Source organism: Odocoileus virginianus, chromosome 9, assembly GCF_023699985.2.
Source record: "Odocoileus virginianus isolate 20LAN1187 ecotype Illinois chromosome 9, Ovbor_1.2, whole genome shotgun sequence".
Lineage (NCBI taxonomy): Eukaryota > Metazoa > Chordata > Mammalia > Artiodactyla > Cervidae > Odocoileus > Odocoileus virginianus.
The window spans coordinates 76,157,103-76,301,281 of NC_069682.1; the positions used below are offsets into that span (position 1 = coordinate 76,157,103).

Sequence of the window (144,179 nt, forward strand, 5' to 3'; positions counted from 1 at the left end):
CTTCATTAGTGATTTGAGGAGAGATTTATTGAGCCAGAGGGAAGAGGTCTGTGAATAGAGTGTGTCTACGTTGGTTAACTACCTAAGACAGTCATGGTGTTTGAGTGGTTTTTAGGTTCCGGTCTGAAACAATTTCTCTGTGAGTCAGAAGGAAAAAAAGAAGTTGAAGGGAGAGGCTGGGAATTGGGGCTAGGGGACGAGGGGCCACATGGGGCAGGGTCTGACGAGCATGTTAACAGGTTGAACTTCAGCCTGTGGCTCTGGGCTTAGAGACTCTTCAGGGCCAGGCAGGAACGTGGGGCCATGAGGCTGGTCAGGTCGGCAAAAGGGGGCAGAGGCGGAGCCCCCAACTCCCCATGGTGACAGTCACTGCTGGGCTCCAACCAGTTAGTTCCACGTGAAACTGCAGACCCAGTTCTGCCGGTGAGGCAGATGGTTCAGGAGAAGCCCAATACCTGAATGTTTATATGAAATCGGGTTTGGTTATGTGGAGTCAGACTTTATGAAGCTGGGCAAAGTGCTGATCAAATGTGGCTGCGGCTGGCGCCTTGGTGAGCAGCGTGGTGCTCGTGAGCCTCTGAGAAGGGTGCGGGGCACCGAGGGTGGTCTGAGATGGCAACGCGGGAGCACAAAGCGGGGCCAGCCAGGTCCTCGCCGACGCAGGAAGCCGCTGGGATGCCCTCGTCCAGCGCTGTTAACACAGTGCGGCCCCGCCTCACACTGGTCTGCAGGGCCAGCTTGGAAAGTCCGTGGATAATAGGTGCTGCACAGGTGTGAGAAAGGGGGCCTCAGCTTAGAAAGTCCGTGGATGATAAGCGCTGCACAGGTGTGAGAAAGGGGGCCTCAGCTTAGAAAGTCCGTGGATGATAAGTGCTGCACAGGTGTGAGAAAGGGGGCCTCAGCTTAGAAAGTCCGTGGATGATAAGCGCTGCACAGGTGTGAGAAAGGGGGCCTCAGCTTAGAAAGTCCGTGGATGATAAGTGCTGCACAGGTGTGAGAAAGGGGGCCTCAGCTTAGAAAGTCCGTGGATAATAAATGCTGCACAGGTGTGAGAAAGGGGGCCTCAGCTTAGAAAGTCCGTGGATAATAAATGCTGCACAGGTGTGAGAAAGGGGGCCTCAGCTTAGAAAGTCCGTGGATGATAAATGCTGCACAGGTGTGACAAAGGGGGCCTCAGCTTAGAAAGTCCGTGGATAATAAGCGCTGCACAGGTGTGAGAAAGGGGGCCTCAGCTTAGAAAGTCCGTGGATGATAAGCGCTGGACATGTGTGAGAAAGGGGGCCTCAGCTTAGAAAGTCCGTGGATGATAAGCGCTGCACAGGTGTGAGAAAGGGGGCCTCAGCTTAGAAAGTCCGTGGATGATAAGCGCTGGACATGTGTGAGAAAGGGGGCCTCAGCTTAGAAAGTCCGTGGATGATAAGCGCTGCACAGGTGTGAGAAAGGGGGCCTCAGCTTAGAAAGTCCGTGGATGATAAGCGCTGCACAGGTGTGAGAAAGGGGGCCTCAGCTTAGAAAGTCCGTGGATGATAAGCGCTGCACAGGTGTGAGAAAGGGGGCCTCAGCTTAGAAAGTCCGTGGATGATAAGCGCTGCACAGGTGTGAGAAAGGGGGCCTCCTCACTGTCGGTGGGAGTGCAAGCTGGTACAGCCACTGCGGAGAACAGTATGGACTTTCCTCAAAAAACTAAAAATAGAGCTACTCTCTGATCTAACGATCTCAGTCTTGGGCAAATATCCAGAAAAGATGGAAACTCTAATTCAAAAAGATACATGTACCCCAATGTTCATAGCAGCACTGTTTACAATAGCCAAAATATAGAAACTATCCAAGTGCCATATATATACATATATGTATGTATAGACACACACATACACACAGTGGAATATTACTCAACCATTAAAAAAATGGAAATATTGCCATTTGCAGCAACACTGGGTGGACTAAAGAGTGTCATGCTAAGTGAAGTAAGTCAGACAGAGAAAGGCACCATATGATATCACTTATATGTGGAATCTAAAACATAATACAAATGAATCTGCATTCAAAGCAGACTCACAGACATGGAAAATAACTTATGGTTACCAGAGGGGAAAGGCAGGGGTGGAGGGGTAAATTAGGAGTATGGGATTAACAGATAGAAAGTACTGTACGTAAAATAGATAAGTGACTATTTACTTAGCTAGTTATTTTTATTTAACTATTTAACTAAGGAAGTAAAAGTAGATAAGGGTTTACTGTATAGTTCAGGGAACAATATTTAGTATCTGGCAATAGAAAATCATCTGAAAAAACATATGACTGAATCACTTTGCCCTATACCTGAAACTAACACAACACTGTAAATCAAGTGTATTTCAGTTTTTGAAGCAGCAGTAGAAGGGGTGGTATTGCCCCACGACGTGGCCGGAGCTCAGCGCGGGACTGGGGTAGGCTGCTCCTGTCGGCTGCAGCTGCCGCCTCGGGACAGGCGCTAGTCGACGTGTGAGAGCTTAAGCGGGGAAAAGGACTCACCCGGTGGCCGTCCGAGAGGAAATTAACCCTGAGCATTCACTGGAAGGACTGATGCTGAAGCTCCAATACTCTGGCCACCTGATGCGCACAGCTGACTCATTGGAAAAGACCCTGACAGTAGGAAAGACTGAAGGAAAAAGGAGAAGGGGGCGACAGAGGATGAGATGGTTGGATGGCATCACCGACTCAATGGACATGAGTCCGAGCAAACTCCGGGCGTTAGTGGAGGACAGAGGAGCCTGGCGTGCTGCGTTCATGGGGTCGCAAAGGCTTGGGCGCCTCTTAGCAACTGAACCACCACCGCGGCAGAGTGGCCCGGAGAGCCAGTTCCCAGTACTTTCCCAAGAGGCATCAAGTCCCACTCAAGCGCCCAGACGGATAGAATCAAGGGTATCCTCTGTGGCCTCCTTGTTTGTGATAATAAGGAACCAGAAGCCAGCTAATAGTGTCCATCAGTGGAGTTACAGGTAAATAAACTCCGGCCCATGGTGTATCTGAGCTGTGCAGACACAGGAAGCACTCGGGAAGATAAGGCAGCAAAACACCCCCGCACAAAGCCGCACCCAGCTGCTTCGCTCTCCCCCGCTCACGCATTCTCAGTCTGCGGGCGCAGGTGCAGGACCCGAAGCTGTCCCAGTCCTTCCCTCAGCATTCGCAACACTGGACACCTGGGCTGAAGGAGAAAGTTGCCAAGATGAGGGATAAGCGGTCACCAGGGAATCTCTGTTTAAGTTGTTAATCATTGTAACTGGGAAAATACATTTCTAGATCTCTTGTGTAGTGAGAAATTAAATGAAAGTGGAGGATGATGCATCTGGCATTTTGTAAGGACCGTTGTGGCAGGGAGTGGCGAAGAGATGACAGTACCTTGAGGGGTAAATGGGAGTTTAAGAGGCAGAAATCCAAGCGAAGGGAAAGAGTCTTGTTAAGGCTGCCAAAAGGCCTGGCGGGGGCAGGGTGGGGGGAGACGAGAGAAAGTTCTTTGTTGGTTGGCTTTTAACGGGGGTGACTGAAAATCTCAATAAAATGGTATTTTGATTCCCTTTTACAGGGCATTGCTTCTACAATAGTAGATTCTACAAATCTCAATAAAATGGCATTTTGATTTCTCTTTCACGTGGGGTTTGCTTCAGATTCACGATCACTCCTATGACCTGCATCCCAACTCTTCTGATGCAGGAAAGTCTAGAAAGATTTTGATAGGAAATTAAAATTGATTGGTGGGATAGGACCAGGATATCTGTATAAAGGCAACACACTCCTGGGGAGAAAATGTTGCTTGAAATAGGATACAGAGGAAGGTCTGCCAACGGAGAGATGGTTAAGTATGTTAGTATAAAAATCAGTGGGGTAGGCTTTTATGTGGTTATTAAAAATCACATTTTCCAAGTTTTAAAATTGGAAAACATGCAGAAATGCTGATAATCCAATGTTTGATTTTAAAAATGCTTGCCACAAAACTTTATGTGCAGTTGAGTCCCTTTGCAGTTTACAAAAATAAGTATCTGCGTGAGGGGAAAAAAGAAGGAAGCATTCATTTGGTAACAGTGCTTTTCCCTGGGTGATGGGGAAATTGGTGATTTTATTTTTCGTGCATTTCTGTTGACACGACAATTTTCTATTGAAAACAGGATTGCTTTTTTTAATTCCCCAAAAGAACTGTTTTAAAAACCCTCATTGGAAAATCATCTCTGAGGACGACAGCCAAGGGAGGATTCCTGTTTGGCGAAGAAGCCAACAGGCGGGTCCCAAGCAGCCTTGGGGGACTTTCCCCCTTTTGACCAAATGTCAAGTGTTGGCATTCACATGGTTAAAAAGGGCCTGAACCGAGCAGCCTCCCCAGCGCTGGATGACGGGCATCATGCCCTCCACCCCTCCCATCCCAGGAGCTGTTGTGGGTGCTCATATTTATCAGAGAAGACACTGAACTTGAATGGGCTGGAGCGCAGTGGCTGGCAGCGGAGGTCTGGTCCCTGTCTGCTTGGACGGGCCCTGGGATCCGTCTGGGACACACAGGATGTGTATGAACACTACGGAGCAGAGCGCAGTTCTCTCCCTCCTGCAGAATCCCGCTTCTTCCCACCAAGCTGGCAGCAAGCAAAACGACCTCAAGATTAAGCCCGTAGACTTTGGAATCAAACAAACCCATGTGCAATCTTTGCTTTTTTTTTTTAACCTAACAGTTCTGTGGCTTCCAGCAGATTCTGTAACTTCTTTGTACTTTTGTTTACTCGTGTGCAAAATGGGGATAAAGATCACCACCATGTTGGGTTCCTATGAAGATTAAATAGGATAAAACACAGAGAGTGGACATGTGCAACCCTGTGGACTGTAGATTTTTGCTCTCGGATTACCTGTTTTCTTCTCACCCTACCTTAGGGCCGTCATTCATGGGATGAAATGAGAAAGGATGGTTTGGGGAGAAAGACACTCTTGGTAACCTGCAGATTTTCTTGTGAAAAGTGAAATCTCCCAGTTCCAGGCTGGCGTCTGTTGTTGGTAACTGGGTTGGCTCCAGCCATTGAACCAATTTACTGGGCACTATTCCTTGCTAGGATGGCTTCCCTGATGGCTCAGGCGGTAAAGAATCCTCCCGCAGTGTGGGAGGCCTGGGTTTGATCCCTGGTCTGGGAAGAACTCCTGGAGGAGGGAATGGCAACCCACTCCAGTATTCTTGTCTGGGAAATTCCATGGACAGAGTAGTCTGGAGGGCTACAGTCTATGGGGTCGCAAACAGTCAGACACGACTAAGTGACTGACACCCGCTAGGCAGTGTGTTTAAGCCCTCTTACAGGTACATGACCAGCGTCCACATAGATTGTATTATCCTGTTGTGTTTTATTCACGTAAGCCCTGAAAACAGCCACTTCTCACCACCTCTTCAGCAACGATGCTAGTCTCAGCTGCCCTCTTCTCCCAAGAAGTCACGGCAGTGGCCTTCTCCCTGGCCTCCTCTCTTGCCTTCTTTCCATTTCCAGTGAACTTTGGAGTCAACCAGAACAGAACAACCGATCTGGAGAGAGAGTAATGTTACGTAGGGAAGCCCAGGGGCTCTGGTTCAGGGACCGAATCCTGCCTTGCTCAGTTAGTTGCTAACATACCTTCAGTCCCAAGGAAGCGACTGGCAAAGGTGCTTTCCACGCCCCTGGTTGCCTAGCTCCGAGGACAACAGACTTGCCGTCACCCATCCCTGCTGAGACCGTCTCTGATCGCCAGGGAAGTGCCTCTCACTCAAGTACACTGCTGTCATCGCCCCTTCCTCTCTGCTCCACCAGCACAGTGAGAGAGAAATTTACCCACCCAACACACCCTAAGATTTGAGAAGGCTTCTGCTTCAGGAAACGTACTACATAGCTGAGAATCTTTGCAGCTTTTTAAAGCCAGCCTTTGGATTAACCAGACGTCTGATGAGCATTAAAAAAAAAAAAGTCTACTAAAAGTGAAAGTACTATTGTTTTTGTTTATAAATACATCAAAATATTCATATCTTTTATTGATCTGTGCTGAGGGAGTTGTGGGTTTTCATGCAACGTTTTTTGAAAGAGTGAAAAGCAAATACCTCAAAATGAAAATAGGATCACACATGGTTTTATCGTCTTGTGCAGTTCATTTTATTACAACCTGATCTTACTGAAGGGATCCCATTTTGGTTTAATCTTTTGGGGCTCCCTGCTCAGCTAACTTGAAACTTTAGCTTTGGATGTTTAATTCCATAGTCTATGATCATTTTAGGAAATTTACAAAGATGGCAAAACACAATATATAGAATGATTCATTGTGGTGGAGTTCAAAGCAGAGTGAGCTGTAGAAATTCTACACACGACAGTATAGCAAAGAAAAATAGCTTAGCCAAGCTTGCACGCTGATAGGAGAAATCCTAGAGCCATAGAGATTATAACCATGCATCTTATGAAAAAACATAAGCGGAATGTACATGCTATAATTATAACATCATATCATATAATATAACTTAAGTATAGAAAGCATGGGCTTCCCCGGTGGTGCTAGTGTTAAAGAAGCTGCCTGCCAATGCAGGAGATGTAAGAGAGGTGAGTTCAATCCCTGGGTTGGGAAGACCCTCTAGAGAAGGGAATGACAGCCCACTCCAGTATTCTTGCCTGGATAAATCCCATGGACAGAGGAGCCTCATGGGCTACAGTCCACAGGGTCACAAAGAGTTGGACACAACTGAAGTGACTTGGCCACATGAACAAAGCATAATACAAAATGGTTTGCATTGAACTGGGTAGTCAGGTAGTCACTAGGCATTTTATTAATCACCTGCTATTTGCAAGGTACTTTCATAACTATGAAATAATCTATATAAAAAAATCTGAAGGGAGGATGTAAAAATAAGGCTGAGTCAGGAAGATGGGATTATCATGGATTCTTTGTCTTTATTTTCCCTTAATATTGAAACATATATGATTTCAAATGGACCTTATTAAACTTAGAAGTTTTGCACAGCAAGGGAAACCATTAAGAAAACAAAAACAACCTACTGAATGGGAAAAAATATTTGCAAATGATATGATCGATAAGGGGTTAATATCCAAAATATATATAAATAGCTCATATGACTCAACATAAAAAAACAACCATATTAAAAATGGGCAGAAGGACTGAATAGACATTTTTCTAAAGAAGACATGCAGATGGCTAAGAGGCACATGAAAAGATGCTCCTAATCATCAGAGAAATGCAAATCAAACCCACAATGAAAGATCACCTCATACCCATCAGAATGGCTGTTATCAAAAAGAACAGAAATAACAAACGTTGGCAAGGATGTGGAGAAAAGGGAATCCTCATATACTGTTGGTGGGAATGTAAATGTAAATTGGTGTAGCCACTATGGAAAACAGCATGGAAGTTTCTTAAAAAATTAAAAATAGAGTTACCAGCAATCCCACTCCTGGGCATATATCTGAAAAATAACAAACACACTAGTTTGAAAAGATAGATGAACTCCAGTACAAGATTTATAATTACAAGCATTATTTACAAATGCCAAGATATGGAAGCAACCTAAGTGTCCAACAAAGATGGATAAAGAAGCTGCAGTGTATAAATATATATAGTGAAATACTACTCAGCCATAATAAAGGGTGAAAATTTGTCAATTGCAACAACATGGATGGGGTTAGAGAGTATTATGCTAAGTGAAATAACCCAGACAGAGAAGGACAAATATATACGGTATACATGGTATATTTGTATATATATACATATATGCACATCACCACCTATATATAGGGTCTAAAAATAAACTAGTGAATATAGCAAAGAAGAAACAGACTCAGAGAAATAGAGAAGAAAGTAGTGATTGCCAGTAGGGGGAGGCGAGAGGGACAGTCTGGGGTGGGGAGTAAGAGGCACAAGCCGCTATGTACAGAGCGACTATAAGGATATATTGCACAACACAGGGAAATCTTTAAGGAATATTTGATTTCAGTATTTTTTTTAAAAAAAGGATAAAAATATTTGAAGCAGCATAACGATAAGAGTTGCAAATGCTAATTTTGTGCTAACTTAATCTCAGGCACTGCTCTGAGCAGGCTGGGAATTTGATCAGGTTTACTTCTACAGTGATGCTATTATCAATAACATCATTGCCATTTTACAGTAATGTTTTATATAAGCCCAATGTCTTAGAGATGGTTCATAGGAGAACCGAGTCCCAGAGTGTTCTTGATTACTACTTCAAACCTATCACACAAGGGTATGGAACACAACTCTGCACGTGATATTTCTTGATATTTGGCCTCGCAAGTGGTTGCCTCCTCAGCCATCCTGGGGGGGTTCTCTGCTTTTCTTATCACTCTCCCAGACCCAGACCCACAATTTATACTCAATCGGTCAATGAATAAAGGAGGCCAGGAATTGGGTCATCCACTTCATTTTTTTTCAGAAGTGTTTGTCAACAACATGGAACTTTTAAAGAGTTATTTCTGTGTGTCCACCATTCCAGACTGAAACAGATAATGCGTACTCAGTTTACAAGACAAGCAAATACTTAAACTGAGAAGACAGTGATAAAACCAGGGGCTTGTTTCACTCTGGGAATATTCCAGAAACCAAGTTTGAACAATTGCTTCATGTTCAGTGGGACACAGGTTCATTCCCACCTTGATTCACACATAGAAATACGCCTATCTTACGACTGCTACACACATGGACACTCCTCTTTCCAAAATGCTGATTATGTGTGAGCCAGCCATCGTTGACTTCAGAGCACTGAGCCCTTCAGTGCTTCAGTCAGCCTTGACTCCAGCCTTTCTCTGATCTTCACACCCAATCCAACAGCACACCCTGCCCACCCCACCTGCTAAATCTGAGACCTACTCAATAGGCCAGCACATGTCAATTTTGGTAAATATTCCATGTGTACTTTAAAAAGAATATGTATTTTGCAGTTAATTTGTTGCCTTGTTCTATAAACACTGATTCAACCTTTTTAACTGTTACTTTGTTGGTTTGTTTTTTAGTTACTGATAGAGGAAAGGTGAAGCTTACAACTATGATTGTGAATTTATTTCTCCTTCTAGATCTGGGGGTTTCTGCTTTATATCCACCACAGCTATATTAGCAAGAGTTTGTAGATTTAAAATTGTTCTTCCTCCTCATATCTGTAAATGACAAGGATGGAATAGGCTCTCACGAAACGTTTGCTGCTTGCATCACATAAAGGGTCGTGCGTGTGTGCTCCGTCATGTCCTCCTCTTTGTGACCCTGTGGACTGTAGGCCACCAGGCTACTCTGTCCATAAGATTTCCCGGGCAAGAATACTGGAGTGGGTTGCCACTTCCTCCTCCAGGGGATCTTCCTGACCCAGAGATCGAACCCACATCTCTTGAGTCTCCTGCATAGGCAGGCAAATTCTTTACAATCAAGCCACCTGGGAAACCCCGAATAAAGGGTCAGATGGGGACAACCCAGAGTCTTCTTGGCTCTGATGATCTCTATTTATTCCCTGAATGAAGATGTCTGCATTTCCCTCTGAGTCAGAGTCAACAGCAAAAAAATAAAAATCTCCTATTCTGGTCATTTTTCCAGAGTTGCTCTCGGAGACTGCTGTGGCACTGAGGAATGAAAGAAACATCACCACCACCACCCCCATTCCAGAATTTCCTGTCCTGTCTTGTGGTTGACTTCAAACATTTCACCTCCCGCCTCCCTCTTTCTCACCATCTCATCTTCATGGCTAAAGAAGTTACACATTTGCAAAGGAAATGATTAAGCAAATCCAGAGATCTGGGCCAGTGGACCTGATTTTTTCAAGGCCCTGTTTCTGAGAGCTGAAGAAATCTGTGCAATGAGGGGTTTGCTCATGCGTTTTTAGCTTTAGTCAGGACTGGTGCACAATTTCCTGTTTTTGTATCCTCAAAACTGCTAAGCTACTTGTGAACAACTGGCCGAGAGAGGGAGGGGGCGGGGGCTGCGAGGGAGGATTGTGAGCCAAGAGGGGTTGGGAAGGGCTGCTCCTTCCTCGGTCCTGGCAGGACTTCTGTGAAAGTGGAAACGTTTTTCGGTGTTTTATTTTTGTCGTTTAATGGCGGCGCAGACGAGACTGGAGGCAGTCTCAGATTCTAGACTTGAAGTTGGGGGATGGAGTGGTAAAGAGAAGAAACAAGTTCCAGCAGGAATTTTAATGGGTGTCCAGATAGTCAAACGACGGTTGAAACTCACAGTGTCCTGATAAGTGTGAACCTTTATTAGGCCCTTACGAAGAGCCAGGCGCAGCGCCAAGGGCTCGGCAGGGAGGGTGTCTTCCTAAAGCCGGTGCAACCTGCAAGGGGGGCTTCCACCATCAGCTGCGCTTTACGCGTGGGGAAGCGAGGTGGGGAGGGAAGTGACTTGGAATTCCAACCCGTCCTTTGGACCCAGAGCCTGCATCCTTAACATCTACTCTGTCCTGAAGGTAACGAAGGGGACTGCAACATACATGTTCATGTATGTAGATCCAGGGAGAGGGAGGAGCCCTAACTAAAGCTGTGCCCTGGTTGGTCTTTTTTTTTTTTTCTCTCTCTCTCAAAGCAGGAGCTCAGGTTGTGCTGGGCATCTGCCTGTTCGCTCTGACTTCCTCTTTCCAGGCTTGCCTTCAAACTACCTTTCCCGAGATCCACAGGAGTCAAGTGGCTTCTCCTTCAGGTCAGCCGGGGGGAGGCACGTGCCCCAAAGTAGTTCTTCCTCCCGTCAGCACACAAGCAGCGCTTCTGGGGAGCAGCGGAGCCTCCCCGCTCCTGCACGCTCCCAGGCCTCACCCCCTCTCCCACCCCACCCCAGCCGCCCCCCACAGGGCACTCCGCTTCCCACAGGACCACAGGCTCCCTGGTCTGGTAAGCAGACCCCCACCTGCTGTCTGTCTGGCCCGAGCAGCGGTTGCGGCTTCCTTCTGTGTCTCGTCTCTGCAAGGTCTTGTCGCATGGCTGCCTTGCCAGCTCTTCCAGCACCCCTGAAGCCGGTGCCGTATCAACCCCCCTTCTGTTAAACCACCTTGCACAAGCTAGGCCCCCTGACGAGAGCCTAAGGGAGACACAGATGTTTGCGCTTTAGATACAGACCCTGAGACGAGAGGTTGCGTGCAGGTTGTTTATTTGGGAAGGGGTCCCAGGGAGCACGAACGAGGGAGGGTGAATTTGTGAGCATGTTACTACTGTGGGCTCTTGCTGGGGACGCCCGTGGAAATGTGTAGAAGATCCCCCAGATATGGAGAAGCTGAGCTATTTATCTGTCATCTTCCATCCCTGCTTGGTTGAGGGTGCTTCTGGAAACGTGAACTTTCAGGCACTTCCGGGAATCCTGCATGTGGACTGAACAAGTCCCCACAGTCCCTGGAGGAAGTCATCAAGAAGGAAAGCAAATAATGGAGGGACCATTGAAGTGGGACGTTATCACGGCTGTGGGTGAACTCGGAGTTGGACTGAGGACCAGTGAGCCGTCCACAGCATCTGCTACTATGGCAACATGGCTAATAAGCAGATACAACCAAGGAACATTAAAGGGAGACCTGAGTCCCCTCCCCTCAATTCTGCTTTACTTTCAAATGGGACGGACACCAGGGAAAATCAACATGTTTTCCCTCCTTTCTTTCTCTTTTCTCGGATGAGTCAGACAGTCAGGTTGCCAGGACACGGAGAGACAGGGATGCAGCTTAAGGGTGTCCCAAGGACTGAGTGGACTTTGAGCCCTTGAAAGAGAAGACATACAAATTCTACCTTGGGCAGATGTTCTGAGCATCCTCATCAGTATGCTTTCTGAGCACTTATTTGCCAGGCAGTCTACTAACAAGCTATAAATGCATTGTTTCATCCCCCCTGGTGGCTCAGATAGTAAAGAATCTGTCTGCGGTGCAGGAGATCTGGGCTCCATCCCTGGGTCAGGAAGATCCCCTGGAGAAGGAAATGGCAACCCACTCCAGTATTCTTGCCTGGATAATCCCAAGGACAAAGGAACTTGGTGAGCTACAGTCAATGGAGCCTCAAAGAGCTGGACAAAAATGAGCAACTAACACACTATACTAACAAGCTATAAATGCATTGTCTCATTACTCTTCTTATCAAGTCTAAGTTTTCCGATTATTTCCATTCTGCAGAGAAGCAAACTAAGGTAAAGTAACTAAAGATCTCACAGCCTTGGGCCATAGATGTGGGTAATCAGATGGATGATGGGGCTAAATTCCAAACTCACATTTATGACACTTGGACAATAAGCATTCAAGCATCCTTTCAAGGACCAAAGCCATTTAGAGGTTTTATCTGAGTATTTCTTATACTCTGTGAAGAGGCTTAAAAGTAAAATGATGACACTTTATGGTGTCTGGTAGTTCAGGTCACTCAAGGGATCCAGTGAATATTAGTTGAATTAAGTTTGCATTAGATTCACCTGCAACCAAAGTCCAAATCTGATTCTGTAACCGTTCAGCTCAGATCTCTTCCCTGGCTCCCTACTGCCCACAGGAGAAGGTTTAAGCTTCTCACTTCGGGCTCCTTACTGCGTGTCCCTGTTGACCTGGTCCTTCCTCCTCTCCAACCTTCACCATCTTATCTGTCTCCCCACAGCCTCACTCCAGCCATGCTGACCTACTTGCCATTCCCTCTGTAAACGCTGGCCTTTTGCACTTCCGTTCTGCTGGAAGCCCCTTTGGCCACTCTTTTATGAGTTAGTTCAACCGTCACCTCCCGAAATGGCCAAGCTCCATCCCCGTTAGTCTTGAGGCAGTGCCTCTCTCTACACGCCACCATGCCCTGCGTTTATTTATATTACAGTCGTCTTTGTGTCTGCGTACCTCTCACAGACACAGGAACATGCCTTCAAGAAGAACTTAGTTGGGTTACAACCTTGGCTCTGACCTGTGTGTCCGCAGGCTGAGTCGCTTCTCCTGTCTCCACCTTGGTTTCCTCACCTGTAAACTGGGTGCTAAACACGGGAATCCCTGTGAAGCACAAGACCTGACCTGGATAGTAAAGCCCAAGGTTAGCTGTGAGTATCTCTGCACATTCAGAACTGGTCTTTTCTTGGTTGACACTCAGTGAAGTCAGAGCTCCACCTTGACCGGTGGTTTTTAATTTTTCCTGCATTAGAACCACCTGGAGCGCTCGTGAAAACACACGTTGCTCGCTGCCCCTGGGTCTGGAGTGTGGCTTGACAATTTGCATTTCTGATTGGTTCTCAGGTGATGCTGTTGTTATGGAACCACACTTTGAGGACCACTCAGCTGGGCACCTGAGGAGGGAAGACTGATTAAAGTGATCAAACACTTGGAGTTAAATTCAAGCTAGAGCATAAGGCCACCCTCTTTCCAGTGGATATGGCCTTACAAACCTTATCTATCAACTTACCCATCAGATGCTATTTATTGAGTATCTACCATGCCCAGGCATTGTGCGTTGATGACAGAGCAGTGAGTGAGACCAGGTCCCTGATGCTGATGGGCTCACAGTCTAACAACCCTGATCTGCAGGGCAGGCGTCATAACTGCTCAAGTCCCATCAGGAACTTGAAGGAACCTGGCTGGCTTGGGGAATGGCAAACTTTAAAAATACTGATATGCACAGTTGCTTTATTGCTTACTGCATCATCATAATTACCTTCTCAACATCAGTTTCACGGAAATGATAAATCAAAACTGATGACAGTGACCCTGTAATTCCCTTGTCTGGCACTGATGAAGTCAACTCATTTGGGACATGGCAGAGCTGAGTCCCAGAGGATCAGAGCCAGGTTGTGACAAAACAGCTGTTGCATAAGATGATAAATATCCCCACTGTTGTTGTCATGATTAACTAGCCAACTTGAGCGGGAGTTTTCAGGTACTTGGTGCTAACATTCCCGGTGCTCTAACAGCCCTCCTGCACTGGTTTTTTTTTTTTTTTATGTACCAGCCATTGCATAAAGGGTTTACCCTGCTCCACCTCAATCCACGCTCACAGCAGCTCCGCGAATTGTGCATTATTATCACTCTCCTGTTTAGGGAGGAAACTGGCAGCGCAGGTCACTTGCCCTCTCCTCTCGTTGGGTGTGAGGGTGGCTTCCACGCTTGGCAGTGACACCAACTCAGCTGTTCACAATCACACTACGCTTCTCAAGCTGCTTCTCAGTCCGAGCTGATAAAGATGGAAAAACCAACCAATAACCAGCCTTTGTTCGGGGGACCGAGAATCACAGGGAGCAGTGGACTCCCCGGCTTGGCCCTCACACCCTGCTGCTGCTGCTAAGTCGCTTCAGTCGCGTCCGGCTCCGTGCAACCCCACAGACGGCAGCCCACCAGGCTCCCCCGTCCCTGGGATTCTCCAGGCAAGAACTCTGGAGTGGGTTGCCATTTCCTTCTCCATCTCGTACCCTCGTTCTCCTCATTAAACTGGACCACTTTCTAGGAGTTAACCAACAAGCGCACTCTGAAGAGCTGCTTTAGTGCAACCTCCTGGTCAGCGGTCAGAGAAAAGGGCCAGGCTAGAGGTCCGGGGCCCAGGTCTTGGAACTCCCTCCTGTGGCCAGATTTAAATAGAAAACCTTCAGGGAGAAGAAATCGCGTGAGCAGTGAGCCGTCCATGGCCAGCTCCGCCGGGGGCCGTTTTGTTAAGCGGTGCACCTTGGGGAGGGGGGGAAGCCGCAGCATCCCCTCTCATAGTGAAACCCAGCAGAGGCTGCAGGTCAGTTCAGTTAGAGCACGCAGCTTTCACTTAGATAACTTAGCCGAAAAGCAGCTATCAACTGTAAAGTCTGATAGTATAAGGATGTTGTCATCATTGCTGCTGCTGCTAAGTCGCTTCAGTCGTGTCCGACTCTGTGCGACCCCATAGACGGCAGCCCAGCAGGCTCCCCCGTCCGTGGGATCCTCTAGGCAAGAACACTGGAGTGGGCTGCCATTGCCTTCTCCAATGCATGAAAGTGGAAAGTGAAAGTGAAGTCGCTCAGTCATGTCCGACCCAGCGACCCCACGGACCGCAGCCCACCAGGCTCTTCCGTCCATGGGATTCTCCAGGCGAGAGTCCTGGAGGGGGGCGCCAGTGCCTTCTCTGGCTGTTATCACTCCCTTGATAAAAGTGAAAGTGTTAGCTGCTCAGTTGTGGCCCACCAGGCTCTTCTGTCCATGGACTTCTCCAGGCAAGAATGCTGGAGTGGGTTGCCGTTTCCCTTCTCCAGGGGACCTTCTCAACCCATGGATGGAGCTCAGGTCCCCTGCCTTGCAGGCGGACTCTTTGCCATCGGAGCCACCAGGGAAGCCCAACTGTCCGCCTAACTTGGATAAAGTTGCCCTGATTTGCTATCCAGGCAGGGCTGTGGCTCAGTAAAGCGCCAGCAGGCGAAGAGGCTCCAGTCAGTGGCTTCCCAAGAGAGGGAAATGAAAGAGTTAAGCTCCTCTGAAAACCAATTTATGCCAAGGACCGGATTCTGACTGGCATTCAGGCCAGTGCTAAAGATCTGAATTACAAATTTACAGAATTTGCTGCTCTGTAAGTAATTACTTTTCTTCCTAATGGAGCCCGTAATTTCCGGGGTTGGGGTGGGGTGGGTGGCTAGTGTCGCTTGATTTCTACTGATAGAATGAACAGGATCTAGACCAGAGAGGAGTTTAATTCTACTCACTGTGCGAACGGCCTTTTTATGAATAAAAGGCCGAGAAGGGGCTTGGGAGGGTAGCTAAAAGCTGATAAGAATATTTTAGATTTCTGCAAAGCGCATTCCCTGCATTTGCAACTTGGGTGAGTTAACCCTGGCAATCATCTTCCTTTCCTCCTCTTTCAGGTAGGGTGGTGAGCTGATTCTAGTTTGTAAAGCTTAAGATCATTTTGGGATTCTTTGACAAAAGAGATGCTGCTCGGCAGGCCTGCTCCCTTCCCGGCACTTCGGGAGGGAGGCAGCAAGGCGCAGATTCGAACCTCTTGGAGTCTCAGTAGAGGGGTCCCCAGTGCATGTTTGCACACAGACAGCAACAATGCAGCTAGAGTCTGTGTGTGTGCAAATCCCTGATACTTTGTTTAAAGGGCAGGGGGCACAACGAAACCACAAGGACTTCGCTCTCTTTCTCTTTTCCTTCCCTCTTTGGCATTTTCCTTGGGTGGCACGTGGCCCTCTCCCCAGGGTGAATTCATGAGAGACCTCAGGGGCTGCTGCGAACAACTGCAATTTGAATGAATTCTTTTACGGATATCAGTCCAGACGGTACCGTTGGCTAGAGCTGGCAAGCAGCGTTTTTCTGTTGTTGTTGTTTTTTGTTTTCCCTGATGGTGGCCAATTTAGCTCAACAGCCCAATTCTTGGAAAGGCCACGTCTTGACACAGGAGAAGACACTTCCATGTGCACCTAAAAATAAATAATAAGTTAATGAGTATGTCAGCTTCAAAAAGACACCTTTGCCCCTCACCCGGGTGTTAATTTCTCTTTCTGTTTTGGGGTGTTCTTAACATTTTACTGAGTGTGGTTTTGCTATCCAAAGGGCATTCCTGGGCCCTGTAGTTTAAAGAACTTTAGCCCCTCTGTGAATCTGTGTCCCCGGAGCGTTCCTGCCCTCCCTTGGGGAGTGGCTACTCTTTTCACCCCTAATCCAACAGGAAGCATGGAAATTAGTATTTATTGCAAATGCGTCAGGAATGGGCTCTCCAATAGAAACCAAACAAACCCCACCAAACTCAAAAAACAGAATTTTAACTTGCTTCGCAGGCTACAACTGGCTTTAGAATCTCCCCAATAATTTTTAGAGTCCTCTCTGGCTTAAGTTTTCCTAAAAACAGAACAAGCAATTTCATTCAAAGATGGCTCTCCTTTTTTGGCCAGGAGGATGGGAAACCAGTTATGGAAACCGTTGGCATGCTCCGCAGCAAGATTCTCAGCAGAGAACTCCTTTTTAAAAGTTTGAAAAATTTTTTCCAGGGTGGGGGGGGCTCCTTCGGCATTAGTGAGTCAGCCTCGCCCTGGAGACATTTCTCATCAGGGCGAAAAGCCCCTGTGTCCAGTGAGGTGAAACTTGTCACCTTTCTCAATAGACTGGCATGGCCGGAGCTCCAAGGTCACACCAGGCAACCCCCGCGGTGTTCAGAGACAAAGCCGTGACCGGCTGCCTGTTTGCCTTGAGTCATCCCGTGTGCTGGGATGGGGATGATGGAGGGAACGTCATCCCCCACGGAGGTCTTCCCCAGAGGGTTTTTCCCCTGATCTGGGCCAAGTTAAGCATAGAGACATGAAGCAGCATGAGGTCATTCTCAGCGGGGTGAGTCACAAACAGTGAGGAATCTCCAGGTTCGGGCAGGAGGGCTGAAGAAGCCAAACCCACCCCAAGGAAAAAGCCTCTGGTCTTTTTCGGAAGCTGAGCTCTCAGGTGCAGACGGTCCAAGCTGGGAGCCAGCGGGTCCTAGGAGCCAAGGGCCTCCCAAACATTTTTTTGGGGAAATATTTTTGTCCTGAACACATTTTCCAAAGGCCCTTTTGCCCAAGCCAAAGTTTTATTTGCCTAAGGTATTGCCTTCTCAGGAGCAGGTGTTCAGTGCTATTTCTAACCACGTGGTGGAGTGTACACGCAGTGGGTTTGGAGGAGCCGAGGGTGCCCGTGGTTCTGGGTCAGTTACACATGTCTGTTTGCCTGTGGAAGACTGTGAACGTGTGCATGCGTCTATCTACTCCTGTATGGAAACGCATGTTCCTGAGTATGAGTGTGTGCATCTGTGGGTATAAATACACACCTGGATGTATGTGTCACTTGAGGACACTTCGACTGACTCTTAACCTCCAGCCCAAGGGATCGCAGCTTCTCAGCTCAACTGTAGAAGTTTGCCTAGCCCAACAACTCCCACGGTGGTCCATGACTCACCAACAAGGGGACAAAGGCCAGCCTCCTTGCCTGTAGGTAGACCCAGCTTTGTGGTGCGAATCCTGCTCCAGGGCCCCCTGGGAGACAGAACGGAACTCCGTTCCAGCTGAGACCAGATCCTGCCTGGACCTCCTCTTCCCGCCTTCGGGCTCTGAATCTCTGTCAGTGTGGCCAGAGGCAGTGTGTGTATATCATACATATGTGTGTGCGCGTGCATATGTGCAAATATACACGTGCACACATTTGCACATGCACACGCCTGCGTATGAGGAAATCGAGGAAGATCTGGGAGAGGAAATAAGATGCATGGGCAGCATCGATTTTCTGACATGGAAGATAAAGGCAGCTCAGACACAGCACGAGACCGGCTTTAAAAGCTGAACATTAAAAGATCGTTTAGATGTCAATGTATTTTTTTTTTATTAAATCAGAAAAAGATACAGTATATATCAGTCGATCATATGGCTGGGTTTTGAGCTACATTTTAATACACCATGGTCCTATGTACTCCTCTGTACAAGTATTAAAAAAAAAAACTCAGGTGTTTGAATAATCTGTAAATTTTTATTATTAACTGGGGTTATGGGAGGGTTTTATCAGAGCACATCCTGAGAACATTAGGAAATTACAGACAGACTTGAGATAAGTGTCAGACAGAACAGATGAAGCAAGCCCCTCAGCCATCTGAGAAACATTAATAATGTAAGATTGCAGAGACCAAATCTTTGTTAGGGATACGGGATGCGGGACGAAAACGGAGAACTTGGCGCCCCCTAGTGTTTCAAAAATAAACTAGCAACGTCTTTTATTTGGTTTGGTTTGGGTTTTTTTTTGTTTTTAAGTTGTAATCCTCGCCCTTGTCACTGAGCCTCAAAAAGCAACTGTTTTCCCAAATCATGTCAAGGCCTCTCCAGTCAGTCTTTCCGCTCTCGTCAATAACGTTCAAGGGCCCTATTTGAAAAACTACTCTTATCCATTCCTTTGTCATTCCCCACACATTCCATTCCAGAAAATTGGCAACCTCCCAACAACCCACAGCCCACGTTCTCCCTCCTTGAAACGTGAACTTAAACAAATGGATTTTCGCCTCTCCTCTCCAAGCCGAGAGGATGAGCACGCCTAGACTGCAAAGCTTAATTCCTTCCAGCAGTCTTTTCCCTTCTGCAACTTACTTGCCCCTGGCCTTTTTTCTAACGTAGCCAGAATGCAGTCCTCTGCCCCTCCCCCGCCCGGCGAGGTGCGCCTCTTCGGACCTGGCGGTTAACCTGCTCAGCCATCGTTACAGTTGTTTACCGGGGAAGACTGGACCAGAGACGCAAATAATACACCTCAATATACAGCAGCTCAGGCTTAGCTCGGAGGCAGACTTTCATTGGATGGCCATCAGAAGAAAAAATACACACATGGAGAGGGTTTGGGGGGAGATGAGTCGGGAGGAGACATCTCGGTCGCGGAACCTGGCGGGAGCCGTGAAGATTTGTTTACTTGGATTTGCCCACTGGTCCGATGGACACGGGGTCTGTTTGCACCTGAGCGTCCAACATCCGCTTCGGTCCCTGGAGGAAATACAAAAGAAGGTGAAGATCTGTAGTATCAACAACGATCGCCAGTTATGTAGCACTTTATGCCAGGTGCCGTCCTCAATAAATGCGCCGGATTCGGGGGTGGCGGGTAAGAGAACAGTCTCCGGCCAGCGCCCGAGTTCCATGCGTGTGTATATTCCTCTCCAGCTTTGTGAAATCTTGGACAGATGACTGAACCCTCTGTGCTTCAGTTTCCTCATCTTTAGAATAAAGGTGATGACATTTATCTCAGAGGGTTGTTCCGAGACAAAGTGAGGCCTGCTTATGATGCACTAAGAACAGTACCGCGGGGGGGCGGGGCGCGGCGCGGAAAACCGTCCACAGTCAGAGCCAATTTCCATCAACCCTCTATCCACTTTCTAACCATACTGGCTGTTTGCCTTCCTTACAAAACGTATCTGCAGAGTTTTCATGTTAACACCAAGTGGGCTGCTTTCTATCTAAATCCAAGCAGCACATACAGAAGGAGGAGGAAGGGGCCAGAAGGAAGGAAGTCACCAGGGGGGCAAAGGTCACACGGGGAGTGGCTGGCGGCGCAGCTTCCGGGGAGGAGCCTGGGCTGGGCGGGGCTGAGGGCGGCCGGAAGCTCCTTTTCCGGAGGGGACGAGGCGGCAATGGTTCCCTGGCTGGTGACAAGCCCTACTAGCATTGCCCTCTCAGGAGAGGGGTCGGGCAGCCCCCGGGGAAATGTGCCTGGCCTGGAAGCCCCCGGGCCTTGACTGGATCCTTGCAAAGTGGCAGGAAAGCCCTCCCTTCTTCTCCACCACTGCTGGCCTTTCGGAACAACAGGAAGATGGAGGAACTGAGGAAGAAGCATTTCCACCCCAAATGGATGCTGCCATCATCACAGAGGTGATGAATGCAAGGAAGCCTGGCCTCAGAGAGCGCGCTCAGTGGCGTGAACTAGACTTGGTGCCCACCCGCCGCTCACCGTCTCTGCAGGCGTCACGGTGCCACAGCGCATCAGCTCTCCAGGGCCGTCCGAGCAGTGTGCTGCCTGACTTTCTGCCGTGGCCCCTCTCTGGCCACTTCTGCTCTTTAGCAGCAGAACAGCCCCTGAAGGCTGTAAGCAAGGGGCCAGCGTTTCCGCGCTGGGCAGTTTTAAGAGCTTCCTCTCCACGTGGGAGTGGGCCAGGACCCTGCACAGCCGGCCTGAGCTGCCCCCTGCGCGAAACGGAGCTCCTCCCATCTGCCCCGCGTCAGCATCCCACCCGCCTGCAGGCGCCGGGCTTTCTGCCCCTGGCACCCAGCAGGCGCTCAGGGCTTGTGTGGCACAGGTCCGGCCACCTGGTGGCCAGCCAGCCGGTTGCCTTTGGAGGCGGGACCCACAGCCGGGGCCCAAAAGCCCCGAGAGGGGAGGCGCCCCGTCTACGCACCAGGCCCTTGAAGAATCCCCCGAGGGACTGCCGCCGCTTCTCGGGTCTCTTCTGGGACTTGTCCCCGTTCGGCAGCGAGTTCGCCTCCACGGCAGCTGGCTCCACGCCCGGGGCCGGCTCTTTGGCTTCCTGCTTGATGCCCTTCTGCTTGTTGGTCTCCGCGGCTGCCTTCTTGTCCTTGGACGGGCCCTCTTTGCCCTTCTGGCCTGCAGCTGCCGCTTCTGGCTGTGGTGGAGCAACCACCTTCTCCGTGGGGTCCGAGGTCTAGAGCAAGTTCAAACAAAGTGCATTTTTAGTGGCGGCAAGACAACGCCCAGGAGCAGGTGAATGAATACGTTAAGACAGATATGTTCAAAGGCTGGATGGTGTCTATGTGCTTGTGAGTCCTGGGTGAGACGGAAGAAAATAAGAAAAGTTGTGTAATACTTTTCATGGTATGAAGTCAGAGCAGGGACATTTATTTACCAATCTGATCGTTCATTCATTGATGAATGCTTCCCCAGCAAGCGTTTTTTACTCCTTCTAGAACTAGAAGCTGTTCCTTGGAGAACCACCCTTCTCTCTGGTTTATTCCCTGTGGTTTTCACACACTAATTTCATCCTTGGACAAGGACACATGACCCAGACCTGGCCAACCAGAGCATTGTGTATGACTGGGCTGCTGGGATTGGTTCAGACTGGCCAAACACAGCTAAACCTGAGCTGATATCAAAGATATGCTAAAACAACCAAGAGAGAGGTCTGTTCCCTTTCCTTTGAGCTGGAAGCTATGAAGATAAAAGTCTGGAGTATCAAGAACCCTCACCATTTCTAGGAAAAAATCTGCTTGAAAGAGAAACCCGTGGACACAGAGGCAAAGCAGAGATGAGAGCTGAAAGAGAGAAAGGGAGAAAGACCCCATGTATCGCTGCCATCACACTGACCCTGGATCTAGTTGTTCCTGAAGCCCCTTTTCTCATGCAGCCAGCTGTGAGAGGGTTTCTCCCACGTGCACCACATGTGACTTTTCTTGGGTTCGCCTGCTCTTCTCTGCGTGACTGTCTCCCTTAATCTCTGGTGTGACACTGCCATTGCATAAAACAGCAGTAAAAGAAGGTAGTTGTTTTATTGGTAGTTTTGAATGGACATCTTTTCATGGTAAAGTGCCATGTTTGCAATCCTACTTAGTTCCTATGGTTTGAAGGAATGAGGCTGTAAAATCCAAAATTCTAGGTAAATTACAGATGACCAAAAATCTGTTAGCAAGTAAAAGCCTTTTCCCCATAGTTTACTTGAACTGAAATGACGCTGGGGGCCATACAGATAGAATAAAAACGTGAAAGAGGCTAAGGGTTAGGATAATTAAGTGGTGACCTTATTTCCCCACTTGTAAAAGGCTGACTTTATTTTTGGGGGGCTCCAAAATCACTGCAGATGGTGATTGCAGCCATGAAATGAAAAGATGCTTACTCCTTGGAAGGAAAGTTATGACCAACCTAGACAGCATATTAAAAAGTAGAGACATTACTTTGCCAACAAAGGTCCATCTAGTCAAGGCTATGGTTTTTCTAGTAGTCATGTATGGATGTGAGAGCTGGACTATAAAGAAAGCTGAGCGCGGAAGAATTGATGCTTTTCAACTGTGGTGTTAGAGAAGACTCTTGAGAGTCCCTTGGACTGCAAGGAGATCCAACCAGTCCATCCTAAAGGAGATCCATCCTGGGTGTTCATTGGAAGGACTGATGTTGAAGCTGAAACTCCAATACTTTGGCCACCTCTTGCGAAGAGCTGACTCATTGGAAAAGACCCTGGTGCTGGGAGGGATTGGGGGCAGGAGGAGAAGGGGATGACAGAGGATGAGATGGTTGGATGGCGTCACTGACTCGATAGGCATGAGTTTGAGTAAACTCCGGGAGTTGGTGATGGACAGGGAGGCCTGGCGTGCTGTGGTTCATGGGGTTGCAAAGAGCCGGACATGACTGAGGGACTGAACTGAACTGAAAAACAACCTAACGCCAAAGAATTATTTTTCTAGTGTAAGAAGAACAGTTCAAGCAATGCTGGCCTAAATGTTGGGGAGACAGATCGGAGTAGGGGGGACTATGGTGAGCTGAATGTCACATGCCTTGTTTAAAAGGGCAACAGCTGCTCAGATCCACCAAAGATATGATTAGGTTACAGCCTGGCACTGTCAGATCTATCGTTTTTCAGTGGAAACTTGACATCGAATTATGGTAAATGCAAAATATGTTCATTTAAAAACACTGACAGCAGAAGCTTTAAAGCCCTGTTGACAGCAAACAACCACAACGCAATTATTCCTGTGGCTTCATTTGGCCCACTGGATACACACGCACAGCTTATGATTCATAAAACTTACGTCACAGAGTTCTATGCAAAGTGGCAGTTTTGATTCAGAAGCCAGAAAGTAATCATTTCACATCAGTGGATCAAACACACCCCTTAGACATGAGCAAGAAGACAGAGAAAAACTGCCCGGTCCTGAGGCTCCCCCAGACTGCAGCAGCCTGGAGGAAGGGATTCCTCGGAGCAGAGCCGCGGGCATCCAGGGCTCCCCGAGAAGCTGCATACAAGCACACCTCCTGTCGGATCCCAGCTGCCTAAGTCGTGGCGGGTGCTAAGATGTCAAGTATAACAGGCACCCAGAGCAGACACTCGCCTCAGAAGGAGACAGACACCCCCAGCACGCTGCTCTGCCGAAGGGCAGAGACCAGCGGCCCTGCCACCCCTGTTCCCACACCCCTTTGCTGGCTTTGCCCCACAAAGGATTTCAAGACACGGCGTGTAGCTGAGCGCTCAGTGTCTGGGGCCAGGGGAACACAGCGTGGCTCTGGCTTCACCGCATCCTTGCTGTGTGACCGGGAATAAGCGGCGTGACGGCTCAGCTTCCTCTTCTGGATGGGGTAACAGTAACGACAACACAGTCGTACCTCCCGGCACTGCCAGGACCACAGCAGCTGGTGACGGGAAGTCCCCGGAGGACAGGCCGTCTGGGTGCCGGACATAAAGGGAGCCACTGCCCTGGTCTGTCTGGGAGTGCAGTCGTCCCAGGACGTGGGCCTTAACAGCTTTAAAGCCAGGTCGTGTCTGGCTCTCTGCGACCCCACGGACTGCAGCCCGCCAGGCTCCTCCCTCCGTGGGATTCTCCAGGCAAGACTACTGGAGTGGGTTGTCATTTCCTCCTCCAGGGGATCTTCTCGGCCCAGGGATCGAACCCACGTCTCTAGCGTCTCTTGCATTGCAGGTGGATTCTTTACCGCTAGCGCCACGTGGGAAGCCCCCAAATCAGGAAAGTCCTGCAAACTGGGATGAACTGGTCCTCCTGGCTTAACACTCAGCGGTGACTTTGAGGGACGGTGGGTCCGAGTGCCAGGTACAGAGGAGGTGCTCAGGAAGTGTTTGCTGGGTCAGGTGCCCCTGTGTCTCACCGGCCTCGTCCCAGCCCTGTTCATCCTGCTGCAGCCACCGGGGGCTTTTCTCCCTTGCACAAGCCGACTCTGAAAGCAGAGCCTGCTCCTGGCTGCGCTGCTGCTCGGGCTGTCTCAGGGCTTCAGGGGCCGCATCTTTCCCGTCAGGTCTCAGCCCAGCTGTGCTCCTTGGAGACGCAGTCCCAGCAGAGTTTGAGGAAGCCTGACCACTTCTTGGGGAACACTGCTGAGTTTTCTTTATATGTGGGGGTTCTTTGCTCATGTGGAAGTGTTCTGACTCCCTCTGATGGAAGGGAAGCTCTAGAAGGATAAGACCCCTCTGTGTTCCTTCCATCACTTTATCTCCAGCACCTCACCTGACACATGGTAAGTCTGGAATGAATGGCCAGCAACCGGCCTTCCCAGTGTTCCCAAAATATTTCCCTTAGCACGTCACTCAGGTGTGAAGTGGGGAGTCCCCACAAACAGCTCTCCTTTGACACTGATTTTTTTTCAAGAAGGGAGCTTTCAGTGGGCCCTATTTACCACATGGTTATGCCATCCCTATTAGCTTAATTAAAAAAAAATAGAAGCTAAATTCTGGAAGCAATACATGGCTGAGTCCTTTCTTTCAAGATGAGCTAAGAACAGTGTATGATTGCTTTGTCATGAAATGCAGAAGATTTAGAACCTTTGCTTGGTGTTTGACCCTATACATTCTGAAAATTTATAACAAAAATTGTTCACATCTGAATCATTTGAGTGTGCCCCCTCCTAGAACCCAGGGACGCTGGCAGGAAGCTGGAGGACAAGATCATCGGAAGGTCCCATTTGATTCAGACACTGGAAGCCACCCAGGCTGGGAATTCCTTGTGCTTTCTGTTTGTGGAAGCATCAGTTAAGGCTTTTCTAACACAGAGAGGGAAAATCTAAAAGGAGCAGAGAATGTCTACCCCTCCTTCTAAAATTAAACTAAGCATTTGTCATCTCCCAATACTACACACAAATCTTCTCATGTCTGTATCCAAGACCCTGGAAAACAGAATTCTCAAAACATTCCTAGATGAGTGTAAATAGAAAGACATTTCCAGCTCATTCAGATTTCCAATGACTACAGTCAGATTTTAGAATCAAAATGATGGGCCTAACTGTTTCACTGTCAGATTCCAGACAAAATGTACAAACATATTTAAATATTCCATAGTGAATAACAGACGTTTATCATGTTTCCAAGACAGTAACCTTTGGGATTTTTAGTTCCAAAGGGGTCTATAATATAGGTTTGGAGGAGGGGTGGGCATAGTAGTCAGTTTAAAGAAAAAAGATGAAAATAATCTGAGTGCTGTAAAAGGCAATATATTCCATGTCGAAATGTGTAAGAGAAACCAACTATTATAGAAAGAAATAATAAATTATTTAGTAATTTCTTGAATGTGTGTGTATGATATGAACAACATTACAGGGCAGTAAATTATCGTCAGAGGCCATAATACTAATGAAACAGCAGCAAAAGCTGTTATATGGCTTTATATGTTGAAGTCCTAATCCCCAGTGTGAAAGTGTGTGGAGTAAGGAAGAATCAGGTTGGCCAAACATTCATTTGAATGTTTGTCTGAATGAACTTTTTGGCCAGCCCAATAATTAAGGCTAATTGAGGTAATAAGAATGGGGCCCTGATTCAACAGGGTCAGTGTCTTTGTGAGAAGAGACACCAAGACGCTCGTTCTCTCTCCTCTCCGTGGTGTTCTGTTACGGCAGCTCATGCTGTTAGACAGCAACTAAAATTCACTGAATCCTCTCTACCAGGAATGTTCTAAGCGCTTCACACGTACACTGTGAAGTCGTGGCTGACTCTGTGCGACCCCGTCCCTGGGATTCTCCAGGCAAGAACACTGGAGTGGGTTGCCATTTCCTTCTCCAATGCATGAAAGTGAAAAGTGAAAGTGAAGTCGCTCAGTCATGTCTGACTCTTCGCGACCCCATGGACTGCAGCCCACCAGGCTCCTCTGTCCATGGGATTTTCCAGGCAAGAGTCCTGGAGTGGGGTGCCACTGCCTTCTCCGTTCACATGTATAGATTCATCTAAATATGACAGTCCTATAAAGCAGTACATTTCTTAGCCCCATTATAGAGACGAGGAAACTGAGGCCTGGAGGGATTGTTAATTTGCCTTTAGTCACACAATCAAAAAACAGCTGAGCCAGGATTCACACCCAGACAGTTTGAAGCCTGCAGCCCGTACTCCTAACCATGTCTCCGTATTGCCAAAATTAGAAGAATATTTGATGATATTTTTTTGGAGGTATATTTCTAAGTTAAGAAAGAGTGCAGATTATAAAATAGGATGTTGAGCATGAAATGATTCCCACTGGGGGAACAAAAAGGATGTATATAGTTATACAAACAGAGCTATTTCCTTAGGATAGAGAAAATGACAGACACCACCCCCTGACCCCATGTCTTTCACTGGCCTGCTCCAGAAACAGCTGCTACTATGTACCAGGCACCATGCCGTGTGAAAAAAACAGGACAGGTCCCTGGTCCCTGCCTTGCTCCCCAAGCGCTCCAGACAGCGGTGGGAGGGGGAAGGGGAGACAGATGATTAACGGACAAATGACTGACTGCAATGTGTGGTAAGTGCCATGAAGTAAAGGCGCGAGGTGCAGTGATGATGGGTGGAAAGGGAACAGTTTTTGAGGAGGTGACGTTTAAGCCCAGATGTGAAGAACAAGGAGGAATTCTCCACATGTAGAGAGAAGAGCCTGTGTGAGGCTTCACAGTAAGAAGCAGCTGAGGAACGCCAGCTTGTCCGTCAAAGTATTTGGAGTAAAGAATTAAGGCTAATTAATGTCATAAAGATGGGGTCCTCAACTAACAGAATTAGTGTCTTTGTAAGAAGAGAAATCAACACACTCACTTTCTCTCCTCTCTCTGGTACCGTATGGTAGCTCATGCTGATAAACACAGTAATGAACATTTATTATGTCTTCAAAGTCTAAGATGGTGCCTGGTATATAGTAGGTGTCCGACCTGGAGATGTCAGACGTGTTGGCTGTGGTTGAGAACTCATTGGATATGAGGCTCGAAAGAACCAAGAACATAGCAGCTAAACCCACCACCGAACCGAGCTTACAGATCACTTACTTGGTAGCCGGAGTCTTTCCCATTTATTTCTTCAGAGTGGGTGATCCCTCCATCCCCTTTCACTGACTAAAATAACAAACAGACAATGGCCTTTCAGCGACCACAAGCACAGCAACAGGGAAAATGCAAGGGAGGTTCTGAAACGGATGACCTTAGTCTTTCATCGCTGAGATGCAAGGTCAAGATAAATGGAAGACCAATGAGAAACGCATTACTCACGAGACGTACATTTTCCATGGAGTCGGTAACCAGAGTCTGATTAAATTCAAGTGTTGGTCTCCAAAAACAACAATAAAAATCTTAAATCCTGAGATTATGTTATTCTGGGATAAATAAGTGATGATGAAAATCCTGATGCTGGAAGCAGAACATGGGACATACGGAATATATGAAAAAATACATGAAGTGCTAAACCGTTGGCAGCTATCCGTTGGTGACACTTAGGTGCTGGGTGTTTTGGCGGTTACTTTCTGCCCCTTGGAGAGAGATGGGTTATGTTGCACATTCTCTTTTCCAAACGTTTAGCACCCCCGCCGTGGCCAGTGGCATCAGGGACGTGCTGAATGGGGTTGAAGTCACAGCTTTGGCTCCTTAAACCGACAATCTAAACCAGAGGTTCTACCAGTGTGATACTGGCACCAGCCGCTTCAGCGTCTCCTGAGAGCTGTCCAGCCCAAAGGCAAATGGGGGTCTATTCTCTGCGCACACGTTAGACCCGTTCAGGTGGAAGCTGGCTTTCTTCTCCCTCTAGGTTTCTTGCATGGTTCTACAAGGCCCATCTTGAGAACAGTTAGCAGGGAAAAGGGTTCTTGGTTATTATTTTGCTCCCTACAACCAGCTCCTTCAGGTCTCCCCTGGAAGTCTGACCACTTTGGGGGTTCCCGGGGCCTCTAGAACTCAGGCTGTGTTGTCACTGACCCTCCTACTCAAACACGCTCCATGGTGTCCTTTAGAACACAGAGCCCTGCCTTCATGAATGCTGAAGGCAAAAGCCAACCAAAGTGCTTTTTTAAAGGAAAACCTGAATGGACATTAGGAGTCATGTTGCATCCCCCTAGGACAGAGATTTTTAACTTCCCTAAATTTAATTGTCTCAATTTGCTAGTGCTAGGTGCCTGCCACTTTAAGACTTAGATCTGCCTTCCGCTCCCCTTCCCTGCTAGCCTTTGGTGGGAGCTGGGGGAGGGGGCCTTGGATTGAATCTGCGGGTTCCCTTGGCAGTAGTGGATCTAGGCTACCATCCTGAAAACAGACTCTCATGATGCCAGGGAAATCACTGCAAAGAAGTTCAAAGTCTAAAAAAAGTAAAGGAGACTGCCTGGAGCTTTTTTATGATTGTTCTCGGCTCTTCATTTTGAGGCATAGTTTAGTAGTCTAGTTGCTCAGTCGTGTCGGACCCTTGCGACCCCATGGTCTGTAGCCCTCCAGGCTCTTCTGTCCATGGGATTTCCCAGGCAAGAATACTGTAGTGGGTTGCCATTTCCTTCTCCAGAGGGTCTTCCCGACCCAGGGATCAAACCCGAGCCTCCTTTATCGACTGAGCTACCAAGCTGCATTTATGAAAAGGTAACTGTATGGTGAGTTTAGACGAAGAGTCTTGTTAAGTCTGTCTGCGGTCTCTTCAACATCACCAGGCACTGACAATTACTTCCCTGCTCTCTCTCTCCCTTCCTTCTCCTCCTCTCTCTCTCTCTCTCTCCCCCCCTCTTGCATTCTTTCCACCCTCTCTCTTTCCTCTCGGCAGAGCTCTCTTTCAGCGATAAATTAAAATAGTTCCTGTTGGGCTTTGTACTCAAAGGGCCATAACCACAGCAGCTTATTTTTCCCCCAGCTGTCAAAAATAACAGACTTGCTGTTTCAAGAGATGAAAAAATCCTTTCAGAGACTATTTAGTACTTTAAAGAACAGTCTGAAGACTATTAAGTAATTTCGGAGATTTCCCAGTGTGATATTATTGAGCAACTTTCTTTACAAAGTTTATTTTTATTCATGGGAATCAAAGAGAAGCATCTCAGGGCTTGGATTCACAACCAAGCCTTGCATGTTAATAAAATCACTTTTTAAATGTCTTTCATTGTGCCATGCATGACTATAGCTTCATTCTCTGAAGAATGTTTGAAGCATCTCTGATATATATCACTTATTCAAAATCCTAGTGGAAACGTTTGGTGGTCAGTTCCCATCTCTTTGAAAGGAATGCAAATGTATTTTGATAAAGATCTACTTCAACTGAAGTTGATATTTAAAAGAAGAATTGGGATGACATTTTATTTTAGTGAGTACAATAGCCTGATTGTTGACTAAATCAGCCTCATTACAACGGATTCAAGGAACTGGACCTGCTAGAAAGCTCCAGGATAAACAAAGGTTTTGAGTCCAACCTTTGTGTTTTACTAAGAGGCTCACTTGGAATGGAATTGAACAATTCAGGCAAAATGGCACAGCCAACGTAAATCTCATTTTAGTGGCAAGTGACACATTCAGAAAACTTGTGTCCAAGCTTTACGAAAGTCATTGATTAATTCTCTTATCTTTTGCTTTGTCGTATTTTCAGGTAAGTGTCATTTCAGGTGAGCCCAACACTTAAAAATGGTGTTTCCACAGAGAACATAAATAAGAAAATCACAAAAGTGGACCTTTGGCTGTTCTGTCTGCTGTTAAAAAAAAACAGCTCCCAGAAGCAGAGAGAACCAGGGCGAGCTTTGGAAGCAACGAAAGCCAAGTGTGCGTTCTGCCTCTGCCGGTCACAGCTCCGCGACCTTGGGCAGAGCCTTCAGTACCCCCATTTGCACAGTGGGGCAGTAAGAGGTTTGCTGGCAGGGCCTTTGTGTTATAAATGAGTTAATGCACGCATGTGCTTGGCACAGGACTGCCTACATAATTTGCATGCAATAAACAAACGGCAGCTATTATTATTACTATTAATAGCTGAGACCTGCCAAATGACTACAGAGTCCCTGGTGAAGATGGGAATTGCCCAAAACAAATGCTACTTTAAAAAACCTTTCCTTAAAGAACAACTTGGTATTCATATTTTAATACTTGGGAGGAATCCAAGATTAAAAACTTTGGCTAAAAGACTCCTGTGTTTTGTTTTAGAGTTATCCTTACAAACAAGTCTTTTTTTTTCCATGAGACAGTCCATGTCAGCAGGTTTTCTTAGACTTCCTAGATTGATGCAATTAACAAAACCCCTCTGATTTCACGACTGTCTCATTTGGACATTTAATTTTCCCAATATTAAAGTTTAGGAGTCTTTCTTATCTAAGCCTGAGACGGTTATTCCAACAGAGAGTTTCTTACAAAATCAATGGTCTAAAGAAAGAGACAGGAGGAGGATTAAAGGAAACACTGACAATAGTTTGCAGGAGAAAGCACTTTTCAAGTATAAGGTGTTATTAATATTGACAAAGTGAAAATCTACATCTTTATACTTCCATCTACCACCTTTCTGGTTTCATCTGCCCACCTGGTTTGTGGGTACCTGAATACAGTTCTCTACCCACTCACTTTGTAAAAATACCCTAGTGCTTCAAATAGCCAATTTTTTGACACACCGTTGAATTAATACACATAAGAATTGCTTTCTATTTAGGGTGTGACAGATGTCTTAGCTATTCCTCGCAAATATTTCGGAAGTCTGTAGGAGCCCATAGGATTTTTGTAAAGTGCTACATCGACATGTGTTCAATGCGATTTCAGGATGTAGATGACTCTATTTTCTTTTCCTTGAGATATAATTATTTGAAAAATGATTTTTATGAAAGAATAATGTCTGGGGAAAAAATCTCTTTAGAAATCAACTGGGCAATGCATTTATTAAAAAAAAAATTCAACCAAGAGGTACTTTGCCATGAGATAGTAAAATATGCTATCTGAAAGAAATTTAAGGGATGTGAAGACTAGAAAGTAGAAAATCAATGGTCAGATGAATTGAAACCCTGATTACAAAATGAGGGTGATGTATTTGCAACTGAGTTTTCTCTTCTATTAAAGTCAATTATTTTAAAAAATGTATTTATTTTTAATTAAAGGATGATTGCATTACTATATTGGCTCATTAAAGTCAATTAATATTAAAAACTATATTCTGCTAAAAATACCTGAAGTCAGTTTAAAATATTTACTTATTAAATGATAATGCTTAGGCACATACTCAAAAAAAAAAAAAAAAGAAAAATCCCATAGTGATGGGCCAGATGCTGTCTATCTCCAAGCCCTGAGAGAAGATTTTAATTTTACTTACAAAAGTCCAAAGACTTTTGTTTGGAAGCCATGAAATGTTAACTGGAAGTGTATCCTGAAACTAACTGCTAAAGCCATCTTGCAGGAGTGTACTCCATGGGGATATTAACACCTGTGCAGAAAATAGGTTATAATGATGTTCATGCATTTTGGTGAAGCAGCTGAGATTGTGAGCGAAGATACATGGTATGTGCTCACTGAATGTGGCATAGACGTCAAAATAAATCTGTTTTCTTTACTAGGTTTTGTTCTCCGTGAGGACGGGGGCCACATCTGTTTACGCTCACTGTTGCCTTTCTGCTGCCTGTAATATTGTGGGGACTTAATGATGTTTGCTGAGTAAGTGAATAAATGAAATGCAGAAAGTTGGCAAGAAAGCAAAGTCCATCAACAGAGCAAAGGCTCGTCAGAACATGATAATATAATGATAATTCAGTATATTTCTATATGTATATTTATATGTAATGATGATTCAGTATATTTATATATATTCAGTATAATCATGATAATTCAGTAATGTCAATGAACAATGAGGATATCTGGAATTTTAGGGGAAACCCCAATCATGATGGAAGCTTAGGGGTTTGAACACTAAAAGGAGGCACTAATATTCAAATTCCCAGGTCTAACCTTTTTAATGGGAAACAGAAAATAAGAATAATGGACACTATGAGACCTGATGCTATGAATTGACTGAGGGTTACTTAGGGGAAATTATGTCCTTTTCTACCTCATCCCTATCCTGCAGAAAATCGATTCCAAGGGACTTTTATTTCCAATTTGTTCCCCTAACAGTTCAGACTTACAGTTTCTACTGCTATAAAACATCCCCAAACATCTAGTGGACAACTCTGGAGGATGAGTTTAAACAGGGGACCTCACTTGAATTCAAGGATGTGTTTGGAATGGATGCAGTGGGTGGTTGAGAGGTCTTTCATGCTTTATCTGGAGTCCCTCATATCTTTCTCTCTTTTAAAGGAAGAAGTCTCATGTCAATTATTTGGAAGACAAGGCCATTCTGTTTTCCTTTCCTTTTTTTTGTATCTTTCAGCTCCATCCAGAAATGAGAAAGCTGGATCACCCTCAGTGTTATGATGAGTTATTTGGGGATCCCATTTGTAATTCAGATGGGCTGCCAGAAAGAGGCCAAATGTTCTTTTCCTTCCTGATGTCATGTACAAATTGATTTAAAAATCTCAAATCTCAATGCCCGTTTTCAGTGCCAAATTGCAGAATAACTGGCCAGGAATATAGATGGGGTTCCAGTCATGCAGATTGCCCACTACTTCTTACTCCATGAGGATTCGGCAATAAAAGAAAATGATTCCCATCAGCAATTTCTGACAGTGATTTTTAATATGTCTCATCTCCCACTGGCAAGGGTTTTGTTCTGTTTTGTTTTGCGGACTAGAAAGAATTCCTTAACAGGTTGAGCTTGTGAAATTAGAGAGTTGCTTTCTCAAAGGATTAAATTCCCAAATACTCCTGGAAATAAAGGCACACTATAATGAAATTCTTGCTTTTCATTAAAACGGAATTAAACCAATGACCTTTTACATGTTTTTTTTTTTTGTGTGTGTGTGTGTATTCCAAACAATTGGGGTTTGATTGCATTATATAAGTTCCTGAATGTTTAGATATTTAATATACATAACTCTTTATAGATGCCCAAAGATGTCTGCCCACATTCTTTCTATGCTATAGAAGTTAAGAACGGCAAATTTGCCAACTAAATTACACATGCTATTAGGAAACTGTCATTTCCTTTCATATCATATCCTGTCTGGAATTGTCTATAAACCGGCTTTGCCCAAATTTGTGTCACTCACACATCCCCTTCAAAAGTTTTCCAACATCAAAATATAAATTGAACTATTTATTACTCAATCCTTTAAAAACACCTTATGTGCTTTATGGAAGTAAAAAACATATTTTCAAAGGAAACTGCATATTATTACCATAACGAGGAAAGCAGAATCGCTTGCCAAACACAGAAGGAAACTTTTAAAAATAAATAAAATTAGAAGTATATAAGATAATTTCCAGGCGGTTACTGCTGGCTGCCCCGGCTCAGGAGCCTAGGTGAGCTCTTCCTTTGTTAAGAAGGAAGTTAGCAGGGGTTGAGGGTTAAGGAAAATGAGCAACGAAGAGACATTCTCTGTGATTGAACCAGCAGGACGAAAGGGAATTTTCTCTGCACAGTTGGCATTTAGTTGATATTCCCTCCATACTACCTAGAGCCCTGGCTAACCTCCTGCCTCGGGCTCCTGGACCTCAGAAGCTGGCGCGGGCATTCCCGTTCCCCTGGACCGGAGGCAGAGCTTACCATCTGTCTGAGGAGCGCCAGCAGGGAGGGCCTGGAGGCCTTGCGGTCCCCTCTCCCGGGCGTCTCTTCTGCAGGCTCAGGTGTGCGCTCTCCGTCGTCTCTGAGACCCACCGTTTGCAAGGCTGCTTCTACTTCCTCAGACTTTGCAGCCTCCACTGGTGATTCACACACCACCTGGATCGTTTGGCCAGGTGATGAGGCAGTGGGGGGAAAAAAAAATCCCCAGACATGTTTTATAAAGTGGGGTCCTGGTTGTCCCCTCACCCACGGGGCTGCTGCAGATCGGAGCCTAGAGCCATTTCTACACGGGCACGGCGTTAGAAAGTAACCCGGCACACCGCGTGCTCTCCAAAGACATGGACTCAGAAGAGGCAGACTTCCTGCCCGGTGAGTTCAGCCGCAGGCTTTGGCTAAGGACCCCCTTTTAGGAAAGGCCCTTCAGGGCACAGGCAGCACCTTTTCCACTCTATTAGACCCTCTTAGACTCATCTGGGCTCCCGTCAGGGTGAGTCACACCTGGCTTACGTGGAACCCGGGCATCGTTGTCCTAACTTGAGGATGGCAGCAGGGATGGTCCCCACTGCACAGCCCAGCTCCCCACCGCTGGAGAGAAGCCACCCTCTTTGCGGAAAGGATGGCGGGAAGACCTCTCATGCATGGCCGTGACTTCCTCATCACCATTGCCCACTCCTCCTCAGACGAGCCATTTGTCCCTGTTGCTTAACTGAAGTTCCTGCTCTCAGAAGCAGGATGAACTGGACAAAGGAACTCTAAGCTCGCAGGGTCCTCAGTGAGCTGTCCGAGCGGCTGGGCAGCAGCGGGGCTGAGACAGAAGCCCTGCCCTCAGACGACTCACTGGAGCCCCGACTCCAAACCTGCCTGTCTGCACTGCCTCCCTCCCTCTGCACTGTGCTCCTTACACCTGGGGCGGCTTTTGTGTCTGCATTTAGGACAGAGTTAACAGGCCTGGAGAGAGTTTTATAGCTTCCTTTTTGTTTCCGCAGGCAGGGGTTGGCAAACTTCTACCAAATTCTTCCCAGAGTCTGCTTGGGGATGGCCCCGGAGCTAAGAATAGATTCTACATTTTTAAAGGGTTGGAAAAATTGTTTAAAAAGATGAAAAAATTGGCAACAGAAACTCTATGTAGCCGGCAAAATCTGAAACATTTACTATCTGGCCCTTTCCACAAACACTTGCCATCTCTGCCTCAGAGAGAAGTCTCTAGAGCCAATGGCATCTCTGCATTTGTTTTGGCTGGTACCAGACCCCCAGCTTCCTCCAAATCCTTTTCTTGCTGTTAGGGTTGAGGGGAAGGGAACAGAAACATTTCCAGAAACAACAGCATGATTGTGGAGAAAATATTTTCCTTTCTTCATGCAGAAAATATCACTGGTTTGTAAATAACCCAAATGATCTGAATTGAGAAGGACCCTTCCTTCTATATCGTCAGTTGAAGCAAGAAGGCATCCATCAACAAATCAACATACAGACACATCCTAAAACATGGCAATTAAATCACAGCACTCTCTCCCCACCTTCCATTTCTTAAGGTATTGACGAGTTTCAGCATTTCTCTTTTGCAATCTAAGATCTAGTCGGGGAATTATAAAGTCTAAAGTCCCAGAATGCACGGTAGGTGACGTCAGCATGGACTGACCAGGGGTGAGACAAAAGCAGTGGTGGGCGCTCTGGCAAACGAAAGCTAAGTTGTCCCATCAGAAGATGTTAAGAGACTGAAAGGGCTGTGCTGGCCAACAAAGCCTGTTTGAACGAGGTTTCTGCTGCTGGGGTGCTGAACTTTGACCCAGGCCTGCCTTTAGGAAACCACACATTGACTAGGGCAAAAAAAGAGCCTGGATTGGTGGTCAAGTGTGGTCCTGGATTTCCACATCCGGGACTGATTTAATCCAATTTCATTTCTGTAAAGTAAGTTCCAGCCCGAGAGCTGGCAGTCTGCTACAGTGACTGAGGGCAGGTCCAGCGCCAGCCGGCCTGGGCCTAGGTCTAGACTCCGCCCTCCAGGGGCGCTAATCCAAGGTTCCTGCACCTTCGTCTTCTCATTTCTTGATGGGGATAGTACACACATCAGAAAGTTGTCTTGAGAATTAAATCAGGCAACGTATTTAAAGTTCTTAGAACTGCGCCTGGCACACAGTAAGCATTCAGCGAGTACCAGTGGTTGTCACTTTGAGAGCATGGGCACGAATTATCTGAAATCGCCCACCATGCACGCATCCATTATTTAGAAAAGATATCAACAACTCTCTCTTATTATGTCAGATGTACAAGGTGTTTTTAATGTTGCCTCAGTAAAGGGTTACTGAGCTACTGGGGACAGCTCAGTCTCGTTTACAGATGAAGCATCTGAATGAGTGAATGATATAGTCAGTATCATACCAACAGGTAATTAGCCATTTCAATGAGGATGGAGCTGTTTACCAGTAATCAAATATCTAATAGTGTCTTAACAAATAACAGTATGGAACAGGATGTTATGGGGTTGGTTTGGTGGCTCCACAAAGTTTCTAAGAACCTGGCTTCTTGCTATCCTCTGACTCTGCCATCCTTGGATTTTCATCCTTTTATTTGCTACCTCATTGATATAAAGTAGTTGCCACAATCTCAGGCATCACATCCTCAACCCAATGTCCTAAGAAGGGAGGAAGGTCACAACAAAAAATTTTCTCCAAGTGAATTTCTGTATTTTGATCCTCTAACGCAGAGTACATCTCATTGGCCAAACGTAGGTTACATCCTTATCCCTAGGTTAATTATTGCTGAAGAAAATGGGATTTGGTTTAGACAAATCGCAACCAAATAGTTGGGGCTGTGGTAGTGACCAACCTTACCTAATATCAAGGGGAAAGGGTGCAGGAATGAGAAATGGCCCTTAGGTAGGTAATGAACAGAGTCTGACTCACTGACTCTGGGTTTAGAATTTTTGTGTCGTTGAAGAAGCAAGTTATCTGTGTGTGTGTGTGTGTGTGTGTGTGTAGGGATGAAAGGGACAATTACTCATATGATAAAATGACTATATGGCAATAACTTTGTAAATCAACTTTATTTGAGTGCCAATGGCTTCTTTCTGGGCCTTTCCAAATGTCAAGAGGTGTCAACTTATAAATCCTAGCCCACAGTCCATTCTTCCAAACACAACTATTTCAGTAGGGAAAAAAAAGACTTCTAGAGACTCTCATTAGCTTTGAAGTCAGGCCAAGAAGTTGGCTTTCAGCAGCCAAGGGGGGAAAAAAGATCCATCAGCATCCAATGTGGAAATCTAGAAGGATTTGAGCTAAGTGAGGATCTTATTTACATATACAGACACGAGAATTTGATTTTTATTTGGATAGTTTTCTAATTTCTTTCAAGGCCAGAGCTTTGGAAAAAATGATATTCCTTATTCAGAATATATGACTGCATTTGTACATTTTAACTTTGGGTGTAATGGGCATAGTGAAAACCGGATTTATACTATATTTTAGAATTAAATCTCCTTTGCTTGATTTCAGCTGTTGTTCAGTTGCTAAGCCCAGTGCCTTGCGACCCCATGGACTGTAGCTCACCAGGCTTCTCTGTCCATAGGGTCATGTCCAGGCAGGCATACTGGTGTGGGTTGCCGTTTCCTTCTGCACGGGATCTTCCCAGACCAGGGATTGAACCCACATCTTCTGCATTGGCAGGTGGATTCTTTACCACTGTGCTATCAGGGAAGCCCCTGACTTCAGTAGGGGATGTTATATGTCGGATGATGGCCAGCATGACTAACACAGGAAATACACATTCAGCAAAAGGCTTCACTTTTGCCTCTAATATTATACCATATTTACTCTTGAAATTTGGTTTATATAGTTTTTACTAGAGCTATGAGGGTTAGAAACTGATTTATAGCAAAACAGATTTCCTGCACTTAAACTCCACCTATGCCATGATAATATTGACAATTTTTATTTTAGATTTTTTTTTAGATCCTTTCTGATTTGATTTATAACCTGATTATTTGATTGCAAAGACATTCTAGAGATTTTATTTTTATACCCAACTCACAGCTGATACACAGCATAAATGGGGGGAAGAAAGGACTTTTGCTACTGAAAACCACTGGCATTGGGGCTCGGTCGTTACTGCAGCGCAATCTGGCAGATGCTGACTGATAAAGCACGTGAACCCATTGAAGTCAATGAAAAAGAACAAATTCCAGGGCATGTAGGGTTGCTGCCGGACGGGTCTCTCCTTTGTCCTGCCCTGGCTGACATGATGCTGAAAACCTGAGGAAGGAGCCAGGCCTGGAAGGTGGAGCCAAGGGAGGGCCTGAGGGCCAGCAAACCTCACTTTCTTTTTCTCCAGGGAGAGCTGGGTGTGCCCTCCCTTGCAGCTGACGAGTTCGTCACTAAGAGAAAAACAGCAGACCTACCCGTTCCCCTGACCTTGGAGCTTATAGGGAAGGAAAGCTGTTCCCCCGTCATGAGTTAGAACACTACCTCAGGTTAACCAGTGTTCCAGACTTTTTCAGATTATTCAAAGGATTCAATATTCTCTGTAATCGGGATAAATAAAAACTTTCCCCTGATAGAACCAGAGGTTTATTCTATGAAAAGAGTTAATTGGTTTCAAAAACCTTATTTTTTCTTTTCATGAAAAAATTTGAAATCCCTCTGATTTGTGCTGACTGATAGATCAATTTTGGGAACTCGCGGTAGAGATATTTTTTAAAAGTAAACTCAACCACATTTTAGCCGTAAGAAGTTGCGAGTGAAAAGGCTCTTGTAATGTGGTTAAATGACACCTATTTGTCCCATTCTAAAAGTTTACAGTACAGTCCATTGCTTTGACTAACACCACCTCTTTTACTCAGGAGAAGGAAATTAAACTGATTGTTTTTCATACATCTTCACTCCATGTGGACACCGAGTCAGCTGTGAGCTGTGTAATTTCGCAAGGAAATAGAAACCCTGATCGCTGGGAAGCGCCCACTTACTGATGCTACACCACGTGTACACTGACTTCCTGCAAAACGCCCTGGGCTGACTCCACTCTGCCCCCTGCGGCACGAACGCAGCACAGGAAGGAAGGTGTCTGTGTTCTAAAAAAACTTTATCTATAAATGCCGAAATCTGAATTTAGTATAATTTTCATATATCACAAAATATTCTTCTTCTCCTTTTTTTCCCCAACCATTCAAAATGTAAGAACCATTCTTATTTAGCTTGTGGGGCATATAAACACAGGTGATGGGCTGGATTTGGCCCGTGAACTATAGTTTGCCAACCCCTGAATTACTGAGTTCTTTTGTGTTTCAGGCATTATTCATGTAATTCTCACAAGAATCCTTACAAGGGGTAGGTCATATTATTATGGCCACTTAAGAGATGAGGAAACTGAGGTCCAAAAGGTAGCATAGCCTGGGGGTAATGGGGCCAAGATCACAACGTATTTACCTTATTCTTTTCAACTAGCAGTCAATTAGAGATGAAATGTGGAATCTTAAAATGAGAACATTATTGGTAGGGCTAAGCAATTTAAAGCATTTAAAAATGCTTCTTTATTTTCTTGAAAAAACATTTTGCATTTGCTTGCATCTCTATCTGACTTTGTGTTATCTCTTGGTATCAGTCATTTAACTCTAATTCATGTTATTTTTCTGTTCTAAATTTCACAGTAGAAAGTGAGGCCCTGTCTATTTGCCTGTTAGAGATCTACCCTGCATTTGCATATGCAAGCTGCAAGACACATGGGATTCCTGGGATAGGCAACTACACACAGACATACAAAAAGACGTTTCACTTCAAAAAGCATGGAACTTGGAAGCTAACAGATGCTTTGGATTTAACCTGCAGCTTTTAAATGTAAAGTTCCTGGGAAGAAGACTGATGGAGTTCCCCCTTGTAGGGTGCTGAAACAGAGAGTTGGGCTTTCTAGAAAATACCCAGTAAACTCATGAGAATTTCCTGCAATTACAAGAGTCCTGAGGTTTACGAGCTAGTAGATTTGGCTCCAGAAAGGGGGAGGGAGAAGGAGGGGAGAGAGAGAAGTAAGGAGGAAGGAAAGAGGGAGACAGAAGGAGGGAAGGAGGAGAGAGAAAGAAGCAACAGCAGCAACAACGCGGATTCCAAAGCGCTCTCTCCCACCGAGAATCACGACATAGCCATTTCAATTTTTACTCCACATCACAGACAGCATTTCTGGACATATTTGGATTTTCAACTTCTGCTCAGTTCCAGCAATTAAATGAAAGTGAAAACACAAGCCCCGTCCATGGCAAGCAAACAAGAGACACCGCGCGGAAGAGCCAAACATATTTTGCTTTGGCCAAATAATAGCGATCAGTTTCTATCTTAAGGAGCTGTGAGCTTACACAGCCCACTTATAACATTTTTTCCAAAGACTGCACTTCTTTTAGAGCAGCCAGCTGCTGCTTTGGGTCTGACACTCACAAAGCCAATTTGTTCATCTCCCTGGAAGATGTTTTGTAATGATACATTTATGTGATGGCTTACACGGAGCCATCTTCTTAGACACGAATGCACTGTCTTGAAAGTCTTGACCATCATTCTTGGAAATTAAAGGCCCCAAAGAGAGTGAGGTTCAACTTGTGTCTGTCAAGTGCAGACCCAAGGAGTCAGCTCTCCTGCCCGAGAGAATGTCTCACAGCATCTATTGCAGCAACATGCTCTGATGCCTGGTGCAACTACCTGCCCTGAGTACCACCCACGGTTAGTAGAGAATCTAGGTTGCCATGGAAATAAAGGCGAAAGAGCAATCAAAGTAAAATGAAGCAGAGAGTGCAGCATCATGTCCCTTAGGAAGTGGCAAGATGTTCTTCGGTCGAGTAGACTCTTTCAGCCCCGAAACGGTAACAAATGCTACAAATGTGTGCTCTGATTCTGCATTTCATCTGCATTGATTCAATGGGTGTTACAACTATTGATCCAAAGTTATTTCCCCATGGTCACTAATCACGTGAAAGGGTGAAAGAGTCTACAGTGGGTGAATCACACTTGGAGCATGCAAGAACCCATAACCCCAGAGCTGACGTGCCCAGGGGTTCATCACACCAGAGATGACTATGGAATGATTCTGTCATTTCATGTGTAACTTACATTCTCCTCTGCACCTGTGGGGACTGAATCCTCTTTAACTGACTGAAGGGAAGATAAAAACAAAAGCAAGAGTTAGTATGTTACCAAAACCAGGGCTAACGGCTTTCTGGGGCCATCCTTGGACATCGCTTATGCGCACCTTGTTCCAAGAAGAACTCAAATGAGGTTTATACAAATATAAACAATGTACATTAAATTACCTATTTTAAAATGCAAGGAAGGAACAATAAACATACAGATTCAGCCTGAATACAAATGGAGTGATGAGGGGATGCTACAGAAACACAAACGACGCTCTTGGCTGTGGGCAAGCAGTAATAACACCTTTGCCTTGACAGTTCCTGGTAGCTGTTGAAAAGAGGGACCTACGATCTGTCACACAAGATAGTCACTGTTGGGTAAGACGCACAAGCTGCTCAGGAAAATTCTGGTAATGTGTCCAGAGCAATCCATCCCGTGATCCTCTGAGAGGAAGCAGGCACTGATGTGATAAGCAGGGTCCTCAGCCTTATCCTGACGGTCAGACAGTGGCCAGCGTCTGAAGCTGCTTCTGACCAGCCTTCGATGTGGGCCAAGGTCATCGTGCCAAAGAGCAGTCTGGTTAAAGTACTTCTGTGGAGGGCAAGGGGGCTGGGGTCCAGCATAGCCAGCTTCAAACCCTGTTAATCCCTGCAGTAATTCCAGCATCTCGGTCCTGTCCCAGATAGAGGCATTACCAAATTCTATCAAAGGTCAATGTCACAATCGTCCTATCGGTTTGCCAAGCTCCATTTCTGGCAGTTGTTCTGGCGCATTTTGGGGTGGGTGGTTGGTGTTTACAGGCCACTGCGAGACTCACCTGTCAGAGCTGGATTCTCTTCCCAGAAAAGTAAGCTTGAACAAAACATTTTACAAAGAACTCCAGGGTGTTCATAAGTAAGGAAGTGTCGTCGCTCGGTCGTCTCCGACTCTTTGCGACCCTGTGGACTGTAGCCCACCAGGCTCCTCTGTCCGTGGGATTCTCCAGGCAGGGGTGCTGGAGCGGGCTGCCAGTGTTCACACACCCTGCATTTCCTCTCTCGGCCTCCGGGGCAAGAGCTCTGTCTCTGTCCGTGTTTCTTTCTTTCTTTGTGCCTGTGCTGGCTCTTTGCGGCTGCGCTCCGGCTTCTCTCCAGTGGCCGCGAGCAGGGGCCAGAACTTCTCCTTGCCGTGGCTTCTCCTGTGGCGGATCGCGAGCTTCGGCAGCTGTGGGACCTGGGCTCAGAGGCTCGGCTCCTGGGCTCTAGAGCGCAGGCTCAGGAGCTGCTCTGAGGCCTGTGAGATCTTCAGGGACTGAACCTGTGTCTCCTGCAGGCAGATTCTTCACCACTGAGCCATCAAGGAAGCCCCATCCATGTCGATTTTGTCCCAAGCTCTGCCTTTATTTTTTCCTTGAAAACATGCAGTGTGAGAGAGAAGGGAAGCTGACATTCACAAACACATCCTCTTCATTTGGCGCTTTGTGAACATCATCTGACTTAAAGCGGTCCCAAGCGGACAGTACGCCCATCTTCACTGACACAGCAAGAAACAAAAGTACAGAGAGCTGGAGCCACTTGATTAGGGTGATACAACTAGGAAATGATGGAAACGGTTCCAAAAGAAAGTTTCCCCCTGCCGTGATGATCTGAAGGATCAAAAACAGTTTTTGGTAACTGTGTGAGCTTCTTGCTCTTCTACCAGAGTTTTCTCTCTAGATGAGATCTTCAGATTGGACCACTAATTTCTACTTATCTTCTCACACTAAAGCATACCTGAGCACAGAAAAATGTCCCTAGAATGGATTGTGGGTTTTCTGGAAGCTTCTGATTGTTGGGAAATCACAGACCATTCAGAAGTGATTGCCAGTAGTGTAGCTGTCTTGGAACCACACCCCTTCTTCCCGAGACCACTCAGGTACTATTTAATCCTACGGAAAGGCAAAGAATTAAATGATATTTTAAGCAGAGTGCCTCAAACATGACCCACAAAAGTTTCAAGAGTCAATATACTGTCTACATTGAGCTGAAAAAACCCTCCCACCATGCAAGAACAGCACTTCTGGCTTTCCAGGCTCTCTCTGCTGTCCCAGGTGGCTGGAAGGAGACTAGTCCGCGCGTTGGTTTCCCGTGTTGGGCAAGTTCTTGGCTGTTGACGGCTCACTGTTTTCCAGAGGAAGCTGAGAACCGAGGGCAGGTGAGGCTGAGATGAGGAAGGGATGCCTCTGGACAGCAAGGTTTCCGGCATCTTCATCATGGCTCCGTGCATCCTGATCCTTCTACTGTTTCGGGAGCTGGTGTTATAAGTACTGTCTGTTCCGAAAGAAATTGCTGTCTCCTACTTTAAAGCTATGAGTGAGTGAGTGAGTGAAGTCGCTCAGTCGTGTCCGACTCTTTCTGACCCCGTGGACTGTAGCCCACTAGGCTCCTCCGTTAATGGGATTCTCCAGGCAAGAATTCTGGAGTGGGTTGCCATTCCCTTCTCCAGGGGATTTTCCCAACCCAGGGATCGAACCCAGGTCTCCCGCACTGCAGGCAGACGCTTTAACCTCTGAGCCCCAGGGAAGCCCCGTTAAAGCTATAAAGCTATACTACCCAGCAAAACACTCCTTATGCCGGGAATTAGTCCAGTGGACCATTTCTCAAAGTAACTTGCACACTGTTTTCACAATTCTTGACCTGTCCATGTACCATCTGTATTTACTTGATAGTTTTCTTTAAGTTGACTATCTTTTCACTTAAACAAATGTATTTTAAAAGAAAACAGCTTAACATGAATGTCATATCAACGTCCTCCCCATAACCAGAAGAATATATTAAAATCAACCACAATGTGTAATGGTGCTCATCAAATTCTAATTATTTTTAACTCTTTGTTAAAAAGACAGATCAGCAAGTGTTAACACAGTAAAAAAAAAAATGCTTCTTAATACCAAGAAGAGATCTTATAATTAATGTCACTAGAGGAAATGGAACAGAATGGAAAGAAGATAACTTTGTATTATGTGAGGGATTAAATGTTTAGAGTTGTCTCCCGGAGCCATTCAAAACCATCTTGCACTTTCTTGTACGTTTGCACACTGGCTTATGGGCACAACCTTAAAGGTGGGGTAAGTTGACATATCTGGTTAGAAGAAGGACCCCAAACCAGTAAAGAGACACCAGGTTCGTTTCCCTTTAGGCTTTGACACGTGTGCAACAACCTGCTCAGAGCCCAAGTCCTGAGCATCTCGGACTGTGGAGTCAGGTTCAAATTCACTGCTGTACCTGTGCAACCTCGGGCGAGTCAACCCCATCTCTCTGAACCTCAGTTCACAAAGCAAACGTGGGCGACTGGACGGTTGTTCTAAGGAATACACACAATACCGCCTGTGAAGGGAGAGGCACGCCCGAGGCAGAGCTGAGTCTCGTCTAGTCTGGGGGCTGGGGTCCGGCCACAGGGCAGCTCCTCCCAGCGCAGACGCCAGGACCTTCCTTTCCACGGGCGTCAGAGACTGCAAGGTCTCTGACGGTCAGAACAACTTGAACTATGCTGCAATGAGGGTTCAGGTGTCTATAGTCTTTTCTAGAAGTGAGGGGGTACGGGAGGAACAAAAATAAAAATTTTAAGAAATGGGAAGAGAACTCATCCGTGGAAGTCAGGACTCCGGGCGGGCCAGGGTCCTGCAGGGTAGTATTGGGGAGGATGCGGGGGGTTGGAGAGCCCCTTAGCCAACCCAGCTCAGCTGCCCGAGAGCTGGGCGTGCCCTGGGGAGAAATGGGCTGCCCCGAGCAGCTGCTCCCGGAGCTGAGCTTCACACAGTTTTCTCCACTGCCTCTCGAGGGGCAGGGGAGTGGCGGCAGGCTCCGAGGACATCAGCAAGGCGTGGGTGAGTTGGCGTGGACCTTCTCCTTCGTGGCTCTGGGGGCGGTGGTGTGGTTTGTGAGTGATCACCAGGAGGAACATAGAGAGGCCTCAATGGAGCCATGATCACTTTCTTAGGGTCCTAGAAGTATCTGAACGGGGTGAGTAGGCGTGTGGATTTACCTGCTTCAGTGGTGGAATGGCTGGTGTTACGGTGAGATGTGTGAAGCACAGCGCTTGCACAGAGTATGCGCTCATGAATGGACGGGCTTTTTGCGAATGCTGGGAAGCAGCTTCATCTAGGCCTATTTGAGCTACTTAAGGCTTTTCTTAGGGAATCCCTCTGCTGTTGATGGGAATGTACACTGGTGCAGCCCCTATGGAAACAGTGTGGAGCTTCCTCAAAAACTAAAAACAGGGTTGTTATATGACCCAGGAATCCCGCTCCCGGGCATATATGCACACAAAATTCTAATTCAAAAAGATACATGCATCCTATATTCACAGAAGCACTATTCACAATAGTCAAGGCAGGGAAGAGATCTAAATGTCCATCAACAGATGAATGAATAAAGAAGATGCAGTACACACACACACACTGAAATGCTACTCAGTCATAAAAAGAATGAAATAGTGCTGTCTGCAACGAGAGAGATGGACCTAGGGATTATCACACTAAGTGAAATAAGTCAGACAGAGATAAACATCATGTGATATCACTTATATGTGGGATCTAAAAGATGACACCAACGAACTTATCAATGAAACAGAAATAGCCTCACAGACACAGAGAGAAACCTGTGGTCGCCAAGAGGGAGAAGGGGTGGGCGGGATGGATAAGGAGTTTGGGACTGGCAGATGGGACACTGTTACACAGAGGACAGAGAAACAATGAGGTCCTATGTATAGCTGAGGAGACTATTCTAGATCCTGTGATACACTGTGATGGAAAAGAATATGATCAAGAATGTACAACGTGAAAGTGAAAATGTTAGTCACTCAAGCTGCGTCCAACCCCTTGCAACCCCGTCGACTGTAGCCCACCAGGCTCCTGTCCATGGGATTCTCCAGGCAAGAACACGAAGGTGGGTAGCCATTCCCTTCTCCAGGGGATCTTTCTGACCCAGGGGTTGATCCTGGGTCTTCCACATTGTCGGCAGACTCTTTACCGTCTCAGTCACCAAGGACATATGTCTAATTGACCTACTTTGCTGTTTAGCAGAAATTAACTTCAATAAAATACATTTTAAGAAACTTTTCTTGATTAATATCATGTTGCTTTAAAAATTCCCTTATATCTGGCCCAGACACATGGTTGCTCCCGAATCCCTTTGGGAGAGACATTTCTAACACTGCTCTTGGGTTATATTAGGTTCCAGCATTGGAACGGGTAACAGGATGGCGTGACTCTGTTAAAATATGTGACGACTTGCTTCCATCAGAACAGTGGCACATTGAAGTTCATTAAACAAAAAGTCCAGGACATCCTAACCTCAGCCCATTGTGCCAGTATTTTGAGATCCTTATTGCTTATATTTTGGATTGCATTAATGAGCCCACCCAGCTCATAAACTTGATAAATGTGCTTCACAGTTTATTGACCAAGTTACAAATAAAAACTCTGAATAAACAGGCTTGAGGCCAGATTCCAGACACTGTCTGAAAGACAGCTTCTTGCATGTGGTTTTGATCCTCTAGTAAACATTCTTTGTTGGCCTGCTTCTCCCCATCTTGTGAACATGCCTCAGATGCAACTTTACAGAACTGAAGAAAAATAGTAATACTAACAAAGATAATAATAAAACCCCACATTATTGGGCTATGTGTTAGGCAGCAGGCTAATATATATATTTTCTACATTAGTATTCCATGTCAGTTTGCAAAATGGAAGCAGACCCCCTGTAATTTCTAGGCCTCTGTTCCAATACCTATTAAACTTTAGCTTTTATTCTAAAACCATGCCTCCCTTTGAAGTCTGAGGTGTGTCTCTAATTTTCCTTCAAAGCTGACATCCTGGAGCTCACATTTAATGTGTATCTGTAACCAGCATGGTTTCCATGTTCAGTACACAACGACAGGTAAAGTCATCCGACAACTTCTGCTTTTTCTTCTCTCTTCACACGGCAGAAGCCTACGGGCTGAGGACCCAGCAGGACCAGATTCCAGTTCATGATTTCCACTGCCCGGGAGTACGCTCTGGTGGCTAATCTTTGAGGAAGAGGAGACATGACTGACTCTTCCACGTTGGGAATATGTGCGGGAAGGGAGTTCAGACAGGAAGGAGAACCGGAGGGCACCGCAACTCACTCCAAAGTGAGTGGAGACAGAATGACTCCAGAATGCAAGGTCAGTCTCAGCACACCAGAGCTGTCAAGTCCCTCAGTCAGAGGAACACGATAAGGCATGGGGCTGGTGGGCAAACACCCCAAGCGTGGGACTCTCATCCAAACCTCAAAACCAGAAACGCTTCCCTCCTTCTCAACCAACTGGACATCCGGCTGTTATCTAGTGAGTTTAAATGTTGTCCAGCTTCGTTAACAATGACAAAACCCTGGTTTGAAATCTAAAGGATCCGGTTTGGACATTTATATTGCTGAGCATAAGGATCTAAACAGCACATGTGCTTATCATATAAGCTTGATTTACAAGAGCACCTCTCCTTTAAAGAGCCTTGAGGTCCTTAAAGGAACATTCCCTTAAAATGCTGTCACGCGGCAGCACTTAAGCCAGCAGACAGCCTGTTGCTACTGGGTCTTCCAGAAGCACCATCTGGATCACATGACGGCTGTTCTGCGTTCATTGACTTCACGGTGGATCTTGAGGAAGACCTTTTCTATCAGGTCTGAATGCTTAAGGCCCGTCTCTCAGGTGCTTCCATAGTTATCCAGACCTAGGCCAGCCTTTTCTTGGTTTATTTATGTATTTTTTGGCTGCACCGTGCAGCAGGCGGGATCTTAGTTCCCGGACCAGGGATCAAACCCCTGCCCCTGGCACTGGGAGTGGGGAGTCTTAGCCACTGGACCACCAAGGAAGCCCCTATGCTGGGCTTTCTAAACTGGATCCCAGTGGACTCTGGGACTCCCGTTTTGAAACAAATAACCCATGTGAGTCAGAGGAATGTTTAAATTCTCTTAGTCTACTTGGACCCACCCTGGCTGCCCCCTTGTCTAAACACCCGCAGCATTTGTAACCTGCACTCCACAGGTTAATATTAGATTCCACACTTGACTATTTGGGAATGAAGCTATCACTCATCAAATGCCAGTCACATTGTATCCATTTTCCAACTCCTCCCCCAGATCATGAAAGGTAGGTATCACTTCCTATTTTCAGAGCTGAGGAAAGCGAGGCTTAGAGGGTTTATATTCTTTGCTCACGTTCAAATAGACAGTCACTGTCAGAGCTGAGATTTGATTATGTGTTTCTTTGGCTTCAGAGCTCACATTGTTTTTCTATTTCATCATTTGTCTCTCCCAAAGGAAAGTAGGAAAAGAGCCATTTTGAAGATACTCCAAATAAATGCATCATTTACCAACCGCATGCAGGCACATGCACACAAAGGCGTGAGTGTATTAATACATACGCTGTCCCACCGAGTGGATTTCAAGTCTTTCGATGGCAGCAGATGAGCCTGACATTCCCTTTGCGCCTCACGAGCTGCGGGCTCCAGAAGCTGCACTTGGATATTTAGACGGTAACCAGCGACGTCGGACTTGAAGAAATGAGAGGAGCACTGTTCCCTGAGCACTCACTATGTCTCAGACGCTCTCCATGTAAGTGACGGATTCTCATCACAACACCGTGAGACAGACACAGTCCCTACATTGCAGACAGTAAATGCTCCGAGGGGTCAAATAATTTGCCTAAAGTTACAGAACCTCATCTTTCTGATTCTGGCTGTTATGCCACCTTGCCATCCCCAAGGTTTTTTAATATCAGCTATTGCAATCTTTTCACTCAACAAATGAGGAAAAAGAAACCCAGAGTAAATAACTTTTGCAAACACAAAAAGTCACAGAGCAAATGGTATCCCAACTACTCTGAAAGGGTGCAGTTAGTCCACATAACTGGACTTAAACATCTTTTTGGCAAGCACAACAAAATGTGAAATTAATTTCCTCAAAGGTTATTTTTGTTTATAATAAGAATTACTTTAGCAATCAAGACTATAAATCAAAATAATGTATAATTTCATACTGACAGCCTGTAGGGGAAAATTTCATTTCTGATGTTCCTAATTGCAGACTTAGAGACTTCGAAATTTGTTTATTTAAAAGCTTCTCAATTAAAAGAAAGCAAGCTTAGAGTTACTGGAAATATCAGAATTTTCTAGTGTTTCTCTTTGTTCTCAAAAATTTTACAAGAATGGTTTTATAACCAAATCTTACTCTAATTTTAAAAAGACAAAGACTGCCATTTTGTTTCCTACAAGAAATAAGCTCCTCCAAGAGAATGGAAGCTACTAGAGGGCAGCAAGCTGTTCACTGATACTTCTTCAATGCCTAGGACCCACACACACACACACACACACAAACAACTTAGCACAAAGAAAGTGATTAAAACTGCTGTTGGATGAGTGAATGTCCTCCTCACTTCCATACAGATCTGTTTTCTCTGCATGCAAGAAGGAAAGACAAGATTAGAGGTGATTTGGTTTTTAGTTTCTCTTAACTTCATTGCTTGTATGACCTACTAAAGAAAGAAAGCAGCTGCCGGTGGAAAAAACAGTGAGACTGAAATAATGAGTACATGAGTGCCAAGTGGTCCTGACTTATTTTCAATGGGAAGAGCCGCAATTTCAAAGAGGAACAGACCACATCTCTCATAGATGCCAAAGATCAGGAAAGATAGAGCATGGAAGGTTTTCACGTTGAGAAGCTTGCCCAGACTGGCTGCCACAGAGATGCCAGAGTGGGCCTGACCCACGCCGCAACCTTCTGAGCACGTGGGCGAGACGCGGGCTCCCAGGGTCGGGGTTCACCCCCGTCCCTTAGTCCTCACTCATTTCCATGACGCGGGACACTTGCATTTCACAGGAGAGGAAACCCAGGCTCGTGGAGGTGGACCGGGACTCGGAGTCTGCTGTGACTGCAGGTTTAACCCGTACGTCGGTGCTCCTGAAACCTCCACTGCTCGCCAACCTCCTGTGTAGTCTCAGCCACACTGTTCACCCCCTCTGTGGGGCTTCCCTGGTGGCCTAGTGGTAAAGAAGCTGCCTGCCAGTGCTGGAGACGCAGGTCCCATCCTAGGGCCGGGAAGACCCCCGGGGAAGGAAATGGCAACCCACCCCAGTATTCTTGCCTGGAGAATCCCATGGTCAGAGGAGCCTGGCGGGCTACAGTCCCTGGGCTCTCAGAGTCGGACACGACTGAGCGACTGAACGACAACGCACCGTCTGCGGCAGCCGTGGCCGAGAGCGGCTCCCATCTCCCTGCGGGCAGGGCAGCCTCTGAGGGTCCCGACCTCAGCTCCCCCCGCTGCTCCTTGGCAGAGTTTTGGCGAGCCGACACAGGACCCCCGAGTGAGCTCTGCTTGGGCCCCGCTCAGCAGCGCCCTCATCCCGAGGCCTTCGGGCGCTCTCCTGCCGCTCTGCCCCTCCCGGGCCCCGCAGCCTCTCCCCTCCCCTCCTCCCCACGCCCTTTCTCCTCGAAGTGTTTTCCTCCAACAGACATTCTGCACATCAGCTCTGTCTTCACGTCAGCCTCCCGGGGGGACCCCCATTTACCACCGTTTACTCAGCATTGTTACTGCTCAGTCGCTAAGTCACGTCCAACTCCTGCAACGCCACGGACTGCAGCACGCCAGGCTTCCCTGTCCTTCACCATCTCCCAGAGTTTGCTCAGACTCATGGCCATCAAGTCGGTGATGCCATCCAACCGTCTCATCCTCTGTCGTCCCTTTCTCCTCCCCTCAATCTTTCCCAGCATCAGAGTTTTTCTTTCCAAAGAGTTGGCTCTTCCCATCAGGTGGCCAAAGTATTGGAGCTTCAGCATCAGTCCTTCCAATGAATATTCAGGCTTGATTTCCTTATTAGCATTAGTACCATTAACTATATAACTCTTTCCTTGGATAACTTTTTTTTCCAGCTGCAGCCCGTGGCATGAGGGATCCTTGTTCCCTGAGCAGGGATTGACCCCTCACCCCCTGCATTGGAAGTGCAGAGTCTTAACCACCGGACGCCAGGGAGGTCCCCCTCCTTGGATTACTTTTTTAAACTAAATACATGTAACTTTACCTTGAGCAAAATATATGTTAAGTCTTGAGCTTATTTAATGTGCTAGTTTTATTTTTCCTAATATATTTTGAATAATACATACAATTATTGAAGTAAAAATGTTTGAATATGAGCCACTTAAATCTATCCCTTGCCACCAGTATATGGATGTAACTTGCTTGGAAACTGTTCCCTTCATTATAGTGCTGATAAAATATTTTGTTAAAGACAAAAGAGAGAGAAATCAATGAGAAAGGAGAATTAGGACGGATCTGCCAAGTGACATTGCTCAGTTTTCGTTAAGTACTAGCGCTTGTGTTCTGGGAAGAACCCAGAAGGGAGATTTCTGTACAATGGAAAACAAACGGGAAAAGGTTTCAGAAATCCCGCTGGATTCTGGACAAGAGAAGAAACCGAACACCCAGCGGCATCCTTACTCACCGCCTTCCTGGCACCGTGCACCAAGACGCACGGATGTGCCACTGGAATTGCTCAACGCGATTCCAGCTCTATTCCACACTCCCCCTTCCCTGAGCTCTTGCTCATCTTTGGCCATTTAAAGCCGGCAAGAGCTCTGGACACGTGTGGCAGCTGAGGCTTGCTCAGCAGGAGGGTCACGGAATAGCTCTCAGGGTCAGCGCGCCCACCTCGCTTCCTCGCTCGGCACCTTCCCTCTTCAGGGAGAACGCAGACAGGGCCTGCGAGTTCCCCTCGCAGGGCACGCTGCGTGCCTGCCCTGGTGGGGAATGGTTGACGGCCGTGGTTCTCCGACGGGAGAGCGAGGCTGGGGGAGGAAGGAAGGAGCATCGCGCGGCCATGGCCCCAGGGCGGGAAGAAACCCGAGGACCCCCCGCGCCAGAAAGAAGACGACTCACGAAGACCACGGCCCTCTGTGCCGAACCGGAGTCATTCCAAGAAGGAAAATTCTACGTGTTCATTTCCTTTTCTTTCCCACAGAGCACATGCTTGCAACACGACAGACATTGCATTTTTCTCAGGGAGGGAGTTACAAGTCTTCAGCTCAGTGGCGAGTTGAGTCAGTTTGAAGAAGAAACTCCATGCATCGTTGAATACCGTGGCTAGCCAACCAGAAAGCACTTCTCCAGTCATCCCGGCCCCAGGGACTCCCCTAATCTGGAGACTAGAACTTACCTTTTTCCAGAACAACTTGCCCAGAGGCAGAGAGCTGGGGCCCCCCTTTTCCTTCGCAACCTCCTTCGCTGTTTCAGCGGATGTAGAATTCTTGGCGGCTCCCTGGGGCTCCTGGAGCGCAACGTTGGCTTTGTCTGACTTGAGGTTGGCTGAAGGGGCGGGTGACTTTTCCTCGCCCTATAAATGTTACAAAAAATGTTAATCATCGCAGGATTTAAAAGCGAAAGAGCGCTTTTTCACAAACGTGGGCTGAGGCTATGCATGTTAAGTTTCCCCTTTCACAACTTTCTGTATTTTCCAAATATTCTATGTGGTTGTGGATTTGTGTTAAAATCTTGGGAATAGTCCAGATATTTCTCTTTTGCAAAAAATATAGAACCGTTATGTATCATATTTATGTAAGTAACACGTTAGGGCTCAAGGTGAGGGAAAGGAGCGCATGGCTGTTAGAATGTTAGTTTGAGCTGAGGCCATGGGTCTTCTTTGGACTGTGGTCTCCGCAAAAAACATGTTCTGAAAGTGCATCTGTAACGCACTCGTGTTTGTTTATGAGATAAAGATGTATTGTCTTACTGATCCAAAGTCTGACATCAAAGATGGGTTCTAATAATCTGCTTTCGAAGAGAAGTGCTCTCGTTCGGCTCTCACTCTGCTTGAGAGGTCAACCTCGCTGGCCCCAAGGACTGGTCCGCGGAAGACAAGTTTCCCGCAGACCGGGGTTGGGGCAGGGTTTCGGGATGGTGCAAGCATGACGTTTACTCTGTGCTTCATCTCTATTGTTATTACACTGTGATATGCAGTGAAATAATTTCTCAACCTGCTTGCTGCTCACTCATGGGTTTTGACATGTCTGCGAGCAACTGGTCTGCCGGGTCGCTGTGCGGCCGGACCTCCCTGCTGGGGGTCACGGCGTCTGCAGCGGCTCCTCTCACCCCTGCTCACCCCTGCTCAGCCCAGCTCACCCCTGCTCAGCCCAGCTCAGCCCTGCTCAGCCCTGCTCACCCCTGCTCAGCCCTGCTCACCCCTGCTCAGCCCTGCTCACCCCCTGCTCAGCCCCTACTCACCCCTGCTCAGCCCTGCTCACCCCCTGCTCAGCCCCTACTCACCCCTGCTCAGCCCCTACTCACCCCTGCTCAGCCCCTACTCACCCCCTGCTCAGCCCCTACTCACCTCTGCTCAGCCCAGCTCAGCCCAGCTCAGCCCTGCTCACCCCTGCTCAGCCCCTGCTCACCCCTGCTCACCCCTGCTCAGCTCTGCTCAGCCCCGCTCACCCCTGCTCAGCCCCTGCTCAGCCCTGCTCACCCCTGCTCAGCCCCTGCTCACCCCTGCTCAGCTCTGCTCAGCCCCTGCTCACCCCTGCTCACCCCTGCTCAGCTCTGCTCAGCCCCTGCTCACCCCTGCTCAGCCCCGCTCACCCCCGCTCAGCCCTGCTCAGCCCCGCTCAGCCCTGCTCAGCCCTGCTCAGCCCTGCTCACCCCTGCTCAGCCCTGCTCAGCTCTACTCACCCCTGCTCACCCCCTGCTCACCCCTGCTCAGCCCCTACTCACCCCTGCTCACCGCTGCTCACCCCTGCTCACCCCCTGCTCAGCCCCTGCTCAGCCCCTGCTCAGCCCTGCTCAGCCCTGCTCAGCCCCGCTCAGCCCTGCTCACCCCTGCTCAGCCCTGCTCAGCCCCGCTCAGCCCTGCTCAGCCCCTGCTCAGCCCTGCTCAGCCCTGCTCACCCCTGCTCACCCCTGCTCAGCCCCTGCTCAGCCCTGCTCACCCCTGCTCAGCCCTGCTCACCCCTGCTCAGCCCTGCTCAGCCCTGCTCAGCCCCGCTCAGCCCTGCTCAGCCCTGCTCAGCCCAGCTCAGCCCTGCTCACCCCTGCTCACCCCTGCTCAGCCCCGCTCAGCCCTGCTCACCCCTGCTCAGCCCCTGCTCAGCCCTGCTCAGCTCTGCTCACCCCTGCTCAGCCCTGCTCAGCCCCGCTCAGCCCTGCTCACCCCTGCTCAGCCCTGCTCACCCCTGCTCAGCCCCGCTCAGCCCTGCTCAGCCCCTGCTCAGCCCTGCTCACCCCTGCTCACCCCTGCTCACCCCTGCTCAGCCCTGCTCAGCCCCTGCTCAGCCCTGCTCAGGCCATCGGGCATCAGGCTCTCTCTCATTAGGAGCAGCCCAGCCAGACCCTCGCGGGCTCAGTTCGCAGCAGGGCTCTAGCTTCCATGCGAGTCTGGTGCTGCTGCTGACCCGGTAAGAGGCAGAGCTCAGGCAGCCGTGCAGGCGCCGGGAGTCGCTGTAAGTACAGATGAAGCTTCGCTCGCCCACCGCCGCTCACCTGCTGTGTGGCCTGGTTCTTAGCAGGCCACGGACGGGTCCCGGCCCTCGGCCAGGTGGCTAAGGACCCCTGACTACAGGCATCTGTAGTCTACAGACATGTAAAGATCTGACATCTACAGCGTTTGTGTAAGGCACTCGGGACAGAGGTTTGGGTCTGATGAGCCATCACAAGCCCCGCTTCTCCTCTTGTAGACGCAGCCTCCTCGTCTAAAGTAGACGCGAGTGGGTGGGCGGTGACGGACAGGGAACCACAAACCCCCTCCCCACCGCCTCCCCACCCCTCCTCCTCCTCTCCCCTCTCTGAGCAGCCAGATCCCGTGCAGCTCGGGGCCATCTGCCCTCCTCGGCGACTGGGCTGTTACTTCCATGCTCTCACGGGGCAGGGGAAGAGCTGGGAGGCCTACAGCCTCTGTATCTCACCACAAGTGCGCACCGCGTCAAACATTCTAACGCTGGGCTCGCCTGGCCTAACCTCCTCATGGTACGCATCTTCATTTTAACGCTCCTTGGTCCAGGGGCTCGTGACACAACCCTTTAAATCCCCAGGGATGTCAGATCTTTGATTACATTTTCTGAATAAAAGGAAAAAAAAGTCTGAGAGTAAAAACACACTGTGGAAACATTCAAAGCTTTCAGAGTATTTCTGATGTTGGAAAGAGTCTTAGAGACCATCCAACCCCATGCCTGAATTTTCATGAAGTGGGACACCGAGGCCTGTGACCTGCCCGGCTAACCAGGGGCACAGTCTGGCCTCAGATCCGGACTTTCCTCTCTGACCTGGCGCTTCCCCCCCCGCTGCACAGTACCTCTCCGAAGGAAGTTCACAAATCACTGAACTTCACTGTCAGATGGAAGACACAATATCTTCTGTACTGACTTTTTTGATACTAAAAGGGAGTCATTTACGGAGCAGATTCTACATTTGAATCAGGAGCTAAAGGGCCAATGTATAGAAATGACGTTTGTGACAGGTGATCCTGGAATAATCCCAGTTCCATTTAAGAATGTATAAAACCTCATAAAGCTAGGGTTTAAAATAACCTCTGCCTTGTATCAACAATGCGATCAAACTGGCTAGGCTTAGGCGGTTCTGCATTTATGCATGTTCCAAACAGTCTGGGACACCTGGTGCTGTTTTAGATCTAAATGGTAATTAAATTAACGAGGACTGGTTGAAGGGGAAGTGCCCTCCACCAACTAGCTTGCTGTCTTTTTCAGAAAATAGGAGGGAGGTATTATGATGTATGCATTTACTCATGAAAAATGTGATCGACCGCCTTCTCTGACCTGTGACAGATACTGAGTACAGGGGTGATGTGTTCTCATGAAGAGAGAGAGACACCAAACAAGTAATTCCACAGGTGAACGTAAAATTTCAACTATGATAAGTGCTACAGGGTAAAGGGAAGGATTTGTTGCTAAAAAAAGAGGAGGGGGGTGCTAAACTAGATCTACCACGGCAGACGAGATCGGGCGCGTTCAGGGTGGTATGGCCGTAGACTAGATCTACCATGACAGTCAGGAAAGCTTGACTGAGGAAAGGATGCTGTGCTGTGATCTGAAGGGTGACTAGAAATTAACTTGGGGAGAGGGGAGGAGGCCCTTGGCACGTATGCCCAGAGCCCTCAGCCAGCACCAGAGGCCAGGACAGAAGCAGGAGCAGCAGGAGTGGCCAGGCACGGTCCCCACCATCAACTCCACTTCTGCTCTCCGGGGAAAATCCCCATTTGCTCAAGGGGTCTGTTTTAGACCAGGAATCTGGGGTGGGGCGGGGCTGACCTCACTTCCATCTCTTAGCAAGCACTGTTGTTGGCTTAAGTAAGTCACTGGTCCTGCTCACGTCATCCCAGGACATGCTCCATCACTCAGTGGGTCCCACACTGTTTTGATTTAAATGCCGCTGCTTTGCTTCCTCTACTGAGAGGCTGTGTTACCCACCCTTCACAGCTGCTCGGCCTGCTCAGTCAAAGCTGCATGGGAGCTACAAGAAAAAACTTGGCTCTGGAGTTCTAGAATTCTGCCAGGGCAGGTCCAGTTGCTAAGCCCACAGACACCTCTGATTTGGCTGGCTTTGCCTCCTTCCCTCAGCCTCCTGTCTCCCTCAGCCCCTTGAAGAGGGGACTGCGGTCCTAGGGAACTGGGCAAAGAGATGTCCAACTTTTAACTCTGATGTAACAGGGACAGAAGGTACCAGTGCCCAGCACCATTCTAAGCCACTGAATGTTGTAACGACAGGCTGATGAGGAAGGCGTGAATGACTGTGTCCACAGTAGTGGTGAAGAACCCACCTGCTGATGCTGGAGACACAGGAGACACAGGTTCGACCCCTGAGTTAGGAAGATCCCCTGGAGAAGGAAATGGCAACCCACTCCAGTATTCTTGCCTGGGAAACCCCAGGGACAGAGGAGCCTGGTGGGCCACAGTCCATAGGGTTGCAAGAGCTGGACGTGACTGAGCCACTGAGCATGCACGCGTGCATCACAGTCAGGGGAGGTTTGGTCCCAGGTGGGTAAATAAGTTGCCTGTGACTGCACTGCTAAGGGGACAGAGCTGCCCTCTGAATCCGGGGTGGGTGGTCCTCAAACCTGGACCTTCAGTCCCACGTCTCCTGCACTGTAGACAGATTCTTCACCACTGAGCCCCAGGAAGCTCATACTAGATGTAGAGCAATATAAGTAATGTACCAATGTAATTGTTGACTGTGCATCTCTCTGGCCAGACTGCGAGCTCTGTGAAGGTACGAGCTGTTATGTCTTAGTCACTGTTACATCCTTATATCTCATTAGATCCTGTGCATGACTCAAAATGGGTATTAAATAAATACCAAATTAACTGATGACGGGGGCCACGGGGAGACACCCGCGCAGCATCATGCCACACCGTTTCCGCCCATCCGCCCCCTCGTTCCGCGCTGCGGAGTCACAGGCTGCCGTGAGTCATCCTCTCCCCGCCCACACACCTCCTCGCTTCCCAGAGAAGTGTCCCAAGTGGTGTTCTGCCGCATCAACCAAATTCATACTCTTTGTTTGTGTTACGGTGGAGACTATGCAAGTTCTACCCGTGTTTTTTGGAGAAAATCTCCTAAGTAGGGTTGCCAGATTTAGCAAATAACAGTGAGCCCACAGGATGTCCTGTTAAATCTGAATTTCAGATCAACAAAGGATAATTTTTTTGCCTAAGGATGTCCCAAATATTGCCTGGGACATACTTATTTTTATACCAAAAAATTAGTTGCCATTTACATGAAGCTGGGTTGAACTGGGTACCTGTTATTTGTCTGACAACCTACCTGCGGAATCCTAATGTGTTAGAATTGGAGGCTGCACATCAGACGACCTTACCTCCTTCTGCAGTAAGTTTTCACTTCTTTCCACATTTGGGTGTGCAAGAGGGGAAGTGTTAGTAAGATGTAAACACTGAACCAAGAACCAGGAAACAATGAATGTGTGGCAGAAGCGTGTGAATCCTGTGAGGTGCCTGCTGACGTTTTACCGTCTAACCGACAGAGTAAGCACTGACCACACCAGAGCCGGGAAGGGAATGTTTCTGGGTGCAGCAGAGATTCTAAATCCACATCCTTCGTGCGCACGGTCATGTTCAGCATCTGCAGGACGTGTAACAGTTTTATGCTGAAGCATCACGTGTGATTAAGTCAAGAGAAAAAAGATTCAGATTCAGCAAAGAAATGCTGACCTCCTTATTATTTATAGCAACAAACTTATTCCATTGATTAACTCCAGGCTTCTCCATTCTTTTAGACTAAGAAAATCCTTTTTATAAGAAGGAAAATTGATCTATAAAGAAACGAAACTAGGAGTTAACCAGGATTGGTAGCCCTTATATTCTTTTAGAGCAAAACTAGCAGGTAACGTTTTATCCTGAGTTTGCTTGGATGAGGTCTTGTTTTTGGTCCTGGCTCAGGATGAGCTTGAGGAGGAGGAGTGTCACACCTCCCCGAATCAGGCACCAAGGTTCACTGACAGACTCTGGCTAGTCTCCTGTCTCAATGGCGCTATTTTCCTATCTTTCTGGATGACCAAACACTCCACTGAGGAAAAGTCAAACACTTTCTGAGGCAGGAAGGTAAAGCTCAATGAGGCCCACCGAACTGCCGTTAATGAGAATAAAGCATGTCTGGGACTTGTCCCTTTAAATGACGTAAAACGACAGACTGAACGTGACTCAAGGCGAAACCTTCAGTCCGCCATACAGAACCCCAGCGAGGGTCACCGCTTCAGTCCCGGAGTCCTCTCCTTTCCCCGCAGGCAACGAGGGCAGGAAGTGAGATCAAGGGTTTGGGGCAGCCCTGGGGATACTGAATACTGAACACTTGGGTGGTCCACGTGTGGGAGGGGAAGAGACTCCAGAACTTAGCAGGGCATGAAATGAATGTCACGACGGCAGGTCTGCCAGGGGGTGGTGGGCAGTCATATGCGTCTTAAACTTCCAAGGCTCCCTCCTCACAGAAGCTCCCTGTTCGGGAATTCAGCCAGATTCCTTTGCCCCAGTCTCTGACCCGTTCCACGAGCAGTTACCAAACTGTCTACTGCCTACGGTAGTGCCGCTTTTTAATTTCCCCTCCCCCACTGCAGTATCTCTCATCTGCCCCCTTCTCTTTTTACACAACAAAATAACCCTGTCGGGAAATTGAAGGGTGGCTTCATAATATAGCTTGTTTATGCAAATATAGATTCAGCCAGGAGAGCTTTCTGTGGAGCTCTTATTTGCATACACAGTCCAGGGACTCTAATATCCAGCTGGGGATGTCTTTAAAATAAGTTTATTCAACTTCGTGGAGAATGGTGCACATTTTGAACAACTTTAGAAGCATGCTGGCCCAAGTCAGGGGTCCTTTTAATTGATGGTTTTAGACAAACTGGCATTTTCTTAGACATGAGAAAAATGAAATCTCCAAAACCGACTTCTCTGTTGTCTTTCACTTCTCAAGAACGTGGAGACAGAGTTGATTCTGCCTTCATTCATTGTTTGCTGTGCCTGGGCTTCCACTTGGGTTCAGCATAAGTTTAGTTAATGCAGGGAAGAGATGGGACAGAGCACGAGAAGATAAAATCTTGAGGTTAGAAAAGTGTTTCCCAAAGTGTAGAAAGCAGACCACTGGTGGGATGAGAGATGGCTTTGGGTTGAGCCAAGATGTGATATTAAATAATATTAAAACCATGAAAATACTTATCCCTTTTCAATTCTCATCTTTGTAAGACAATTCAGGAGGAAATCTCAGTCTGGTTCTGGTAGAGAAATCTTTAACATTTCCCTACTGTTGGCTAAGTGCCTTTTCATGAAGTTAGAAAGGCAAAAGATTCATCGCTTAACATAAGCCAGGTAGCTAGAAGGTAATATATTCTTTATTGCTTATATAATGGTACCTTCTTCTTATGAAAAATAATTCTGCTTTTCCAAGTGTGATGTAATGTCACGTTTCTTTTCAAGATAACTTTAAATAAGGAGTAAGTCAATTTCAATATAAAAATATCAAATAAATATGAAAGTCATTTGGTCGTGTCCGACTCTTTGCAACCCCATGGACTATACAGTTCATGGAATTCTCCAGGCCAGAATACTGGAGTGGGTAGCTGTTCCCTTCTTCAGGGGATCTTCCCAACCCAGGCATTGAACCCAGGTCTCCCACACTGCAGGCAGATTCTTTCCCAGCTGAGCCACCAGGGACGCCCCAAGTAAATAGGGGTATATCTCAAAAATGATGAGGGAGATATGCAAGCATTCAACATTTGGGAAACACTGGGTTAGAAGAAATAATCTTAGAACCCTGGTCCACACTAGTAATCTGAGATGTTTATAAATATGAGGACTTAAAAAAATCCCTGAAAATTGTCTCACGTAATATTTAATTTCCCTCCAATAAGCCCCATCATCCAAGGCTCTGTCTCGCTGAAGAGGAGCTGGGTGGACAGAGGGTGTGCAGGTAAGCCAGGGAGTGAAGACCAGGGTCCTTTCCCCTCCTGGATTAACGAGGCACAGACCTTGTGCCTGAAGAGTCTCCTAAAGGCGAGTCCCAGCCTCGGACTGCGCAGCTGCTTTTTCTTGGTGCCTTCAGCCTGGACCTCGGAGGCCTTCTGCCCGGCTTGTCCATCAGAGACACTCTCTCCCTTAGATGCCTTTCGGGCGACAGCAGTCACAGCTCAGAACTTTGTTTTTAAACAAAATCCATTTTTCTCTCTTGTTTTTAAGGGCGGTAATCCTGGTTTCCAATAATCTACTGATACATCACCCCCATCTCCCAATCACAAGACATCATCTGAACGCTTATCTTTGTCAAACTCTCAGGGATGATTTGTTAAAGAGCATTGTCACCATCTATTTTTGTTACACAGTGATTTTCAACATAGTAACCTATTTAAATGACCCAGATTAAGGCAACTCCATCTGCTAAAGACAATGACAAGATATTTAAGCTTTGTCTATAGGTCATGAAATAACCAGGTGAAAAACTTTTTTTAAATGAAGAAGAGAATGCAGTCTCTACTGATGGCTTTAAATATCTAAATGCTATTGTCATGTGAAAAAGAAAAAAATATATACCTGAAGATAAACAACTTATTTTTGCATCCTGGACTCAAGGCAAATCCTGTCACTGAGTGGCTTTCGTTCTCAAACTGATCTCCCCTTTCTTGGTATTAGAAACCTCATGGGAGCAATAGTACCCACAAAAGGTTCAACTGATTTCAAGATGGGCAGATCCCCTGGGCAAAAGATGTTTCTAGAATGAGCCAGTCCTCCGAGCCAAAATGAGACGAAATTGGGACTAAAATAGCCCAGTTACAATCATTCAGAACTGCTGACTCAAGTCACAAGTGCCGGGAGATTGAGTGTGCTAAAAACTGCCCAGGGCCAAATGAGAGGATGGACAAAGGTTTCAAAGGCATGAAACTAAGAACTTCAGTAGAAAACACATCCAGGAGGCAAGCGTGAGAACCAGGTTGGAAGGCCTGTTTGTGGGTGTCACAGGCACCCTACATTCACAAAACCCTCTTTTGCGATCCGGTTGCCTCAGTAATGAACCCACCCCTCTCTGAGCAGAACCATGAGATTTTATCACTAGGCACTTTCTGCTGGGGCCACATTCTAGGTGAGGCAGGAGCAGCGGATCAGAGGGAGGGCACCATGTCACTCAGAAAGCCACACATCACACCCACACGCCCACTGTTTTCCAACAACGCAAGACGCAGAGCCCAAAGAGAAACTCATGGACCCAACCATTCACTGAACTTGACCCTAGCGGCCTTGTAGCAAATAAACAACTTTATAGGGAAATGCATGTAGATGCCTCAGATATATCTTTTCTTTCAATGGAAGAAGAAAATTCTAGAGGAGCCAATCAACACAAGGCAAATGTAAACCTGGTGTTCAATCTGTCCTGCAGGGATTAGGGAAATAGGAATCACCTACATTTGAATAGAGCTCCCTGGGCTTACCAGGCATGGTCACACCTTCCTTCTGTGCTGGGGGTGGGGAGAGAGGAGTTTTATTGCCTCGGTTTTACAGATGTGGAAATTTGGGCTCACATGGCTTAGGATCACATAGCCTTCAAGTAGCAGGACTGTGGCTTCTGAGAAGACAAATTCTAGGATCCTTTGCATAGCTCAGCCCCTTCAAATATGGGAAGCAGCTGGACCAAGCTGGCCGAGCCGCTTGGGGGTCCCAGTGTCTTTCAAAGCACTTTCAGTCACAAAAAGGAGGACACAAGACACCCCTCTGTCACCAAGGTAAGTTTCCTCAAGATTCCTGGGAAATTCACACCACGTGTCCTGCTAAGAAGCCGGCTCTGTCGGGTGTGAAGGGAAAGCATCTCTAGAAAGTCGTCGCTCCAGACAAAACGGATTTTGAGGGGAACCGGCTGAATTTCTAGGATGACAGTGAAAAAGTGCCTGCTCTCCAGGGCGTCCGAACCCTTCCATTTGCCAGGGTCAACTCGTGACTGCTTCATGCCACCAAGAGATCGCCATCACAGTAGAGACTGATTTTTTTAAATGACACGAAAACCAAAGCAGGACTTTGTTTTAAAACCGAAAGCCTGGAGGCTTCCTTCTGCTTTAGACTGAGTCCCACCGCTTCCTCACTTCCAGCGGCGTTGACTCTATTCCCTGGGTCTCTCCACACACAACGAAAAAGACTAAGGTGATATATAATTATTAGTAGTCTGTTCTGATTCTGTGTGAGAAATTGGTTTTTGTGACATTATTTAGCTACAATCGGCACATATTTCAAGTTTTCCACCAAAATTTTCATTAAAATACCATTAACATAAATGAAACATTTTAAAGACAACCTAATAGTGGTGTTAATTGCTAAATATGTATATATGTATCTACATACACACATAAAATTCAAAAAACAAAGATGACATAAACCCAAATCCAGTTCCACACACAAACCCAAACATAAACATAGTCAGGCTACCTACCGTGTCTTCCAGATCTTTTTTTGTTTCAGCTTTGTTAGGTGAAACCTTAAAAGTTTAAAAAAAAGCAAATGTTACAAACCATAGCCATTTAGGGTGATTTTCTTTCTTTCTTTTCTCTCTCTTTCCTTTTTTTTTTTTTTGGCCATGGTGCAGAATCATAGTTCCCCGACCAGGTATTGAACCCAGGGGCCCACAGTGAAAGCATCAAGTCCTAAACACTGGGACCCCAGGGAAGTCCTTATTTCATATTTTTATTTAACATGGTCCAGTTTACTCTACAGGTAAGGAATATAATAAGAAATCCTGGTAATGCCTAGGTATAGAAAAGTTAATAAAGTTAATATTTTATAGTGAAATGCATCAGATCTTATACATTCGCTCAGAGCTTGATCACATTCAAGACTGTCTCCTAGAAGGCCACAGACTTTCCAACAAGTCTCCCACTAATCCAAGCAAACATATAGCCCTTTGGTGTTTCTCGCACATTCTGTTGATTTTTTCTGTTTTATCTTTTGAAGCTGGTCTTGGTCTATGGAAACAGCCCAAATGTATGGAGCTGCCTGTTTGATTATGCGTGCACTTACTCGGCCCTTTTCTGAGTGTCTGGCACGTGCCAAGCCACGGGCTCTGAAGAGCAGAGATGGGCAAGCAATGCAAGGCGGGGCTCCCTGCCTCGACCCAGTGAGAGCTTTCGACGTGACAAGATAGAAGGTGACCTCTACAGTTCGATTTCTCACTTGAGGGGCGAAAACGCTTTGACAGGTCAGCAACTCAAGGAGGTTTTTTCCAATTATGCCTATGATCAATGAGCATCAGACACCAGCTGCGGCAGAGTCCATGACCACGTGGCTCACGCTGTATTGAAAGCAAGAGGAGAGGGGGCGGCAGAGGATGAGATGGCTAAATAGCATCACTGCCTCAACGGACAGGAATCTGAGCAAACTCCAGGAGGTGTTGAAGGACGGGGAGCCTGGCGCGCCGCAGCCCGTGGGGTCGCGGAGTCGGGCGCGACTTCGCGACTGAACAACAGCATGTGGCATAGTTTGGTCGCCTGCCGTGCGTCTCGCAGTTGCCAGCAGTGAAGACTCCTTCAGGCAGTCAGTTCCCTTCCGAAGCACCTTGTCCCTGATCTCCAGAGTCTGGCTACATCACGATGACACCGCGTTTAGAACCATGCCCTTCACGTCTGTGTCATTCTTAGAACTAGCAAAACTTGCTTGCAATAGAACGTAGGAATAGAATACAAAGGAGAGGAAGTTACTCACCAGGGTTTTAAAGAAGCTCATGATGGAGCTGTCCTCTGCCTGGGCGTCCTTTGCAACCTCCGGCTGCTCAGGGTCCCCGGGGACGGAGTGACTCACAGTGGGGACTTCCTGTCCTCCCTTTCCCTCGCCGTCAGCTAAGTCCTAGGATCGAGACACAGTTTTCGCGGTTGCAACTTGTTGAATGTGGACTCTCAAAGTAATATTTTTGCTTCCCGCCTCTTTCTCCCTTACCCACTAATTCCAGCCATACTTCTTCTGCCCACGGGGGTGCAGAACAATCAGGGGCTTATGAGAGTCACTCTTCCTTCCCCGCCCCCTCTTTCTAACAGAACCAGCATCTGCAGTCAGTCGGAGGGACATTGTTTGCAGCCAGAGGCGAGCAAACACAGCAGGGCGCGGTGGGTCCCGAACAAAAACCCTTTTCTCCCAGCTCTGCAGAAAGGTTGTGCGTGAAGCCAGCACTCTGTGGTTCTCCAGTCTGATCATGGAAGATGCTTCTGTCTGGTTTCCCACCATCCCCAGCGGATTGTATCAACTAAGGAATGCACTGATGTTTTAGAATAACAATCCCGTCTTCAGGATCTGAGAGTTTATTGGCGAAAAGCTGGGATACAGGGGTGGACTTCCTTTTCTAACCCATTCAGGATGGCAGGATGCTTGCCAAAATGGCCTCTATTGTTTTCTTCACTCCCACGACCTCGGGCCAAGCCAGGCTACCTCAAACCCATCCATTCTGCAGGCCAGGTTACCTCAAACCCATCCATTCTGCAGGCTTGTTCTTCACTCCCACGACCTCGGGCCAAGCCAGGTTACCTCAAACCCATCCATTCTGCAGGCTTGGGCTCAAGTCTACTTTCTTCACTGAAGTCTTTCTTGGTCACAGCATGCACACGACCTATTCCCTTCTCTGGGTTTCTAGATCACTTCCCGGGGCAGAATCACTTGGCATATAGGTTAGCCTAACGTCAAGGACCAAGCCAGAAGAGTCTGCATCAGAAATGGGGCTTTCTTGGGAACTTCCGTGGTGGGCCAGTGATTAAGACTCAGCACTTCCAACACAGGGGATGTGGGTCGGATTCCTGGTTGGGAACTAAGGTCCCACATGCTGCACGGTGTGGCCAAATAAAGAATGGGGCTGCCTTTTTTTTTTTTTTTGGAACAGCTTAAAAAATATATAAACACATTTTGGTGAATATTTTAAAAGGTAATAATAATGTGTGTATTCCACACAGAGTTTTCCTCAGTTCCAGAGCTCTCTCTAAAGGGAGCAGTGCTTCCTGTGAAATGCCTCTGAAAGAGCTGGAACTTCATAAAACCCAACGCCGATCAGAGCCCCAGCTCTAAGTTCTCAGCTTTTCTAGTTCATTCCAGGCAAAATGGGTTTTACCTGGGAAGAGGTGCCCTTTTAAACAGGTTCTAATATAACTTCTTGTTCATGCTGTGTGCTGTGCTAAGTCTTGTCCGACTCTTTGAGACCCCATGGACTGTAGCCTGCCAGGCTCCTCTGTCCATGGAATTCTCCAGGTAAAAATACTGAAGTGGGTTGCCATGCCCTTCTCCAGGGGATCTTCCTGACCCGGGGATTGAACCTGTGTCTCTTACATCTCCTGCACTGGCAGGGGGGTTCTTTACCACTAGTGCCCCCGGGGAAGCCCTTTCCTGTTCATATTAGAACTCTAAAGTGAGTTGAACTTTTGAAAATTCCAAGGCATAATTCAGATCCAGGTTCTTAAGCAGGTTGATAAGAAGGCTGGCCGAAAATTTTGTGTCTAGCAGATGAGTGGCTTCCCAGGTGCACACTAGTGGTAAAGAACCCCCCGCCAATGCAAGAGATGAAAGAGACACGGGCTCAATCCCTGGGTCGGGAAGATCCCCTGGAAAAGGTAATGGCAACTCACTCCAGTATTCTTGCCTAGGAAAACCCATGGACAGAGGAGCCTGGTGGACTACAGTCCATGGGGTCGCAGAGTCGGACATGACTGAAGCAACCTAGCACTTGGCAAGTGGGGCGCCTATGTGGGTGATGATTTGATTTTAGGTGGTGCACATACACAGACACACACAGATGCATGAAGTTATTCTTTAGGAGTGTTTGTTTGGAAACATACTTCTTTGGTACATGAACAGTTTTGCTTGGATAGAGTTGAGTAGAAAAACTTTAGCTGAAATACTAAGTCAAAAAAATTACATTAATCATCACACAGGTGTGTGTAAGATGCGCCAGCATGGATGTGATACCAGGACTAAATCTAACGAAGTGCCCCACCAGGCCTGCTGGAGCTGATCCTCGGAGAGAGTTACTTATTTCCATTCACCTTCATTCAGTAACTTGGTGGGGGTGGGGGGGTGGAATTCTGACCACGTGTAAGCTGTAGAGAAGCCCCATGGTGTGAGTGCCGGGGAGCCCGCCCGCCCAGACTCTGGCCCAGACTCCGCCCTCTGCTCCATGGTTCACACCCCTGCCTTTGCCGCGTGTTCCCTGACGTCCGTGCCTGGACGTGCTCATGGGCCAAAAGAGCAGCAGCTGCCTCTGAGGGTCGTCGGGGTGTTGGTGGGATGATCCATCTAAAGGGTTTAGCGCGTGTGTAGCACACAGTGTCATTTTCCTGTCTAGTCGCTAAGTCGTGTCTGACTCTTTGTGACCCCACGGACCACAGCACGCCAGGCTCCCCTGTCCCCCACTATTGCTCAAACTCATGTCCACTGAGTCAGTGATGCCATCCAACCATCTCATCCTCTGTTGTCCCCTTCTCCTCCTGCCTCCATCTTTCCCAGGATCAGGGTCTTTTCTAAGGAGTCAGTTCTTCGCATTAGGTGGTCAAAGTATTGCAGTTTCAGCTTCAGCATCAGTCTTTCCAGTGAACACCCAGGACTGATCTCCTTTAGGATGGACTGGCTGGATCTCCTTGCATCCAAGGGACTCTCAAGAGTCTTCTCCAACACCACAGTTCAGAAGCATCAAGCTCACAGTAAATACTCAGTAAGTGCTGTCACTGTCATCATTCCTGTTGAGTTACTGAGCCTCATCCTGAGCCTCTCTGGAAGTGCTAACAGTCTCACAGTGGATACAGGCCGGTAGAGAAGAAGAACTTGGGTAAAAGGATAGGTGCATCCCACGAACCCCCTTAGCGGCCATTCAGAATCAGCTGGCAGCAGTTTAAACCCGACTTAACACCCAGACACTCCCTGAGCCAACCTGATCAGACTGTCTGGAGGTGAGGCTCAGGCACCATCATTTTTAGAGCCTCTGGGTGATTCCAATGTGCATCAAGGTTGAGAACAGCTGGGCTGAGGGATGAGGAGGGGTTGAAGATGAGCAGCATCTGCCCTCGGCCCTGGAGCCTGGGCTGCGGGTGGACACGTGGGGTGGGGAGGGCTGGGGGGGAGAGGAGTTTCAGACGGCGGGAAGGCCAGGAGGAAAGGAAAGGAGGACGAGGGGACGCGGGTGGGAAGGGCTTAAGGGGCAGGTTATTCAGTTGGACTGAGATCCAGGGGGGAGACAGGCTTCCCAGGCAGCTCAGTGGTAAAGAACCCGCCTGCGATGCAGACCAGTTTGATTCCTGGGCTGGGAAGATCCGCTGGGGAAGGGACAGGCTGCCCACTCCAGTGTTCTTGGGCTCCCCTGGTGGCTCAGCTGGGAAAGAATCCGCCTGCAATGCGGGAGGCCTGGGTTTGGAAGATCCCCTGGAGAAGGGAGCAGCTACCCATCCAGTATCCTGGCCTGGAGAATTCCATGGACTGTATAGTCCACGGGGTCGCAGAGAGTGGGACACGACTGAGCGCCTTTCACTTTCACTTCCTTTCTTTCACGGGCGGTCCAGGGGTTAAGAATCCGCCCGCTGAACAGAAGGTACGGGCTCGGCTGGTCCGGGAAGATCCCCCGAGCCACACACACCGAGCCTGTGTGCCAGAGCCCGCGCTCCGCGACCGGAGAGGCGGCCGCAGTGAGAAGCCCGGGAACCGCAACCAGAGCAGCGGCCGCTCGCCACAGCCAGAGGAAGCCCGCGTGCAGCGGGGCAGACCCCGAGCGGCAGGAATGAAATAAGTAAACAAAAAGTTTAAAAAGACTAAAACGTTTATACAAGCATTACAGGAGAGGGCTGAAACAGCAGGAATGAAGAACCACTCAAACGTCTCCACAATCCAAAACAAGTAAATAAAGCAGCGCGTGATAGTAACGTGTGGGATTCACCCATGGACTGCGTGACGGCATATTTTGCAGCCATACATTCTTTGAGGAATGTGGAGTGAGGACAAATGTCCATGGTAATATCATTATAGTGATAACCATCAACCTTTATATGTCAGGCCCAATGCTAAGCTAGTTAAAAAGATGTCATTTAGTTCTTGCAACGATTTGTAACTCCATTTTTACTGATGAATAAATTGATTCATGAAAAGAATAAATAATGTGCCTTTGCTCTTAGACTGAAGCTAGGATTTGACCCTAGGTCCAAATGATTTCAGAAGCAAAAAGCTTTTAAGTACCATCTTCACTGCATCACACCTCCCTTTCTTCAGGGGTTCACCCAAATACAAGAGTTTTCCTGTTTTAATCGCCCTTGTCTCCGTTCCTCTTCCCTGCTGCTTCCCCCACATTTGTCATCATTCACATATAGCACAGGTTCGATCCCTGGGTCGGGGGAGATGCCCTGGAGTAGGAAACGGCAACCTACTCCAGTGTTCTTGCCTGGAAAAGTCCATGGACAGAGGAGCCTGGCGGACTCCATGGGGTCACAGAGAGTCAGACATGACTGAACCCAATACAACAGCAACAATGTGTAACACATCCGAACCAAAGACAGGCTCGAGTTTAGTGTGTGATGAAGGTTTGTAACGCATCCGAACCAAAGACACGCTCGAGTTTAGTGTGTGATGAAGGTTTGTAACGCATCCGAACCAAAGACACGCTCGAGTTTAGTGTGTGATGAAGGTTTGTAACGCATCTGAACCAAAGACAGGCTCGAGTTTAGTGTGTGATGAAGGTTTGTAACACATCCGAACCAAAGACAGGCTCGAGTTTAGTGTGTGATGAAGGTTTGTAACGCATCCGAACCAAAGACAGGCTCGAGTTTAGTGTGTGATGAAGGTTTGTAACGCATCTGAACCAAAGACATGCTCGAGTTTAGTGTGTGATGAAGGTTTTTTATATTAAAGGATTTTTATATTGAAGATGGCCATCTAAAAAAGTTAACACAGCGCCACAATCCTACACCAGTGTAAAATCTAAATGGATAAACATACTAGAAGAGCACTTGGGAAAAACTTTCATAATTTTGGGTTGAGAAAGCTTTTGTAACTTTGACTGAAAATCCAAAAGTCGTGAAAGGAATGGTCGAAAGTCAAAAAGCCTGAATGTTTGAAGACACTCTGTAAGGAGGCTGGGGTTAGGAGCAGGCACCCCCGTTTGTTACTGAGAGATGTGTAAGTAACTTCAGTCCTGATGGAGGGAGGTTGAAATCTTGGCACTCTCCACTAAAATTAAAAACATTACATGTTCTTTTAAGGACTGCCCTGGTGGTCCTTGCAATGCAGGGACGTGGGTCGATCCCTGATCGGGGAACTTGAGATCCTAAACACTGTGGAACAACTAAACTCCTTGAGTAGAAACCAGCGAGGCCGCACACTGCAGCCGGATGGATGACGGGTGAAGGGTATTGTAAAGAGCATACAATCCTTTACCCAGTGATTCTGCTCCTAAGAGTCGAGTTGAAAACTCAATTCACATAAGTATGAAATAACAAATACACAAGCTTATTTACTACAATGAGGTCATGGCAGATGCTTGGAAACCTGCCAACTGCCATTAATAAAGTCCTGGGTAAATAACTCATGGTACATCCATTCATTGGAAAACTATGTGTTCCAGATTTGGAAACTGTACAGATACAGACAGTTGTGTTAGCTGGGGAAAAAAAAACATGGACTAGAACACAGTGCATATTATATTACCGTTTGCTTAACAAGAAGGAACATGAATTTATGCTTGTCTTTTGCTTGTATGTGCTCAGGAAAGATTCATTTAAAAATACAAACAGGGATTATCTGTCAGGAGTGGCATTGCTAGGCAAGCACGCCATTTAACAATTTCTTATTTTACGCCATGTGAATGCATTATGTATTAGAAATTAAAATCAGAACAAAACATGTGGCTTCCCTGGTGGCTCAGTGGTGAAGAGTCCGCCTGCCAATCTGGGGGAAGCAATTTCGATCCCCTGTCTGGGGAGATCCCACACGCCGAGAAGCCACTAAACCCGTGGGCCCCGACTACCGAGCCGGTGCTGGAGCCGGGGAACCGCGAGGCCTGAGCCGGCACGTCCTGGAGCCTGCTCCACGGCAAGAGAAGGCACCGCAGCTACAGAAAAGCCCGCAGAGCAATGAGGACCCAGCACCGACAAAAATAAATAACAAATACAGCAAAGTGCGGACGACTGATCCAGACTTAGAGAAGACATCCAGAGAGCCAAACCGCACCGCGGGGAAGGTGAGCCGGCCCACGGCCACCAATTTGTGGCTTACGCCTGAACTACTGGGTTATTTGTAGGATCTTTGTCCTTAACTACAGATATATCTTCGCTACTTTCATCAGGCCTCTGGCTCATTTTGAGCAAGTGAAATTTTAGACAGAAACATTCTCCAGGAACAAGGCAGGCTTCTCCAGGAAATATCTGGAAACTTCTTTTTAAGCAAACAGGCATCCGTGGTGTCAGCTAGTCCTTCATCTGTGTGGAAGAGACCTACATACATTTCTTTCCCTTTCAGTTGGCTTCAAAGGGCAAACAGATCGAAACACTAGTTAACGGATCACAATTTGTCACGTTGAAAAATTGTGCTGCCTTATCATAATTTGATTGTCTGTGATCAAACCCACATGGGGCTTCTGGCACCTTCCTTCCACTGTAAATTGTCAGCAGGGTTCCTTCTCCCTTGAAGCAAGGTCTGCACTGTCCGAGTGAGAATACAAGTGAAGGCAGGATGATCAAGGCTGAAAAAGCCTCGCCTGGAACTACTTGTGATTAATGTCTACCTCACCTAGAGGTCCCCACCGATCAGGCAGCACTGGGTTCATTCTGAACTTTTGTACCAAGAATCACGGGCCAACACGCAGCTTAACAGGGAAAATCTGTCTAAGCAATGTCGACTGGTACAGAAAACCATTATCCCACTCGCTTCCATCTGTTGGAAATTCGAGCCACATGCCATCTGGGATAAAAGGGAGAGCTACACTTCCTCTCCCACTTGGTTGCCCCAGAGGCACGAAGGCCATCACTGGCTCAGCAACAACGGTCTCCAGACAAACATCCAGGCTTCGCTTTCTTCCCTCCGAGAGCACAGCGCCTGCACACACCCACTGTCACACTGAGGATGAAAAATGGGGTTCCGTTCAAGCTCAAAGCTAAACAGTCATCCTTCAATTTTCCTAGAAGGGAAAGAAACTAATCAAATAAGCAGGAAGGGATTCCAAGACCAAAGTCTACTAAAAATGATTAGTGGAAATTTAACATTTCTGAAGTAATTTGGGAGTTTTTTTTTAACACCTCGTTTTACTACAAAGCTCAAAGCCACCGAAGGAGGATCTATGCCGGGTGTTTATTTTGTATTTTTACTGTTTTCCCTTTATTCTTTTCTAAGATTTATGTATATGTGTATTTTTCGGCCGCCCTGGGTCTTCTCCGCTCTGTGCAAGCTTTCTCCAGCTCCGTGGAGCGGGGGTGACTCCATCTGTGCGTGGGCTTTGCAGCGGCCTCCTTGTTGGAGCACAGGCTCCGGGAGTCAGCCTTCAGTAGTTCCGGCCTCCAGGCTTAGTTGCTTTGAGGCATGTGGGATCTTCCCCGACCAGGGATCGAACCTGTGTCCCCTGTATTCTGGATTCTCAACCACTGGACTACCAGGGAAGCCCTTTCCCACTATTCTTGCCCAATTCACATCAACAGAAACGCATTCACATCTTTTAAGCTCATGGCAAAAATAAGGAAAGAACTCAAATAACACAGCCGTAAAATACAGTTATGAAAGAACTTTGAAAGCTGCCCACCCGCAGTTTTTTCTCTTTCCAAAACACACATTAGCTGTGCGTTTTAAAAGCCAGTGTTATTTCTGAACAAGAAATTGCCACGCAACCTCTGGATTGCACAGTCCCAGAAGGACTGTAAGTGACAAAAACCCCTGCTCAACCTCTGGTCACTTTGCAGTTTCCGACACAGCTCAGGACGGCGCGAGCTTCATAGCGCCGTCTAGTGGAGGAACGGGGGAACTACCCAGATTGCAATATTTTCCTTTCACTTCGGCAGTACTCCGTGCTTGCTTCATTTATAGAAAAGAGAAAATTTACATGAGCAAAGAATGAAAGTATTAAGTGCACCCATTATCCCATTACAGCAAATAACTACTATGAACAATTTTCAGTTTTGCATTTCAAGTCCCTCTTTGGATAGAAGGATGAATGTACATGTTGACAGGCAAGGCAAACATGATATTTATCCTAAAAGGATATTTCTGTATATACTACTTTGAAACTTGATTTTCTTATTTAACATTATGTTATAGCTATCTTCACAATCAATAATTCTATTTCTATGTCATCTTGTTCATGATCTCCAGTGTAAGGGTATACCAGAATCAGTGCAAAGTCTAACTAGATCTTTTAGATCTTCCCAACTTGAAAAACTATGACCAACCTAGACAGCATATTAAAAAGCAGAAACATTAGTTTGTTAATAAAGGTCCATCTAGTCAAAGCTATAGTTTTTCCAGTAGTCATGTATGGATGTGAGAGTTGGACTGTGAAGAAAGCTGAACTTCGAAAAATTGATGCTTCTGAACTGTGGTGTTGGAGAAGACTCTTGAGAGTCCCTTGGACTGCAAGGAGATCCAGCCAGTCCATCCTGAAGGAGATCAGTCCTGGGTGTTCACTGGAAGGACTGATGCTGAAGCTGAAACTCCAATACTTTGGCCACATCATAAGTATTGGCCAAATACTGACTCATTTGAAAAGACCCTGATGCTGGGAAAGATTGAAGGCAGGAGGAGAAGGGGACGACAGAGGATGAGATGGATGGATGGCATCACCCACTCAATGGACATGGGTTTGAGTGAACTCCGAGAGATGGTGATGGACAGGGAGGCCTGGCGTGCTGCGGTCCACGGGGTCGCAAAGAGTGGGACATGACTGAGAGACTGAACTGAACTTTTCTCTTACAAATAACGTGGGACTTCAAAAAACACAAAACCTTACGGATAACACGTTACGCACTTTCTCAATAAATTCCTAGATGTCATATTTTCCTTCCAAATTTCTTAAGACTTAAAAATTGTGTACTGCCAGAGCGCCACAGTTGAAGTAAACTTCCTAGTGAGCCAAGGAGTTGATTAAGAAATTACCAGACACTTCAGAGGGCAATAAAAATAACATAAAAAATGTGGAAGTGTAAAATCTGGATTTTTTATTAAAAATTCACACTGGCAACTGTAAAAACTGTATTTACGTTCAAACTTCGTTTAGGACTCAGTTGCAGCACACGTGGCCTTCGCTGTGTCTCGCAGGGTCTCTGTTGCCGTGCTCAGGCCTCCAGGGCGGCACGTGGCCTGAACCGCTCCGCAGCATCCGGATGTGGGACCTTAGTTCCCCGCCCAGGACTGGAAGGCAGGTTCTTAACCACTGGACCACCAGGGAAGATCCTGAAATCTAGACTTTTCACCGTCTTCTGGCGCGTTTTCTAGGTGGGAGAATCTTCACATCCCAGATCTAAAAAATGGTCACTGACCTGTTTTCCCCTCCTCTTTTTGGAAGGAGAGAGGGAACCCTGTTCATTTTAGCTGCTTATCCTGGTTGAATCAAGCCAGGTTGGACCAATTATCCCGTATGATATGCTTTATTATAAATCACAAGCTCACCACCTGTTCTAATACCCTGTAGACATAACCTCGGGTTATTAATAGCTCATCTTACACCTTTGGCAGCGGAAGTGTAACAGCACCTCACATGGTGGGGCCTCGTTAACCCGTGGTATTGACTGAGGCAGAGACGTGATCTTTATGAGATTAAACAAACCAGCTGTCCATTTCAGTCATAGGGGGAAGGCGGAAAGAAATCTATCAGAGAAAGCAATGCGCACTTTCTTCCTATAAATACGGGTTTTCCATGTTCTCTCTCAGCAACTCCTCCACTTGAGGGGTGAGTGAATTTTTCAACTTGATTCCCGATGGCAAGTGAGATGTGGGTAGAGAATTAAGCAATAAAATGTTCTTTCCTCGCTTCTTTTTTTAGGCAGCAGTAATTACTTTGGGGATATTCCTAAGGACGCATGAGCTGGCATATCCTTAAATAAAGTCCACCATGTATGATATCAAATGGAAAAATGCGCTCACAGCAGGTAAAGAGTGGGTGCACAGTAATTCCCAGGTCACGTCGGGCAGAAAAGAACCTGTGGACGATGCACTGGTCCTGTGATTAGTTCCAGCATGGACAACCCCTAGACTGATAATGACATTTTACATTTATTAGAGAGAAAGAATCCAAAACTAAAAAAAAAAAAACTTTAAAATATAAAAGCAAATAACCCATAGCCTAGAACAAGTTCGTCATCTGTTTAACAAACACTTCCCGAAAGTGAGAAAACTGTTTTGAATAATGCAAAATTAGGTTGCATATTTTCTAAGAATTGTTTGGACTTATTCAGGAAAATAAAAGTCACAACCTTTTCCCTGAATTTTTGCATTAGACTGAATCCTTCCTGACTCTACCCTGTATCCAATCCTAATTATCAGGTTCCTCTCTCCTCTGCTTTATATCTCAAAACTCTGTTTATTTTTCACTTGTAACTCTTTTTATACACTGGAACTGCTTATTTTCTTGGTTATTTGTCTTCTCCTTCATGGATCATAGCCTTGACAGCACAAAAAGCAGAGACATCACTTTGCCAACAAAGTTCTGTACAGTCAAAGCTATGGTTTTTCCAGCAGTCATGTACAGATGTGAGAGCTGGACCATAAAGAAGGCTGTGCGCCAAAGAATTGATGCTTTCTAATTAGGTGCTGGAGAAGATTCTTGAGAGTCCGTTGGACTGCAGGAGATAAAACCCGTCTATCCTAAAGGAAATCAACCCTGAATATTCATTGGAAGGATTGATGCTGCAGCTGAAGCTCCAATTTTTTGGCCACCTGATATGAAGAGGAGACTCACTGGAAAAGACCCTGATGCTGGGAAAGATTGGAGGCAAAAGGAGAAGAGGGTGGCAGACGATGAGATGCTTGGAAGGCATCATTAACTTAATGGACACGACTTTGAGTAAACTCCGGGAGATGGGGATGGACGGGGAGGCCTGGTGTGCTGCGGTCCATGAGGTTGTAAAGAGTCGGACAGGACTGAGCGACTGAACAACAACAGAATTGTTGATCTTTGCACTATAATAAAAGCTCGCGGGGGGTATAACATTCTGTTCATCCTAAAATCATTCCTGGCACAAAGAAAGCACTCAGATGTTTGCTGAATGAATGAATGAAGAGTACTGATCTTTCTGATTTGCTGTTCAGCACCTGCTTACAAACTGACCGTCGGGCAGGATTTACAGCTTATTAGCCTAGATCGCTACAAACTGTCTTACACGCTATGAAGGATGAAAAGTGGTCTCTGTTGGAGACATTTTACTGTACTCCCAACTCTGCCACAAGAACAGAGCAGCTCACGTGCCGCCCTTCGGGGAGCCGCCTGGGCAGGCTGGGCACGTGGGCCAGCTGTGGAGGAACACGCCGTTTGAGGGGGGGCACAACTCACAGCCCGCCGGGGACGGAAGCTCCTGCTGCCAGAAATGCACAAAACAGGGATTCTACAGAGATCTCAAAATTCAAAACTGCTGTCAACTTTGTCAATTCCAAAATGCTATCAATGGACTGACACACTGTTTAAAACACTGTGTAGACCAAATGGGCTTCCCTGCTGTCTCAGACAGTAAAGAATTCGCCTGCGATGCAGGAGATCTGGGTTTGGTCCCTGGGTCGAGAAGATCCGGTGGAGGAGAGAAGGGCTACCCACTCCAGTATTCTCGCCTGGAGAATTCCGCGGACAGCGGTCAAATAAAACCTATGTGCAGCTTCATACATCCCACAGGAGCCCATGTTTCAACTTTGGTCTATGTGCCTAGCTCAGCATTTTCTAGAAGAACTATTCCTTAGGAGGTATACCCAACTGGCTAGACAACTGATAGTTCTGTGCAGATGGAAGCCTGAGAAAGACTCAGTTAAACAAAGCAAAGCAGCAGCGGCGGTGCAGGACTTCTCAGAGCCTTTAGTAGGCGGATGTCTTCGGGAGCCTTCGGGAGAGACGACAGAGCAAGTGCTATTTCCCGAAACTACTTGGGGACGGTGTTGTATTTCCAGGCTGATCTCACTGGACTGATGAGCCTACAGAATATCAGTTTGGGAAACACTAGCTTCAGAAATTTAAACAAGATATAAGATGTTTCCAAAGTTCAAAGTGTTCCCTCTTTTTGAGCTCACAGTGGTCAACCACTTAAGGTGACAGACTGGAATCTGCCACTTTCTAGCCACGTGATCTTAGCCACATTATTTCACCTCTCTGTGGGCTATTGTTGTGTCGTGTTAGTCACTCAGTCATCTCTGGCTCATCTGAGTCAGTAAATGCTCAACAAATCAGGGCTGCTATGATAACCTTGAAGAAGAGAATTAGACTGGATAATGCCAAAGGGTAAGTAAGTAAGTAAGTAAAGTCACTCAGTTGTGTCCGACTCTTTGCGACCCCATGGACTGTAGCCTGCCAGGCTCCTCTGTCCATGGGATTTTCCAGGCAAGAGTACTGGAGTGGGTTACCATTTCCTTCTCCAAAGGGTAAGCAAACTCAAAATATAGTTTGCCAGTTCACTGCAAAACACAATTCACTTACTGTTCAACCATGAGGATTTGCACCATAACATACTGAAGACTGAATGAAAATATCAAATAAACAGGAGAGATATGACTCTGCACAGTTTATTGAAGCATCTGTAGCATACGTGTCGCTCCTCCAGTGGCCCAGTTCAGTTCAGTTCAGCTGCTCAGTCGTGTCCAACTCTTTGCGACCCCATGGACTGCAGCACGCCAGGCCTCCCTGTCCATCACCAACCCCCGGAGCATGCTCAAACTCATGTCCATCGAGTTGGTGAGGCCATCCAACCGTCTCATCTTCTGTCATCCCCTTCTCCTCCCACCTTCAATGTTTCCCAGCATCGGGGTCTTTTCCAAGGAGTCAGTTCTTCACATCAGGGAGACAAAGTGTTGGAGCTTCAGCTTCAGCACAGTCCTTCCAATGAATATCCAGGACTGATCTCCTTTAGGATGGACTGGGTGGATCTCCTTGCAGTCCAAGGGCTCAGTGGTAAAGAATCTGCCTGCCAATGCAGGAGACGTTGCTTTAGTCCCTGGGTTGGAGAAGAAAATGGGGACCCACTCCAGTATTCTTGCCTGGGAAATCCCAAGGACAGAACAGCCTGGTGGACTACAGTCACAAAAGAGTCAGACGTGGCTCAGAAACTAAACAGCAACAACACGGCACAGCACATAAACATTTTAAACCATTTTCCTTGAAAGTGTGTTTGGCAGAGCTAAGCGTGAGATTACAACAACATCCTCTAACACGCTTTGAAAACTCGGAACATGATGGGTACCGTCTTTACCCTTGTCAGAGTCATCTAAAGAACATCACTGCCTGCCAAGCTGTGCCAGGCAGGGTCTCCTGGGCACACCCAGTTGCACGAGAAGCAGTCACTTCCTTCAAGATCACTGTCTCCCTACATGAAAAGGATGATGGTGGTAGAAAAGAGTCTTTCAAGCTTCAGATTGTGACTATGAGTGGAATGGAACATGATTCAGTGAGTCAAAACCAGCATTGCTGTTGCTGTTGTGTAATTACCAAATTGTGTCTGAGTCTTTGCAACCCCATGGACTATAGCCCACTCCTCTGTCCACGGATTTCCCAGGCAAGAAAACTGGAGTGGGTTGCCTTGCCCTCCTCCAGGGGATCCTCCTGACCCAGGGATGGAGCCTGTGTCTCCTGCATTGGCAGGCGGATTCTTTACTGCTGAGACACCATGGAATTCCAAAATTAGCATTAAAGGCTATCAAATGAAATAGACTAGAAAGAGTAGAAAATATCAGCCCATGTTACTTGCTGTAAGAATGACACTATTTTGTGAATTCTCATCTATCTCTATGGGTCATAGTCAAGTTAAAGAGCTAGTGCAATGAGTGTATTTAAATAAATGATCATAGGGAGATACTGCAGTAGCGTCTACCAGCTCCATCCACTTAGTGATTTTCTGACATGAAGTTGGATAGAAAACAATGTATCTGGTTTCTATCTGCGGCATATCACCTTTGCTGGCAGAGCCTGCTTTCTGTTGAAGAAACCTTCCACGCTTCCCCGACCTTGCACCTCCAACCAAACATGTGACTCAGTCCCTCCAATGAGTAAATTTTAGGAAACTCATATTTCATCTGGTAGGACAGTATGACTCTACACACTGCTTAGAACTATGGCAGCCTTCTTAAAACCACAAAACCAATATTTTATAGCAACTGTAAATGGAGTATAACCTTTAAAAATTGTGAATCACTACGTTGTATGCCTAAAAGTTATAGAATGTTGTACATTAACCACACCACAAAAAAAGGAAAGCGAACACCCACAAGCCTGTGAACCAAGTCGATACTCAGAGGGTGCTGGAGACAGATGCATCCTGGGGCTGTGAAGATGCTGAACGGGACGGAACCCATCACTTCTCAAATTCTTATTTATTATGTACAAGAAATGTACATTTTCCACATTAACTAATCCACTGTTGAGTCAGCAGTTCTGCTATTTTTTTTAAATTGCAGCCAAAGGTACCCTAGATGATCTACTACTCAAACTCCATCATGCTGGAAGACCACTTGCTCTATTTCATAATTCTTTATTTCTAAGTTTCTGACCGTTTAGCAAATACCACCCTTTTATTTAGCCTCCTGACTACTGACTGCTTATGTCTCCTTCTGTCCCTTCAGCAGCCTCAGGGCAAGCAGTATCTTCCTCTTGTGGGTGAAACACGAGGTTCTGAAACGACAGAGCGGCACAGGCTTTGCTCACTGCTGGGTCTTAATTCCAGCTCTGCCTGCAATTCACTTGTGTGGCCTTGAACCAGGAACTTAACTTCTCTGAGCCTGAGTTTCCTCATTTGCTAAAGGGCAATAAAAAAGTCTACCTTGTTGTGTTGTTACAAGAATCAAAGCAGATAAGGTGTGCCAAATGCTTACTACTTGGCCTAGGAATAACAAGCTATTAAAAACTGGGGCAACTGCTATTATTTAACTTTACCAAACTTTGCCAAAGTGTTAGAATCTGAACTCATTTCCATATCCATTCAGGCTCCTATCACTTCACATCACGTCTGCTACTGTAAACATTTTATATCAAAGGTTTCTTAGTGCTAATTTATAAAGTTCATAAAATTACAGTGCTATAGCTAAAATTGTGTTATAGCTAAAATTTGAATTGTGGTGCTGTAAAAGACTCTTGAGAGTCCCTTGGACAGCAAGGATTAAACCAGTGACTCCTAAAGGAAATCAACCCTGAATATTCATTGGAAGGACTGATGCTGAATCTGAAACTGAAGCTCCAATACTCTGCCCACCTGATGCAAAAGAGCCCACTCATTGGAAAAGACCCTGATGCTGGGAAAGACTGGGGACAGGACAAAAAGGGGGCAACAGAGGATGAGACGGTCGGATGGCATCGCTGACTCCATGGACATGAGTCTGAGAAAACTCCGTGAGATGGTGAAGGACAGGAAAGCCTGGCGTGCTGCAGTCCATGGGGTCACAGAGTCGGACATGACTTAGCGACTGAACAGCCATAGCTAAAAGCCTCGCTTATTTCATAACTTGATAATTAAAGGTGAGGTTTCCCTCTGTTTTGACAAAGTCTCTTGGGTGGATACTTCTCTTAAGTTATGACCTTATCACCAGAGGTAAACAGCATGAAATAAAAACACATCTCGTAATTTACCTGGCCTTTCGAATGTTGAAGGTAGGTGGGGTTTTTTGTTTGTTTGTTTTTGATTTGAGGTTAACTCGGTATTTTCCACATTTGCATGTACTAACATTTTTGAATAGCACTTCCTCTCATTATCATTCAGTTTTCCATAGTCACAGTGTTATTGCAATTTCAAATAATTGGTAAAAATATAACATTGAGAATGAGAAGCATGGGTTTTGGAGATGGATAATTGGTTTTTGCTGCGTAATTGGGGTAAGTGGCGTGGTTTCACTAAAGTTTTGATTTCTTAATCTGTAAAATGATAAAGATATTAAAATTCTCTTGGACATTTTGATGTTTCAATTAGATGATCCCTTCAAAGAGATTTTATCACAGAATTTCACTGAATATATAGAATACCCCCAAAATACTAGAGGAATTCATGTCCTCAGAAACCACCCAGGATGGGGAACATCTGATCAGCTTCATGGAGAATTTGGCCCTTGAAGGTAAAGTAAATTTCTGACAAACAGAGAGAGAAGGAGATGAAGGCAGAGAGAGGCCTGGGGAGCAGATGGTGTCTGCACAGGTCACATGTTGGCAATTTTGACCAGATGAATTTAAGGGAATAGGACAAAATACAGTTAGGAAGACAGACAGAAGAAAGCTAGTAGAGACCTTGAATGTCAGACTGAGAAACCGAGGCTCGTGTGTATAAGCACTGAAGTTCTATTCTTTCTAAAATAATTTCACAACTCCTGCATCTTTTTTTTACAACCCAGATTAGGACATAGGCCTCACCTCATGCAGTTTTAAAGTTAGATTCAATTGTGCTATCTCTGCAAGTTTTAGCTGAAGACTATGGAAGGGAAGAGTAAAAAGACTAAAATTGTGAAGTAATAGGAAGAAAAACCGTGGCAGTAGTTAAATTTTATTTTTCTCAGAATTCAACATCTCTGTCTTAAGTGCTTCAAAGCTAAGCTTTCACAGGTGTGAATACTGTAAAAATGTGCTTGATATGATCATTATCCCCATTGTACAGATGAAGAAACTGAGGCTCAGAGTAGCTGCGTAGCTTGCCCAAGGTGGCACAGCCAGTAGGTGACAGAGGCAGACTTGAAATCCATGTAGCCTGGCGGCAATGCGTATGTGTTGGGGCACTACCTTATACCACCTAGAGAAGGACTCTGCAGACCCTGGCTCTTCCATTCCAACTCCACCGCTGAAAAGCAGAGCTATAAGATGAGCTGCTATTAACTGAGGTGAGAAGCCTATGGATTAAATGAGTAGGTATTTTGTTGTCATCGTTGTGGGGTGTGGATGAACAGTTCCATTTGGGACATATTGAGATTGAGATGATCAGCACATCTCTTAATATCTGATGCTCTCTTAATATCTGTCGCCTGAACGAATTTGTGCATCAATACCTTTATCACACCCTCCCTTGAAAATGTGTCTCCTACTCCATTATACAATCTTTGAAGGTCCAAGACCATAATTTTTCGTTTAGATGCCTTGCACAAATTTGGTGTTTAAATAACAATCGCAAAATTTACTTCAACTTTAAAAGAAAAAGAATATCCTTGTTTAAATCTCCTGAATCTGTGTTTGGCAACACTTAAAACATCTTCTCTACCCCCCAACACAAAGACACCTCTGGAATTGCCAGTGACAACAGAAATTTAATGTTTTTCTTTTTTTAACCAAAAAAGGTCAAGTTTTCATGATGTGATCAGTTTTGAGGGGAATGAAGCTCCTAAATAAATGCTTATCTTAAAGTTCTGGTTCAATTGTTGGGGAGTGGAGGAAAAAAAAAAGCCTCCCTGCCAACATGTTGGTTTGTGTGAATCACAGCTCAGTGAAACCTTTCAGGCATATAATTTATCTTTTCTTTGGCCTATGTAGTAAATGCTTCATTTGTTCATGAATTCTGGCCTTGTTTTAATTATACTATGCTCTGAATGTAGTGTTATGAGGCACAAAAATAAGATTGTCATTCTGAAAACACAGAAGATTTGTGTGTTTCCCCTAGAATGAAATGGTGGTATCTTTCCCCCAGTTCACAGCTCTGTGGGTTTGCGGTTGGAATTCCAATCCAGCAAGGAACACAGCCGTGAAACTGGGGGGAAGGGTTTGTGTGGGTGGGCGGGGAGGGACAGCTGAGCCCAGGGCATAATTTACCCTCAGAATTCTGAATCAATACATTGATGGCCACGGATGCATGATGCGCTCTTCCCACCAGAAAGCCATTGATTGAGAAGTTTTATTCCTGCTACTTTCTGAGGGCCGTCCTCTTTCACTCCACCTCCAAGACAATTGATTTTCCCCCTAAATACAGGCTGCACAGCCAGGGAGCAGGTCAGAACTTTTAACAATCAGAAGGCTGTTCTGTTGTTTAAAATCTTTGCAAATATATGTATCTGAATTTCCACAAGTTTACAGACTAGCAGAGACATCAGTGTCTATTTCATGACTTTTCCATAGGCCAGTGTAGGTTTGATCCCTGAGTTGGGAAGATCCCCTGGAGGAGGGAATGGCAACCAACTCCAGTGTTCTTGCCTGGGAAATCCCATGGACAGAGGAGCCTGGTGGGCTACAGTCCATGGGGTGGCAAAGTTGGACATGACTGAGCATGCACGCAGGCAGACAGGCAGAGTGAGCCCTCCATATTTCAAATTCCAAGGATACAACCAACCAAAAATGGAAGTTTGCTGTGTAACAAACACAGATGCAAATTTCGTGGGTGAGTCTAAGGAAACCAATGCACTTAATTCCAAAAGGACGGTAAGTGACCATTTTTAGATCTTCTGAGAGGTTACTGTAACTTCAAAATATCACCCACGGGCCTTGGTCTATTAAATACCTGCCATGTTGCCAACACAGACCCCATCTCCTGGATCAAATTTGATTTTGGAACTCATTTCACTCCAACTGAGGTGCTGTTCCAAAGAGAGTGCAATTTAAAAAAAAATAAGAGTTGATAAAGCACAATTCTTAAACTTTGCTGCCCATTTTTTAGGATAGGAATGGATTGACTGCCTTAAGTTTTTATGGTTAAATATATTCAAGGGTCGGTTGTCAGAGACGGGACTGGTTTACTTGACTACTTTGGGGATTTTTCTATTCAGAGATGGAATACTCAGTCCTTAATTCTCTTCCCATAGATGACGCAGTCTTTTCCCACCTTGGGCAATGGGCTGGCTTTGGATGCCCATGGAAATGAAACATGACCACGCAAAACTCAGAGCGGCCTGGGGAGCCCGTGACCATTAACGGGATGGCCACAAGAGACCCCCGCTCAAAGTAAAACAGTAGGTATTTTTTCAAATATTCCTGAATACTGATGTCCTTGATCCAAGACAAGGACTCTGGGCTCCGGGTGCAAACATTTGGCAGACGCCTCCCTGGGCCAACTAGACTGATGCCCCTTGAGTCTGGACAACTTCTCCAACACGTGGCCCCTCCCGGGCCCCCGCTAGAGCCCTGGGTGCTTGCATCAGAACGATGAGTTTTTTGTACCTCTCACTAGACGGCAACCCCCCCGAGGCCAGCGACCTTCTCCCCACCACTGTGGTCGCGCCCCGCCTGCATCTGGCAGCGTCACACTCAGTACAGATCTGATGTGTGCGTGCACGCTAACTTGCTTCTGTCATATGCGACTGTGTTGACCCTGTGGACTGCAGCCCACCAGCCTCCTCTCTCCGTGGGCTTCTCCAGGCAGAACACTGGAGTGGGGTGCCATGCCCTCCTCCAGGGGGTCTTCCACACCCAGGGACTGAACCCGAGCCTCTTGCACTGCAGGCAGGTTCTTTTACCCTCTGAGCCACCGGGAAAGGGCACAGACTTGATGCCAGCACGCCTCTGAAGACTCGCTTTGAATTAAACAGAAAGTTTATTCAGTAGCCTCCTGAACTGTCGCATTTGGGGAAGGGGGCATCTAAAGGGCAATTCTTCTAACTTTTGGAAGAAAATTGAAAAAGCAGCTCTTGGAACAAAAATTTACAGATAGGACAAGGATGCTGATAGCATGAGCCTTAACATACGAACCTTATTTTCTTTCCCCCAGCTCTGTCCAGAATTTTCAGCTATTGTCTAGTATTTACAATATAATTCTTGACACCACCTGGTGGTGTCAGATTAATGCGATACTTATTTTTCTGAAAGAAAAATAACATCCGGCCAGCACCTGGCACATTGTAAATGCTAAATAAATGACAGTCAGCGTTACTGTTAGCAACTTGGCAGGGAAGCTAGCTGTCATTAAGACAATTATATTGACAACCACGTAATAATAATCAGCCCACCTAATTTTTTCCTGGCTCTAATCTCAACTAGAGGTTCTTGACTCCCAAATTTTGAAAAATACTGTTGTTTAAAAATCCATTAGCTAGAGGAATAAGGGTCTTAAAATACAATGTATCTACTTTTATTTCCTTCTTCACTCAGAGTTCTTTTCTGGGTCCCCAATAAAAACAAACTCTCAAAGTTAAAAGTAAATGCTCTTTTTTTAAGATCAAAAGAACTTGCCTTTCTTTGCACAGGAAAGAAAACGACTAATTCGGATGCCTCTTAAAAGAAAAAAAAAAATTCTTGTTTTTACAACGGGACTACCCCAGTTTGTTGGAAAATAATTTGTACACAAAAGAGTTGGCCCAGAGTTGTAAAAGCCCTTTACGTACACTTCAGTGCAGAAGACAGTTAAAGATTAGCCCAGGCTATTAAAAGTAAGAAATGCAATGCATTCCCAAAAAAGCCCATAAACACACTGTATATGAAAGCAGCTACTGAGGCGGGCGGGTATTCCAGCCTGTTAGGAACCGTCTTTATTCTGCTAATGCCTTTCCTCCAGACTCCATGGATCATAAATGCAACCTGTCCAGCTCCGCCTTTGATAAGTGGAAGGACGGATTCATCCGCATGTTAGTCACCCCCTCTTCTGTTACATAAACCAGATGCCACAGCTCTTATTGTTCTTGCAACAGATGTTTCTGCCCTCAGAAGCGCGGGCCGGCACCGGGCCACAATGTGCCGCTGGTTCGGGAGGGGCCTACGGCCTGTCACCTTGTCAGGACCCCTCAGCGACGGCAGAGCAAGACGCGCGATCATCCCGGCCCGCAAGCGGCCCCGGGCCCCCCACCCCCGAGCGTGCACTAAGAGCCAAGCGGATCGTCTCACCGTCTCTGCAGGGCCATCCTCGGCCTGCGTGGGCAACCCCGGGACCGCGGCGGCGGGGCGAGGGCGCTCCGTGCTCTCAGCCTCCTGGGGGACGTCCACGGCGGCTCTGTCCCGTCCCTTGTCCAGCTTGAAGAGTTTGTCAAAGAAGCCGGGGTCCTTGGGCTTGGCGGGGGCTGCTGCCCCGGCCGCAGACGGAGGGTGCTCCGGCCCAGGGGTGGCGGGGAGGCCCTCCGCCTGGGCCGGGGTCTGCCCCGGGCTTTTATCCGGGCCGGGCCCGGGTGCAGCTGCCACCGGAAGCGCCATGGGCTCACTCGGGCCTTTGTTTCCCGGAGCTTTATCGGAGCTGACATCAAGCCGCACGGACCCGCTGGATGAATCCGTGGCCTGGTCTCCGGTACGCCCTGGTACAGGCCGAGAGAGTGTCAAGAAAAAACGAGATTTGGCAGCTGGTGCCCGGGGTTTGGCCTCCTTCCCAAGACTCTCGCCGCTGGCCTCCGCAGCCGCGCTGGTCTCCATTGTCTCGGGGGAAGAAGCGGCCACAGTATCCTCCGGGACGCCGGCTCCCAGATCGACTGTGAAGGCAAACATGAACAGCGGTCATTCACCCCAGCGGGGACAGCCGAGGGGCGTGGGCGGACTCCCCGCGTCCCACACACACAGGCGGGGAGACAGGCCGCGGGCCCCGCCGGCCCTGGCCCCTCCGCGGGGCGGAGGTCAGCTGTCCCGGCATCTTCCGACCCAGGCGAGGGGAGGAAGCCAGGAGGAAGGGGCCCGCCAGGGGCCGTGTGGGGAACGCTGACCGTCTGCTTTTACCTCCACGGGATCCTGGGAGAGGCAGGTCATCAGGATGCCACCTGCGAGGCAGGCCGGCGTCACGGGCTGAGGAGAACAATCTCCCGGCCTCGGCCTCCTGTCTGGGTCGGGAGAACTCTTTGCCGGGTCCACCTCGTGCCCCGCAGGGTGCTGGGCAGCACCCCACGGGACACCCGGAGCACCCCGAGTAGGGACATCGGAGATGTCTCTGGGTGTTGCCAAACGCACATTTGAGAAGCGCAAAGCTGGACTGTCTATTTGACTCTGAGTTACTGAGCTTTTCTGTACCTCCGTTTTCTGGTAAAATGAGGAAAACAGTAGAACCTATATCCCAATCATTTTGTTACTGAGATTCCATGGGTTAATATTCTCAAAGCACATCAAGCGGTGCGTGGGATATAGCAAGTGCTCAATAAACGTCACCAATGTCAGTTATCATCGGTATTGCTGAGGGAGAAAAGTGACGGCCTAGGGAGCCGGGCATCCTCCCCTGCCGCCTGGCGAGCTGTCTGCTTACAGGCCGAGGTCTGACCTCAGAGGTCACGCTCCCTTCGTCCCACCTGCGTTAGCGTCGCTGCCGAGAACACGGGCAGATGCTAAAAAGGGCTACTCAGACGCTTCCATTCCGACCTCTGGAAGTGCAGGCGTCTGCACAAGCAGGTGGGCTATACCCCGGCCACGAGACTGGATACGGGTTCGGCCTCCTCCAGGGAGGGGCTCTGCTCCCAGAATCCACCCGTTTCTGCTCTGAACTCTGCATAGACCAAATGGAACCGCCTCACTTTCTGGGTCGCTTTTATAAAGCAGTGCGATGTTCAGGAGGAAGATCCACTACAAAACTGGATATCACAGGTGAAGGTCAAGACTCTCGGGGTGCCCTGGCGGTCCAGTGGTTGACCAGTGCAGGTGACGCAGGTTCGACCCCTGACCTGGGAAGACCCCACAGGCTGCAGCCACTGAGGCCCGTGTGCCCTAGAGCCCGTGTTCTGCAACAAGGGCGACGGCAGCAAGTCCGAGCCCCACTCCGAGGGGCGGCCCCTGCCCCCCACAACCAGAGAAGGGACGAGTGCGCAGTGGCAAAGACCCAGGGCAGCCAAAATCAATCAATCTCTCTTTTTTTTTTTTTTTTTTTTGTTTTTCATATTGCTTTATTGTGCAATATTTGCTTAATTTTGTTACCAGTTTTATGCTGGCTTTCTTTTTTTTTTTTTTTTTTATTATTATTATTTTTTTTTAATTTTTATTAGTTGGAGGCTAATTACTTTACATCATTACAGTAGTTTTTGTTATACATTGATATGAATTAGCCATGGATTTACATGTATTCCCCATCCCAGTCCCCCCTCCCACCTCCCTCTCCACCCGATCCCTCTGGGTCTTCCCAGTGCACCAGGCCAGAGCACTTGTCTCATGTACCCAACCTGAGCTGGTTATCCGTTTCACCCTAGATAATATACATGTTTCAATGCTGTTCTCCTGAAACATCCCACCCTCGCCTTCTCCCAGAGTCCACAAGTCTGTTCCATACATCTGAGTCTCTTTTTCTGTTTTGCATATAGGGTCATCGTTACCATCTTTCTAAAGTCCATATATATGTGTTAGTATACTGTAATGGTCTTTATCTTTCTGGCTTACTTCGCTCTGTATAATGGGCTCCAGTTTCATCCATCTCATTAGAAGTGATTCAAATGAATTCTTTTTAATGGCTGAGTAATATTCCATGGTGTATATGTACCACAGCTTCCTCATCCATTCGTCTGCTGATGGGCATCTGGGTTGCTTCCATGTCCTGGCTATTATAAACAGTGCTGCGATGAACATTGGGGTGCATGTGGCTCTTTCAGATCTGGTTTCCTTGGTGTGTATGCCCAGAAGTGGGATTGCTGGGTCATATGGCAGTTCTATTTCCAGCTTTTTAAGAAATCTCCACACTGTTTTCCATAGTGGCTGTACTAATTTGCATTCCCACCAACAGTGTAAGAGGGTTCCCTTTTCTCCACACCCTCTCCAGCATTTATTGCTTGTAGACTTTTGGATAGCAGCCATCCTGACTGGCGTATAATGGTACCTCATTGTGGTTTTGATTTGCATTTCTCTGATAATGAGTGATGTTGAGCATCTTTTCATGTGTTTGTTAGCCATCTGTATGTCTTCCTTGGAGAAATGTCTGTTGAGTTCTTTGGCCCATTTTTTGATTGGGTCATTTATTTTTCTGGAGTTGAGCTGGAGGAGTTGCTTGTATATTTTTGAGATTAATCCTTTGTCTGTTGCTTCGTTTGCTATTATTTTCTCCCAATCTGAGGGCTGTCTTTTCACCTTGCTTATAGTTTCCTTTGTTGTGCAAAAGCTTTTAAGTTTCATTAGGTCCCATTTGTTTATTTTTGCTTTTATTTCTGAAATTCTGGGATGTGGGTCATAGAGGATCCTGCTGTGATTTATGTCGGAGAGTGTTTTGCCTATGTTCTCCTCTAGGAGTTTGATAGTTTCTGGTCTTACATTTAGATCTTTAATCCATTTTGAGTTTATTTTTGTGTATGGTGTTAGAAAGTGTTCTAGTTTCATTCTTTTACAGGTGGTTGACCAGTTTTCCCAGCACCACTTGTTAAAGAGGTTATCTTTTTTCCACTGTATATCCTTGCCTCCTTTGTCGAAGATAAGGTGACCATAGGTTCGTGGACTTATCTCTGGGCTTTCTATTCTGTTCCATTGATCTATATTTCTGTCTTTGTGCCAGTACCATACTGTCTTGATGACTGTGGCTTTGTAGTAGAGTCTGAAGTCAGGCAGATTGATTCCTCCAGTTCCATTCTTCTTTCTCAGGATTACTTTGGCTATTCGAGGTTTTTTGTATTTCCATACAAATTGTGAAATTATTTGTTCTAGTTCTGTGAAAAATACTGTTGGTAGTTTGATAGGGATTGCATTGAATCTATAGATTACTTTGGGTAGTATAGCCATTTTGACAATATTGATTCTTCCAATCCATGAACATGGTATATTTCTCCATCTATTTGTGTCCTCTTTGATTTCTTTCATCAGTGTTTTATAGTTTTCTATGTATAGGTCTTTTGTAATCAATCTCTCTTAAAAGATCAAGATCCTCTACTCACAAGCTGCGTGACCTTGGGCAAGTCACTGCAAATCTCTGAATTTCTTTATATGTAAAATGGGGAAACAGAAGCTCCCTGGCAGAGTTGTGATGTTTCAAGAATGAAACATACAAAGAATCAGGAACCCTGCCTTTCCATAGTAGCTGATTAATAATTGACAGATAACTGTGACTGTGTAGTTTGTCAGTCAACTGCGTCTTAATATCTGTAGGAAAACAGAAAGGGAAAGAAGAGACGCTAGGGCCTTTCCTGGTGGTCCAGTGGCTAAGACTGCATGTTCCCACAGCAGGGGGGCCGGGCTCCATCCCTGGTCAGGGAACCAGACACCACAGTGAAAGGATTCTCATGCGTCGTAACTACACAATGCCCCAACAGAGATCGAAGATCCCACATATTGCAACTAACACCCAAAGCAGCCAAATAAATAATTGTCTTAAAAGAAGAGAACCGAGGTTTCTTTAGGTCATAGATCGCTCATAAGTAGTGAGAGATACACACATCCTTTAGCAATTATTTTTGCCAAGCTCCAGTATCTCACTGTGTCCGAAGTCAAGAACAAACAGTAACGCAGACGGAGAGACACAGACAGCCTGCACCCCGCACTCCTGGGCCGATGGCGGCCTCCTCGTCAAGCTTTGAGGCGCAGAGAAGAGATGGCACAGAAGACAATTGATGAGCACCAGGGGCCCGTCATAATCAGACCTCAGGGAAATCACTCTGTGTGAGCACTGGGTGTATCTTCTAGCCCATGGTTATCATCTCTCTGTGGCCCTGGAATTCCTAATTGTGGTAAATATTATACTCAGAAGGGAAGAGGGAGAGCAGGGGAATGAGGAAGTGATGGATGGACGTGTCAGGATGCCAAGTACGCACATCAAGCAGTCCAAGTGTCAGAGTGAACGTGAATGACTTGTGGGGCCGCCCCACGCCTGGAGAAGAGGAACCAGCTCACAAGAAAGGGGAGCCGAAGATTCAAAACAAGGGAGGGCTTTCCAAACGCCACGATCATCAGCTGACCTCTCTGAGCTTTCTGCCTCTCTTCCTTACTCTCTTAGCTAGTGCTAAGTAAGAGCATTTCGGTCAGAGAAAGTGTTTGAAAAAATCTTCGCATTAGACAGACTTTAGAAAAGTGCCAGTGCATTGCTTTGATAAAGGATCCATTCCTTACACAAAGCACCTAGAGTAAGCTTCTGTGCACCGAGAGTTACAGCAGATGCCAGCCATAAGCCCTGGTATCAGAGGATGCGTTAAGTGTTTCGATAACTTGTGAGACTTAGGACTTCTTAGATAGGACAACGCATAACTACGGAGCTCTGCCCGCTCCCCAAACGTGGGTGAGCACATATCCAGTTCCATCACCTGGAGCTTCTACTTCTCTTGCTAAAATGCTCACCTCTCGAGGGCACATGACCTAAGCTAGACTAATAAAAATAAATCTTGTGATTTTTGCTGAACCTACTAGAACAGAGTGGTGATCTTTGTGCTTGAGTAGGCAAGCCAGTAAGGGGGTAGGTCTGGAACTGGTGGCCTTGACTATCACATTCGAGAGTGCTTGCCTGAGAATCAGCACAGATGAAAGCCCCAAGAGGTTCATGGGTGCGTTTGGACAGCTGGACCCAGCTGTCCCTGAACTGGTTTACCACTCCACAGCCAGACATCTTTGTTTTTTTGTTTTTCTGCTCATTCCAGTTTTAAATTAAGTACATACTCTGTGACTTGGAGAGAATTTCAGCGACTTAGTCAGTACCTATTTCACTTGTTAATTAATAGCAATCAATCTTCTCCTTGAGACGTTATCTCCAGGCTCTTCAAATATATCCAGGAGGCATTTAATATGGGATGAAGGGGAGGAAAGAAAATGAAATGCAGGAAAGTGGTTTGTAAGGAGCTGTACAGAAACAAACAAAAAACCTCACCAACACTTTGCTTTCTCAGTAAAAATGAAGGAAAAAAATCCACGTGGGGAAAGATATTACAGTCACCTGAGACCTTGGATAAGCATTAAAAAGCAAATGAATTATATTATGAAACATTAACTTACACACGCACAATCTTTGTGAATGACTGGGAAGAAAACCCACTGGAGTTCCAGGTTTTATAGTCTTGCAAAGATGGGGATAACCTCCATGCCTTTCTCACATTATTATGGGAAGAATAAAAAGTTCCTTCTGGGTGACCAGAACTAAGCTTTTCATTCCTACGAAAACCTTGGGAGAAGTCCATCTGGAATCTGGTTTCAATAAACGGTTTTCTCACAAAGCAGACAGATGACATACCAAAGAGATTTCACTTCCCCTGTAAAAAATGTGTAAGAGTTTAAGGAAAAGAAAAAGAAATCAAGTAAGAATGCAAGTGGAAGCTCCCAACTACTTAGGAGAGTTGAAAATTTTGATCTCCTTAGTGCAGAAAAGACATTTTGTAGTGTGTGTGTGTGTGTGTGTGTGTGTGTGTATCTTACTTAAGAAAGTCATTTTATCTAAACACATGATGGAGAACTTACTTCCCGTGACACCTTGGTGTCCCTGAAAAAGTACTTAGACTGTGGATCAGAGGAACCTGGGTTTAACTCTAAAAATGAAATATGTGGCCTGGACAAGTTCCTTTATATCAAGTTTCCTCAGTTTTCTTTAAAAAAAAAAAAAGGACAGGAAAATAATTGTCTTCTTCAAAAGGTAATTGGGAGAACTAAACAAAATGCTTCCTACAAGGGACTTAACATAGGTGGATATTGAATAAACACTAGCTTTTCTGTTACATTTATATGTTATAATTACTGTGCAGTTTCCTAAACAGACGCCTAAGCAAAGGAGTTATTCCGATGGTTTACCCGACACGCGCGCGGGTCTGGACAGACTTTGATGGGAACCACATGCGCTTCCCCGTGGCTCAGCGGTGAAGAGTCCGCCCGTCGGTGCAGGAAGCTGAGTTCGGTCCCCGATCCAGGAAGACCCCACATGCCGAGCGGCAGCAAAGCCCGCGCGTCACGGCTGCTGAGCCTGCGGTCCAGAGCCTGGGGCCCGCGGCTCCTGAAGCCTTAGCGGAGCTTCCCCGCCCCGGCTCCGCAGCAGGAGGAGCCGCCACGCTGAGAAACGCATGCACCCAGCTGGACGGCAGCCCCCCGCGGGCTGCAGCCAGAGAAGACCCCGCACAGCCAAAAACAAGGAAATGCAATTTAAAGGGCAATGATACAAATTCACTGATCTTCAGAAATCTGAGAACCTGGGCCGTGGAAGGTTCAAGGATGCTTATTCCAAGCCCCAAGTATTCTTAGTTAAGAGAAACTGCTTCATCAGAGATGTGTTACCTATTTAAAACACACAGTTCATATGACGCTATTCAGAATTTCTGAGTAAGGGCTACCTTTTGCTTTTTTTCATGAGCCAAAGCTACAATCTTCACTTGATACAACTGTAAACACAATAGCTGATATTCACTGAATGCTTCCTGAATGTCAGGTGGTAAAGTAAATGCTGAATGTAACAAGAAATGTTTTGTTTCTGTATTACAGCAAACCCAGGCCAGGCGCCATGGTCCCTCCCATTTTACAGGCGTAGAAACTGCAGCTCTGAGAATAAAGTCGCTTTTTAAAAAGCATTTGGCTGCACCAGGGCTTAGTTGGGGCCTGTGGGGTCTAGTTCCCTGACCAAGGGTTGAACTCCAGGACCCCTGCATTGGGAGCCAGAATTCTTCACCACTGGGCCACCTGGGAAGTCCCTAGAATTCTTTTCTCTTAAGAACTCAGTATCCAAACATTTCTAGTGCTGAAGTTTAAAGAGCAAACTGGAAACTGTCACCATAATTTTATTCATGAACAGAGTGTCCACTTAAGACTCCGCACTCATACAATGTCATATGCGTCACCACATGACCAGTTCAGGATAGAAGCTGAGAGGGAATACAACGCATGCTAATCGCAAAGGGAAACTGCAAATGACTGTGGACTTCACAGGGCCCTGTAAAGATCACACACATGGTTACTGTCGGATGAGGACCCGAGGGAGTTAAAATAGCTCACAAAGGAGAAGGAAACTAGATGATGATACACTAAGTTCTTCAAAAGAAAACTCCAGTTGAATATCAAAGGATTACCATGGACCCTGGGGCAGACGGTGAAGACCTCAGTTTTGCAAAAAATGACCCCTCTGCGGTCAGGCTGCGGGAGTCAAATGACACTTCAAACAACCGTGGCTTTATGTGTTGTGTAAATGCGTTTGTTGTTTTAAAGATCTTGAAATAAGGATTCATGGGTCAGCTGCCTGTGGCTTGAAGGAAGATGTTAGATTTGAAACCTTCACCGAATGATCAGATTTCATGCTCTCCATCTCAACAGGGCAGGACGTCCTCTCTAAGAAAGTCTAGCAAAAGTAAAAGAAAGGAATGGATTTGGGGGGCAGGTGGGGAGAATTCTCAACTGTCAGCTGGATACAGCATGTCTGAACATTTGGTGCTGAAAATGCTGGATTCAAACATTATGTGGGCAAAAGGTGACTTACCCTACACTCTCTCTTGAAAGCATCCTCTGAAGTCAGCCATCACTGTTGGTCACTGTGGGGCCAGACTGCACCAGTGACTCTCAGAATTTCCCTTCCCCTCTCTTCTCTTGTTTATGTTTATTTATTTCTGGCCCTGTTGGGTCTCCATTGCTGTGCAGGCTTCTCTGCAGTTGTGCTGAGCGGGGACGACTCCCCAGTTGCTGCACACGAGCTTCTCTTGTTGCAGAGCCCAGGCCCCAGAGCCCAGGCTCAGCAGTTGCGGTGCACAGGCTTCGTTGTCCTGAGGCATGTGGGATATTCCTGGATCAGGGACCAAACTCGTGTCTCCTGCACTGGCAGGCGGATTCGTCACCACTGTGCTGCCAGGGAAGCCCCCTCCCCCAGTTTGCATGCATCTCCTGTCAGTCATACGCTTATAAAAGTCTGGAACATGCAAAGAGTACCTAAATGCAGAACCAGTCTTTGCTCCAACATGAGCAAATACTGTCACTCAGAGACAGATGTTTAATTTTTTTCTCAACTTGCTAGTAACACAGATTTAACATGTGCGTACCTCCCATGTGATTAATCTCTAAATGCTTCCCTTTCCCTGTCTCTGTCCCTCACCTTCATTGCAGTATAACGAATCTTTGCAGCCTGGTGTAGCTTATCAGACTTTGTTCATGCTCAGACAAATACATACAAGCATCCCGGATACAAGTGCTCGGAGGCTGCATTTGTCCTTGTTGGCTTTTACAAATATAGAATTATATTAGAATTATACTTTATAATTAGAATTATAAAATATAGAATTGTATTAGATATAATTTTTGATTGCTTTTATGTATCATTGTTATGGATTGAATGTCTGTGTCCCCGAAAGTTCGTATGCTGAAATCTTAACTTCCACTGTGATGGTATTAGGAAGTGGAGCTTTTGGGCGGCGATTAGGTTATGAGGATGGGGCCCGCATCAGTGGGTTCGTGCCCTTATAAAGGAGGCCCAAAGAGCTCTCTTCCCGCCTCCACCACGTGAGGATGCAGTGAAGAGATGACTGACTCTGCACCAGGACCTTGTCCCTCCCCAGGCAGGGAATCTGCTGGCACCTTGAACTTGGACTTCTCAGCCTCTAGAACCATGAGAAGTAATGGTTATTTTTTAAGCCTCCAAGTCTAAGCAGCCCAAATGGACTGAGATAACCTCTGTTCTCCCCTTCCTCAGTCAATATATCCCAAATCTACCTTATCTTTTCAAAATAGCTGCAAAATGTTCCTTAATATGAATATACCAAAGGACATTTATGTCATTGGCTGATCAGTGAACATTTTGATAGTTTCCAAATAACTTTTTTTCCATGTTCATTACAAACAATGCTGGGGAAACTTCTATGATCAAAAGTCCTAAGCTAGTGCTTTATTTCTACAGAATAGAGTTGATTAGAATTGCTGCACTCGAATTAACGTGTATTTAATTTTTAAAAATAGACACTGCCAGATTAATTCCCGAAAAGAGGCTCCAGAGATTCACATTTTTGACAGCAATATGATAAATGTCTCTCACCCCCAAGGGTGGCAGGGAAGAAAAACAGCAGGAACGCTGATCATGTACACAATATTAAACGCCTTTTAAATGGAAAAATTGAAAAAAAAAAAGCTTACCAGGGAAAATCATACAGCATTGTCTTAATGCTCTCAGCTATCAGGACATGAACGCTAAACTCTGGAGATGGGAGGTGGGAGCAGGTTGAATTCAGCCCACACAGAACACTGCTAAACAGTGGCAATTACTAGTTGGGACACTGAGAATAGCTAGCCAGAAAGTAATATGAGACAAGGGGCCCAGAGGAAAAGGATGGGGAAAAGAGCCAAATCAGGAAGACTTTACAAGGTCTTCTCCGGTCGCCCAGCGGTAAAGAATCCACCTGGCAATGCAGAGGCCGTGGGTCTGATCCCTGGTTGGGGAATTAAGATCCCACATACCGCAGGGCCACTGAGCCCCAGTGCCCCAACTAGAGGGCTGCTTGGCAAGGTCCCACGTGATGCAACAAAGGTCCCTTGTGCCACAGTTAAGATCCAACACAGGCAAATAAGCAGATAAATTCTTTAAAAAAGGAGACGTATTCTCCAGAGTGGGAGATGCAAATGATCAGTGAGCACTCAGAAGATGCTCAATACCCTCAGTCATCAGGGAAAGGCAATCAAAACCACAAGGCGCTACCACCCCACACCCACCAAGGTACCCATGATCAAAAAGACACTACAACCCAGGTGAACCTGGAAAACGTTATGCTCAGTGAAAGGATCCAAACACAAAATGCCACCTTTGGTGTGGTTCTCTGTATCTGAACCGTCCAGGGTAGGCAAATCCAGAGGCAGGAAGCGCATTCGCGGTTGCCGGGGTGGGGGAGGGGAACTAGAGATTTACCGCCCGAGGCATTTCTTTGTTTGATGGAATTTCTGTGATGAAATGTGGAATCAGACAGTGGAGACGGCTGTGCTACCTCGTGGATACAGTAGAAAGAACTACGTCGAATAATACACGTGAAAAGGGTGAATTATAAGGTATGTGACTTATATCTCAATTTTGAAAATGCAGACCCTGGACGAAGGAACACCAGCGCAGCTCTGGGGTGGGCGGTGAACACCGATCTTGAACAGAGAATTCACAGTCAAGGCAGGTGACTTTCAAGCTAATGACAAGAAACGGATGGGATGCGTCTACCAAACAGAAATTCTCCAGGAGAACTTCTGATGAGAAAAAGCGCTAAGAGGCTGAGAAGTATGAGGTTTCTCAGAGAATGTGCCTGCTGCAAGGAGGGGCACGGAGGTGGGGCATCTGGCGGGCCGTTTTCAGAATTGTCTGTAACCGCTTGAAGCAGCGGGCTGATGCCGCAGGGTCTGTGTGGGTGGCGTGTCCAGCGGGGATGCAGGGGGTAGAGATGAGGGTAAGGAGACTGTCTGCTGAGAGAGATGTATCCAGAGAGAGAGCGGAAGGGCAGAGAGGGCGGGCGCCCAGGAAACCCGCTAGAGCCGGGTTAAAGCCCGCAATCTCTGTGGTTCAGCTGCGTCCTTGGGAGTCAGCGCGGGCGGACACCAGGCCGGGCCAGGGGCCAGCCTGCACCTCCTCCTCTTCGCCCAGAGCGGTCCCCGACCTCCCAGAACCCCCGTAACTAGCATGGTCTCGTGCCGTCCTGCTGGCTGGGGAGGTTTAAGTGGACGTCTGCTTGGGGCACGGGCTTCCGGCGAGGATCCTCCTTTGGTTCCCAGTAAAGGGAGAAAAATCAGCGGTGCACAGTTGCCTTTCCTGCTTCTGGGTTGCATCGCCCCAGGACGGGGCGTGTGGGTGGGGGCAGCCTGGAGCCGCTGCGCACGTTTAGCACACGTACCTGTCTGATAATGCTGGCGAGCTGCCGCACCGCACTAGGAAGGGCTGACCCCCAGCCTCCTTTTCATAACTAAGCGTGCTGTCTGCTTAGGGCTCTAGCACTTTCAGAGGATCCCTGAGGATCGAGGACTCACCCTTCAGCTGCTTTTCCTGCTCGTCTACTGGCGGGTCTGCTGTGTCCCGGTTCATTAATCTATCAGCTGTCTGCAAGCTTTCTGTGCCTCTCAGAGCCTGGGCTAAACTCTAGGGTCATTGCAACAACAAATGCAATGTCCTGTTCTCAGGAACTTTTACCCAAGTGGGGGAAACGGATTTAAAAAGCCAGCCAACTGGGGGAAGACCATGCGTGCCAAGCGCACAGGCCTGCTTGCCCCCTTCCCAACCAGAGATGCTGGTCCCAGGTCTGTCCCTCCATCAGGTGTCCGAGCTTTGGCGTTGGGTCTCCCAGCACACTTTGCCCAGGCACTCTGACTGGCTTCTCTTCTCGCTCCTTATGGCACAGCATTGGCAGGCAGATCATTTACACAAATCAGGATTTTCAATCCAGAAAGTATTCCATTTACTTGTTTTTAAAAAAGCAAAATTAGGCAATTTTTCTTTTTAGGAAAAAACTGACTACAAACAAAAATGAAAGACTAATGTTTTTAGAAACTTCTTATCCAGGTGAAACAGAGACGGTCTTCTATTTGTGAAAAATGCCGGTTTACGACAGATAAATCATGCCTTAGTCTCTACCATTCGTTAGGAGTGAGAACAGCTTTCTTAAAAGGGTGAACTGTTGTGATAAATGTGATAGAAAGAAATAAAAGAAGGAGGTAAATGAGGTACTTCTATTTCCCTAAAACTGGTGAGGTTTTAGGTGTAAATACGCAGGTGAGAAGTTTGGTCAGGCGATACAGCAGGGGAAAGGCCAGCGAGAAAGGACACTCATGACTGTGGACTCTGCTGTGGTTTCTCCCTGTCTTGTTTATTTCTTCACATTTATCCTGTGCCAGCCACTCTGTAGAGGTCATGCTATCATTATTTCCATCTTCCAGGAGAGCCTCTGAGGGTACACGTTCCTTGCCAAGGTTACACAGCTCCAGCGACAGAGCCGGGCTTCCCAGGAGGCACTGGTGATAAAGGACCCGCCTGCAAATGCAGGAGACGTGAGAGACGCAGGTTCGATCCCTGGGTCGGGAAGATCGCCTGGAGGAGGGCACAGCAGCCCACTCCAGTATCCTTGCCTGGAGCATCCCATGCACAGAGGAGCCTGGCAGGCTATGGTCCACAGGGTCACAAAGAGTCAGACACGACTGAAGCGACAGCACGATCGTGACAGAGCCGGCAGGCGGCCTGGGAGCCTCCGAATCTTCAGTGCGCTCCTACTAGTTTCTCGTTGCTGCTGTAACAAGCTACCACCGATTTTTGTGCCTTAAAACAGCACAGGTATCTTACATCACAGCCACGAGCACCAGGACAGTGGACGGTTGCCATGGCAACAGTGAAAGACTGCCTCCAAGGCCTGAAAAGGCCTGCTGTCCCAGTCCTGGGCGTGTCACACCCCTGTTCTCGGGTGAGTCATGAATGTTCCTCCCTCTCTTCACTCAGTTCCCTCCCTTCTGCCTTGACCTTCCGTATATACATGGTGTCCCAGTCCAAGTCGGGTTGAGAAGTTGATTTTTGAAATAAGTCCCTGCTTTTCCATTCTCTGGCCATTGAGTAAAACATGCTGTTTTAGGCTCAGCATGAGTTTCTTTTCTGATTGTGTGAATCTGAATGAACAAAGGACCTTCCCCACCGAGGAAGAGCGCTTCGGCCTGGCTAGGACCTAAGTGGAGATGCTGCTGTGCAGTTGCCGAGTCGTGTCTGACTGTTTTAACCCCAAGAACCGCAGCACACCAGGCTCCTCTGTCCCTCAGCATCTTCCAGAGTTTGCTCCAGTTCACGTCCATCGAGTCAGTGATGGCATCCAAACATCTCATACTCTATCATGCCCTTCTCCTCCTGCCTTCAATCTTTCCCAGCATCAGGGTCTTTTCAAATGAGTCAACTCTTCACATGAGGTGGCCACAGTATTGGAGTTTCAGCTTCAGCATCAGTCCTTCCAATGAACACACAGGACTCATCTCCTTTAGAATGGGCTGGTTGGATCTCCTTGTAGTCCCAGGGACTCTCAAGAGTCTTTTCCAACACCACAGTTCAAAAGCATCAATTCTTTGGCACTCAGCTTTCTTTATAGTCCAACTCTCACATCCGTACATGACTACTGGAAAAACCATAGCCTTGACTAGATGGACCTTTGTCTGCAAAATGACGACTATACATCTCTTTGCCTACAACCAATTTGGTAATACTCCTCTTAAAAGGACCCTGTGGTTATACTGGGTCTACCTGAATAATCCAGGCTCAGCTCCCCACCTCAAGATCCTTAATTTAATCACATCACAAAACCTGCTTTTGACATGCGAGTGACATATTCACAGGCCCTGGAGATTCAGATGTGGACGTCTGGCCTCCTGTTCTGGTGTGATAGTTTTGTACTTGATGTGGTTCATTCCTGCTTCTGCACGGGGATGTGCCACTGTGTGAATCTGCCCTAATTGAAACAGCCGCTCTACTGAAGGACACGTAGCTCTTTGGGAAGTACTTCCCTAGCGACTCTGGAATTCTAATCAACATGTATTGGAAAAAGAAAGGGAAGAACTGAAGAAACGAATTTAAACAACCACGTTTTGGCAGAGCAAACACACTAGCCTCTGACCCAAAGGTGCGAGAAACGGGGCTGTGCACGGCAGCAGTCACGGTGCATGTGGCTTGGGCATTGTTGCCGGCTTTCCCCGAAAGAAGACTTTCAAATGGAACCTGAAACTGGCAGCTGAAGCTAGAAATACAATATGGAAATAAAAACCAGGCATTTTGATTTTCTGAGATACTGCTATTGAAGATGAAGTATAATGCTAAACTTTGGAGAGAAATCCCTCATCTACATGAGTTGTACTACTTGATGTTGGTTTGATATCAAGATCCCTAGTCTCTTACCCTCACCAAGGAAAAATACTGTGCAAGATAAATTTATCTCTACAAGGCAACAGAATGCAATTTCATGAATCAGTTTTAAAGAAGGGTTGTGCCTGATGGATCTCTCCCACAGTGTGTCTGGAAGACAAATAAGTAAAGCACTGAAATAGTATAAGGGATGCAGGAACAAAAAGTTTCAAGGTTACACTTTAAACTTGCAAGAGCTGTTATCTAGATGGAGCTGATGCCGTCAACTTCACACCCGAATGATGGCCCTCATTAACATTAGATCCGAAACAGAAAAATAAACGTTCCTCACATGTTGACCACATGCCAGACACATGCAGTACTTCCAAGTACTGCAGGTATATCAACTCATTTAAGCTTTCCAACGATCTTCAAAGCCTTGTCCTTCCGTTATGATGATTCCTATTTTACAGATGTGAGACCAGAGAGGCTCAGCAACTCGCCTAAGGCCACATAGCAAAGCCACGACTTGAATTCAGGATGCCGCTCCCTAAGGCCTAGGCCGTGTGCTCAGGCACTGCTTCTCAACAGGTCTTCATGGGAGACGTCCCCGCGAGGCAGTGACCGTCTCTAACAGGAGAAAACGGGAAAGGAAAGGTGCAGGTAAAAAGAAGGAAACGGCCACTCGGGGTCCCATCTCTCTGCTCCCCCAGTCGCTCTTCTCTGCTGTCCAGTCGCTCAGTCATGCCCAGCTCTTTGTGACTCCACGGACTGCAGCTCACCAGGCTCTCTGTCCATGGGATTTATCAGGCAAGAACCCTGGAGTGGGTTGCCATGTCCTCCTCCAGGGGATCTTCCCAGCCCAGGGATTGGAGCTGGGTCTCCTGCACTGGCAGGCAGACTCTTGCCACGGAGCCACCAGGGGAGCCCGGGTTTCTCTATGTGCATACACACACGCATGCACCAAATGGACACAGACATGCATCAACAGGCATGGCCAGAGAATGCTGTCCAAAGGACAAAAAGAAAATCACCCACTTTTGTAGCCCTTTAAAAACTGCACTGAAAGTGATAATAACCCGGAGAAAACAGCACAAGGATGATAAGCTGCCTTCCCAGTTAAAAGGGATAATCACTCCAAAGTGAGTTCCAGAGGGCGCATTGTCAGTGGAGGCAGGCGGAGGTTTTGGCTTCAGAGGATTAACTTAAACTTGCTACAGATTCTTCAGTGGGTGCCGATGCAAGTCTGCATCATACGAAAGCTGGTGCAACCCACGGGTCACTCAAACGAGATTTTTTTTCCTGTGTATGCAGGTATCCACTGCAACACACTGTCCCAGATTGTTCCCTATATTTCTATTACCCATTTTCCTCTTTCCAGGAAGACCTGCCAATAATATGTATATTATATATTATAAAGTATATATATACACATTGTATATATATATTATACATTATATATAACATATTATAATATATATTATATTATAACAATATAACATATACTTATATATAATATATATTATTTTATATATATATAAAAGAGCAGAGAGGAAAGTAAGGAAGGGGGGAGAAAAAAGGAGAGGGAGAGAACAAGAGAGGGGACTGTCTCGATTTCCAACATTTTGTTCCCATGTTCTTCCTTCTGACACTCTCCTCACCCTTGTGCCCCATATTAAAAATAGAGTCCAGAAAAATAGAGTGATTCAACAGTGAGTGAATGACCACAAAGAAAACCATTTCTGTAGGACACATTACATTGTCAGGGCCCATGGATCAGTCGAGATCGTCGACAGTTTGCGCATTATAGAAACGATATGATTCTGCTTTCCAAGTGTGTGCATCTCAGCAGCCAGCTTCACACCCCTCTCACCGAAGCTGCTGCTGCGGATTCAGTCCATTCCACGCACATCAAAGCAGACATCTGACTCACAGGTTGAAAGGCAGGAAGAGACTTGTGACTTCATCTCATCCTGTGGTTGCCAATCCTGCCTGTGCCTCTGAACCCTCTAGAAAATGTTCAGCAGTTCAGACCACCAGGGCTCAACCAGAGGGTATTCTGGAAAGATGGGACCTGGGCATCTACACTTCTAATAAGCAACCTAGGTAAGATACTGGGACATCATATAATAAGAAATATATATTTGGTCTTCATCCCTGTTCCTGGCACAGAACTCCTAAAACTTATATTTAAGAGTCAAGAAGATGACTTTTGTTATTGATAACAAGCCAGCCCCTTTTAACCACATCTGAGTTTATGTTAATGAGGTGACTTTGGAAAAGCCCCTCTAAGGATGGGGCCCCTGTTGCCAGAGAAACAAGACATGTGATCAGAGGGCTAGGATTTCAGCTTCACCACCCCGGCCAATCTTGCAGGAGGGGAGAGCAGCTGAAAACTGAGCTCCAACCATCAACAGCCAGCGATTTAATCAAGCACGCCTCCATAATGAAGCCTTCACAAACGTCTCTGAAGAACAGGGTTCAGATTGCTTCCGGGTTGATGAGCACGGGGAGGTTCTGGACGGTGGCTTGTCCAGAGAAAGCACGGACGCTCCCCTGCCCCCAGGGTCCCCTCCCCCGCCTCCCCATCACCTCCTCCATCGGCCGGCCGTCGTCGCTGAATTGCATCCTCTTAGAATAAACTGGTAACCTAGTAAGGGGCTTCCCTGGTGGCTGAGCATAAAGAATCTGCCTGCCAATGCAGGAGACATGGGTGCAATCCCTGGGTCGGGAAGATCCCCTGGAGAAGGGAACGGCACCCCAGTCCAGTATTCTGGCCTGGGAAATGCCATAGACAGAGGAGCCTGGGGGGCCTCAGTCCAGGGGGCCGCAGAAGGATTGGACATGACTGAACAGCGACAAGCGAGCAAGCACACAGCTCTCCGGTGCCCTGTGAGCCATTCTGGCAAATGATTGCACCTGACGGGGCAGTCGTGGGAACCTCTGGTCTGTAGCCGAGCAGGACAGAAGTTGTGGGTAACCCGGGGACTCCCCACTTGCCATCGGCAAATTTAGTGGGAGGTAGTCTTATGATACTGAGCCCATAACCAGTGGGAGTCGATGCTAACTCTTGGTAAACGGTGTCAGAACTGAACCGAACTGTGGGACACCCAGCTGGTGTCACAGAACCCCTTGGTATGGAAAACCCACATAACTGCCGTCAGATGTGGTGTGAGCAGCAGAGCGTGGACAGGGGAGACAGAGCAGTTTCTTCTCTCACATGAGGAAATTCTAAAGCTTCTGGAAGCAGGGCTGTGATTCATCTCACTGTTCAGCGAAGCCCAGAAGCTCATGCAAATGACAGCAACCACAACGACTGTAGAGTCATAAAGCTAACACGCATGGAGCACTCACCATGGGCCACGGAAATGTGTGCTTTTATCATATCTGAGACTTAGCTCGTAGGTACTGTTTTTATCCCACTTCCGGGGCAAGGAGGCTGAGGTTCAGAGAGGTTAAGTAACTGGCTCAAGGTCACACAGCTGGTAGGTGGCAAAACCAGCAGTCTGATTCCAGAGTTCTTGCCCTCAATCACTGGGACACCCTGACTCTTATAGACTCTACTGGTACTTTTTACACAGTAGAACTCAGTTCACTTCTGATGCTTGGAATTTATAGCCTTGTTGTTTAGTCGCTCAGTTGTGTCCGACTCTTTGTGACCCCCGTGGACTGTAGCCCGCCAGGCTCCTGTCCATGGAATTTCCCAGGCAAGAATATTGGAGTGGATTGCCATTTCCTTCTCCAGGGATCTTCCTGACCCAGGGATCAAACCCGCATCTCCTGCCTCTCCTGCACTGGCAGATTCTTTACCACTGAGCCACCAGGGAAGCCCCAGTAGCCTTATACTCCGGAATAAAATCAAATAGAGAAGTACATTGTGCAGCTTCAACACTGCCCTCTGCTGTCTTCTGCATTTCACTTGTTTCCTTGGAATTCCTAAGTGCTCGGTAATAAGTAAAATACTTGGTGAAGGATCACCTTGAGTCCTCTCAGCAATTCCATGAGATAGGTATCATTATCCCCACTTTACAGATGGGAAAACTGAGGCTTAGAAAGCCACATGACTTGCTCCAGTTCCCACAGCCAGTGAGTTGCAGGGCAGGGGTTTTAACTTTGGTCTGCTGGACTCCAAAGAGCCCAGGCTCCCAGTGTCCCTATTCCGTTGCTTTTCACTTATTGCCGTAAATCCTCAGACTCTTCCAGACATCATACACGCCCAAGAGAGACGAATACTGTTATGAGCTGAATTGCTGAGATGATGGAGTTCCTACGACCTCATTTGGAAACAGGGTCTCTGCAGGGGACCAAGTTAAGATGAGGCTGGGGCTGTGCCCAGCCCCACGTCCCTGTGTCCGTACAAAAGGGAGAGGCTTGGACCCAGAGACAGATGCTCATAGAAGGAAGATGCTGGGGAAACCAAGGAGGAGCGCTGTGTCAAAGCCACAGCGTGTCTGAGGCCACCGGGAATCAAAGCAGGGGCAGCGGACAGTCCTTTTTTTTTAGACTTTTTTGTTTGATGTGGACCAATTTTTTAAGTCTTTATTGAATTTATTACAATATTGCTTCTATTTTTTGTTTTGGTTTTTTGGTCATGAGGCATGGGGAAGTCTTAGCTCCCCGACCAGGGATCGAACCTGCCACCCCTGTGTTGGAAGGCAAAGTCTTAACTACTGGACCACCAGGGAAGGCCCCAGGGAACGGATTTTTTCACACACAGAGCTCTCAGACGATCCCGCCCTTGCCCACACCCTGAGTTCCCACTTCCAGCCCCAACATGGTGAGACGGTACATTCCTGTCGCCTAAGCCGTCCGCCCTGTGCAGCCTGCGTTTGCAGCCCCAGGAACGACACGCGTGCCTTCCACGTGGCTTCAGCCCTGGCATCTGTTCCACCATCAACAGGGTCAGCAGCCCTTCCCGCCCGCGTCTCCACCCCCAGGACGAGCAGTCCGCCGGGACACTCACCTTCCTCGTAGGGTTGCATAGCGGGGGCGAACATCATGACCGGTAGGCCGTTTTGACCACACGCGTCTCCAGATGCAACCTGGAACAGAACGTGTGGCAGTATTAGCCAAGTCTTGGATGAGAAAAACCAGAAAAACTCAGGAAAGAAACTCAAGGACACAGGGCACCTCACAAAATAAAGTCTCCACTTCTAGAAACCACCACCTCTTTCTATCACGCCTCAGAGAAACGAAAACCCCCGATCGAAAGCTCTGGATTCCCGGGCTGACGAGAGCTCTGCATGGTCTACGCCCGCGTTCAGCAAGCTCTGCGAGCCCGGGCAGGACAGACCCCTCCGCCCAGATGGGACTCCCGGGCAAACTGAGGTGCTGGTGCGACTGGTGAGGGGACAAGAGCGTGACGGGCTGGGCGGTTAACCATACCCCAGGGTCCCGCACGCGAGCACAGCCTCCAGGCCACACTCTCCTCAGATTCAGGAAGCCGCCCGTTGCTATTTTTCTGCTCCACGCCCACCCACTCCATCGAGCTGTTGCAACACCTTTCCAGTTTTAGGTCACTGCTGGATTATTTTCTCTTCATTTATTGCTGACATTTAAAAAGACTACACACATATATGTAGGCGTATATGTACATATATATACACATACAGATACACTCACATGGAAAGAAAAAAAGAGCAAAAAAGAATGTGCTACTCGATGTCATTTTTGTAATAAAGGATACCACTCGTAGTTGGCATTAACTTAATATTGATTATACGCTAAGTACTTTGCATATCTCATCTTATTTTGCTAACACTATTAGTAGTGTAATATATGTTAATAAGTGCAGAGAAAGAAAAAAAGCTAAGAGACTAAATACCCATCTTTTGGAAGACTTTTCTTTACTTTATATTTTTGTAACAGTTTTGTTTAAAAGAAGCTTGTGTTTGGAAGTTCCCTGGATACCGGAGTTGTGATGACCAAGAAACATCTCCGGATATTGCCGGTGGCGAGGCAGAACCACCCACGGTTGACCCACCGGTCCAGACCCACCTGGACCTGTACATCGGATGGATGGGAATCAGTCACCATGGAGACTCAGGTTCCATGGTCCCCCATCCCTGCGATTTCTTGTTCCCTGGGCCTTGAGTGGGGTCCTAAGAGCCTCCACTTTTAACAGCTCCTCGGTGGGGTGTGGAAGTTTGCGTCCCACTGAGCAAGCCCCCGGAGCAGCAGCCGCCGCATCGCTCGCCCTGAGGAGCCGTCTCCCGACCCTCCCGACCAATAGCTAACGACGCAGGGACCGTAAGGACACCACCTCGTGAGTGTCTGCTTCCGGGTCATTCTCTTGGTCTTCAGCTCTTTGGGGAACACTCATTTGGTTACCCATTGTTCCTGCAACAGAGAAGAGAGACACGGGGAAAGTTAAAACCCAGGAGAAACGAGTCTCACTTCTGCCTATAAAACTAAGATGCAGAGACCTGCCCAGTCACTGGCGGAGTATTATCACAAGCACCAGGGAGACCAATTGCGCATGTCTGTTTGAGGAATGAGGGGAGATTTGGGGCTCATGAATTCACCAGAACTAACGTCAAATGCAGGAGCTTCACTGCTGGTCCAGTGGTTAGAACTCCACACTGGAGCTGCAGGGGGCACAGATTCCATCCCTGGTTGGGGAACTAGATCCCACAAGCTGTGTGGTGTGGGAAAAAAAAGTGCAATAAAGAGTTTGGTGGTTTAGTCGCTCAGTCGTGTCCAACTCTTGCAACCTCATGGACTGGAGCCCGCCAGGCTCCTCTGTCCATGGGATTCTCCAGGCAACGATGCTGGAGTGGGTTGCCATTTCCTTCTCCAGAATAGAGTTTGGGGACCTGAAAAAGAGCGGATACGTGTGTGTGTGTGACTGATTCACGTTACTGCAGAGCAGGCGGGAACACTGTTGTAAAGCAACTATGCGCCCATGAACTTTCTCAATTCATTATCTGTTTCAGGCCCTGCGGGGTCTCTGTTGCTGCCCGGCTGTCCTCTGGCTGCGATGCCCCGGCTCCTCCCTGCACTGACTTCTCGTGTGGCGAAGCGTGGGCTCTGGGGCATGCGGGCGTCGGCAGCTACGGCTCGTGGGCCGGGTACTTTCAGCCCCTGTCTCTGGGCAGGCTCCGTAGTGGCAGCACATGGGCGCAGCTGCTCTGGGGCGTGTGAGATCTTCCTGGACCAGGGATGGAGCTTGCGTTCCCTGCATTGGCAGGCGGGTTCTTTACCTCTGAGCCAGTAGGGAAGCCCCCTAAAATTTCTTTAAAATGCAGTCCCAACTTTCAACTGCTTTTCATTCCTGGGGGAATGTTATCATATGAAAGCATATTCCACGTAGATATCATTTTCTTCCTTCCTAGCCAGTCACAGCTATTAGATCAAGGAGATTTTAGAATGGGGACAGTTAAAATGACACATACAATTTTCAATAGTCTCTGATCCTCAAACTAAATTAAATCCTATGTTAAAACCTCTTGTAGCACAGGCATTTTTTCGTAGCACTTAGCACTATGTGTAATTATATCTCTATTTGGCTATATTTTCATTCACTTATTGATTCAACAAATGTACACTGAGCACCATCCCTGCACCATATGCTGAAGCAGACACCAGGGTTGCAGCTGTGAATTAAACAGATGAGCCCCTTTGACTTCACGGAGTTGAAATCTGTTGGGTGGACGGAGAATAACACACAGACAGTAAATCCACATATGTAAACGTGGACAGTAAATCCTTGAGCATGTCCCATGGCTCAAGGCAGCACACGTAGTGGTGTTGAGCATAGACCCGGAACAGGACAACCTGGGCTTGAAGGCTCTCCCTGCCCCTCACTGCTGTGTGTCCTTGGATGAGTTAATTAGCCTCTCTGTGCCTCAGAGGGCCGCTACAAGTACACAGTGAGTTAATGCTTGTAAAGGGGTTAGAACAATGCGTGACTCTTCATAAGCAATATAGAAGTATTTGTTAATCCAAACACATAGGGTTCAATGCTATGAACAAAAACGTAATATGTGATATGTCTGTTATTATAGGGGGCACACGAGAGGGCAGGAAGCTGCAACGCGGGATAGGATGGTTCTGGAATGAAGTACCACTGATCCAGGCTTAACTCTGAGGGCAATGCAGAACATTTAACTTCCATCTCCCTTCCCCATTAGCTGTAAGCATCATGAGGGCAGGACAGTCTCTCTTTACCCACCATTATATCTCAGCACTGCGTCTGCACTAATCAGGTGTCAAATGATTACTTATTAGTTGAGTGGAGGGAATAATTATTAGTAACAATCCCTCACCCCGCAGTACTGAACTAGGCCCTAACCCACATCATCCCTAAACCCTCAAGAGCCTCATGACGGCACTGATGACGACAGTTCACAACGGTCCACATGTCCTCAGCTCCAAACACTGTTTTCCAAGAGTGCGTCCTGGGCCATCTCGTGTGGCCCTGCACGCCCGTGTGAAATGGGTGTCACCATCATGTCACTCTAGCCGAGAGGAAGCTGAGTCACAAGGAGGTAAAATCACTTTCCAAAGGTCAGCTGGTTAAAGACGGCAGAGGGAGATTCCTGCCCACGCTGCCCATGCTCCAGCTTCTGGAATGTTCCCCACGGAATTCCCTTCCCCGTGGAAAGGAGGGAATTGAGCCTCCCCAACGCGCCCAGGACACACATCCGGAGAAAGGCCATGTGCGGTCTTGACCCAGAGGATGTCTGCTTCCAGAGGTGGGGCTCTTTCAGTCCCTCTAAGCTGCCTTACTAGTTAAAAGCTGCTTTTTTCACACACATAAGTGATTCCAATGTAGCCCTTCTCCAAAGACCTGGCTGCTGACTCATCAGCCTGCTGGCTCTTGGAATAACAGCCAGGGGTTTTAATTCCTGGCCAAACACAGTCAATGCATCTTCAAGGATTTCCATGGGAGGAGACTTGAGTAATCAGAAATTTGGGAGGCCACAAAAGGGCTTTCTTGGGGGAAACTGGTAGATATCAGAATTGGGATTTTATATATTAACAACAGGTCATTACAACAGGTAATAAAGCTGAGCAGTGTGAAAACATACAGGACCCCTGTTAGGTTGCAATATTTTTTATTTATAAAATCCAAGATATCCATACTCCCAATAGGCCATCACTTCATCTACAAATGGGATACTATGAAAATAATATTGCATATTCAAGGCCAGGGTCAGCAAATGACAGCTGGGGAACAAATCCAGTCTGCCGCCTGTTTTAGGCTGGCCTATGTGCTAAGAATGGATTTTACGCTTATAAAGGGTTGGGGAAAAAAATCAGAAGAATCATAGATTGTGACACATGAGAATTATATGAAATTCAAATTGTGGTATCCATAAATAAAATTCTTTTGGAAGACAGCCATGCCCATTCATTTATCTATAGTCTACCTACAGCTGCTTTCATGGACTGAGGCAGAGTTGAGGAGTTTCAATAGAGACCATATGGCCTGCAAAGCCTAAGATATTTACTATCTGGCCTTTTCTAGAAAGTTTATAGGTTTTGCTTAACATTAGCCTTGGTAACATATATTCATTTTGCAAACAATGAGATTGAAGCAGCTGAGAGATTAAGTGTTGCCCAAACTAAGACTGACCAGGAAGTGAACCCACTGTGTATAAAAACACTGACAACTCTAGTAACCATAGTAATGACGAGACAGTAATACCAGGAGCTTCTCCGGTGGCTCCGTGGTAAAGGACCCGCTGCGGGCGCAGGAGACGTGGACCTGCTCCCTGGGCCGGGAAGGTCCCGCGTGCCGCGGAGCAGCTAAGCCCACGCATCACCGCTGCTGCAGCCGGGGCTTCAGAGCTGGGGAGCAGTAACTGCCGAGCTCACGGGCTGCAGCTCCTGGAGCCTCACCCCCGAGAGCCCGAGCTCTGCAACACGAGCAGCCAGCGCAGCGAGAAGTCGTGCGCCCCCCCGGAGAGCAGGCCCCTCCGGGGAACCGGAGAACAGCGTCACACGGCAACAGGCCCCAGGCGCAGCGTCAGTAAACACCATCATGTTTGAAAGACGGTAACATCAATAATGGCCTTGACCAGACGGATCTTTGCTGGCAAGGTGATATCTCTGCTTTTTCATATGCTGTCTAGGTTGGTCATAACTTTCCTTCCAAGGAGTAAGCATCTTTTAGTTTCATGGCTGCAATCACCATCTGCTGTGATTTTGGAGCCCTCCAAAATAAAGTCTGACACTGCTTCCACTGTCTCCCCATCTATTTCCCATGAAGTGATGGGACCAGATGCCATGATCTTAGTTTTCTGAATGTTGAGCTTTAAGCCAACTTTTTCACTCTCCTCTTTCACTTTCATCAAGAGGCTCTTTAGTTCCTCTTCACTTTCTGCCATAAGGGTGTCATCTGCATATCTGAGGTTACTGATATTTCTCCCAGCAATCTTGATTCCAGCTTGTGCTTCTTCCAGCCCAGCGTTTCTCATGAAGTACTCTGCATATAAGTTAAATAAGCAGGGTGGCAATATGCAGCCTAGACGTACTCCTTTTCCTATTTGGAACCAGTCTGTTATTCCATGTCCAGTTCTAACTTGCTTCCTGACCTGCATACAGGTTTCTCAAGAGGCAGGTCAGGTGGTCTGGTATTCCCATCTCTTGAAGAATTTTCCACAGTTTCTTGTGATCCACACAGTCAAAGGCTTTGGCATAGTCAATAAAGCAGAAATATATGTTTTTCTGGAACGCTCTTGCTTTTTTGATGATCCAGCGAATGTTGGCAATTTGATTTCTGGGTCCTCTGCCTTTTTAAAACCAGCTTGAACATCTGGAAGTTCATGGTTCACGTATTGCTGAAGTCTGGCTTTGAGAATTTTGAGCATTACTTTACTAGAGTGTGAGATGAGTGCAATTGTGTGGTAGTTTGAGCATTCTTTGGGATTGCCTTTCTTTGGGATTGGAATGAAAACTGACCTTTTGCAGTCCTGTGGCCACTGCTGAATTTTCCAAATTTGCTGGCATATTGAGTGAAGCACTTTCACAGCATCATCTTTTAGGATTTCAAATAGCTCAGCTGGAATTACATCATCTCCACTAGCTTTGTTCTTAGTGATGCTTCCTAAGGCCCACTTGACTTCACATTTCAGGATGTCTGGCTCTAGGTGTAGTGATCACACCATTGTGATTATCTGGGTCATGAAGATCTTTTTTGTACAGTTCTCCTGCGTATTGAATTGATGCTTTTGAACTGTGGTGTTAGAGAAGACTCTTGAGAGTCCCTTGGACTGCAAAGAGATCCAACCAGTCCATCCTAAAGGAGATCAGTCCTGGGTGTTCATTGGAAGGACTGATGCTGAAACTGAAGCTCCAATACTTTGGCCACCAGATGAGAAGAGTTGACTCATTTGAAAAGACCCTGATGCTGGGAGGGATTGGGGGCAGAAGGAGAAGGGGACGACAGAGGATGAGATGGCTGGATGACATCACCAACTCGATGGACATGAGTTTGTGTAAATTCCGGGAGTTGGTGATGGACAGGGAGGCCTGGCGTGCTGCAATTCATGGGGTCACAAAGAGTCAGACATGACTGAGCGACTGAACTGAACTGAATATTAATAATAATAATGTTGGTGTTTAGTTGCTAAGTCATGTGTTAGTCACTCAGTCATGTCTGACTCTTTGTGACCCCATGGACTGTAGCCCACCAGGCTCCTCGGTCCATGGGATTCTCCAGGCAAGGACACGGGAGTGGATTGCCATGACCTCCTCCAGGGGATCTTCCCGACTCAGGGATCAAACCTATGTCTTCTGCTTTGGCAGGTGGATCCTTTACTGCTGAGCCACCAGGGATGCCCCAATATAATAATCATAACAAATTTGGTGAGTGCTCATCACCTGCTGGGAAACTGTCCTGAGAGCTCCATGTGCCATAAATGAGTTCCCTCCTCACAGCAAACCAACAAGGCACTTCAGTTCAGTTCAGTCGCTTGGTCGTGTCCGACTCTTTGCAACCCCATGAACCTGCAGCACGCCAGGCCTCCCTGTCCATCACCAACTCCCGGAATTTACCCAAACCCATGTCCATTGAGTCGGTGATGCCATCTAACCATCTCATCCTCAGTCGTCCCCTTCTCCTCCTGCCCCCAATCCCTCCCAGCATCAGGGACTTTTTCAATGAGTCAACTCTTCACATGAGGTGGCCAAAGTATTGGAGTTTCAGTTTCAGCATCAGTCCTTCCAATGAACACCCAGGACTGGTCTCCTTTAGGATGGACTGGTTGGATCTCCTTGCAGTCCAAGGGACTCTCAAGAGTCTTCTCCAACACCACAGTTCAAAAGCATCAGTTCTTCGGCGCTCAGCTTTCTTTATAGTCCAACTCTCACATCCATACATGACCACTGGAAAAACCATAGCCTTGACTAGACGGACCTTTGTTGGCAAAGTGATGTCTCTGCTTTTTCATATGCTGTCTAGGTTGGTCATAACTTTCCTTCCAAGGAGTAAGCATCTTTTAATTTCATGGCTGCAATCACCATCTGCCATGATTTTGGAACCCCCCAAAATAAAGTCAGCCACTGTTTCCCTGTCTGTTTGTCATGAAGTGATGGGACCAGATGCCATGATCTTAGTTTTCTGAATGTTGAGCTTTAAGCCAACTTTTTCACTCTCCTCTTTCACTTTCATCAAGAGGCTCTTTAGTTCCTCTTCACTTTCTGCCATACGGGTGGTGTCATCTGCATATCTGAGGTTATCCTCTCAGGGGTGCTGGTAGAGAGGAGCTACCCCACGCCTGAGGTCAGGGGCGGCGGCGGAGGGGAGCAAGGCAGAGGTATCATCATTCTAATATTACAGATGAGAAAACGGAAATTCGTAGGTTAAACGCCTCGACCAAGGCCACTTGCAAAAATGTATACACAGTAGATGATGTCTCCACCTAAATCTAGCTTTTTACAAAATTAAAAATAACTTACCATTGGGCTTACAAACTTTCAAAGCTCCTATTATTTAATTTACATTTAATTCAATTTGGGAGCTAACTTCAATAAAAATGTTTGAGGTTATAAAAACATCTTTGCCCTGAGAGAGGTGTCGGGTGTGCAGATAGGAGAGAAACTTTCAACCCGCAAGAGTTTGGGTTCCCTATCATGACCATTGCAGGTTTTAAGGCGCCTCTCGGGCAGTGTCGAGGCCTGAAAGAAGGAAAATCCACTTGCACGTCTTTTGCGGGGACAACTTGGACTCAGATAACATTGGTTTCCGCAGCAGTTACAACATGCGTGTTGTGAAATTGCTTCTGCCTTTCAAATTTTGCGAGAGGCCGGATTTCCAAGAGCCGAAAACAAACGCTTACTGCCACCTATCGGTCAGCGTCAGCATTGGCCGGAGCAAACGCGCTGGGCCCGGAGCAAACGCGCTGGGCCCGCAGCAAACGCCCTGGGCCCGCAGCGAACGCGCTGGGCCCGCAGCGAACGCGCTGGGCCCGGAGCGAACGCGCTGGGCCCGCAGCGAACGCGCTGGGCCCGCAGCAAACGCCCTGGGCCCGGAGCAAACGCGCTGGGCCCGCAGCGAAGGCGCTGGGCCCGCAGCGAAGGCGCTGGGCCCGCAGCGAACGCCCTGGGCCCGCAGCAAACGCGCTGGGCCCGGAGCAAACGCACTGGGCCCGCAGCAAACGCGCTGGGCCCGCAGCAAACGCGCTGGGCCCGGAGCAAACGCGCTGGGCCCGCAGCGAAGGCGCTGGGCCCGCAGCAAACGCCCTGGGCCCGCAGCAAACGCCCTTGGCCCGCAGCAAACGCGCTGGGCCCGGAGCAAACGCGCTGGGCCCGCGCGCGTGTGCTCAGTCGTGTCCGACCCTGCGCCCCCACGTACGGCAGCCCCCCAGGGAGGTCAGAATGTCCGGGGACGTCAGAGGCAATGCTTTCACTTTTAGCGGCTAAGCCTTCCGTTGAAGGTTCGCAAGACCATGGCACGTCCTTTTGTGCCCCGAAGACGCTGCTGTTTTAGTCGCTCAGTCGTCTCCGACTCTGCGCGACCCCGTGGACGGCAGCCTGCCAGGCTCCCCTGTCCATGGATCCTCCAGGCGAGATACGGGAGCGGGCTGCCATGCCCTCCTCCAGGGCATCCTCCTGATCCCGGGATCGAGCCTGCGTCTCCCACACTGCAGGCGGATTCTTTACCAGCTGAGCCACCAGGGGCGCCCGCCCCAGAGACGGCACAGCTAGTGAGGCGGTAGCGTTGATCACACCTGAGTGGGGACGTGCCAGTGCTGAGACCTCCGGGTGAAGTCAAATAAGGGCGTGGGCTCTGGGAACTAAACACCCAGGCGGGAGTCCCCACCCAGCCACCTACTGAATGAGTGACACCGGGCAAGTTACCGAGCCTCATGGGGCCTCAGTTTCCCCTTCTGTAAAATGGGGAGAGGTCAAGGCACTAGTAGACAGAAGCTGCCCCAAACAGGGTGTGGCACGTGGTGAAGGTGTACCCTGAAGCTGATCTTCATGGTTAGAAGTATCACCATGATCCCCACTGATACTTTCAGAGTTGTCTGATACAATCAGCTAAAGAACTTGGCAGCACTGCTGATTTCCGTGATCATCTCACACAGTTGGCTAGGGATCCTGGATCTGTATTTTTAGCAAATGCACACAGGTATGGGGGACTGGGATGGAGAGTAGCACCCAGGTTGTCCTGGGGATGAGGACATTCTGGGGAGGCAGAACCATCCTGTTTTAGCCAGGAAAGTCCCAGGCAAACCAGAATGAATTCATCACCCTGAAAGCCATGTCAGGGACTCTATGAGGCAGGAGCCCTGTTTATCCCCATTTAGCAGATGGCAAAACTGAGGCTGCAAGTGGTCCAGACTGGACCATTCCTGTCTGTGATGAAGTTTCCTCCAGTCTCCAACAGAGGAGAAGAATAAATCAGGTGATGCATTTTTTCCATCAAGAAAAACATTCTTTGAAAGAGCTAGGTTTTTATTTTGGAAAAAAAAGTGAAGGTGACATCAAAATGCCCTTTCATGACCTGATGGTGTGCATTGTTTTGTTCTTATGAATGTTCTTAAATCTGACATTAAACACAAGTCTCCATATGGCAGAGAGGTTTATTTTTGAAATTAAACTCAAGGGCCTAGCATTCGGAGAACGTGGGCTAAGTCTTTGGCTGGGGGTCATTCAGATGAGAAAGTCTCCTTACTTCTCCTCTCCCCACCTCTGTTATTGAGGCCAGTCTTCAAACTGTTACACATTCCAATGCCCATGGGAGATTTTATTCCCCGTGTCCAGGCCCCCGCCAGACCCATTCCATCAGAACCCTTGGCTGGGGCCTGGGCATCAGAATATTTTCGAGATCTCCAGGTGACTTCCACGACAGTGAGGGCTAAGAGGTGCCATCCTGGACATTTTGGGGGAGTAAGGTTCACTTGGGCCAGGGACTCCCCCAGATGCTGACCCCCCTGGTACATGGAACCAGGGTCCAGATTCTCAGAGAGAGGAAGGGCTTTGGCTTTAAAGGTCCACAAATCACAGCCAGCTCAGGGAATCTGAAAATGTTTGCAACCCTTTCAAAGCACTCTTTTTTTTTTTTTTTTGGCCAAACTGTCCACGTGGCATGCAGGATTTGTTTCCTGACCAAGGATCGAACCTGGGGCATGGTAGCGATGGTGACAAATCCTAACTACTAGGCCAGCAAGGAACTCCTGAGGTGGGCATTCTTATTGTCCCCATTTTACAGATGCATCACCTGAGTCCAGAGAGCCTGAATTCCTTGTCTAAGATCATGCTATGAGCTGAACTATGTCCCCCTCCAAATTCACGTGTCAAAACCCTAACCCAGCATGACTGTATTTAGAGATAGATTAGAGTAAGTTATAAGGGTGGAGCTCTAATCCTAAGGATTAGCAGCCTTAGAAGACACCCAAGAACTTGCTTCCTCTCTCTATTATGTGAGGACCCCACAAGAAGGCAGAGGTGTGAGGGCTGCAAGCGAGGAAAAGCACTTCCACAAAAACAAGAATTAGTTAGGATCTTCATCTTGGATTTATTAGCCTCTTGGGTTGTGGGAAAACAAACATCTGTTGTTCAAGTCACCCAGTCTATGGGTTGTTTGTTTGTTTTTTGTTACACAGCTTAAGCTGACTAATACAGATCATCAGCTAGTAAGAGGGAGCATCAGGACTTCACCCTTAGCAGCCTGGCTCCACAGTTCAAGCTCTAAGCTTTTTCTTACTCTTACTGTCTCCTCTGCCATATAAGTTATGCTAAATTTTATTAAGTATTTGCATATAATGTAATACAACATACACTATAAAATACTTATTGCATTTCTGTTTTTGCAATGAGAAATCAAAATCATAACTAGTCAAGGAACACGGCCAGATCTAAAGTGAATAAAAAATTGAAAAGTCATCAACAATCTTTGGAAAGATTTAGCCCAAGGGCTTGGCAGCAGTCAGATGAGAAAAATGTTAGTTCTTACTATTTATTTGTCTTATTAGTGTTGTAATCACATCAGCTTTATTTTGACCCACAAGTGAATTCGCCATTCTGGGAAGTTTCCTTTGGATTTCTCCTCATTTACTCCGGTGACTGGTGTTCAGGAGGCCTCATTTAATGTAATTAATCAATTAATCAGTTTTAGAGGGTTTTAACTGAATAACTCTGACATGTCACATTTATAAGTTTAAGGTGCAACGTGCTTTACTTTGATACATTTATATTTTGTAATATGGTTGCCAATACAATGATATTTACCATATGATGCAATTAAATGTCTGTATTCATTTCCTGTGGCCTCAGTCTCTAAGCTACTACTCCTTACATGTTCCTACCCTTAAACACCTTCACTCTTATCCCTGGTCCACCCTTCCACCACTGACTCTTCATTTAGTTAAAAGTTAACAATGTCCTCCTTCTCCAAACAGATCAAACACCAAAGGTGGTACCAGCTGCCTTAGAGAAAGAGCATTTCTGCAGCGGCCTTGCCGGCAGTTAAATGACTGTCAGATGGAGGAGGAGGTCCTCAAAGGGCGCAGTGATGACAGAATTAGTCACCAGGTAAACGGAAACACCTTTGATCAATGCAGTGGAATGTAGGTAAACTGGAGGCCCTTCTCACCACCCCTGAGGGTGGTGCCCACAGGAGCAGGCTGGCATGCCCAGCAGAACAAGCCCTCTGCCCGCAGCTCCAAAGACAGGGTCAAGAGAACAGACATGCCGGGCCCCGCGGTCCTGCACCGCCCGTGGCCCCCGGCACCGTGCTGGAACGCGGGCTGCTGTGTGCAGAGGCTGAAGGCCGTTCCTCTCTGCGCCCCCAGCCCTGCGCCCAGAGCCCCACTGTGTGTGGGTCAGGGGGAGGGGCTCCTTATCAGAGTGCTGCTGAGTGTGTGAGGAGGTCTGCTAGTGGATTCCCTTCACCCATCGCTGTTCCTAGAAGGCTCGGAGCTCAGTATCTCATCCCAAGTGTTGCCCCAAACATCTTTAGGCTAATAGTGATAGCAGGTAACATTAGCCGCAGCCTCACTATGAGCTCGGCAGGGTCAGGAGTGGGGTGGGGCAGGAGAGGCGTCCGGGCGCCAAATGCAAGGAGGCGTCCCCTTCAAGGTTGGGCAGGTACGGTGGGCACCTCAGAGTGAGTGCCTCCCAGCATTGCCCTGCAAGCTGCTCAGGGCTGGGCACTCGACTTACGCTGTCCCCGTTTTCTCTCACAGCGGCCTGTTATTCCCCCATTACGCAGAGAAGGAGACTGCGGCTTGACGATGCAAGCCCTTCACCCCGAGAATGTAAACTCCTTGGGGGCACGTACCCCACCTACCTTGCTTGCACAGAGTGTGCCCTGATTTAATGGATGAAGGAGCGTAAAGTAACCCTGATCAGACAGAAAGTTCTGGTGCGGCAGAGCTCAGGTTGAACCTGGTTCCGTGGGACTCAGGCACTCAGACCCTTCAGGCTGCCCAGCCCGGCTCTGGGCGGCAGGAGAAGCTGCTGACATGCTGACTATCCACGAATGTTTAAGCCGCCAGCGGCTCGGGCGGGCCTGCGGGAGCAGCCCCCGCCGCCCTCCCGGGCCTCTCCCAAACCTCTTAGTGCGTCCCCAACATCATCAGAAGCCTGAAGCACATGCCTTTCCCTACAGAGACAACCCTTCCTGAGTTTCAGAACCCTCTGGGAAAAAACAGCAACCCTGATTTGGGACTCCTTCAGTTGAAAAGCATATTCGCGGGGCCCTCCCTTGGTTTTTATTTAGGGGCAGAGCAAGGATCTACACGACTTCCCAGGTGGCTCACTGGTGAAGAATCTGCTTACCAGTGCAGGAGACGCAGGTTCAATCCCTGGGTCTGAGAGATTCCCCTGGAGAAGGAAATGGCAACCCACGCCAGGATTCTTCCCTGGGAAATCTCATGGACAGAGGAGCCTGGCGGGGTACAGTCCGTGGGGTCGCAAAGAGTCGGACATAACTGAGTGACGGAGTGCACACACACACTCACACCAGGATCCATTCCCTCCAGGCCTCCAAGGCAGCTCAACTCTAGCAGGGCATGATGAGAGTGGGGTCAGACACCTCCTGGTGCAAAATTTAAGGGGGCACCAGAAAACTCAGCCATCAAGATAAATTATATATATATATTTCAATAATATATTATCTTAAAAAACCAGAATTAATGCTGGGACTGATTCTTCACAAAATGCGTGGTTACTTGGTTCATTGTGGATGTTTTTGCATTCATTGAAAATTTTAAAAATATTGCTTAAAAAAATAATTTATCTCAAAGATGGAGGTTTTTTGTGTCTCTTAAATTCTGCCCCCACGGAGAGGACAGAGCCTCACTCATCTCACTGAAGTCGGCTCTGATGGGAGCCCAGTGCCCTTCCATGGATCCAGGAGTCCCTGCCCACCCCTCCCCAACCTCATTTCCTAATGTCACACGGAGATGACAATAACAAGGAAAATAACAGCTAATGCTCATTGAGCACATCAGTAGGTGTCCCCTGCCTGGGTCCTCTCAGCTCTTGCGGATGTCACTTTGATCTCGAGACTATTAACTTGCCTGTTTTACAGATGAAGACACTAAAGCTCAGAAAGTGAAGTCACCTAACCCAGGGCGCCCAGCCGGTCGGTGGCGGGGCTGAGACTGGATTGGGCATCAGTAAGGCTCCAGACCACCCACTCTCTCATCACCAGGGCTGTTCACAGCAGTAAGCGGAGTTTCTGAGGGCAGTGCAGATTCTGGAGTCTGCTGCTGGGATCTGAACCCGGCAGGTGCCTCCAGGGGAGGTCTCGAATGTTAAATAAGAATTTATGTCAAGAGCCAGATTCACAAAAGTCCCTGGGGGAGTCCTTCTCCCTGTCTCCCTCACCTCCTTAGGCACTGCCCCTGGACACAGGCTCAAAGCTGGCTCTGAGTTCTGACGGGGGTCCCCCAAGCATGCAGCATACCCCTCCATCCACTGACTTTCCCCCCAAGTTTACACTTGAAATGACACACAACGGGTCCATGCAAACAGGAGTTATTTCTGCTGTTGTGAACTCAACACTGCCCACATTATCACTGAATCCTTGTATCATTTTAGGTAGGGCTGTCTTTGGGTCCATTTCACAGACGGTGAAACTGAGGCCCTCACAGACCCAACGCCACTCCGTGACTCACTGGCAGAGCAGGGTCAAGCTCAACCCTCTCTGGCCTCTGGCTTCTTCAGTTTGTCTGCAAATAACGAATAACGAAGAACAAGCCCTCCGGCCACGCTGAAGAGCTCTGGACGCAGTTACCTGCAAGCCCCCGTGGGAACGCCTGCTGTCCTCGGGGCCTCCTGGAGCTGCGTCCGCGTGGAGCGCCGTGAGTCCAGCTGCCGCTGCCCAGGGCCAGGCTGCCAGCTGAGCCGGGCCCCTTGCCCTTTGCTTCCTCGTCCGGAGCCCGCTGGCTGAATACACAGAGCAGGCAAACACAGGCCTGGGTGGAGCCGCCCCTCCCGGACCGCCCTGGAGGAGCAGGTTCTCTTCCTGGATCGGGGCTGGCCTCGTCTCTCCAGGAGAACCTGAGCTCCCGACTGCTCTTGTGCTGACGCCTCCCTGGCACCACGAGCGTCCTGCCCCCACCGGCTGCATCCACTCAGGCTTACCGGTTGGCTCGCTCCTTTCCCCAGTGACCACGGGGCCTGGGGAAAGCCGGGAAAACACGTTCTGTGAGGTCGTGCAGTTCTGCCTGCCTTTCACCTTCATTCTTTCTGGAACACCACCGAAGGGGGAGGAAACAGCATCTCAACCCCCGACAGCCTCCAGTCATGCAAACATCCCTCCCTGAGGCCTGCGGGTGCCGGAAAGCAGGTAACCGAAGGTGGTTTACTGCTCTGGAGACAGAGCCTGGCATTGGAAAGGGCACTCTTCTTTTCTGCAAGCTAGAAATTCAAGACAGGCCATCTAATGTATTTAATTCCAGCAAGGATGTTTACTCCGGCATCTTAGAAAGACACATGCAGGACAGCAGGAGAGCATGAATACAAAGATAATGAGGGACTTCTTTGGCGGTCAAGCGGTTAAGACTCCACACTTCCAAGGTGAGGGGCACAGGTTCGATCCCTGGTCCAGGAACTAAGATCCCATAGGCCACACAGTCAAAACAAAAGCAAAATCACGATGGCTATGCTAGTCATGCAGGTCTGCAGCTATACCAAAAATCACTGAATTGTGTGAGCAAAGCAAGTGAATGGTATGGTGTGTAAATCATAACTCAATTTTTAAATTTTAAAAAAAGAAACAAATGAAGGCATCACCGACTCAATGGACCTGAGTTTGAGCAAGCTCCGGGAGTTGGTGATGGACGGGGAAGCCTGGCGTGCTGCAGTCCATGGGGTCGCAAAGAGTCAGACACAACTGAGCGATTGAACTGAATGGAACTGAACAAAAGAAAATAGAAACATGAGAGTGGGTGTACTGAACGGGACTCAGACCACCGGTCAGTGTGTGTGGGTTTATGAACGGGGCTGAGACCACTGGTCAGTGAGTGTGTGGGTTTATAAACGGGGCTAAGACCATTGGTCAGTGTGTGTGGGTTTATAAACGGGGCTAAGACTATTGGTCAGTGTGTGTGGGTTTATAAACAGGGCTAAGAACATTGGTTAGTGTGTGTGGGTTTATAAATGGGACTCAGACCACCGGCCAGTGTCTGTGTGGGTTTATAAACTTGCTCAGATGTGGGTTTGAGCTTCCTAACAGCCCGTGCAAAAGGGGAAACATGATGAGTTATGTTTGTCAGTGTTCTTGAGAAAACATTCCAGAGAAATAAAACCAGTAATTATTGTGGCTTTACTCATTAATATATGCATCCCAGCAACCATCATGAGTGCTTGTCAAGCACCAGCTATATACAGGCCTATGCTTAGAGGCCCTGCCCCCACCTGCCCAGGCCCATTGTAATTAAACACAGAGTACTGCAAATAAACAGTCACGGAGTGGGATCCGCATCACGAAACAAAAGCTGAGGCTGCTAGGAGGGCGAAACAGGGAGAGCTAGAAAAGGCCCCTTTCAGAAAGCCCCATTTAAGGAACAGAAACACTGTTGAAATAAATACTGAATTCACAACTGGATGCACCATAATTAGGTCTATAAACTGGATTCCAGCTCCTCACTGTACCTTTAAATCTGGAATGTAATAAGCCCGATTGCCAAGTAGCTGTCAGGCGTGCATAGCATGCCGACACAGACAAAAGCACGGAGTCAGGCGGCCTGCAGGTCGAGGGTCTGGGCTCCCGGAACCCAGGCCCATGGCGGACCCCAGGCCCATGGCGGACCCCAGGCCCATGGTGGACCCCAGGCCCATGGCGGACCCCAGGCTCACCCCACGCCTGACCAGCTGCTGAGTGGGAGCCAGCGGCTTGCTCTCCCCCAGCCCTCAGTCTCTGCCGCCCCTCCTGGCTGCGGGTGCTTTTGTGTTTAGTGTGTGCTGGGTTTTGTGTCTCTGACGCCCAGCTCCCTGCAGAGCAGGGTACCCTGTCCCTGCCGCAGAGGAGGGGCTCAGCAAGCCCTCCCTGAACGGACCGGCTCCCCCATCGTTATTTGTGACAGGCAGTGCTCTGTGGATGGCGTCTTACCATGAAGAAGCATCATCTAGGCAGGGAGCACGTCTGGTCTATCACAGACCCTCCCTGAGTGTTACTGAGGAGTGGTCCCGTGGGCAGGGCTGGCTCAGTGATGGGCAGGACCTTGTGCAAGAGGAAAATCCAGAGACCCTTGCTCTATAAGCAGGAGATAGTGCTGGGAGGGGTGCTATAGGGCTTCCCCGTGGTGCAGTGGTCAAGGATCCGCCTGCCAGTGCAGGAGACACAGGAGACTAGGGTTCCATCCCTGGGTTGGGGAGATCCTCTGGAGGAGGAAAAGGCAACACACTCCAGTCTTCTTGCCTGGGGAATCCCACGGACGGAGGAGCCTGGCGGGCTACAGTGCATGGGGTCGCAGAGTTGGACACGGCTCAGCACGCATGCAGAGATTCTAAAACAGAAAGCATTTTCCTTTCTCCCACAGCCTCTCACTATGTGTTATGTATTTTACTTACTATTCTAAGCCATTCTACATAAAGAAAAATTGAAATTTTCAGTTATTAGCATGAGTTTTACCATTCAATTTTCTACCATGCAATATCGGTTTTAAATGCAATGAACTCCTTCTCAGAATACCCCAATTCACACAACTCATATTCCTTTTTTACTAAAACAGAATAAATGCCACACAGACTGACTCGATTGTAGATGTTGCTTCGAGGCACTCACGCAGTGTACCCGCACTGTCTGCTCTCGGCTGGCTGAGGAGTAAGGGCAGGTTGGGGGAAAAGAAGCTACTGGCTGCTTCATCTTTCCTCCTCTTAGCCATCCCTGCAGGGAGGGGGCGTGAGGGAGAAGGGGTACCGTGGGTTCTGCTGTTTGCACTTCTTAGAACACATGGCCTTTCTGCTCTGAGATGGTTTCCGATTATGAATGGACACCGAGCTGCTCAGGCTGCCAGTGCCCCTGCAAACTCGGCTGTAGCCGTAACACACTTCACTTCTACTCACCTGAGGCTGCCACACGCCCACCCACCAGGGTCCACGGGGATCTCCTGCCCGTGGGCGCCGTGGAGACCTGTGAACGGGCAGCAACCAGCAGTGGGCGTGGGCACGGCGTGTCCTTCCTGCATTCACACACCGCCCCTTTGCCATCCGGCTTTTTGAAAGACTCTTATTTTTTAGCTTCACAGCTAAAAAATTTATCCCTCCCATCCTCTCCTTCCCCACTGTGTCCACAGGCCCTTTCTCTATGTTACAGTTCACTCTTGATGTTATATCTTCTACGGGTTCGGGCAAATGTACAGTGACATATGTCTGCCACTGAAGTGTCATACAGGATAATGTCACTGTCCTAAAGACCTTCTGTGTTCTGCCTATTCATCCCTCCTTCCCCCTAAACCTCGGGAAACTGTTCATCTTTTTAATGTCTCCATAGTTTTCCTTTTCCCAGGACATCACATAGTTGAAAATAGTTTGCAGCCTTTTTCAGATGGGCTTCCTTTACTTTGAAATATGCATGTAAGTTTCCTCCATGTCTTTTCGTGACTTGCTAGCTCATTTCTTTCTGGCTCTGGATAATATTCCATTGTCTGGATACACCAGTTTATTTATCCATTCACCTTCTGAAGGACATCTTAGTGACTCTCAAGTTTTGGCCATTATATACGTCCACATTCAGGTATTTGTGTGAACATAAGTTTTCCAATCCTTTGGGTAAATGCCGAGGAGTGTGACTGTTGCATCACATGGCATGAGCATCTTTAATTTTATAAGAAACTGCCAGACCGTCTTCCAACGCGGCCATAGCGTCTCCCATCCCCGCAACCATCTGTGAGCGCGCCTGTCGCTCACACCCTCCCCAGCATTTCACGGCTTGCTGTTCTGCCCTGGCTTTTCTTACAGGTTGTCCCATCCAGTTCTGCGTCCACAACGCAAGTTCAAGGATGAAACTGTTCGCTCGAGATGGCGACTGCAGAGCCGTAAACCAGGCTGGGGGCCCCGGCTGGGGGCAGCGGCGCGTCCACAAACTTCTGGGGGAAGAACCTACCTCTGAGTGTCCACCCGGCAGGAGCCGCTCCCAGGCACGCGTGCTTCAGCTGCTGCTCATCGCCACATCTCATGACCCCTTTCTCTTCCTAATCTCCTTTCTTTACGCTCTCCACCCCTCCTCAAATATTGACGCAGTCATGAAGCTGTCAGCTCCTCTTATCAGACTGCTTCCCTGGAATGTGGACAGGGGGTGGCCCCTGTGTTGAAGATTCACTGGAAATCTGCAGCCTCTCTGACACCTTTTCCAGGCCTCCCCCGGCCAGAGTGGCGGACACTGCTCCTTTCTACACGCAGGGCTCTCCCGACTCACTCTGAGTCAACTTCAGCCCTGCTTTTGACCACGGCCCTGGAGAGGGGACTGACCCGGACATTACAGTGTGGTCATGCGTGCCCGTGCTGCTTTGGCTGAGACAGTAAATCTAAGACACACCCTGCCTTCCTGTGGCCATTCTTCACTTGGCATTTTCCAGGTCACTTTCTTCTACGTTACCTGATGTGTGTGCCTGTGTGCTAAGTTGCTTCAGTCATGTCCAAATTTTTGTGACCTCAGGGACTGTAGCCGGCCAAGCTCCTCTGTCCATGGGATTCTCCAGGCAAGAACACTGCAGTGGGTTGCCTTGCCCTCCTCCAGGGGATCTTCCCCACCCAGGGATCAAACCCGTGTCTCTCAATGTCTTCTGCAGGACAAGTTCTTCACCACGAGTTTCACCTGGGAAGCCCAGGTTACCTGCTATGCTCCTTAGTAAAATCCCACGACATGAGAAATACCCACTTGGGTAAGGAGGAAACAAAGTTTCAGAGAAGACACACGTCTTGCTCCAAATTAAACCATGGACTGATTCCGGAGATAGTAGAAGGCTAAACCCAGGGCCCAGCCTTGCAGAGAAACCCAGGCTCCAGAGCATGCAGTCTGGAGAAGAATCCTGGCGTGAGCAGCTGAGTAGCTAAGTGACCTTGAGGAGGTGGCTTGCTGTTTCTGTGCTTCAGTTTTACCATCTGTGAAATGGGGGTATTGGCAGCACCCATGTCATAGACTTGTTGTGGGAGTCAGATGAGATCGTTCACAGAAAACACTTCATCCCAGTGCCTGGCACAAAGTATGGGTCTTGGTCTGGAGGCTGGGAAGATCCCGTGGAGGAAGAAACGGCAACCCACTCCAGTATTCTTGCCTGGGAAATCCCATGGACAGAGGATCCTGGCGGGCTACAGTCCCTGGGGCCGCAAAGAGTCGGACACAACTGAGAAAGGGATGATATTAGCTTCTACGTGACAGCGCTGACGAGAAGGGAAATCATGACCTCATGGATCCTACTCCGGATCTGGGGACTCGATTTTGAGCGCAGATGGGGTAAGGGGGCCCCACAATGTAGCCCACCTGGGTTTGCACACCAGTCTCCAACACCAGGTTCGCAGTGGTCTCCACCTGCTTGTTCAGAATCTACCAGGACACACAGGCCACAGGAGGAACCGCACGGCTGCGGGGAGGCGGCCGAGAAGGCGCGCAGATCCACGCGGGCTGCCCTGGACACCTCACGCCTCGCTAGATCCCAGCTTTGGTCATCCGGCTCCTCCTTCTCATCGTTGGAATGAATGGCTTCCCGGTTAGCCCCTGTTCCTGGGGATGGCCAGAAGATAGGATGTGACTTTCTCCCATCTTTCTCGCTGGTTCCAAGACTTTGTTACTGCGAACACGGCCTAAAGCTGTCTAGATATTGCACTGTTGTCAATGTATCTGCATAAGAGATTTCGGTCAGAAAGCTGTTTTACATTAGAAGCATCTGTAAATACTTTGTAAATCGAGCTGGAAATATGGTATTATGAAGTGCTAATAATTTTCCCTCCTCGTCTGAATTCTCACGGGGTTTTCCTGCTCACAGTGAATGAAATAGGAGACAGAAAATATAGACTGCAGGGCAGGCAGGGGTTTCCTTCGTTTTCTTTTCCCGCTTTCAGGAAGGTGGATGGGGTTTCCTGAGCAGGAGTGTCAGAAAACCACCTCAGCTCTCTGTCTGCCTGACAGCTAACATGAGCCACGACTCAGAGGCCCACCCCAGATTTCCTTCTGTGGGGGCTTCCAGAACAGAGAAAGAACAGGCACGGGCGGTCACGGTATTCCTCATGGCCACGTGGGTGTAAGAGGCATTTGCGGCCCCTGCAGCTGGGGACACCACCTGCGGTCTTACAGAGACGGACATGGGTATTTCTGGGCTTCCCAGGTGCCACCGCGGTAAAGAATCCGCCTGCCGATGGAGGAGACGCGGGCTTGATGCCCGGGTCGGGAAGATCCCCTGGAGAAGGAAAGGGCAACTCACTCCAGTATTCTTGCCTGGAGAATCGCCATGGACAGAAGGGCCTGGAGGGCTCCAGTCCACGGGGTCACAAAACAGTCAGACACGGCTGAGCGTGCGCGCGAGCGCACGCACACACACACGGATATTTCTGCGCCGATTATTGCTTTGTATCAACATGAGCACTTTGGACACAGGTGAGTCTTTCAAGGCATAGTTTCTAAGTTTCCTTTCCCCTTGCTGGTCTGTTAGCTTATCCCCATCACCATGGGGAAGTGTGTGACCTGCAGCAAAAGGCCGCCACTTTCGCAGACGCCAGTCCGTGAGAGCCCAGGGCACAGCGCAGGCTGCCCGGCTTGTCGTGTTTGTGATTGGGGAGCGGGGCGAGTCCCACCGCGAGAGGAGCAGGGATCAGGGAGCCAGCGGCTGGGGGACAGAGCCCGCCCTGCGTCTTGCGCCAGGAACTTAGGGGTGAGCTGCGACGGTCGCCACCCACAGGGACGGGTGGACGGAGTCTGCATGGCAGGAAGGAAGTGTTCGCAGTCTCATCACAGAGGCTCCAGAGTCACCTGCAGGGGCGGGGCTCAACCCCAGCTCCGACGCTGAAGCAGCGCCCGCTCAGACCAGCCCTCCAGGACCGAGGGCTGCGTCCCGGCTTCTGGAGGCTTGGCTGCGCTGGCTCTCTCTCTCTCTGTCTGCAGCTTGCCCATACGCATCAGCAGGTTCCTTGGGCAGTCCGCGTCACATGCCGGGAGTACAGATACACAGGCCGGGTCCCCTGGCCCCCGTGGGGCAGCCCTGAAGGGCAGACTCAGCTCCATGTCGGACGGGCAGGAGCGCCCTCCTCCCTCTGCCCAGCCTCGCCCCGTTCGCGCCCCCACCGCCCGGGGAATGGCTGATGAGTGTGCAGCCCAGCAAACTCCCCAAAGGCAAATCTCCATCTCAGAGTCTGCCTCCCAGGAACAGATCTATGCTAATGGCCTTAGGAAAGTTGATTTTTTTAATTGAAATGCACCTGGGGGAAAGTGAAGTAAATAATTCAAAAGGTTATTCAGACAAAAGTAAACAAAAGTAAACAGGAAAGTGGAGCTATCACTGCAGCTCTCCGCGGTGGACGCCCCGGAGCTGCGTGCTTTCTTGTGGGTCATTTAGGATGGTGGTCCTCAAAGGCGTGGGCCTGGCCTCTGTGGCTGTCTCCAGCCTTTCAGGTGCTCCACGCGGTCACACGGGGTTCGTGTTATCACTCAGATACCACATGCCTTTTTCTCACTCGTCCTCCCACAGGTATAGAGAGAAGAAAAAGTTCGTTATATGGTTGCAGATCTCACACTACAACCGACCTTAAGAAGCTACCCCTTGTCGAGTTTTGGTGTGGCTTCATAGCACACTACCTCTATCTGAAGAGGGCGTTAAAATGCGTTTTCCTTTTCCAACTATGAAATGTGTGGGGCTGGATTTTCTTCCTATATTTTAACCAAAGCAACATATGGAAACACATTGGACGCAGAGCATATTTGAGAATCCAGCTGTCTCCTCTGAAGGCAGCAATTTAAAAGACTGGCAAACATGAAAAAACATACCATTCCTTTTGCCTTTTGTTTCAGTTTTGGAACAAACCAAATCATTTTGTTGGAAGCTATTAGAAACAGAGCTATTTTTCATAAAATGTTATTTTTGTTAACATGGTATGGGTTTATCATTTTTTTAAAAAATGAATTTATAAATAAAGGCTCTTAAAAGCCTCAGTTTTAATTTCTAATACAGCAAATTTCTGTAGCTCTAATATGCATCAATGAAAGCACTCTGGGATTCCTCAACAGTTTTTAACAGTTTAAAAGAGAAAACAAAGCTTCCAAAACTGCTCCGTATCCCCCTCGTTACAGAAGGAATAGATGTTCATTATAAAATATACAGAGAGGAAACATAAAATAATAACCCATAATCTTATCACTGAGAAGTGCTCCCTTTTGGAGTCTGTCTGACTCCAGGCCAATTCACAAATGCCGTTCGGTCACTAGGTTGTGTTTAATTCTCTGTGACCCCAGGGACTGTAACCTGCCAGGCTCCTCCATCCGTGGAGGTTTTTCAGGCAAGAATATTGGAGTTGGGTGGCCATTTCCGTCTCCAATCACAAATATTACTACTGATTCTGAAATACTGCTTTGAAGCTAAGACATCTTTTTTTTTAAACCACTGTACAGCCTGCCAAATATGTCATTTAAAAGAGTGTGGGAGCTTCTTTGTGAGGTCGTGTCCCACCAAGAAAGACGGAAAGTCCCAGCTGTGCTGTCCACGTAAGGGTTTGACACTTCCCACTCTCATAAACATGACAGAGATGGACATCCTGACAGCAACATACTGAAGTCACTTCCTAGATTCTCCTCTGGGAAGCATTTCACAGATGTTGAAGTGTGGGATCAAAGTGTAGGCATGGTTTAAAGGCATCTGATACACACGGTCAGATTCCTCTCCGCTGCACGGGTTTCCGCAAGGCCAGAGACTGGTTCTCCATCACTCATGATTAGCTTCTGTATTTCTACAGATGAAGGGATGAATGGACCAGTGTGTGAGAGGGACAGATTCTGTGTGTCCAGGTTAAATTTGGACATTCATAGTTAAAAATTATTTTACATTTGCTTAGTGAAAAAGGATGACCTCACGTCAGTACTCCACCTCATAATTTTTTCCTCTTTAGTGAACATGAGGGTGAAAATGTTGTCACATGTTTATTGGACATGTGTCTTTATTCTTTGTCAACTGCCGAAACAATCGACTCTTAATACCTAGTTCCTTTTATTTTCTGGGACTTGTCTTCCTTCCTGATCAGCTTTCATTACCCAACCAAGGCAGAGGGGGAGATAAGTGATGCGAGGGCCAGGATCTTAGTGATTCATCTCCCTGCTGCTGTTAGAGAGAAGAGTGCTTTAAAAAAAATTTGGCTTTTGGAATATAGTTGATTTACAAAGTTGTGTTAGTTTCAGGCATACAGCAAAGTGCAAGTGACTCAATTATACATACACATGTGTCCACTCTTTTCTAGACTCTTTTCCCGTGTAGGCTCTTTCAGAATATTGAGCAGCATTCCCTGCGTTGTGCAGTAGGTCCTTACTAGAATCCGTTTTATCTGTATATGTATGTAGTGTATACATGTCAACCCCAATCTCCCAATTTATCCCTCTCCCTCTTACCCGCTAGGTGACCATAAGTTTGCTTTCTGCACCTGTATCTCTATTTCTGTTTTGTCAATAAGCTCATGTTTACTTATTTGAGACTCCACATATAAGCAATATCATATGATATCTGTCTCTCTCTATCTGACTTCAGTACGACAATCTCTCGGTCCAGCCACGTGCCGCAAATGGGATTATTTCATTCTCTTTTATGGCTGAGTAGTATTCCATTACACGTGTGTGTCACATCTGTATCCATGCGTGCATGTATGCATGCTTAGTCACTTTGGTCGTGTCCGACTCTTTTCAACCCTGTGAACTGTAGCCTTCCAGGCTCCTCTGTCCATTGGATTCTCCAGGCAAGAATACTGGAGTGGGTTGCCATTTCCTTCTCCAGGGGATCTTCCCCACCTAGGGATCTAACCTGTGTCTGTTGTGTTTCCTGCACTGTATGTAGATTCTTTACCCATTGAGCCACCTGAGAAGCCATATCTTTATCCATGTGATCCAGCAGTCTCACTCCTGTACATATATTTAGAGAAACCCATAATTTGAAAAGATACACACACCCCAATGATCATAGCAGCACTATTTACAATAGCCAGGACATGGAAGCAGACTAAATGTCCATTGATAGAGGAATGGCTTGTGAGTCAGGCAGAAGTAACGCCATGGCAGGCAGCTTAGATTAGGAGTAGGCCTTCCTACTTCTGGGTGGTAAGATTATCAGGCCACCTGGATACAACCAATCAGCTTAACACTGACCGCTGTTTGCCAATTAGGCACGGGGCAGAAACCCCCGGGAAAGTCCCGCGCGTGCGAAAGTTTTGAGTGTCTTTGACCAATGAAATTGCTTTGCAGACTTGTAACCAATCTGCTTAAACCAACTACCAACGCGTGTGCTCACCCTACAAGTTTGTGTAACAGCTTGGGCTCGGGGCTCTCTGACCCCGCACCACTGCGTTGGATGCGGCAGGAGCCCTGACTCGAGTCAGCAATAAACTTCCCTTTTTGCGAGCTGCATTGTCTCGGAGGCCTTCTCTCTTCGCGCTCGGGGATTCGGACATCGGGCAGAACATGGCTAAAGGGAAGAGAGCTTTTTAAAAGCAGGAATTAATTTAATAATTAGGGAACCTCATATGAGAATTCACAGTTCAAATTGGGAGAGGGTTTGAAAGTAGCCTCTCATCACTGTTGGAATGGACTGGACATTGGCTGTGCCTTTTTAAAGAGCCATGTTCTAGTATTACTAACTAAAGTATAGATTATGATCAAATTTCACAAAATGTTATGCTAGTGGCCATTATTTGTTTTCATAACTTATTCAAAGTTCCACACTGTATTTAGTTTTACTGAGCACTTTAGCAGCAGCAACAAATTCTGGTAAATTCTCTTCTCATTTTTACTGTTACAAACATTTTCAAATTTCCCTTCTTATGGCTTCTTAAGATACACCCATCATTTAAAAGTGTACATTTAATTTCCAGATACATGGGTTTTTTAAAAGTACCTTGGATATTAATTTCTCATTTAAATTCTTTCTTCTCAGCAATCACCCTCTGTGTTTCCTGTGTTCTAACTTTAATGAGGCTTTCAGTGGCTAAGTCAAAGATTTCTCTTGGTCAATGTCACATCGCACTTGAAGATATGCGGGTTATTTTCAAATATGTTTGATATTGATTTCTAACAGAATTCCACAGTGAACAGAACAGACTGTATGATTTCAATACCTTTAGACCATGAATTTCTGTACCTTGTTTTATGTCCCTGGATACATTCCAGTGTCTCCTGGTTTATAGTCTATGGGAACTTGAATAGAATTTGTATCCCTCTGTTGTGTGAAAATTGAATAAATCTTAATTATGGTGAATTGGTTCATGGGGCTTTTCAGGTCTATTATATCCTGCTGCTGCTGCTGCTAAGTCACATCAGTTGTGTCCGACTCTGTGCAACCCCACAGACAGCAGCCCACCAGGCTCCCCCGTCCCTGGGATTCTCCAGGCAAGAACACTGGAGTGGGTTGCCGTTTCCTTCTACAATGCATGAAAGTGAAAAGTGAAAGTGAAGTCGCTCAGTCGTGTCTGACCCTGTATATTCATTCTATTAATTTTTGAGAGTTTGATAGTGAAATTCCAACTAAGGATCTTAATTTATCTACTTAAAAAATAATTGTAATATACAGTGGAACTGTATGTAACTTTGTTCTGTATTTTCCAAGTCTCCTGTAAATGTGTTACCATACTTTCATAATTTGAACAATAAAAAGGAAAGAGAAAGAAATAAAGAGCCGTGTTCCTTGTTCGGGTTCCGATCCACCTTGCCCCCACTCACCCAGCCTCTCTCTTCCTCTGGCCCGAGTCCCCACAACGTTTGCCATCTGTCCTCACCTCATGCTGCCATTTCTCTGAGGGTAAATTTAAAAGAACCACACACTGCTTCTTTGGGGCAAGTTTCTATCACGAATACCAAAAAGAAGAGTAGGAGACAGCATTGTCTCCATGAAAATGTGTATGTATCCTCGTGAAAATGAAATTACATACATTTCATAGGACACATGTTTAATGCAACTTGATATACTCCATTTTAACGCAATGCATCTAATGTGATGTATAATACGTAGTTGTTGTCAGGTCGCTAAGTCACGTCTGACTCTTTGGGACCCCATGCACTGTGGCCCACCAGGCTCCTCTGTCCGTGGGATTTCCCAGGCAAGAGTAACTGGAGTGGGTTGCCATTTCCTTCTCCAGGAGATCTTCCCATACCAGGGGTCAAACCTGTGTCTCATGCATTGGCAGGAGGGTTCTTTATACTGAGCCACCAGGAAAGCCCATAGTATATATTAAATGTATATTAATATTTAGTTGCATATATATAGTATGCCAAGTGTATGTGTTTAAAGCAACAGGTATGATTTTTTTTCATCCAATACATAACTACCATTAGAAAAAAGACAGCAGTGAAAACAACGCCTAGGCATCCAGCTCTCTAGATGGAGAGTTTACACCAGCATGTGTATCACATGCCCTGGCATCCAGCTCTCTAGAGGAGAGTTTACACCAACGTGTGTATCACATACCCTGGCATCCAGATCTCTAGATGGAGAGTTTATACCAACATGTGTATCACATACCCTGACATCCAGCTCTCTAGATGGAGAGTTTACACCAGCATGTGTATCACATGCCCCGGCATCCAGCTCTCTAGATGGACAGTTTACACCAATGTGTGTATCACATACCCTGGCATCCAGATCTCTAGATGGAGAGTTTATACCAACATGTGTATCACATACCCTGGCATCCAGATCTCTAGATGGAGAGTTTATACCAACATGTGTATCACATACCCTGGCATCCAGCTCTCTAGATGGAGAGTTTACACCAGCATGTGTATCACATGCCCTGGCATCCAGCTCTCTAGATGGAGAGTTTACACCAACGTGTGTATCACATACCCTGGCATCCAGATCTCTAGATGGAGAGTTTATACCAACATGTGTATCACATACCCTGGCATCCAGCTCTCTAGATGGAGAGTTTATACGAACATGTGTATCACATGCCCCGGCATCCAGCTCTCTAGATGGCGAGTTTACACCAACGTGTGTATCACATACCCTGGCATCCAGATCTCTAGATGGAGAGTTTACACCAGCATGTGTATCACATGCCCCGGCATCCAGCTCTCTAGATGGACAGTTTACACCAATGTGTGTATCACATACCCTGGCATCCAGATCTCTAGATGGAGAGTTTATACCAACGTGTGTATCACATACCCTGGCATCCAGATCTCTAGATGGAGAGTTTATACCAACATGTGTATCACATACCCTGGCATCCAGCTCTCTAGATGGAGAGTTTACACCAACATGTGTATCACATGCCCCGGCATCCAGCTCTCTAGATGGAGAGTTTATACCAACGTGTGTATCACATGCCCTGGTATCCAGCTCTCTAGATGGAGAGTTTATACCAACATGTGCATCACATGCCCTGGTATCTCTGAACCTGTAGACACTGGAGTTTTTGAGTCTTAACAAGACTCTCAAATGATGGCCATCCATCTTTCTCTTGCGTTTAGGTAGAAGCTTTAAGTCAAGCTCTGTGAATGCTTTCCTTTCCCTCAGGAGAAGGATATTTCCCAATTCACCCTATGCAGTCTTTAGACATCTGGGTTATCTTAGCCTCTCTAAAGAGTCGGAGCTGAGAAATTGAGAAAAGCTATCTCTAAGGACCTATAACGGACACTGCTCTGACAGCTTAAAACAGACACTGTAGGCAAAGAGACGGCAAATTTTTCATGGTAGATTTAGCATTATCCATATGGCCATATTTATATTTTCCTCCTCCTACAACACGGTTTCCAAACTTCAGGGGCTCACTTTCGGTTTGTGCCAGGCCTCCCCTGCTCACTTACCTATTTCTTTACAATTGATTCATTAGATGTGACTACCACAAAAGGAAAACCGACATTACCTCCCACAATTAAAAGGTAACATGAAGAGCTTCCCCGCTGGCTCAGCGGTAAAGAATCTGCCTGCCAATGCAGGAGACGCGCGTTCGATCCCTGGTCCAGGAAGATCACACGTGCTGCGGAGCACCCAAGCCTGAGCGCCAAAACTGGCGGGCCCGTGCTCTGCAGTGTGGGGGCCACAACTACTGAGCCACGAGCTGCAGCCGCTGAGGACCTCGGGCTCAGAGCCCACGCTCCACGAGAGGAGCCGCCGCAGGGAGCCGCCCGCGCACCGCGCTGCAGACAAGCCCGCCGCCGCAGTGAAGGCCCACCGCAGGCCACAAGGGAACTACGCATATGAATAAAGAACCTTCGGAAAAGGTAACATTCGAATAAACGTGAGACAAAGAAAATGCAGGTTTTACATTTGATCAATAGCTAGATGCTATTGCCTGCCTAAGATCCATACCAGCTCCTTAAGAAAATCCCAGCATGAAATGAAGATTTCCTTCTTGACACAATTAGAAGCAGTAATTCACACCTGAGATAACGTTGCATGGAGAATAACTTTCCCACTTCCTTACTTGGTGAGTTAATGTTATTTAAAGCTCATTTTATTTACAAGGGAAATTTTTTTTCTCCATCACCAGTGGTAAGTATGCCGTAATTTGTGAAATTCTATCCTAGTGTACTATTAATCGTTTATTAATTGAATTGGAAATACTTGTTTTCCCATTTGGTTTACTTCCACCTTACAGCTACTGTGTCAACCTGTTACGACTGAACAATTACTACACTGTGCTAGTTTTTCTCAAACCCTGGCAAAACTCTCTGAGAGAGCCTTTCATGCCGTTTTTCAATCATTCATACTGCCTGTTTTACAGATGAGAAAAGGGAGGCTTAGAGAAGTTAAATTTAGCTAAGTTTTCTCACAACTGGAACTGACAGAGTTGAAATTCAAACCTGGATCTGATACTACCTGTAGTAACTTGGCATTGCTAACCCTTCATCAGCTGCCTCCTAGAAGCATCTAAACACCTGTCCACGCATCCATCCATTCATCCATCCTTCTTTCCTTTCAACATTTATTAAGCACTTGTCATGTGCCAGGCTTTGTACCAAGTGCTAAGATTACAGGACGATACAAAGATGCAAAGAGTACAGTTTTATCTGAGCCACAGACGAACAGGGAGAAACACATATATTATGTGTGTGCATAAAGTAAAAACAGTGTTCACACGGCAGTCAGAAAAGTGAGGCTGAGGAGGAGATGCCCCAGCTAAGCCTCAGGTGGGGAGGACGGCTCCTGCAGGAAGCAGCGTGTACGTGGGTGCGGCCCAGCAAAGAGGCATGGTCAGGAGGAGGCCAGGGCTCCGGTGGACGCGGGAGGTCGCTCCTGGCACAGGTGGCACCTGAAAGGCCCCCCATTTCAGTTCAAGGGGTCCCCTCAGCCCCTGCTGCTCTCCCTGGACACTCAGATCCCTGCCTGGACTCTCCCTGCTAAGAATTCGGATTTCCATTCGTGTTTGCATTCTGATGTTGGCTGAATCATGGTCAATATTGTCTCAGTGCCTTTGGCACCAGGATTAAATGCTACAATATTACTCAGAGCAATTAACCTTTAGTGTTCAGCCCGGCGTATCCACCGGATGTCTGTCCAACAAGAGAATGGGCGTTTCCCCAGTTCACTTCTCCTGGCTAAGGGCTGCTTGTTGGAAGCATTTGATGCAGAATTATTTTGTCTGCAGACAAATGGCTTAGAAGTCCTGTCCGATCTTGGAGGTTAAGCCGGTACAGGGCTTGCTGTTTCAGCATCTCCTCTGAGGCCGTGATTCCCGCAGCCCCGTACCCACACCAAGCTGTTCTATAGTGAGGCTGAGGGTTGAAAACCAGTGTCTGTTTCCTTCACCCCTTTGCAAAGAACACAAGTTTATGACCTAGGAGTGCATATCGCTAAGTTTATGGGCAACTCACACTTGTCAGTTCCAAAATCCTACAGGGCCTGACGTTGGTTTCATTTGCAAACTTGAGGAAAACTGGCTTTGGACTTAGAAAGGCTCTGTGATCTTGGGCAAGTGATTTAACTGCTTTGGTTTTGTCCACCTGTGAAAATGAGATGATACTAGCGCCTACCTCACGCAGTTTTTATGAGGATGAAACAAGTTAATATTTGAAGTGTTCAGAACAGTTCCTGTCACAGAGTAAGCAGAGAAGTGTTTGTTAAATGCAATAAAGAAAGGAATGCAGCTTAGGACAGGTGAGGTGTTAGAGCTGAGGTGTCTGAGCCAGGCGGACGTGGGGAGCCAGGGTGGGTTCTGCCACCTGCTCGCTGTGTGGCTTCGGGCAGTTACTTCCGTCTCTGGTGCTCAGTCACTGCTCAAATGCGGGTAATGATCCTTCCTCCCTCTTAGGACTAGGTGGGGTTGAAATGAGATCGTGCACACAGCATTCTTGGCACAGACCTCCAAAATAAATGTTCACGTGCGTCTGTGCATGCTCAGTCGTGTCCGAGTCTTTGTGACCCCATGGACTGTAGCCCGCCAGGCTCTTCTGTCCATGGGATTTTCCAGGCAAGAACACTGGAGTAGTTGTCATTTCCTCCTCCAGGGGATCTTCCTGACCCAGGGATCAAACTTGTGTCTCCTGCCTTGGCAGGCAGATTCTTCACCACTGGCGCCACCTGCACTATTATTCCCCAACTGGAGCCCTAGGTGAGTTGGCCAAATGAAAACTCACAGAAGCAGATTTGCAAAGAGACAACCTTGCGATTCCCACCCCTTGCCCTTCTCCTGCAGGTTCCAGAGCGTCCACGGTGCCACGGGGTTCCCTGAGGGGCAGGGAGAACTTGGCTCCATCTGGACAGCAGTCCTGGGGTGCAGACAATACTGGCTTTATTGTATAAACGTGGATCCTGAGTCTTGGTGACTCCCCAGGCGACCGAAGCACTTAGTGGCAAGGACAGCGTTTGAGCCCATGTCTGCCTCCCCACCAGTCCTTGGCCAGCCCCGGGCAGCGCCGGAATCAGACAGACTGGGTCCGAATCCACTTTGCCTTTTGCCAGCCGTGTGACCGACTGTGTCTCACTGCTCTCCTATTGCCTGCAAATTCCTCATCTGTAAACTACGAAGAACAGTCACAGCCATGCTCGGGGCAGTTGGTGAAGATTAAGTGAACCAGATCCCAGGGAGCGTGGCGCTCCTGCCTGGGGCACAGGAGGCCCTGAACGGAGGTCTGCCGTGGTTAACGTGTGGCCACTGGTGCCGCTCTCATGATTCAGCTGGAAACACTCCAAGTTTCCAAAGGAAGACAGAGGAGAGAATTTCTGAAAACCGGAACCTACAGTTTTCCCCGCCCTCTCATGTTATCATTTATTGCTGCCGATTTCCTGGGAATTCTGTTTTTTCCTAAGTTACAGTGTGCAAACTCTCATAAAAGGACACAGCCTTGTTTAAAAGCCATGAACAGCTGGTTGCAGATCATGTGTTGTCTGGAGTTTCTCAAACAACCCCACACCCTTGCCACCAAGATGCTGTTGGGAAGAGCAACTTGCCAGTCCTGGCAATTGCTCCTCCTAAAAGGCAAGTATGTCGGTCACTGGATCTTCCCCTCCACCGACTGTCTTCTCCCGTGTCTTTGGAACGTTATGGCCAAGGCCAGAATCCACGAGCCCTCCAGGGGTGCATCAGTCAGGGTCAGGAGGGACCAGGTGGCACGCTCAGACGAGGACGATTCAGGGGAACTTTATCTCCCGAGAGATTCACCCCCAAGGTGTGGGTGGGTCTCAGCCTGGAAACCCAAGGGGTAGCAGCCCTGGACCCAGAAAGAAAGAGATGGCAAGCTGGTGGCTTTAAGAACAGTGACTTCCTCTTGAGGGACAAGGCCAACCTGAGGTCACCTCATCTGTTCCTTGTCTCTAATTCACATGCGTGAATCCCACTGGTGAAACTCAGCAGGGCACCAAGGCATACACAGCACTGCGTCCACCGTGTGTGGACATCACCCACACAGGCTGGCCTTGGAGGCAGCGTGCAGGGGGAGGGGGTGGAAATGGAGGAAATGCCCCGGGAGAGGTAAGGCTCCTGAGTTGCCTGGATGAGACGTTTCTGGAGAAGCTCGTCCTAAAGACCAGCGGTATCACGGATCAGCTATTGGGCTAGCGATGGAAGGTACCAATTAAAGTCGGGCAGGTCTTTTAAAACAAGAATATCAAGCTGCATTCCAGTCCACAAACCACCATATCTGTTTCAGGGTAGTATATTTCAAAGCCCAGATAACAGAATGATTGACTAAAGCAAAATAGATCTTGTTATTCACCTCTGGATTAACTTTTCCTCCATTGCCTCTGTAAATAAATGGTTCTTTTATTGCATACACAGAGCCTAGAAAACACACGCAGATGCCCCCTGCATCCAAGGGCTCATGGGAGTCGGTTATTTCATGGTCTGGGGGCTTCCTTTATTTCTTCCCGTTGGAATTGACACTTATAGGATTTGACTACGTTTGTCCCCATACCTGCTGACGCTAGTGGTACCTGTTAGTGATCACCGACACAAACGATAAATAATTCAGTAAACTATCGGATCCAGGGCCTCCAGGTGGTACCAGTGGTAGAGAATCTGCCTGTCCGCGCAGGAGATGAACGGGACGTGGCTTCATCCCTGGGTCCGGAAGATGCCCTGGAGGACGGCACGGCAGCCCACTCCAGTGTTCCTGCCTGGAGAACCCCACGGACAGAGGGGCCTGGGGCTACAGTCCATAAAGGTGCAAAGGGCCGAGCGTGATTGAAGCGACTTAGCCCGCACATCGGGATCAAAATAAAGGGAGTTGTTGCTTCAGTGAAAATTTAGTTAAATTTCTTCAGGGGGGGAAAAAGCCTTAGCAAAAGACAGCTTAAAAAAAAACTGCTTGTCGAATTAGTTGTGAACAAGGCAACTTGTTCATAAGGGCATGAACAAGTGAATGATAAGGCAAAACCTTGTGAATGATAAGGACAAAACAAGAATCTGGAAGGATCTATTTGTAAGTTATGGTTGTCAATCTCAGATTTCCCCGTGGTCCTCAATTCAAGCTAACAGCTAGACTTTAGATATTCTTGCCTTGAGGGTTTTTTTTTTTTTTTAAAGAGCAGAAGCTTCTGCTGTGAAGTCACTTGCTAAAGCCTTGATAATTTCCTGGAATCTCCAACAGCCCTTTCCTTTCATCCAAAGACTTTTCTTATTCCTCTCTCCCTTTTGAACCTCAGAGTCGCCTGGAAAAATTTCTTCATTCGTCTCTTAACATCAAGGATGGGACTTGATAATGGGACTTCAAAGGTCACAAGCCCTTCACTTCTGACCGTTTCTGCTTTTTGCCAGAATTCTTGAGGCAGCTGAACTCAGAGCAGCCCATATCTCTGCTCAGCTGCAACCTTCTGCACTTGCCAGGCTATATTTGAGATTTTTTCTTTCCATGCCCATCTCTCCACTAGACCGCGAGCCCCGTGAGGGTTGGGACTGTGTCTCAGACATCCTGACACCCCACCCGCCATCTCCCAGGATCCTCAGGAATACAAATGCTTGTGGGAGAATCTTAAAAGTTTGTGAAGAGTGTTATCAGAGGCACAAAGGGGTCCAAAGACTTTGCATTTCTAGGTAATAACATAGGACCCCAACTCTTCAAACCTGAAGGAGCTGTGGGGACCAAGCTTCTGGAAGATCTAGTCTGAAAAATTCAGCAAAGGCAGAAAAGATTAAAACACTGTTAAGTCAAGGAAGCTGGTACTCTAAAGTTTGTTCAGATTTTTCTAATGACTTATTTCTCCCTTTTGCCTGAATGATTCATGTTTCTGTAGGAAACAGTTTTATCCACAAGTAGCAGAATGTCCAATAAACAGTGGTTTAGACCCTAAGTACACGTGTTTATGACTTAAGTACACAAATTTGCAGCTACAGGAATGATACTGCTTCAATAAAGTCATCAAGGGAAGTTTGACTTTCCATTGAACTGTCCTTGAAATGCTGACTTTCACCCCCAGGCTATCTTACGGTTACGCTGATCTGAACATCACCTGCGTGGAAGCTTCCTAGGTAGGACAGGGCATCATCTTTGTGCGGCTTTTTCAGACTCAGTTCAGTTCAGTTGCTCAGTCGTGTCCGACTCTTTGTGACCCCATGAACTGCAGATTTCCAGGCCTCCCTGTCCATCACCAACTCCTGGAGTTTACTCAAACTCATGTCTATCGAGTCGGTGATGCCATCCAACCATCTCATCCTCTGTCGTCCCCTTCTCCTCCCGCCTCCAATCTTTCCCAGCATCAGGGTCTTTTCCAATGAGTCAGTTCTTTGCATCAGGTGGCCAAAGTATTGGAGTTTCAGCTTCAACATCAGTCCTTCCAATGAAAATTCAGACTCCGGGAGAAAACTATTTCCAAGAGCCCCTCACCTGCAGACAAATCACTGGCAAATTGTAATGCGTTGCCACGTGTGGTGACTGGCTTGAGGCAAGCATGGTTCCCTCCCTAGGGCTGGAGGCGCTGCTGCCTGGAAAAATAAACAGGCTTCTGTTTGCGAAGAGGTGGGGAACCAACAGTGTCTGCGAAAGTGGTGTGTTTCCATGGCACACCTCAAACACTGAGACACACACACATCTGGGAAGAACAAGCACACACACACACTCCTCCCTACTCTATGTGCTGCCTTCTATTTCAATTATATTCTACTGCATTTTATCATGGTCCACTTAAAAAGATGTTTCTGGTGAGCCACAACATTGATTTTAGGAATCATTAGGAGAATGAGTTCTTTTCCTCAGTTGACAGAAGGTATGTTCAGGGAAGTTTGGGCAGGTTACAGAAAAGGCCTGAAGAAACGCAGGCAATCGGAGCAAAACCAGAAATACACCAATGGCTTCTCCGAGGTCCGGGAGCATCCCTCACCACGCCTGCAGGCTCCGCGGTTCCCCAGCAACCAAGCTGGGGTAAATCCAGGGTGAGGCTGCGAGGAGGAACTTTGTATTATTCTCAGGCTACTCAAGTAATTCAGCCTGTATCCGGGGTAAGCCTGGAGTCGGGGGCCCTGGGAGGCTCTGGCTTGTCCTGTTTTGCTGGGGTTGAGAGTGCCTGGGCAGCTGCAATGTTAGGGAGCCTGGCGAGCTGCCTCCCCCGGGGCGCGGAGGCTGACATGGCTCGGCAACCCACCACCACCAGCAGGACTGCAGCTGTGTTCATTCGCCGGGGCATTTCTAACCAGAGAAGATCAAATAATACGGACAGGCAGAGGCACAGAGCATGGTGTTAAATCAGACGTGTGCGCAAAACAGTGTTCTTTCAGTTGCACTATCGTCTCCCTCTTCCTCCGGCGGGCTGGCAAGTCTGGAATTCCCCCGCATAGGCGGCTGTGGGCAGGAAAGAAGTGGGCTGTGCTCTCCTGGTTTCGACGGGAACCACCCGTTTCACCCAACCTTCCCTCCACCACAGAACAAGGCCCCCCACTGAACGGGGTCTGGAGCTGGACTCTGAGTCTGCTTTACTAATTCCAGCTTTCGGTTTGTGTAATCACGCAAACACTCCGGGTCATAAGGCCCTCTCTAAATTGGAAAGCTGCTTTATTTTTACATTTACAGCATAAGCAGCTCAAAGAATACGGTCAAATTGAATTTCCTTCTCCTGAAAAGATGGATGAATTTATGAATTCTAAGTGGGTTCTCCGTGCAAACAATTTATTCTTGAAGTCATGACTGTCCTCCATGAATCACAGAGGAGACCATCCTCAGTCAGATAACAGTCCATTTCCTTTTCAGCATGCAGCATTAAGAATTCATGGCTTGTTTATTTCCTGATGTGGAAAAGGATGCACCTTTTCAACAGCAGAAACTCCCAAGCTACATATTTAGAAAATAAAAATGAAAAATCTCCTACTAATTTCAAGATTTGGAAAGGCCCTTCTGCCTACTGAGTCCTGTAAACACTGTAGGGAATTCATGAGAATGACTTTTTCATAAGCCTTGGCGTGTCCACCTGTAACAAGTCCCTCTTCCAGAGAAAGGTCTATATTCTTAAAGAAAACGATGAAATGCCACATTTATGACTAGGCTTGAGATTCACGGTTCTTCGTTTTTGAAAAGCTGCAATGTGATGCCTCCTAGGAGCAGTGCTGACAGCTCTCTGTGCTAGTCGGCACTGACTGGTACTTGCTATGAATGGGTGCATGGTGGTTGCTTCAGTCGTGTCCAACTCCATGGGGCCCCGTGGACTGCAGCCCACCAGGCTCCTCTGACCATGGGCTTCTGCAGGCAAGAGCCCTGGAGTGGGCTGCCGTGCTCTCCTCCGGGGGATCTTCCCTGCCCGGGGATCGAACCTGCATCTCTTACATCTGCCTGAACTGGCAGGTAGGTTCTTTACCACTAGTGCCACCTGGGAAGTCCCCTGTGAATGGGGGATCTTGTCAAATTCTGGATTATATCATTTAATCCCAATAACTATGAGATGAGAAACGATAATCCCGCTTTTCAGATGACGAAACAGGTTCAGTAATGTTAGTCACCAGGCCCTATCACATGAACGCAGGTGTCACTGCCAGAAGAAGAATCAGGTCCCAGGGCTCCTGAGGACTCAGGCATGTCCCCCAGATATGATGGGATGGAGAGAAGATGCTTCTCAGCTGTACAGAAATGAATTCTGTGTATTCTAAATAACTAAAACAATAGCTTTATCAAGTAACGCCACACACATGCTTTGACAGATATTACTTTGGACAAGGACAAATGAAAATAGGTTACAGGAAAATCACTACCTGAATAATCATCCAGCTAGTAGTGCATGTCAAAAATTTTAATAGCTTGAATGGCTACAAAATAATGCTTTAAAAGGTAGAGGAGAATGTGGTGGTCCCTAGATCATATTTTTAATGAGTTGTTACTCCTAGAATCATATATAATCAGAGCCCCTAACTGTCCCAAACCGGGGTCTAGTCATGATCCTGCTTTTCCTGCGGGATGCCACCTCGTGCGCGAGATGTGGCAGCGCCCGCTCGAGGGTGGACGGCTAAAGAAGCTAGGGTGGCCCTGCTGACCCGGCACCAGGCGAGTCAGCTCACCTCTGTGCCCATGGTGCTGGTTTTCTGTTTATAAAATGAAAGGGATGGAAAAGTTTGTGCCTGAAGCATATTCCAGGGCGACCTTCCTGGGAGGGGTGAGTTAAATAACCTAAACTATTTGTTGGGTGCTTTACTCCCACTCCAGTATTCTGGCCTGGAGAATTCCGCGAACTGTATAGTCCACGGGGCCTCAAAGAGTAAGCGACTTTCCCTTACTTCCTCCAGCTGTTTTTTGGGAGGGAGCATAGAAGGGAGATTTAGGGCAGGCAACTAGGGGGGCACATTACTTGGTTTGAATTCTGTCTCCACCACTTTTTGCTCAGTGGCTTTAAGCTAGTTCCTTAAATTCCCTGCACCTGGCTCCTACAGGAAGCTCAGCAACAATACAGGTCATAGACAAGCACTGCTGAAGCACGGATGCTTTGCACCATACAAGTGTTACTTAGCTATCGCTTCTTTGATTTTTATGTGCCTGGCACCATTTAGGTATCAACTAAGGGCCGACTTCTTAACTACATAAATCATGTTTATGTCCTAAATAAAGGCGAGGAGGGTGGTGGTTACTGTCTCCCACACTAATGTGCTTGCCAAGGTTCATTTGCAGTGAGCCATTTTCCAGTAGGACGACATCTTTTGCACTTCCTAAGATCACCAGCAGGTGGTAGACTTAGATTGTATTTTAGATGGTCAGGGCCTAGGGCTCCTTAAGCTGGGGGCTTTGTGAAATGATAAATATTTGTCTTTTTTAACCAACACCTTGAGTCATTAGCATCTAGAATAAATAACACCTCCTGGTGTTAATGCTGCCGATACTGCTGCTCGGTCGCTCAGTCGTGTCCGACTCTTTGCGACCCCGTGGACTGTAGTCTGCCAGGCTCCTCTGTCCATGGGATTCTCCAGGCAAGAGCACTGGAGTGGGTTGCCATGCCCTCCTCCAGGGATCAAACCTGCATCTCTTATATCCCTTGCATTGACAGGCAGGTTCTTTACCACTAGCGTCACCTGGGAAGCCCCCACTTAAATGCTATAAAATAGCGA

The 144,179-nt window shown here is 47.5% G+C and overlaps 1 protein-coding gene and 1 long non-coding RNA gene across 10 annotated transcripts; one reads left to right on the forward strand and one right to left on the reverse strand.

The window, feature by feature from the left end:
* Window positions 1-18,362: 18,362 nt before the first annotated feature.
* Window positions 18,363-119,856, reverse strand: BCAS1 (brain enriched myelin associated protein 1). 9 transcript variants are annotated; one of them, XM_020914353.2, is made up of 12 exons: window positions 106,408-106,484; window positions 105,109-105,187; window positions 85,400-85,971; window positions 64,222-64,362; window positions 62,957-63,001; window positions 60,516-60,650; window positions 52,203-52,379; window positions 40,997-41,038; window positions 33,900-34,073; window positions 27,329-27,394; window positions 20,778-21,041; window positions 18,363-19,374 (listed from the first exon to the last, which is right to left on the reverse strand). In XM_020914353.2, exons 1-12 carry the CDS (start codon window positions 106,477-106,479, stop codon window positions 19,300-19,302), a joined length of 1,842 nt encoding a protein of 613 aa, XP_020770012.2. In that variant the 5' UTR covers window positions 106,480-106,484; the 3' UTR covers window positions 18,363-19,299. The 9 variants fall into 9 exon arrangements, with proteins under 9 accessions (XP_020770012.2, XP_070328880.1, XP_070328881.1 ...); XM_070472779.1 differs by lacking the exon at window positions 60,516-60,650; XM_070472780.1 differs by lacking the exon at window positions 33,900-34,073.
* LOC139036810 (uncharacterized) lies at window positions 28,484-33,129 on the forward strand. The gene is made up of 3 exons (XR_011489677.1): window positions 28,484-28,894; window positions 31,816-31,912; window positions 32,552-33,129. It is a non-coding gene; the product is annotated as an uncharacterized lncRNA (long non-coding RNA).
* Window positions 119,857-144,179: the final 24,323 nt, after the last annotated feature.

What these genes read in the sequence shown, in the direction of transcription:
- BCAS1 (XM_020914353.2), bottom strand. Translation starts at nt 106,479, where the DNA reads ATGGGTAACCAAATGAGTGTTCCCCAAAGAGCTGAAGACCAAGAGAAT. An exon ending in AGGATGGCCCTGCAGAGACG is followed by an intron (nt 64,363 to 85,399) that starts GTGAGACGATCC and finishes TCTCGATCCTAG; the next exon opens with GACTTAGCTGACGGCGAGGG. An exon ending in TGGCGCTCCTCAGACAGATG is followed by an intron (nt 27,395 to 33,899) that starts GTAAGCTCTGCC and finishes TTGTTATTTTAG; the next exon opens with TCAGTGAAAGGGGATGGAGG.